Source organism: Pan troglodytes, chromosome 11 (genome assembly GCF_028858775.2).
Source record: "Pan troglodytes isolate AG18354 chromosome 11, NHGRI_mPanTro3-v2.0_pri, whole genome shotgun sequence".
In the NCBI taxonomy this organism is placed as follows: Eukaryota; Metazoa; Chordata; class Mammalia; order Primates; family Hominidae; genus Pan; species Pan troglodytes.
Window position 1 is genome coordinate 83,282,609 of NC_072409.2, and position 121,896 is coordinate 83,404,504.

Genomic DNA, 121,896 nt, shown 5'->3' on the forward strand with positions numbered 1-121,896 from the left:
TATGATGCTGTCTCAGGGTCAGCCACGTAGCCAGGGGGAGGGAGAGGGAAGTGGGTCACTCTCTACTCCTCTTCTACCTGCTTCAACCATAGCATCTTTGCTGTTGCTTTTTAAAAAGTCTGTTTTGCATACTGAGGTTCTATATTAGGTGTAGTTTGAAGAAAGTGATTTGTCGTTTGCTGCTAAATCAGAATATTTAGAAACCACAAACTTAAGCTCTCTCAGTTTGTAAACAGTCTCAGAAATGTTATGTAATTTTTCTCATAGTCACACAGCTATTAATAGTTGGTAGAGGCCGGCACAGTGGCTCACGCCTGTAATCCCAGCACTCTGGGAGTCTGAGGCAGGCGGATCATGAGGTCAAGAGATGGAGACCATCCTGGCCAACATGGCGAAACCCAGTCTCTACTAAAAGTACAAAAATTTGCTGGGCATGGTGGTGCGCGCCTGTTGTCCCAGCTACTCGGGAGGCTGAGAATCAAGTGATTCTCCTATCACTTGAACCTAGGAAGTGGAGGTTGCAGTGAGCTGAGATTGTGCCACTGCACTCCAGCCTGGCAACAGACTGTCTCAAAAAAAAAAAGAAAAAGAAAAAAAATTGTTGGTAGAAAAATTGGGATGCTGCTGTCAGAGGCATTTTGCCAACCAACATATTTTGAAGCTTGATTGTGTATAAGGTCTTGTACAAGGCACTGCATAGAAATACAAAGATGACTATCTCACAGCACCCATAGTAATTTAGGGAAGATATGAAAAACATACATGAAAGAATTCATAGGAAAAAATGTGTGGCAGTCTGTATTTTCTGAAAATGTCTACAGCAAAATTTCTGTAGAACTTTGCCATTCTTCATTAAGAAGTGGAATCTATTTCCCCTGCCCTTGAACCTGGGCAGGCTTGGGAAGCTCCAGCCAAATAAATGCAGCAGAACTGGTAAGGCTAAATTAAAAGAGGCAATACAATTCTCACACAGCACGCATTCTCTCTCTTAAGATGTTCAGCCTCAGAACGTAGCCACCTTGCTGTGAGAAAGCCCAAACCATCTCGTACAGCGAGACCACATGGAGAGGCGCATGTGGAAAGGAACGGAGGCTACAAGCCGATAGCCAGCATCAACTGCCAGGCACAGAGAGTGAGTCTTCAGATGAATCCAGCCTCAGCCTAGAGTCTTTTGTCTCAGGCCCCAGACATTGGAGCAGGGACAAGCCATCCCCACTGTGTCCCACCCACATTCCTGATCCACAGAATCTATGAGCACAATAAATAGTTGCTTTATGGCAGAGAAACTGGAACAGAGTGATTCTATCTGGGTGTTCATGGACAATGTAATGAACTGTGGGAGCAAGTGCTGTGAACTGCCCGGAATGTTTTCCTCCCACCTGCTTTTTCGTGTAACAATCCAGCCTCCTTGGCCTGGCTAATGATAATACTCTATTCCCTTGGGCTCTGTGGTTAGGGCAGGGATAAGCACATGACCCAAATAGGGCTCATCAGAGTCTTTCCTGGGATGATAAATGAACAATGACAGAGAAGGGGGAGGGTGTCTTATACTTCTGAGCCTGTTGGGCTGGGGGAGATAATGTAAAATGAAAGAGTTAGAGAGAAAATTCTAGTTGCATTAATCCCTAGGGTTCCCGCAGCCATCCCTCGGAACATGCAGGCCACCCCAGTATTCTTTCCAACCACTGAAACTGATACATTTTCTTTTACATACGTTAGATTTCTGTCCCTTTCCTCTAAGAACTCTGCCTGATTTAAAGGCTTTGTGGAGAATATGGCATTTGAACAAGGCCTTGGATGATGGTAGGGTATTGACATTCTGACATGGGGAAGGGGTTTTGGAAGGAGGGGACCATGTCCACGGAGGCAGAGCAGCGCAGCAGCTGAAAGCATTAACTCCAAATGCCAGCTCCACTTCTTACTTAGAGAACTTGGACCTTACCTCATCAGACTGCAGTTTTCTCAACTGTTAAATAAAATAGCATCTAAGACATGGAGTTATTGTTAGGATTAAGAGACACCCATAACCCATATTAGCTCTGAGTGTGGTGCATGTTATTTAGTTGGTGGCTACCGTGCAGGACACGGCGTGTGGATGAGGAGCAGCACATGGCAGGAATCTGGCTGAGAAAAAGCTGATTCAAGAAATGGAGTTGGATTGTGGGGACCTGGAATGCTCGACTGTGTTAGGTGCAGTGAGGAGCATGGGCGTTTTATTAGCAGAAATGAACACAGATGTGAATACATGTGCCTCCCATATAGAAATCGAGTTTTGATAACAGAAATTCCACTTCAGTGCAGCATCAGCAGTATAGCCTTGCTAGTGTACATAGTATATTTCAATGTAGTTGTGAGTGAGGTTTGTTCCAAAAGTACATGGACCCAGATGACAGATGTTCTCCATTCTCTGCACCTGGAAGCACAGGCTCTGCTTTTACTCCGTGCAGATGTGACCTGGATGCATATGTCAGTTTCTCTTTGATTACCGTGAAGGACTGACTCATACGGAAGCATTGATGAGCAAATGTACACTCTGTTAGAGGGTTTCATAGTGACAGTGTCAGTGCTGTATCAGATCTCAGCTCTACTTTTACTGTCTTGTGCTCTGCCCCTGCCCGTGTGGCTTCTCACAATCAGCATCTGCAACTCGTCTTCAGAGGGCTGCCCTCAGGCTATTGGAGCCCCTTTTCCTCTATAAAAGGGAGCCGGAAGTGCTTAGGAATTTATTCCCCTCCCCTCCTCATCGTTGGCCCATGGTAGTGTGACTATATGAAAGCCCAGCTCTTTTACCTCTGGTTGGGACAACTCTAAGGTGTAACTCACACTCTTGACTTCCCTGATATGATCAGACCGAAGGTCTTGACTGTGATGGATCTTTTGTTTGACTTTTTATCCTTCTCTGTCTCGTTTTCCCCACTCCTTCACTCATCTCCCTTGGAAGCACACCCTTAATAAACCCCCTGCACATGGGCTTGGGATCCACTTCTGGGAAACAGTTTTCTAGGGCAGGTGGAAGGAGGAGTTTACTTACGTACATCCTACAGGAAATAACTTCAAAATCACCTTAGACATCTCAGCTTGCCTACTCTGCTAAGGTATGAAATTTTCCATCTTTCTTTTCTTGTGTACAAAACCTCATTTATTGATTCATACCTCTCTCCCTGCATCCTGCATTCCTAGTTGCAAATTCTCATCCCTTTATTTTGCAGAACAGCTCTACCTCAGCAATCGTCCAAACCGCCAAGGCATGACACTTACAGAACTTTGAAATCAGCAAGACTGTCTCTCCTTAGCAGTTTAGAGACCATCTTTTATCATAAGACCATGCATCTTGGGGTCTTACCCTTACCTAATCTGGGTGACTTACCAACGTATCCACATACCATGTTCCCTCCGAGAGGAATTATTTTACCAGCTGGGCTAATAACATTTTTACCCTCCCATTTTAAATGTCTGTTTGTTTGCATCCATCCATCACCTGATCCATCCATCCATCCATCCATCTATCCATCCAACTCTGTCTCTATTTATCTGTCTAAATAGGACAGTATAAACATTTTCTCACTAGTCTGCAACATGTATTTCCTAGGCTTTAGATTTATCCACACTTCAAAAAAGGGGGTCACTGGAATGACTTGAAAATTGAAAAGCTTTTTCGGGGTGGAAGAAGAGCTTTGTAAGCAGGAAAGTGTGGAATGGGTAGAAGGGGCTGGCATGGAGTTTCCAAGTTGTTTTATCCCCAGACCCTGCAGCTGAGATCTGTATGGCCTGTTTGTTTTCACCACCCCAGAAGTTCTGCTCCAAGCAACTTGATCTAAACCTACTGCAGCATGGTTCTAAGACCTTTCATGGGAAGCTGACGGCTGCTGGTGCAAACTAATGAGTATTTTCAGACACAAAGCCTCCAGTTGAGATTATGAAGTAATTTATTAGGCTCCTACTGCAGTGAGCACACACCGTTCCTGCTCAGAATGGACTAATTAAAAACTTCCCTACCATGTACAATTTCAACTGTGCTGGAAAAAAAGGAGCAATACCTCAGTGGTAATTTTTCATAAAAAGGAATTGATAACAATTTCTAAAAAAAATTAGTAGGAGCCTTATATTACTTAAATAGACAAAACTATCATCTGTGTGTTTTGGTGTGTAATTCGGAGTGCTATTGTCAGTGCAGAATAGATCTAATTTCCCACCTCTAACTCTGATGTGATGCTTTCCCTGAGTTTAACTGAAACAAAAGTAAGAGTCAGTATTCCTAGTTGTAGAGAACAACTGAGTTGAAAGGCGATTTCATTTTGAGGGTGATGATGGTCATATAACCCCAACAGCCCTAGATGTTCTGGGCTCAGGAGTCCTTTAATAGCCAAATATCCAACATCTGAGCTACTAGTATTCTACCAAGATAGCCTCTCCAGGGTACCCTGGGAACTTCTCAGGAACCTTACACATTTCAAAATTCACCCAGGTTGTTGCTTGTCACCTTGGCCTGACATCAGGCCTCTAACTGTAGTAACTTTTTATCTGTGTTAAAACTCAGACTGTTATAAATGACCTGGGTACTGTTTTATCCAAACAAGAATGTTAAAACAATTTTTACCAAGCCTCCGGCATCCCCATTCACATTTGCCCACTGCATGACACTGAGATCTCTACAGCCTTATGCAGCCCATTCTGGACCTGTTTGAGAACCACACCTGCATCTTGATGATTCAAAACCAGAAAAGTAACAAAAGTAAAAAGAGGTTTTATGATCCATTTTGAACCATTCAGAAACTTGGGAAAAACTTCCCCTTCTCCATACTGTATCTACTCTTTTCAGTTTCAGTTTGGGGAACACTCGCTGACTTTTCTTAAGAAACTTGATTGTCTAGGATAAATAGCTAATGCATGCAGGGCTTAATACATAGGTGATGGGTTGATAGGTGCAGCAAACCACCATGGCACGCATTTACCTGTGCAACAAACCTGCACATCCTGCACATATATCCCGGAACTTAAAAAATAAAATAAAATTTAAAGAAATAAATGATTTTAAAAATAAAATAAATCATTTAAACAGCAAAAAAAAAAAAAAGGAAAAAGAAAGAAACTTAATTCTCCTTTGCCTGGTGCGTAATAAACTCAGCTTCAATTTGAGACTACATTGGTAGTCTTTGTGTTGATTCAGTGACAGTGGACACTGGATGCTGTATCTCAACCAAGATGGGGCTGGTACATTTAAAAAAGCTTTACTGAAGAATGGGGTAACAGGAGGAATGACACAGTCAGGGTGCCGTAAAACTGGACACCACATGTGTCTTTTCTCTGGTCTTCTGGTCATGCTCTTCCACAGGGAACACCTCCTGGTTCTGGATCCCCTCACAACCAGCCTGAGGCCTTGCAGGGGCTCATTTGCTTCCCTACAATAGGAGTGCTTTTACAAGTTCCTGCCTATCACAGATCCAGAGCCCCACTCCACTAACACCCAGGGGAACACTACATTTCTCCTCATCTCAGTCTACCGCCAGTCTCCCAGTAGTGTAGTAATCCTGGGGATGCCTCTGTATCATCAATAAAGACTACCCTTACATTCCATGCAGAGCAGTTGAGCCCTGATTGCCTCTAAAAACTTTCCATTGCAATTGAAGATGATAGCCTCATGTTTGCATAAGGGGTCATTAAAGTTTTCCAGACACAAGAAACAATGTTCCCTCAGAGGTGAATCTAAGCCTCCATTTTTAAAGAACTAGAAAAACTGTTGATTTTTTTTTAAATCCCTCTCCCTCCCTTCTGTCCTCTCTTTTTCTCTTTCTCCCGCCCACCACCCCCGCCCAACACACACACACTTTGGAGTCTAGTTGAGAGCATCTATCTATTTATACCTACAAAGACTCATTTGCTTGTACCATGTGCCAGGCACAGTACCCAGAACAGAGGAGGCAGAGAGAAATAATCCTTGCCCTCAGGAAGCTCATGGTGTAATAGGGGATCCCCAGTGACAATTGGGGGATAAGAACAATAGAAGGCTGGGTGTGGTGGCACACACCTATAATACCGGAGGATTGCTCCCAGGAGTTTGAGCACCCTGGGCCATATGGTGAGACATCGTCTTTACAAAAAATAAAATTAGCCAGGTGTACTGGTATGTGCCTGTAGTCCCAACTACTAGGGAGGCCAAGGTGGGAGGATTGCTTGAGCCCCAGGAGGTTGAGGCTGAGTTCGTGCCACTGCACTCCAGCCTGGGCAACAGAGCGGGACCCTGTCTCATATAAAAACAAAGCAAAACAAAACAAAATAGAACAATAGAAAATTGGCATATAAGATGCAGAAACAACAAGGAGCAGGTAAGTCAGAAAAGGCTTCCAGGAAGAGGCTGCCTATGAGTGAGTTTTGAAGCACAAATAAGAATTATTTGAATTATAAGAAGTTATGAGATGGATGAAGTGGGGAAAGATTTCAGGCAGTGGAAACAAAGGCAAAGATATGGCAGCAAGAAATAGGATGCTACTAATTACTAGGGTTGGGTAAGCCTAAAGTGCAGGTTCAATGCAGGGGGAGTGGGAGGATCTGAACCCTCTAAGGATGCTGGATTTTATTTCCCAGATGATGAGGAAAACTTGAAGCATTTTCGTAGGGTGGTGGTGACACGATCAGAGTCGTGTTTTAGATCCCACGGACAGAACCTCCACTTCTGGTTGGAGGCTGTTAAACTGCAGGCGAGGATACCGATCAGAAAAATAGTCCAAGTGAGAGGCACGGAGGCCTCAGTGGTGGCTGCAGGAAAGAAAGGGAAAAAAGAGTTGTGAGGACTCTTTGAGAGGTTCAATCAGTGGGATTTGTTCTCTGATTTAATGTGGAGGGTGAAGGAAAAGGAATCCAATGGGACAGCAGTGTTTCTGATGGGCGGTGCCACCAGCTAAAACCTGGAGCCCATGGAGGGAAGCAGGTGATTTGGAAGGGAAAGCGGTGGAGGAGAGGGGTGGAGAAGGGGGGTGGGAGGTTTGCCAAATGATGAATTCTGGTTTGGGAATGTCATGAATCTAATTTCTTGCCCGACTTCTGAAGATGACTGGTTAGTAGTTGCACATATAGGTATGAAATTCAGCAGTCATGTATGGACTGATGATAGAGACTTTAGGTGCTAATTATAATCATTAAAGGGTATTTTATATTCCAAGGAGGAGTGTAGAGTGAGAAGAGAAAGGATAAAGGGCTGACTATAGAATCCTGAGATATGACACCTTCATTTTTATAATTTTTACAGCATCTCTGCCTTTATATTATTTATTTAGAATATTTGGCAAATAATACAAGGGAAAGCTAATCCATCTGTAAACTAGACGCTTTTCAGATAAAGCAAATCAACTTGAGATACCAGACAAGCACATATCAGTGTTCAGTAAATATTTTTTGAATGCATCAGGATGAATACTCATTTTGCTCAGTTTTACAGGAAGCACCATGAGAGGAGGGCAGCACCTGTGCTTTAATTTGCAGGAGCATGAATAGTACAAATGAGTGATGGCCACAGTGCTGCGTAAGAAGGTTAGAAGACAGAAGCAGCATGTACTCTAACCATAGCAACGAGATGGGGGCAGCAGCATCCAGAAAGTTATAAATCTCTTCTGAAGAATGTTTGCTGCCATGAACCCTTACAACTAAGCAGCAACAATATCCCTTTTTTCTGAATAGTAGAAGAATGACTTTGGTGATATGAAGGAAGGGGCGTTGGTGGCAGTAAACTATGCATTGATTTCTTTATAAGATAAAGAACAAGGCACAGCCACTCTAGACCTTTTGGCAAAGACCAAATCCTACTCTTCCACAGCTTTCTGTGTATTCACCCAAATTATCTCCAGTGCCTCTGGTGTCCCACAGAAACACCCATGTTTTGTAATTTAACCTAAGCTGTGATCTAGAATTCACACCAAAACCCACAGTATGAAATAGAACACTTCCATTCACAGGGACTCGATGGTCATGAAGATGTGTAGCGAGCAGCGAGCTCAGCTCCAGAGGCTGTGAAAACCAAAGAGTTGGAGAGATCCTTCTGACAGCCTTGCCAGGCAAGATGGGAGCTTTCCAGCCTCTGTAAAACACAATCTGGCATCCCACACTCTCACAGCATTTCTGATTTAAAGTGGCTTCATTGCTAGAGGCTGGTAATGCCAAACATCATTTCTGTCCCAGAGCTCAGCTGCCGGACAGAAATGACCCTTTACAAAGAGAGCTGTCTCAGCAAGTAGTTCAGATGAGGGAGTGACATAGTGAAGTTCCAGTTGCTTTGTGCAACTTGCAAGCACTCCCCCAGGCAGTGTGTGACATGTAACATCCATCTCATTTTAACCTTTGGTTGTCTGTGGACCTCTGATTGCCCATGGGATAGTCAGAAGCACAAAGGTAAATGCCACGTGGCTGAGATTTTGGGGGTGGATTACTGAGCATGCTCTAGGCACGCTAGCCCGTAGAGTTTTGTAGACTCCACTTCTGGTTGGACAAATTTTAGTGGTCACAACCCCTTAGGCTGGCAGTTCTTAACCAGGTGACTACTTGTTTTGTTAAAAGTACTGCGTTATCAATAGAGTATGAAAGTTTGTTAGAGGTTTCCATTTTTTCTTTGTCAATTAGGGCAGATTCAAAATTACCCTACAATAATGTCCCCCACATGCATATTCCGGCAGGTTTTTTGAGTGCAGCAGAAAGAGGTCTTGCCTTACAGTTACTCTAATAGAAATTGAACATAGTTCACAAACTATTATCTTTATGTGGTTGTTACAGGAAAGGGTCCAGATCCAGACCCCAAGAGACAATTCTTGGATTTTGTGCAAGAACTTGGTGCAAGTCCATGGAATAAAGTGAAAGCAAGTTTATTGAGAAAGTAAAGGAATAAAAGAATGGCTACTCCATAGACAGAGCAGCCCAAGGGCTGCTGGTTGTCCATTTTTATGGTTATTTCTTGATGATATGCTAAACAAGGGGTGGATTATTCATGCCTCCCCATTTTATTTTATTTTATTTTATTTTTTATTTTTTTATTATACTTTGTTTTAGGGTACATGTGCACATTGTGCAGGTTAGTTACATATGTATACATGTGCCATGCTGGTGCGCTGCACCCACTAACTCGTCATCTAGCATTAGGTATATCTCCCAATGCTATCCCTCCCCCCTCCCCCCACCCCACCACAGTCCCCAGAGTGTGATATTCCCCTTCCTGTGTCCATGTGATCTCATTGTTCAATTCCCACCTATGAGTGAGAATATGCGGTGTTTGGTTTTTTGTTCTTACGATAGTTTACTGAGAATGATGATTTCCAATTTCATCCATGTCCCTACAAAGGACATGAACTCATCATTTTTTATGGCTGCATAGTATTCCATGGTGTATATGTGCCACATTTTCTTAATCCAGTCTATCATTGTTGGACATTTGGCTTGGTTCCAAGTCTTTGCTATTGTGAATAATGCCACAATAAACATACGTGTGCATGTGTCTTTATAGCAGCATGATTGATAGCCCTTTGGGTATATACCCAGTAATGGGATGGCTGGGTCAAATGGTATTTCTAGTTCTAGATCCCTGAGGAATCGCCACACTGACTTCCACAATGGTTGAACTAGTTTACAGTCCCACCAACAGTGTAAAAGTGTTCCTGTTTCTCCACATCCTCTCCAGCACCTGTTGTTTCCTGACTTTTTAATGATCGCCATTCTAACTGGTGTGAGATGGTATCTCATTGTGGTTTTGATTTGCATTTCTCTGATGGCCAGTGATGATGAGCATTTTTTCATGTGTTTTTTGGCTGCATAAATGTCTTCTTTTGAGAAGTGTCTGTTCATGTCCTTCGCCCACTTTTTGATGGGGTTGTTTGTTTTTTTCTTGTAAATTTGTTTGAGTTCATTATAGATTCTGGATATTAGCCCTTTGTCAGATGAGTAGGTTGCGAAAATTTTCTCCCATTTTGTAGGTTGCCTGTTCACTCTGATGGTAGTTTCTTTTGCTGTGCAGAAGCTCTTTAGTTTAATTAGATCCCATTTGTCAATTTTGTCTTTTGTTGCCATTGCTTTTGGTGTTTTAGACATGAAGTCCTTGCCCATGTCTATGTCCTGAATGGTAATGCCTAGGTTTTCTTCTAGGGTTTTTATGGTTTTAGGTCTAACGTTTAAGTCTTTAATCCATCTTGAATTGATTTTTGTATAAGGTGTAAGGAAGGCATCCAGTTTCAGCTTTCTACATATGGCTAGCCAGTTTTCCCAGCACCATTTATTAAATAGGGAATCCTTTCCCCATTGCTTGTTTTTCTCAGGTTTGTCAAAGATCAGATAGTTGTAGATATGCAGTGTTATTTCTGAGGGCTCTGTTCTGTTCCATTGATCTATATCTCTGTTTTGGTACCAGTACCATGCTGTTTTGGTTACTGTAGCCTTGTAGTATAGTTTGAAGTCAGGTAGTGTGATGCCTCCAGCTTTGTTCTTTTGGCTTAGGATTGCCTTGGCAATGCGGGCTCTTTTTTGGTCCCATATGAACTTTAAAGTAGTTTTTTCCAATTCTGTGAAGAAAGTCATTGGTAGCTTTATGGGGATAGCACTGAATCTGTAAATTACCTTGGGCAGTATGGCCATTTTCACGATATTGATTCTTCCTACCCATGAGCATGGAATGTTCTTCCATTTGTTTGTATCCTCTTTTATTTCCTTGAGCAGTGGTTTGTAGTTCTCCTTGAAGAGGTCCTTCACATCCCTTGTAAGTTGGATTCCCAGGTATTTTATTCTCTTTGAAGCAATTGTGAATGGGAGTTCACTCATGATTTGGCTCTCTGTTTGTCTGTTGTTGGTGTATAAGAATGCTTGTGATTTTTGTACATTGATTTTGTATCCTGAGACTTTGCTGAAGTTGCTTATCAGCTTAAGGAGATTTTGGGCTGAGACAATGGGGTTTTCTAGATATACAATCATGTCATCTGCAAACAGGGACAATTTGACTTCCTCTTTTCCTAATTGAATACCCTTTATTTTCTTCTCCTGCCTAACTGCCCTGGCCAGAACTTCCAACACTATATTGAATAGGAGTGGTGAGAGAGGGCATCCCTGTCTTGTGCCAGTTTTCAAAGGGAATGCTTCCAGTTTTTGCCCATTCAGTATGATATTGGCTGTGGGTTTGTCATAGATAGCTCTTATTATTTTGAAATACGTCCCATCAATACCTAATTTATTGAGAGTTTTTAGCATGAAGTGTTGTTGAATTTTGTCAAAGGCTTTTTCTGCATCTATTGAGATAATCATGTGGTTTTTGTCTTTGGCTCTGTTTATATGCTGGATTACATTTATTGATTTGCGTATATTGAACCAGCCTTGCATCCCAGGGATGAAGCCCACTTGATCATGGTGGATAAGCTTTTTGATGTGCTGCTGGATTCGTTTTGCCAGTATTTTATTGAGGATTTTTGCATCAATGTTCATCAAGGATATTGGTCTAAAATTCTCTTTTTTGGTTGTGTCTCTGCCCGGCTTTGGTATCAGAATGATGCTGGCCTCATAAAATGAGTTAGGGAGGATTCCCTCTTTTTCTATTGATTGAAATAGTTTCAGAAGGAATGGTCCAGGACCTCCTTGTACCTCTGGTAGAATTCAGCTGTGAATCCATCTGGTCCTGGACTCTTTTTGGTTGGTAAACTATTGATTATTGCCACAATTTCAGAGCCTGTTATTGGTCTATTCAGAGACTCAACTTCTTCCTGGTGTAGTCTTGGGAGAGTGTATGTGTCCAGAAATTTATCCATTTCTTCTAGATTTTCTAGTTTATTTGCGTAGAGGTGTTTGTAGTATTCTCTGATGGTAGTTTGTATTTCTGTGGGATCGGTGGTGATATCCCCTTTATCATTTTTTATTGTGTCTATTTGATTCTTCTCTCTTTTTTTTCTTTATTAGTCTTGCTAGCGGTCTATCAATTTTGTTGATCCTTTCAAAAAACCAGCTCCTGGATTCATTAATTTTTTGAAGGGTTTTTTGTGTCTCTATTTCCTTGAGTTCTGCTCTGATTTTAGTTATTTCTTGCCTTCTGCTAGCTTTTGAATGTGTTTGCTCTTGCTTTTCTAGTTCTTTTAATTGTGATGTTAGGGTGTCAATTTTGGATCTTTCCTGCTTTCTCTTGTGGGCATTTAGTGCTATAAATTTCCCTCTACACACTGCTTTGAATGTGTCCCAGAGATTCTGGTATGTTGTGTCTTTGTTCTCGTTGGTTTCAAAGAACATCTTTATTTCTGCCTTCATTTCGTTATGTATCCAGTAGTCATTCAGGAGCAGGTTGTTCAGTTTCCATGTAGTTGAGTGGTTTTGAGTGAGATTCTTAATCCTGAGTTCTAGTTTGATTCCACTGTGGTCTGAGAGATAGTTTGTTATAATCTCTGTTCTTTTACATTTGCTGAGGAGAGCTTTACTTCCAAGTATGTGGTCAATTTTGGAATAGGTGTGGTGTGGTGCTGAAAAGAATGTATATTCTGTTGATTTGGGGTGGAGAGTTCTGTAGATGTCTATTAGGTCTGCTTGGTGCAGAGCTGAGTTCAATTCCTGGGTATCCTTGTTGACTTTCTGTCTCATTGATCTGTCTAATATTGACAGTGGGGTGTTAAAGTCTCCCATTATTAATGTGTGGGAGTCTAAGTCTCTTTGTAGGTCACTCAGGACTTGCTTTATGAATCTGGGTGCTCCTGTATTGGGTGCATATATATTTAGGATAGTTAGCTCTTCTTGTTGAATTGATCCCTTAACCATTATGTAATGGCCTTCTTTGTCTCTTTTGATCTTTCTTGGTTTAAAGTCTGTTTTATCAGAGACTAGGATTGCAACCCCTGCTTTTTTTTGTTTTCCATTTGCTTGGTAGATCTTCCTCCATCCTTTTATTTTGAGCCTATGTGTGTCTCTGCATGTGAGATGGGTTTCCTGAATGCAGCACACTGATGGGTCTTGACTCTTTATCCAATTTGCCAGTCTGTGTCTTTTAATTGGAGCATTTAGTCCATTTACATTTAAAGTTAATATTGTTATGTGTGAATTTGATCCTGTCATGATGATGTGAGCTGGTGATTTTGCTCGTTAGTTGATGCAGTTTCTTCCTAGTCTCGATGGTCTTTACATTTTGGCATGATTTTGCAGTGGCTGGTACCAGTTGTTCCTTTCCATGTTTAGCGCTTCCTTCAGGAGCTCTTTTAGGGCAGGCCTGGTGGTGACAAAATCTCTCAGCATTTGCTTGTCTGTAAAGTATTTTATTTCTCCTTCACTTATGAAGCTTAGTTTGGCTGGATATGACATTCTGGGTTGAAAATTCTTTTCTTTAAAAATGTTGAATATTGGCCCCCACTCTCTTCTGGCTTGTAGGGTGTCTGCCGAGAGATCCGCTGTTAGTCTGATGGGCTTCCCTTTGAGGGTAACCCGACCTTTCTCTCTGGCTGCCCTTAACATTTTTTCCTTCATTTCAACTTTGGTGAATCTGAAAATTATGTGTCTTGGAGTTGCTCTTCTCGAGGAGTATCTTTGTGGCGTTCTCTGTATTTCCTGAATCTGAACGTTGGCCTGCCTTGCTAGATTGGGGAAGTTCTCCTGGATAATATCCTGCAGAGTGTTTTCCAACTTGGTTCCATTCTCTCCATCACTTTCAGTTACACCAATCAGACGTAGATTTGGTCTTTTCACATAGTCCCATATTTCTTGGAGGCTTTGCTCATTTCTTTTTATGCTTTTTTCTCTAAACTTCCCTTCTTGCTTCATTTCATTCATTTCATCTTCCATTGCTAATACCCTTTCTTCCAGTTGATCGCGTCGGCTCCTGAGGCTTCTGCATTCTTCACGTAGTTCTCGAGCCTTGGTTTTCAGCTCCATCAGCTCCTTTAAGCACTTCTCTGTATTGGTTATTCTAGTTATACATTTTTCTAAATTTTTTTCCAAGTTTTCACCTTCTTTGCCTTTGGTTTGAATGTCCTCCCATAGCTCAGAGTAATTTGATCGTCTGAAGCCGCCTTCTCTCAGCTCTTCAAAGTCATTCTCCATCCAGCTTTGTTCCATTGCTGGTGAGGAACTGCGTTCCTTTGGAGGAGGAGAGGCACTCTGCGTTTTATAGTTTCCAGTTTTTCTGTTCTGTTTTTTCCCCATCTTTGTGGTTTTATCTACTTTTGGTCTTTGATGATGGTGATATACAGATGGGTTTTTGGTGTGGATGTCCTTTCTGTTTGTTAGTTTTCCCTCTGACAGACAGGACCCTCAGCTGCAGGTCTGTTGGAATACCCTGCCGTGTGAGGTGTCAGTGTGCCCCTGCTGGGGGGTGCCTCCCAGTTAGGCTGCTCGGGGGTCAGGGGTCAGGGACCCACTTGAGGAGGCAGTCTGCCCGTTCTCAGATCTCCAGCTGCGTGCTGGGAGAACCACTGCTCTCTTCAAAGCTGTCAGACAGGGACATTTAAGTCTGCAGAGGTTACTGCTGTCTTTTTGTTTGTCTGTGCCCTGCCCCCAGAGGTGGAGCCTACAGAGGCAGGCAGGCCTTCTTGAGCTGTGGTGGGCTCCGCCCAGTTCGAGCTTCCCGGCTGCTTTGTTTACCTAAGCGAGCCTGGGCAATGGCGGGCGCCCCTCCCCCAGCCTGGCTGCCGCCTTGCAGTTTGATCTCAGACTGCTGTGCTAGCAATCAGCGAGACTCCGTGGGCGTAGGACCCTCCAAGCCAGGTGCGGGATATAATCTCGTGGTGCGCCGTTTTTTAAGCCAGTCCGAAAAGCGCAATATTCAGGTGGGAGTGACCTGATTTTCCAGGTGCGGCCGTCACCCCTTTCTTTGACTCGGAAAGGGACCTCCCTGACCCCTTGCGCTTCCCAAGTGAGGCAATGCCTCACCCTGCTTTGGCTCGCGTACCGTGCACGCACCCACTGACCTGCGCCCACTGTCTAGCACTCCCTAGTAAGATGAACCCGGTACCTCAGATGGAAATGCAGAAATCATCCGTCTTCTGCGTCGCTCACGCTGGGAGCTGTAGACCGGAGCTGTTCCTATTCGGCCATCTTGGCTCCTCCCATGCCTCCCCATTTTAGACCATAGAGGGTAACTTCCTGATGTTGCCATGGCATCTGTAAACTGTCATGGCACTGGTGAGAGTGTGGCAGTGAAGACAACCAGAGGTCACTCTCGTCGACTTCTTGTCGCCATCTTGGTTTGGGTGGATTTTGGCTGGCTCCTTTACTGCGAACTGTTTTATCAGCAAGGTCTTTATGACCTGTATCTTGTGCTGACCTCCTATCTCATCCTGTGGCTTACGATGCCTTCATCATCTAGGAATGCAGCCCAGTAGGTTTCAGCCTCATTTTACCCGGCTCCTCTTCAAGATGCAGTTGCTCTGGTTCACATGCCTCTGACACGGTCTGTTAGCAATGTGTGGAGCACTTAAACTGCATCCACCTTGTGTTGCTTCAGAATGTTTGAGAGACTAAGTTTAAACCCCCTTCAACATCTCAATGTGTGCTTGGATGCCTCCAGCAGTGGGCAACTCACTGTCTTCCCAGATGGCTCATTCTATTATTAGATATCTCTCATGGGCGAACTGTTTTCAGGTCCTATTAGAACTGGTTTTGTCCCTTTGGGATATGTAGAGTAATTCCAAGTCTACTCCTAGGTGATGTCTTCAGTATCTTAGAAGGCAAATTTCTTGTCTCGCTTTGAGTATTTTGCCAGGCATAGGTTTGCCTGTTCTATGGAATGTGCTTCATGTGACGACCTGGTTTTAAATTCCCACCTACCCTGTTTGCTCCACCGGAGTGCAGGTCAGTTTGGCAACATCTCTCTTCGTGAGTATTGTCCAGAATTGAGCATTCTACTTCCCCACAATTCTGTGATTTCTTATCTTACTCAAGTAAGGGAGGACAAACACCCTCTCCCCTAAGAAACAGCTTGAATCCTGGCTATAAAAAATGCATTAATTCTGTGATTTCACTTTTGAATAAGAGGAACACTAATGGGAAGCTGAAACCTCCCACCTGCAACCCTTCATACTCGCCTTTCAGGGATGCATTCCCAGCCCATCTTCTTCCCTCTCACCCTCGCTTACCCCTTCTCCTCCAAGCCAGAACTACCGGCCCAGGGATTTGGGCCTGATGATCTCCAAGGCATATTCAATCAAAAGCACAGACTATCTCTAAAGCGAGAGGTTAGAGCTTATGTTTAAACTCCAAGAAGTATGAACCTCTTGCTAACAGGGTTCACTTGTGATAACATACAGTTTTTCTCAAATAGGGGAGGTGCTGTCTTCCTAAGGGGACCTTTGAAAGTGTGTGCAAGCATTTTAGTTGTTACAATGCTGGGAAGCAAGTGTCACTGGTATTAGAGCCATGAATGTAATGAAACATTTGTAATGCTAGGGACAGTCCCACACAAGGAAGAACTGTCCCACTCCAAATTCCAGCAGTGCCCTAAGCACTTCCCCTATTATTAATAATTAATTGCTATTATAATTAAGTGCTAATAATTATTATCAGGCAAGCACTGATGGGAGGAGCATAGGACTGAGTCAGAAGACCAGGCTTTAGTCCTGCGTTTGCTCTTATTGGTATCATTTTCCTCACTTGTAAAATGAATGGAAACACAAAGCTAGCGTGAGGACTAATTGTCAAGCATTTTATTGGGTTTTTTTTTCTTTTGGTGGTTTTTTTTTTTTTTTTTTTGAGACAAGTTCTATTTGGTTGGTGCAAAAGTAATTGCAGTTCTGGCAATTAAAAGTAGTTGCAAAAACCGCAATTACTTTTACACCAGCCTAATAGCTCTGTCTCCCAGACTGGAGTGCAGTGGCATGATTATAGCTCATTGTAACCTCAAACTACTGGGCTCAAGTGATCCTCTCATCTCCACCTCCTGAATAGCTGGGACTATAGGTGCATGCTACCATATCTAAGTAAAAAAATGTATTGTGTAGAGACAGGGTCTTGCTGTGTTGCCCAGTCTAGTCTTAAACTCCTGGGCTCAAGAGATCCTCCTGCCTCGGTCTCCCAAAGCACTGGGATTACGGGCATGAACCACTGTACATGGCCAATTACCAGACTGTTTTTAATGACACTTTGCTACACAGCCCATGCAGTTTGGGAGGGCCTGACCCCACACCAGCTTTGGAGCTGGGCAAGGTTTGGGGACATGGCCTAGGGTTACAATACTCTAATTCCATTCCCATGGCTCATTGGTAGGCTCATGATCATCACCCAGGCCAAGGATAATAAGGCCCTGGTCTTTCGTTAGAACCTGTCAGAGAAGAGAAGCTCTATTTTCAGGTCAATTCGGGCCTTGGAAACTATGGGCCTGAAGCTGTGAGTGGCTGCCATGTGGAGCCTGAGAGTGATGTCGGCCCAGCCCAGGCAAAGCCAAGAGATTAGAGAAGTGGCTGGTGGACATTATTCAGGCTGCTGGATAAAGCTAAACCTGGGCTTTAAAGATATTCCTGGGCATTTTTATCAGAGGCATTTGAACCAGAGACCCCTTTCTGGTAACATTTAAATTATGTGAGAAAAACATTTCCTTTTTTAGTTAAGCCAGAGTGACTCTTTTACAACCCAAACAACCGTGACTTACCTGGCTTTCATCTCTCTGCCTTGAATTGAGGTTGCCTATGTCTCCCCAACTTGACTCCAAGCTCCTTGAAGACAGTCACTTTTTAATTCTCCCAGCCTTCCTAACACTAGATGTTAAGTGTAGTACAGATAAGCACCCTCAAATATTTGATACATGAATAAGATGAAATAAAATGATATATATGAAAGAATTTTGTTGACTGTCAATTACCTTACAAATATAGCTACCAAAGTTCTCATGAACATTTTCTCCGGAAATCTTTGTCTCGTGAGTATCTTTGTCTCGTGAGTTGTTCTGAGCAATAAGATTAGTACGTAAGCAAAGGCATCACTCAGTTTGGTTTTCACATTTGTCCCCATTCCAGCTTTGTACTGAAGCAATCTGTCCTTGCTATTGTAAGCCTAATAGTCTCCCTCATCAGACTGAGTTTCTGCAGTGAGAAGACCTTTTCTGTTTCATCCCTGTGTCCTCATGCAGGTGGTAGGTGTTTAGTTGTTTGCATGTGCTCCTCCCTCCTTCTCAGCTCTCTCAAAAGCAGCCTTTTATTGCTATGGGCTTTTGAGGCTAGATGAATTGCCAGGAAAGTGTATCCCTGTGGTCTAATGGGCCTTCTCAGGGACTTAAGGCATGTCTTTAATTTTCATTCATTCAGAAGACAATCAGAGTACCTACTATGTCCCAGGCATTGTCTCGGAGGATTCATGCTCTTGTGACACTCACAAATATATAGGCAATTATCATGCATCTGGTAAGCACCTGGATGGGGGAAATGTGGGGTGTTCCTAGGAAGTATACAAGAGGTTCCCAGATCGCAGAGAATCAGGGAAATCTTCTTGGAAGAAGTGGCATTAAAGCTGAGGCCAGTCACAAGCAGTGAGTAGGAATTAGCCATGCAATGAGCAGGGCAGAGGGCCTCCCAGTGAAAGGGAATGGCAAGTGTCAGTGAGTCAGCGGCGCCAGGGAGCAGGTGTGTTTGGGGGAACTGGGCATGGCGTGGACTGGCAGCAGCGTGCTTGTAGGTGTGGGGCCACTTTAATGGCTTTGCTTCTGTTGCCTCTTGATCAGGGTCTCCTTTCCAAAGTCCCACAAGGCTGTGCCCTTCTTTGCTTTATTTGGTAGTTTTCTTGGCTATCCCTATTAACTTCAAAGATATCAGGATGTGAGGCTATGACATGCCCAGCTCAGCTTGACCAAGTGCCTGACTGGAGTCCTTCCCCTCATCCTCTTTGGAATTCAGTGACTGACTTCTCTGGAGGCACTCCGAGCCTCGGGCAGAGTATAGACGAACCTAACTAGCTCAGGATTGAGTCCCTGGTGATTGCAGCCACCTCAGAGATGATTCAGGGTATTTTAATGAAAAAGATAGCAAGGACTTAGGGGAAGTAAGGTCTGGCAGTGGGAGGACTAGTGATAAGGAGTGGCATAGGGCCAGGATTAAGGGGGGCTGGACCTGCCTCTGGCTCATTTACTTGGTGATAGATTCTCCTCTCCACACTGGAAAACTTTGGAAACCTTGTCAGTTAGGTGGGAAGGGGCTTGGCAGCCCAGGGACTTACATAATTTATATTCCTCCAGTGATGAGCATTGAAACAAAGCCTCGCAGCAACATGCAATCACCACGCTTGGCTCTTCCATGACCACTCCTTCTCCCCTCCTCCACTTGGGGGTGCCACTCCTAAGTCCTGTTTGGGCTGAAACTGAGGACCTATGGCCATGCCTTTAAATCTTTCTGCCAGGATTTTCCTCATGGCAGAGGACTCTGGAGGGAACCCTGGGGGTCTGGGAGCAAAGCCAGAAGAAGTAGCTTCCATTAGTATGATGAGTTCCTCAACATTTTTCATTTTATCTTTAAATTTTGTGCAAGTTTGTATTCCCCCACAATGCATTCATGTGTACTTTAATTAAAAAAACAATAACGATGGTGTTTTAAATTATTTACCATTGAATAAAATCAACATTTTAGAGGATGTGCTGTTTAACCATGAGACTTCATGTGACTCTGGCATGCTGCCTTGTATATAATCCCCACTTTCAGAAACCGGGGCTTTTAGATTATACAGATCTGGGTTACTAGATATGTAACCTTGAGAGGATCACATCACTTTTCCAAATCTCAGCTTTTTCATCTAAAATATGAGACCAGTGAAACTTACATGTCAGAGTTAGTGTGAGGTTTAAGTAAAAAAAGATCTATGAAGGGCTGGCCCATAGTAGGTTTTCAAGAGATGTGAACAGTTCTGCTCTTATTAGGAAGAGCTCTGCCTGCTTTGCATTTCTAGAATTCTGTGATTCTGACTCAGCTGACTGAGAAGGTGACCCCATGGGACATTTGCCACCAGAGGGGCTTTGAGGAAAAATAGTATATGTCACTACTAGATGACACAGCTGATGACATTAGCAATAGAAAATAAACTCTGTGGCGTGGAGAGACGTGATGTGGTTTTAGGGCTTATTGTAGTCTGTTTTCCCATTTCTAGGTCTTCCAAATTGTGAAAATTGGCAATTGGGCGATGTTCACAGTGTCCCGTCTACTGCCTGGGGCCCCTGTCATGCAGCAGCTGCAGGTGAGTCACTGGCTGGGAGAGAAAGTGAGAACAGCTTTCCGTGCGGAGTTGCCTGACAGCCATTCCCTGCTCAGGGCTCACCCTGCAGTCCTGTGGCTGAACAAGATTTAGGCCATGGTCACTACCTAGACTGGTGAGTATATCTCAGGGCCTGTAATAGCCATCTTAGGAAATCTACTTCTAAATTCCAAAAGTCATAAGTGGGATGCCCAGATCACAATTAAAAAAGGAAATGTTACATATGATTCCAAGCATTAATATAAAAACTCTTAACTTTAATTTTGAATATCCAACCACTTTCTGGGGAAAAAGGCTTTGTAATCAAATGACAGCTATTTATCTGGCTCACCTTGCTCAGAGTCTAGTGGGAGCTGGAGGGCAGGCGAACACATAAGCAAGGAGGAAGGTGACAAAAACCCAGGTGTACAGGGTCATAGGTGAAGGAACTGTGTTGTCTGGAGGCGTCAGAAAAGCTGGACAGTGGAGGTGATGTCTGAGCTTGAGATTCAGATTCAGGAGACGGGTGGGGCTTAGGCATGAATGTTAAAAAAACAAAAAACAAAAATAAAATAAAAAAACAAAAAAACGCCTCCAGTGATTCTGATGCACAGCCAGGGTTGAATCTTCTGGGAGATTTTTGTGCTTCTGTTTAGCAGCATTTCCCCTCTGGGCTGTGAGCCCCTCAGTGGTAGGGTTTCCCCTGTGGGCCCAGCATCATTTCCGCAGTCATCTGGGGCCTGACCCCAAGTCCAGGGCTCCTCCCTCTCCCAGGGCAGCTGCCCTGCTGGGATGAGGAACCTGACACTGCAGAATCTGCAGGAACTCAATGTCATGTGTTCTAAAAGTTAAAAACTCAACGAATACAGGTATCTGTAGTAGTGCCCTACTCTCATCCTTCTTCTGAAGGAATGCTATGACTCCTTTTCTTTCTAAATGTGTATCTGAATCTCTTTTCAGATATATGTTTTATCTTTATTTGCTGTTATTTCCCTGGTTTTCAAAATATGCCCTTGAGTCACTTTTCAAATGCAATGTCTAAGTTTGTTTATTTGTGAATATAAGGGCCTCAACCCTGTGGATCTGAAAACAATTTCTGGGAAGGAGACAGTGAATGGATTTGGTATAGAATCCAGAAAACTGGTACATTCAGAACTGAACTGAGGTGAAGCAGCCACCCAGCTTCAGGCTGATATGTCTCTCATTTCTTTAGGCATGCAGTTGAAATATATGAAAAAAACCATGTTTCAGCAATTTCTGAATCTGTAGTCTTATTTCTACCATGACTGCTCTGCTTCTAAGTAGGAATCCCACAGCATTTGATGGATGAATGAATGAGGGAATAAATGAAGTGCAACATAGCCCTGAATGGCTATACACTTTAGTCTGTGCCAGGGAAAGTACTAAGCCCACCTCTGGATAGAAGCGTTGTCTGTGGGAGGCTGGTGTCAACATCAAACAGCAGAGGGAGCTTTTCTCCTTGGTCCCTGGAGGAGAGGTGCTCTAGGTGGAGAAGAGAGAAAGAGGGGGCATTCCAGGGGAGCACGTGTAGATTTGCCTCCTCTGAGATGTAGGGTGGGCTCTATGCTAGCTGACCTCAGTGAAACAAGCGGACAGAGTACCTAAAGGAGGAGGAGGGGCCAAGTGTTGTTCTTGAAAAGGACCCACCCTGGAATGGTTGGCCGAGTTCCTGGCAGGCTGGAGAGCTGGGTGCCAGTGTCCCTCCAGGTGGAAGCCCAGGAAGGTGGCCTTCCTCCTCAAGTGCCGTGAGTATTGCTGACCCAGCCCAGCCAGACCCCAGTGTCTATATGCTGCCTACAGTGTGTGCGTGTCCACCTCTACTGTGTAGACTAAACTTCTTGTTTTTTTGTGGTTGTTTTAAATCCTGTGCCATGGTTTGGGAAAAGGGGCACTGGGTCTCATTGCACAAGGCTGGCTGGTCGTCCTGGTACATCCCTGCAGGGGAGAACATGAGCAATTAATTGGATAAATAAGAACGGCGATCATACCTATACCTTGAGTGGGCTGAATGGTTCATACCAACCGGAACCAACATGAGAATCTGATCCTCTTGATTATGTATCGGAACATTCTCTCCCTTTTGGGATGTTTACTTGGGAAGATGAATGATACAGAGGCAGTTACTTGGTAAGCTCAAGACTAGAACAAAGGGACTCATCTATATGAGCCCTTAATGGCTGCTGTCACCAACTTATCTTTATCTTCGTTTTGGGGTTTACCTGCCTTACTGGTCTTATATTCAGGTACACAAGTTGGGGTACCCTCTGCCCTGGACACGGTGGGAGCTGCTGCCCGCTTTTCTCTTGCTGAACTTCCATCTCTTAATGCTGCTGAGACTCTCCATTTCTAGCAACACCTGCATCTTTGGACTTAAAGACTTAATTCAATTACTTAGGCATCTGAGTTTCCTGGTTGCAGTCTCTGAGGTTATGTCCAGGTCCCTTTGATTGGAGTTTGGCTGATCCCAGACAGTATTTTGGGCCATTTTTACTGATGATCTTACCCCTTTCCAAATCTGAGTTTTGAGGAAACTTACAGATAACACGCTGTGCCACCCACACCCTGTCTATCAGGTACCTCTTCTGTACCACCAGAGCCTCTTAGCCCCATCTGTCTAGGACCTTTGCCCATTTGTTCTGCTCGAGCTGCTAACTGGTGACCAATTTTGTGTGAGCTGCAACTGATCTCAGGTGTGACAACCTGGCAGTGCCCTGCCCCATGCCTAGGAAAGTGGTGTTTCCTTGTTCATCCCAAGGCATGTGACACCAGGGACCTGCTTGGAGACCATGTAAAGACCCAGGAAATATAGAGTGTTAATGTCCTGTGAAGAAAGCTTGACTACAGGGAGTTAAAAGCAGATGGATAAATCCTCTTCACTTCTACCCTCTGTACAAACTGACCTGAGATGCAAGTGAACTCACAGCCTTTCAGAATCGGTCCTGCAAGATGGAACAATCAGTGCAAGCGATCCCAAGCAGGGACCTGCTTAGTAATGCACTCTAAGGTTTGCTCTTGCTCCTGCTTCCCTGCAATAAACTCCATAGTTTAGTATTAGCACGTTAGCCTTTTCCTCAGGTTCTGTTTCCTGAGGAACCCACGCCAAGACACCCAGTTTAAGAATGCTTGCCACATCTATGTGTAGAAGTATGAATTTGTTGTCTATTGCTGTGTAACAAATTATCCCAAAATTTAGTGGCTTAAAACAACAAACATTTGTTATTTCAGTATCTATGGGTCAAGAATTAAGGAGCAGTTTCGCTGGGAGGTTCCGGCTAAGGGAGTCTCCTGCAGTTGCGGTGAGGCTAGCTGCAGGGTTACCATCATCTGGAGGCTTTGCTGGGGCTGGACAATCTGCTTTGGAGATGACCACTCACATGACTTTTGGCAGGAGGCCTCAGTTCCTTCCCATGAGGGCTCTCCATAGGCTGTTTCAGTGTTCCCACAATCTGGTAGTTGTGAGTCACTTTACCTAGAGCGAGCAATTCAGGAGAGAGCAAGAGAAGTTGCAGCACCATTTATTACTTGCACGCTATCACAGAACCTTTTTTCTCAATTAATTAGAAGCAAGTAGCTTGTTCCCACCCACACTCAAAGGGAGGGGAATTAGACTCCACCTCTTGAAGAGAGGAGTTTCAAAAATTTGTGAACATATTTTAAAACTAGCACAAAGTGTAAAAGGAATTGCTGCCTGACTCAATAAAACAGAATTTCCTGATGTACCAAATGCAAAGCCATGTGCTTTCAGAAAAGCAATAATCTGGGTGCACGTGCAGAAGTAGTCGACAAGAAAGTGATAGTTTTAGAAGGCTTTAGTTATTATACGAGTAGAGAGAAGAGTATTTGTGCTTTTGAGCTCAGGGAAGATTTGATAGAGAGGTGGCATTTCAACCAGCTGCTCACTGATTCTGCTGCAGAACCAAGGCTGAGAACTCTACAAATACAATAAGACTGCAGTAAAAGGATCAATTCATTTTCATTTCTGGAAATCATGAGAGGCTTCATGGAGGAGATAATATTTGAGCTGAGCTTGAAAAATGAGCAGAATTTTGATAGAGTACATCTCTGACTGAGGGAAGAGCATAAGCAAGGATCCCCAGTGGTAAGATATTAATTGTTATAATAATCATTATTTTCTACTGCATAGGAAGAGTATGCAGCTGATATCTTTGAGCTGCATTTTCCTGTGCTACACAATGTGGAAAACTGGTGTTTGTTGTTTTGGTCTGCCCAGCACGCCTGTCCCATTCTTCAAGTAGTCCCAGCCCACTTCCTTTGCAGTAAGACACCTCTTCCATGCAACATTGCAAGATCAAGCACCCTGCCCCCGCTGGACATCGATCAGGTGGGCACATGGCTCAAGACAAGCCAATCAGGTACTCCTCTGGGATTTTGCTTATAGATGCTGAAAGCAAGAAGCTCTCTCTTTCTTCTGGAACTAAGCTGGGATTATGCGAGTCTATAGCTGCCTGCCTGTGGCTGCACCTTCTGCACAAATAAAGCCAATTTGCATTGGAATAAAATGAGCTCAAGTGTTAACAGAACTAGATGAGCAAGAGAGAGGTGACGGCTCCATTTGAGGTCCTGAAACCAGCTTTATCTTTGGACTTCCCAGTTACATGAGCCAGTAAATTTCCTTCATTTACCTAAGTCAGCCACATAAAAAGTTCTGAATGATACCCGTAGCTCTTAATGGTGAGACTGATCCGTGTTAACTCCTAATGTTGACCAAGAACATATAACTATACAATTATAAAGTAACTGTTTTTGTCTCTCACTGTCCCTTTAATCTAGACCATGGGACTCATTTTCCCCTGCCACTAGCTGAAAAATCAGGCAGTTGCATGAGTTCTCTGGTTACTTTGGGGTAATAAAAATAACCTCAATCTGGTGATTAAAATGTTGAGTCCCATGAATTTGATTTAAAGTCAGGATTTCTCCCCTCCTGCAGATTGAGCATGCTGCATGCAGGAAGGGCTGCGGTCATTTTCCTCTTTTTTTTCTCATCGACTTTTTCTCCTCTTCTCCCATCCCAATAGCTGTGCTTTGTGGTTAGAATCCAGAGAGGGAGAGAGAGGCAGGAGCTCCCTCTGAGAGCCACTGCTCTGCCACTCTGCTCTGGGGCCCTCTTGGCTTGGCAGGCATTTCAGATTGCCCACGGGGCAGCTGCTTTCTCCATGGAGGTGCCCCTGCCCTGTGGCTGGCGGTCATTCACCTGCATCCCCTTGACAGAGCTTCTCTATTCCAGATGGCTCTTCCTCCTCAGGCCCTGACAATCCAGCCATCCATTCAGCTTCTCTCTGTTTGCCCTTTAGGTGGTCTTCTTGGAAACAACCTAAGACAAGCCAACGTCGGTTAGCTCACATGGGAGGCCCACACCTGGTCTGTGAAAAACACATCATTTTTGCCCCACAAGCTAGGGCAGCCTTTTGTCTTTCTTTCACTCTGCTTTTGAAGCAGCTAGCCACCTGCCTTCAGGTGGGAGTCACACACTGGACCTCTGTGTCAGTCAGGCAGTTAGAACATATCATTTTTCTCCTAAAAATCAACCTTTTAAAAATTGAGATGAGGGGAAAGGCACCACCTCTGACCTCACTAAAGTGGGCGTGGTGGGGAAAAGCTACACTTACATGTCCACAGCTCTCTCTAAAAATCTTCTCCTATTTCCTTGAAGGCCACATTACCAGGAGTCAGGTGGGACCCCCTACCCCTCTTTTTGGGGAGTAAGTTTCATACTACAGCTATCTCCAAAGAAATCCTCTTGAGAAATGCTTCAATTGCCGTCCTCTATACCTTCATTGTGGAAAAAGGGTCTAAGAACCGGGGAGCTGGTTCTTGGCACCTATTTTGAAAATCCCGCAACTTCTTTGGCACCTCATTTGGAATGCAGTTCCCATTGTCTTTGGACCTCTGCTGAAACTTCCATGTAACATTCTGTTCCACAACCCTGCCATGTTTGTTCAGGACAAGGAATCAATTAGATAAATGTATAAAGCGCCATGTAAATGCAAAATAAACTTACGTAATGGGAGATGACATTTTAAAAGTAAAGCTAAGCTCGGTGTATGAATTGTGATTGTCACGTTGAGAGGTAAATAAGATAGGGGCTGGTGTGGGACAGAGGTTTCAGGTAGGCATGAGTAAGACCGGCTGGAGACAGGAAAGGTTTGTGGCAGGGCATTTTGCTTGTGCGGGTGAGTGAAGGGAAGGCCTCCGCCTGAGCAGTGACAGCCCTGTGTGACAAGGACCCGCTTCAGAGTGACCACACTTAGGGTGTCATGTTTGGATAGCCCCTAAGTTCAGACTCTACCTTTCAGGTCCCTGGCATTGGTAAATAAAATGGCAATTGTAAATGAAACCTGTGGTTTTCAAACTGTTGTGAGTCATCCTGGAATTTCTTGCAGGAACTTGAGGGGCTTCCACAGAAAGGTGGGGGAGCCAGGTGGGCAGGAGTCCCGGCTATCTGTCCCGGTTCCACCAGAGCAGTGTCCTGCTATTCACTTTATGAAATGGAGATTTTGTGTCTGATTTCATCAGGAAAGAAAGGGAATTCTCCAGCTATAAACCATCTTAAAGCCACTGAGTCAGATCAGTAAAATGCATGGCTGGAGTGAGTACTCATTATTCTAAATATACAACTTGTCTGCTACTACCATGACTACCAGAAACCATTTATTTAATCCCTCTTAGATTGTGGAATGCTTTCCTGACATTAATTCTAATATTCACAACAACCCAGCAAGAGAAATAATAGTATTCTGATTTCACTGTGATTCAGAGAGATTAAATGACTTGCCCAAGGTCACATAGCCAATATTTAAACTATATGGATGGATGCCTTGACTCCTAAGACTTACAAAGTATTGACTGGACCTCTAGCTAGGCAGACAACATGGTGTGTGTTCTGTGGACGCAGAGATGGCCTAGTGTCATCACGAGAGGAAACCACCAATGCCAGGCCATGGCGTGCTCTTGGAGGAATGAGGCTGTAGAGGAAGATACAGGGGCAGCTACACAGCTTTTTCTCTGTCTGTAGGGTTGGGCTACCCCAAGCTCCAAGCAGTTCCTATCAGTAGAAACGGGATTAGCAATGGAATGAGAGTGCTTAGTCTGTGAAGGTTAATCCCTGTTTAAATGGGGGTTGTCATGCCTGTCATCATGTGCCATCCTCCAAATCTCTGGGAATAATTCCTTATTTCAGAAATAAACAGCTGGGTGCTATTAATGTCTCCACATTGACTTTCATGAAAAACTCATTTGCATTGCAAGACAGCCTCCCCAATTTTTAAAGATGAAACTATGACACAATGTCCCCCAGATGGGACAGGAATTCCAGGCTAGTGACGAGAACCCACCAAAAAGAAGTCTTCTAACTCCTTGGGCTGTCTCTTCAAGCAAAATTCCTTGAGTAGCCAAGGTTGAAGGAGTCACTGCTGCCCTGAGCCTGCGGGGTGGATGGGAGGACCAGGTGTTTCCAGCAGCCTGCTGCCAAGTGTGCAGAAATGGGCTCCCGGTTGAGTCTCTCCTGTTCCAGTGACTGGAGGGTCTCATTAGCCTGTGCACACTAATGGGTTTCTTTAGGGACAATGAGGTCCTTGGGGATGTGGAGGCTGGAGAGAAACTGGTAAAGCTGATGGAGTTTTACAGGTTTCATGGAGTGCAGTTTGAATTTATCCCTCCCTCCTGGTGTAATCCCAGCTGCCTTAACAGCTTGTGTTTAGCGTTTTTTGTTTTTTTTTTTCTGGAAGCCTTGACAACAGGGTATTTTGACTTCATTATTAAGAATGTTGACCCTGACATAAGTGTGCTAAAGGGAGAAAAGTGATACAGATGGGGAGCTGGGAAAGAATAACTCAACACCTACAACAAGGTAGCCAACAAAATGTGCTAACTTAAACAGAAAGTATGGTCAGCAGTTTCCATCACTGAAATATATCAAGCTGTCAGCGAGGCATGCAGGCCTCCCACCAGTAAGGACTCTGGGGTCCCTCTCAGTGTCTGGCTCCCAGTGCACCCCCTTTCCCTTTCTACCAGCCCCAGGAAGTTTTTAAAGGGCCACCCCTTTTAAAGTGCTACTCCTCTTTCAAGATTCTGCTCCTTTTATTACTGAGGGAGGAATTCATTGCCTCTGCTTTCTTCACAAAGAGTCCCCATTAGCACCCTGGCCTGAACACCATTTAAACTGGACAATAGGATATTGCTGTACAATTTTCCTCTGGCTTAGTAATGAAGCCCAAGCCATCTGTTTGTTTACAATAACCCCTTCATCCTCAGTTATAAGATAAAACTCCATGGTGTCTCTGGGACAAGGGATCTACAGCTCCTCTGGCCACGTAGGGCCAAGTTAGCCTCATGACATGCTGGCACCTCACAGGTCCAGCCAGCGAGGGAAGTATGTGTGTGAATGGGGGTTTATAGTGTTGGGGTGGGGACTCAGGGCTATTTAGCCAGCTAGCAGCACTTCAGGAATCCAAAGAGCAAATAATACTTTAATTGGCGTGGGTAGCATCCTGGTTCTGGGTCTTCCACCCACTCAGGACAAGACCAGAGCCAGAGATGGAATCATACATGGTAGTTAGGACCATCAACCTGGGAGAAGAAGCCAGGGCAGGTCTGGAAGTAAAGGACTTAGAGGCAGGGTTTCATTCTTCAGATACTCAGTGAGCATCTATCACATGTCTGGCTCTGTGAGGGGACTTTCCATACCTGCCCTCATTTAACCCTAACCTGGAGAAGCTGCTTATAGATAAGGAGGCTGAGGTTCTCAGAAGCTAAAGTGCTTGCTCAGGATTACAGAGCAAAGTAAGGGACTGGGATTTGAACCCAAGACCTCTGACTCAAATTCAGGGCTCTGTCTAGCAAGCTGTACTGCCTTTGCCCAGCCGCAGTGGGGTCCCACATAGTCACTGTAAATCCTTGGTTACCTACCCCTTGATGTCTAGTTTGTTTCTTCTTTTTCTGCCATTTCTAGCAGCTATCCACCTAGGGGATTTAGTCCTTCAGTAAGAAAGTGGCAATATGGAGGACTGCCTAAGCAGAATTCTCAATGCAATCTTGCACGGTGAGGCACAGTTTAGAGGGCATTCTTCAACATGCATCTCAGGCATTTCCACTGTCTAATAAGTTAGTATGAATTTTCCGTCTCTGTGCTCTATTTTTCTATGACTCAGGTTATTTTCTATTTCAAACTCCATTTCGCTATCTGGCAGAAAATTTAATCTCAGTTCATTTGAGGTGAAGTTATTTATTTCAGGCTTCTACTTGAGTTAATTTAAGATTTTAATCCCTGACCCCACTCCCAGCCTGAGTTGGCAGTGGTGTTGGGAGATCCAGGGATCTTAGGTAGTCTCATAGCTTCAGGGGCAAGAGGATCAGGCCCCTGGCTGTTGGTATCTTTCCATTCTGTTACTCACTGAGATGGGCAAAACTCCTTGTGCTCAGGCCTTGCCATCCTGCCACACTGGCATCTACCAGAGCACCAAGTTGCTAGCTGGCCTGCAGCCATGCGGTCCTCTCCATTTCGGCTCTGTTGTCCCTGCATCAGGGCTTTAATATCTTTTCAGATTGGTTTTCTCTTTTCCCCCACACTCCTCTGGGGCATGGAGAGGGTCTACTGTTGTCCACACCTTTCTGGTCAGTGGGAAACCCAAAAGGGGTATTTTAGGTCTTCTCTGCTTCAACATCATCCCAATCATCTATGCCCAACTGCTGCCTGCCTGGTGGGGCGGGACCTTCTAGGAGGTTCATGCTGCTCAAGTCCAGTTGGGATGCAGGGCACTTAGGAATCAAGGCAGAGGTCACTTCTCTGAAGTCCACGCTCTTGTTTAAAGGTTCTGTTTCTTCATTTAAAGCAAGTCTTAGGGAGTTGTGGGAACATGCCAGAGCCCAGGGAGCTCCTCAGATACCATCACCAGCCCCTTCTCTTCAACCTCAGGTCAGAGAAACTTAAAAAAATCCTTTCTCAGGCATCAGGGAGAGAAAACTGGTTCTGCTGGTTCTTCCCAAGGAATCATGGCCAGCATCAACCTTCCCTCTTTTTTTTTTTTTAAATTATTATTATACTTTAAGTTTTAGGGTACATGTGCACAACGTGCAGGTTAGTTACATATGTATACATGTGCCATGTTGGTGTGCTGCACCCATTAACTCGTCATTTAATATTAGGTGTATCTGTTAATGCTATCCCTCCCCTATCCCCCCACCCCACAACAGGCCCCGGTGTGTGATGTTCCCCTTCCTGTGTCCATGTGTTCTCATTGTTCAGTTCCCACCTATGAGTGAGCAATTGGCCAGTGAGTGAAAGGTGAGAGGGTGACAGATGAAAATGAGGTGTGTTTGTAGGATTGCTAAAGGATGGTGATTATAACTCATAAAATTGTCCTGTCCCAGTGAAATTGTTTAAACCTGTGCAGTAGTAACTGCAAGTACTTTTCTTTTTTCTTTTCTTTTTTTTTTTTTTAGTATTTATTGATCATTCTTGGGTGTTTCTCGGAGAGGGGGATGTGGCAGGGTCATAGGATAATAGTGGAGAGAAGGTCAGCAGATAAACAAGTGAACAAAGTTCTCTGGTTTTCCTAGGCAGAGGTCCCTGCGGCTTTCCACAGTGTTTGCGTCCCTGGGTACTTGAGATTAGGGAGTGGTGATGACTCTTAAGGAGCATGCTGCCTTCAAGCATCTGTTTAACAAAGCACATCTTGCACTGCCCTTAATCCATTTAACCCTGAGTTGACACAGCACATGTTTCAGAGAGCACGGGGTTGGGGGTAAGGTTATAGATTAACAGCATCCCAAGGCAGAAGAATTTTTCTTAGTACAGAATGAAATGGAGTCTCCTGTGTCTACTTCTTTCTACACAGACACAGTAACAATCTGATCTCTCTTTCTTTTCCTCACATTTCCCCCTTTTCTTTTCGACAAAACCGCCATCGTCATCATGGCCCCTTCTCGATGGTCACTGTCTCTTCGGAACTGTTGGGTACACCTGCAGAAAGGCTGTCACTTCACACTTGGAAGATTGCACAGTGGCCAGGCAGAGGTGCTCCTCACTTCCCAGACAGGGCGGCCGGGCAGAGGCGCTCCTCACTTCCCAGATGATGGGCGGCCGGGCAGAGGCGCTCCTCACTTCCCAGACAATGGGCGGCTGGGCAGAGGCGCTCCTCACTTCCCAGATGGTGTGGCGGCCGGGCAGAGGCGCTCCTCACTTCCCAGACAGGGTGGCGGCCGGGCAGAGGCGCTCCTCACCTCCCAGACGGGAATGGCAAGTACTTTTCTAGTGCATACTATGTGCTAGGCACGAGATGCTGCCAGTATAATAACTTATTTCTTTCTCATGAATCCTATTTATTCTATATATATAATTATTATTTTAATTTTTGTGGGTACATAGTGGGTATATATATTTATGGGGCACATGAATGTTTAGATATAGGCATACAATATGAAATAAGCACACATGGAGAATGGGGTGATTGCAAATATTTTATCCTTTGAGTTACAAACAATCCGATAACTTTTAATTATTTAAAACTGTACAAATAAGTTATTATTGATTATAGTAACCCTGTTGGGCTATCAACCTGGTAAGTCTCATTCATTCTTTTTATTTTTTTGTACCCATTAACCATCTCCCTTCCTCCCCAGCACCCTGCTACCCTTCCCAGCCTCTGGTAACCATCCTTCTACTCTCTCTGTCCTTGAGTTCAATTGTTTTCATTTTTAGGTCCCACAAATAAGTGAGAACATGTGATATTTGTCTTTCTGTTTCTGGCTTATTTCACTTAACATAATGACCTCCAGTTCCACTCATGTTGTTGCAAATGACAGGCTTTCATTCTTTTTTATGGCTTAAGTACTCTATTGTGGATATGTATCACATTTTCCTTATCCATTCATCTGTTGATGGACATTTAGATTGCTTCCAAATCTTAGCTATTGTAAAAGCTGCAACAAACACAGGAGTGCAGATGTGTCTTCAATATGCTGATTTCCTTTCTTCTGGGTATATACCCAGCAGTAAGATTGCTGGAGCGTATGCTAGCTCTATTTTTAGTTTTTTGAGGAACTTCCAAACTGTTCTTCATAGTAGTTGTACTAATTTACATTCCCACCAACAACATATAAGGGTTCCCTTTTCTTCACATTCTCACCAGCATTTGTTATTGCCTGTCTTTTGGATAAAAGTCATTTTAACTGGGGTGAGATAATATCTCATTGTTGTTTTGATTTGCATTCCTCTGATGATCAGTGATGTTGAACACCTTTTCATATGCCTGTTTGCCATTTGTATGTCTTTTGAGAAATATCTATTCAAATCTTTTGCCCATTTTTTGATTGGATTAGATTTTTTCCTAAAGAGTTGTTTGGGCTCCTTATATATTCTTTTTATTAATCCCTTATCAGATGGACAGTTTGTAAATATTTTCTCCCATTCTGTATGTTGTCTCTTCACTTTGTTATTGTTTCTTTGCTCTGCAGAAGCTTTTAAACTTGATATAATCCCATTTGCCCCCTTTTAACTTCGGTTGCCTATGCTTGTGGGGTATTGCTCAAGAAATCTTTGCCCAGACCAATGTCCTGGAGATTTTCCACAATGTTTTCTTGTAGTAGTTTCATACTTTCAGGTCTTAGATTAAGTCTTTAATCCATTTTGATTTGATTTTTGCATGTGATGAGAGATACAGGTCTCTCGTCTATTTCCGCAGTAGTTTTATTCTTCTGCATATGGATATCCAGGTTTCCCAGCACCATTTATTGAAGAGACTGTCTTTTCTTCAGTGTATGTTCTTGTCACCTTTGTTGAAAATGTGTTCACTGTAGGTGTATGGATTTGTTTCTGGATTCTCTATTCTGTTCCATTGGTCTATGTGTCTATTTTTATGCCAGTACCATGCTGTTTTGGTTAATGTAGCCCTGCAGTAACCAAAAGTAGTACTACAGTACTATAGCTATGTAGTAATTTGAAGCCAGGTAATGTGATTCCCCCAGTTTTTTTCTCTTTGCTTAGGATGGGTTTGGCTATTCTGTCTTTTTTGTTTGTTTGTTTTTTGTTTTTTGTGGTTCCATATAAATTTTAGGATTTTTGTTCTATTTCTGTGAAGAATGTCATTGGTATTTTGATAGGGATTGCATTGAATCTGTAGATTGCTTTGGTAGTATGGACATTTTAACAATATTGATTCTTTCAATCCATAAACATTGAATAGTTTTCCATTTTTTGTTCACTTTAATTTCTTTCATCTGTATTTTATAGTTTTCATTATAGAGATTGTTCACTTCTTTTTTTGCTGTTTACTTTTTTATTAGTACAGATAATAATATTACAGCTTACAAAATGAATTTCTAAGCTTTACTAGTTATGTTATAATCAGTAGATACTAAAAATTCCAAGAAATAAATGACTTTTTTCTTCTTTCTATAACCTCTCCAATCTTTAAAACTTAACTGATGGTTAACGTACTGTAAATAGTTCCAACATCATCATATTGTTTTTGTGTTTTGGATTTGCATGAAAGAACAATAGTGATGAAACTCATTCCAATCATAATGTTTATGTTTAATACTGTGAGGAGTTGTACTTTTTTTAGCCCATTGAGCACTGAAGCTCAATTTTAGTGTACAGATCAAGACAAAATCATAACCTTTTAAATGTGTTGCTATATACTATTAATGGCATTATATTAAAATAACTTTGGGCATCAGAGTAGATCAATCTACTTTGGAGGTATGGGCTGAAAATGTTTATAAAATGTTTTATTAAAGTGATTAATAATGAAATATAAATAATTACAGGTATTTTCATTGTTCTTTTTATACAGAAGATACACAGAAACTATGATGCAGATTGACTTAGATCAAGGCCATGCTATGTGTGTAATACACTGGTATTATGATATAGATATAAATGACTGTACTTAGTTTTGGTAGAGTGGTTGCCACGAAAATGTTTATCATTTTTGTCAATGAAGGTCAACACATAAAGACCTGCTCATTTTTTAAATGGAGGTTGAGGTAATGTTATAAATGTGAATTTAAAAGACAGCTTGATGGTCTGAGAGGTTTAGATTGGGGAGGAGGCTGTATCCAGCAGAGAACAGCATAAGGAAAGCAAAAGGCACATACTGGGAATCAAGTTTAATAGTTCAGAATACCTGATCATTGGTAAATAGTGAAATGCAAGGCTAGAATTCTGGTGTAACCTGGCTTGGTAATGATATATATCTATCTATATCTATATCTATATCTATATCTATATCTATATCTATATCTATATCTATATATATCACCTTCTGTCATTATATATATATTGAGATGGAGTCTTGCTCTGTTGCCTTGGTTGGAGTGCAGTGGCACTATCTCCACTCACTGCAACCTCCACCTCCCAGGTTCAAGCAATTCTCCTGCTTCAGACGCCCAAGTAGCTGGGATTACAGGCGCCCACCACCATGCTCAGCTAATTTTTGTATTTTAGTAGAGATGAAGTTTCACTATGTTGGCCAGGCTGGTCTCGAACTCCTAACCTCTAGTGATCTGCCCACCTTGGCATCCCAAAGTGCGGGATTACAGGCATGAGCCACTGTGCCCAGCCAATAATGATAATTATAACGAGAAATAAGCCTTTTAAAGGTTAAGAAAGAGTCACTGAAGTATGATAAATGAAACTAGGAGTCATTAATTTGTTTCCAATTTACCAGATTGGAAGTGAATGGGACTGTTGACATTGGGAAGAGAAAAGGCCTACTTATCCCATTACTAGTAGCATCAAAACATAGGGGCTGCAGCTACTACAAGGAGAACTGGGTATCTTAGTAGGAAAAGAGGAGGTGATAAGTACAGAGCCTTTCTCTCTTCTCCATCCTGCCCTTATGCCACTGCCAACCTTTTACTCTAAATAACATCTCAGTCTACCCAAGCAAGAATACATTGCTTTGGATATGGCACATTAAGAAAATGAACATGGTTTTACAGCATGGGAACAATTTTTTTTTTTTATACTTTAAGTTTTAGGGTACATGTGCACCACGTGCAGGTTTGTTACATATGTATACATGTGCCATGTTGGTGTGCTGCACCCATTACCTCGTCATTTAACATTAGGTATATCTCCTAATGCTATCCCTCCCCCCTCCCCCTACCCCACAACAGTCCCTGTTGTGTGATGTTCCCCTTCCTGTGTCCATGTGTTCTCATTGTTCAATTCCCACCTATGAGTGAGAACATGTGGTGTTTGGTTTTTTATCCTTGCGATAGTTTGCTGAGAATGATGGTTTCCAGCTTCATCCATGTCCCTACAAAGGATATAAACTCATCCTTTTTTATGGCTGCATAGTATTCCATGGTGTATATGTGCCACATTTTCTTAATCCAGTCTATCATTGTTGGACATCTGGGTTGGTTCCAAGTCTTTGCTATTGTGAATAGTGCCGCAATAAACATACGTGTGTATGTGTCTTTATAGCAGCATGATTTATAATCCTTTGGGTATATACCCAGTAATGGGATGGCTGGGTCAAATGGTATTTCTAGTTCTAGATCCCTGAGGGATCGCCACACTGACTTCCACAATGGTTGAACTAGTTTCCAGTCCCACCAACAGTGTAAAAGTGTTCCTATTTCTCCACATCCTCTCCAGCACCTGTTGTTTCCTGACTTTTTAATGATCGCCATTCTAACTGGCGTGAGATCATATCTCATTGTGGTTTTGATTTGCATTTCTCTGATGGCCAGTGATGATGAGCATTTTTTCATGTGTTTTTTGGCTGCATGAATGTCTTCTTTTGAGAAGTGTCTGTTCATATCCTTCACTCACTTTTTGATGGGGTTGTTTGTTTTTTTCTTGTAAATTTGTTTTGAGTTCATTGTAGATTCTGGATAATAGCCCTTTGTCAGATGAATTGGTTGCAAAAATTTTCTCCCATTCTGTAGGTTGCCTGTTCACTCTGATGGTAGTTTCTTTTGCTGTGCAGAAGCTCTTTAGTTTAATTAGATCCCATTTGTCAATTTTGGCTTTTGATGCCATTGCTTTTGGTATTTTAGACATGAAGTCCTTGCCCATGCCTATGTCCTGAATGGTATTGCCTAGGTTTTCTTCTAGGGTTTTTATGGTTTTAGGTCTAACATTTAAGTCTTTAATCCATCTTGAATTAATTTTTGTATAAGGTGTAAGGAAGGGATCCAGTTTCAGCTTTCTACATATGGCTAGCCAGTTTTCCCAGCACCATTTATTTTTTTTTATTTTATTTTTTTTTAAATTATACTTTAAGTTTTAGGGTACATGTGCACATTGTGCAGGTTAGTTACATATGTATACATGTGCCATGCTGGTGCGCTGCACCCACTAACTCGTCATCTAGCATTAGGTATATCTCCCAATGCTATCCCTCCCCCCTCCCCCCATGCAGCACCATTTATTAAATCGGGAATCCTTTCCCCGTTTCTTGTTTTTGTCAGGTTTGTCAAAGATCAGATAGTTGTAGATATGTGGAATTATTTCTGAGGGCTCTGTTCTGTTCCATTGGTCTATATCTCTGTTTAGATACCAGTACCATGCTGTTGTGGTTACTGTAGCCTTGTAGTATAGTTTGAAGTCAGGTAGCCTGATGCCTCCAGCTTTGTTCTTTTGGCTTAGGACTGACTTGGCAATGTGGGCTCTTTTTTGGTTCCATATGAACTTTAAAGTAGTTTTTTCCAATTCTGTGAAGAAAGTCATTGGTAGCTTCATGGGGATGGCATTGAATCTATAAATTACCTTGGGCAGTATGGCCATTTTCATGATATTGATTCTTCCTACCCATGAGCATGGAATGTTCTTCCATTTGTTTGTATCCTCTTTTATTTCATTGAGCAGTGGTTTGTAGTTCTCCTTGAAGAGGTCCTTCACATCCCTTGTAAGTTGGATTCCTAGGTATTTTATTCTCTTTGAAGCAATTGTGAATGGGAGTTCACTCATGATTTGGCTCTCTGTCCGTTATTGGTGTATAAGAATGCTTGTGATTTTTGTACATTGATTTTGTATCCTGAGACTTTGCTGAAGTTGCTTATCAGCTTAAGGAGATTTGGGGCTGAGACAATGGGGTTTTCTAGATATACAATCATGTCATCTGCAAACAGGGATAATTTGACTTCCTCTTTTCCTAATTGGATGCCCTTTATTTCCTTCTCCTGCCTGATTGCCCTGGCCAGAACTTCCAACACTATGTTGAATAGGAGTGGTGAGAGAGGGCATCCCTGTCTTGTGCCAGTTTTCAAAGGGAATGCTTCCAGTTTTTGCCCATTCAGTATGATATTGGCTGTGGGTTTGTCATAGATAGCTCGTATTATTTTGAGATATGTCCCATGAATACCTAATTTATTGAGAGTTTTTAGCATGAAGGACTGTTGAATTTTGTCAAAGGCCTTTTCTGCATCTATTGAGATAATCATGTGCTTTTTGTCTTTGGTTCTTTTTATGTGCTGGATTACATTTATTGATTTGTGTATGTTGAACCAGCCTTGCATCCCAGGGATGAAGCCCACTTGATCATGATGGATAAGCTTTTTGATGTGTTGCTGGATTCGGTTTGCCAGTATTTTAATGAGGATTTTTGCATCAGTGTTCATCAAGGATATTGGTCTAAAATTCACTTTTTTTGTTGTGTCTCTGCCACGCTTTGGTTTCAGGATGATGCTGTCCTCATAAAGTAAGTTCGGGAGGATTCCCTCTTTTTTTATTGATTGGAATAGTTTCAGAAGGAATGATACCAGCTCCTCCTTGTACCTCTGGTAGAATTCAGCTGTGAATCCATCTGGTCCTGGACTTTTTTTGGTTGGTAAGCTATTAATTATTGCCTCAATTTCAGAGCCTGTTATTGGTCTATTCAGAGATTCAACTTCTTCCTGGTTTAGTCTTGGGAGAGTGTACGTGTCCAGGAATTTATCCATTTCTTCTAGATTTTCTAGTTTATTTGCGTAGAGGTGTTTATAGTATTCTCTGATGGTAGTTTGTATTTCTGTGGGATCGGTGGTGATATCCCCTTTGTCATTTTTTATTGCATCTATTTGATTCTTCTCTCTTTTCTTCTTTATTAGTCTTGCTAGCAGTCTATCAATTTTGTTGATCTTTTCAAAAAACCAGCTCCTGGATTCATTGATTTTTTGAAGGGTTTTTTGTGTCTCTATTTCCTTCAGTTCTGCTCTGATCTTAGTTATTTCTTGCCTTCTGCTAGCTTTTGAATTTGTTTAATCTTGCTTCTCTAGTTCTTTGAATTGTGATATTAGGGTGTTGATTTTAGATCTTTCCTGCTTTCTCTTGTGGGCATTTAGTGCTATAAATTTCCCTCTACACACTGCTTTGAATGTGTCCCAGAGATCCTGGTATGTTGTGTCTTTGTTCTCGTTGGTTTCAAAGCACATCTTTATTTCTGCCTTCATTTCATTATGTACCCGGTAGTCATTCAGGAGCAGGTTGTTCAGTTTCCATGTAGTTGACTGGTTTTGAGTGAGTTTCTTAATCCTGAGTTCTTGTTTGATTGCACTGTGGTCTGAGAGACAGTTTGTTATAATTTCTGTTCTTTTACCTTTGCTGAGGAGTGCTTTACTTCCAACTATGTGGTCAATTTTGGAATAAGTGCAGTGTGGTGCTGAGAAGAATGTATATTCTATTGATTCAGGGTGGAGAGTTCTTTGGATGTCTGTTAGGTCTGCTTGTTGCAGAGCTGAGTTCAAGTCCTGGATATCCTTGTTAACCTTCTGTCTCGTTGATCTGTCTAATATTGTTAGTGGGGTGTTAAAGTCTCCCATTATTATTGTGTGGGAGTCTAAGTCTCTGTAGGTCTCTAAGGACTTGCTTTATGAATCTGGGTGCTTCTGTACTGGGTGCATATATATTTAGGATAGTTAGCTCTTCTTGTTGCATTGATCCCTTTACCATTATGTAATGGTCTTCTTTGTCTCTTTTGACCTTTGTTGGTTTAAAGTCTGTTTTATCAGAGACTAGGATTGCAACCCCTGCTTTTTTTTTGCTTTCCATTTGCTTGGTAGATCTTCTTCCATCCCTTTATTTTGAGCCTATGTGTGTCTCTGCATGTGAGATGGGTCTCCTGAATACAGCACACTGATGGGTCTTGACTCTTTATCCAATTTGCCAGTCTGTGTCTTTTAATTGGATCATTTATTCCATTTACACTTAAGGTTAATATTGTTATGTGTGAATTTGATCCTGTCATTATGATGTTAGCTGGTTATTTTGCCCGTTAGTTGATGCAGTTTCTTCCTAGCATCGATGGTCTTTACAGTTTGGCATGTTTTCGCAGTGGCTGGTACCAGGTGTTCCTTTCCATGTTTAGTGCTTCCTTCAGGAGCTCCTGTAAGGCAGGCCTGGTGGTGACAAAATCTCTCAGCGTTTGTTTTTCTGTAAAGGATTTTATTTCTCCTCCTTCACTTATGAAGCTTAATTTGGCTGGATATGAAATTCTGGGTTGAAAATTCTTTTCTCTGAGAATGTTGAATATTGGCCCCCACTCTCTTCTGGCTTGTAGAGTTTCCGCTGAGAGATCTGCTGTTAGTCTGATGGGCTTCCCTTTGTGGGTAACCCGACCTTTCTCTCTGGCTGCCCTTAGCATTTTTTCCTCGTTTCAACCTTGCTAAATCTGACAATTATGTGTCTTGGGGTGGCTCTTCTCGAGGAGTATCTTTGTGGTGTTCTCTGTATTTCCTGAATTTGAATGTTGGCCTGCCTTGATAGGCTGGGGACATTCTCCTGGATAATATCCTGAAGAGTGCTTTCCAGCTTAATTCCATTCTCCCTGTCACTTTCAGGTGCAGCAATCCAACGTACATGTGGTCTTTACTCATAGTCCCATATTTCTTGGAGGCTTTGTTTATTTCTTTTTACTCTTTTGTCTCTAAACTTCTCTTCTTGCTTCATTTCATTCATTTGATCTCCAATCACGGATACTCTGTATTCCGCTGAAGCTTGTGCATGCATCACGTAGTTCTTGTGCCATGGTTTTCAGTCCATCAGGTCATTTAAGGTCTTCTCTGCACTGTTTATTCTAGTTAGCCATTCGTCTAATGTTTTTTCAAGGTTTTTAGCTTCCTTGCGATGGGTTCGAACATCCTCCTTTAGCTCGGAGAAGTCTGTTATTACCGACCTTTTGAAGCCTACTTCTGTCAGCTGGTCAAAGTCATTCTCAGTCCAGCTTTGTTCTGTTGCTGGTGAGGAGCTGTGATCCTTTGGAGGAGAAGAGGCACTCTGGTTTTTAGAATTTTCAGCTTTTCTGCTCTGGTTTCTCCCCATCTTTGTGGTTTTATCTACCTTTGGTCTTTGATGATGGTGACCTACAGATGGGGTTTTGGTGTGGATGTCTTTTTTGTTGATGTTGATGCTATTCCTTTCTGTGTGTTAGTTTTCCTTCTAACAGTCAGGTTCCTCAGCTGCAGGTCTGTTGGAGTTTGCTGGAAGTCCACTCCAGACCCTGTTTGCCTTGGTATCACCAGCAGAGGATGCAGAACAGCAAATATTGCAGAACAGCAAATATTGCTCTCTGATCCTTCCTCTAGAAGCTTCGTCTCAGAGGGGCACCCGGCTGTATGAGGTGTCAGTTGGCTCCTACTGGGAGTTGTCTCCCAGTTAGGCTACACGAGGGTCAGGGACCCACTTGAGGAGGCAGTCTGTCTGTTCTCAGAGCTCAAACACCATGCTGGGAGAACCACTGCTTTCTTCAGAGCTGTCAGACAGGGACATTTAAGTCTGCAGAAGTTTCTGCTGCCTTTTGTTCAGCTATGCCCTGCCCCCAAAGGTAGTGTCTACAGAGGCAGGCAGGCCTCATTGAGCTGAGGTGGACTCTACCCAGTTTGAGCTTCCCAGCTGCTTTGTTTACCTACTCAAGCCTCAGCAATTGCAGATGCCCCTCCCACAGCCAGGCTGCCGCCTTGCAGTTTGATCTTGGACTGCTGCACTAGCAGTGAGCAAGGCTCCGTGGGTGTGGGACCCGCCGAGCCAGGCACAGGATATAATCTCCTGGTGTGCCGTTTGCTAAGACCATTGGAAAAGTGCAGTATTTGGGTGGCAGTGTCCCGATTTTCCAGGTACAGTCTGTCACGGCTTCCGTTGGCTAGGAAAGGGAAATCCCCCGACCTTTTGCACTTCCCAGGTGAGGCGATACCCTGCCCTGCTTTGGCTCGCCCTCTGTGGGCTGCACCCACTGTCCAACCAGCCCCAATGAGATGAACCAGGTACCTCAGTTGGAAATGCAGAAAGCACCCTTCTTCTGTGTCGACCACGCTGGGAGCTGCAGACCTTAGCTGTTCCTATTCGGCCATCTTGGAATGGCTATCGAGATCTTGCACTTCTTTAGTTAATTCCTAGGTATTTAATTTTATGTGTGGCTATTGTAAGTGGGGTAACTTTTTTATTTCTTTTTCAGATTGTTCACTGTTGGCATATAGAAATGCTACTGATTTTGGTTATGTTGATTTTATATCCTGCAACTAAATTTGTTCATCATTTTTAATAGGTTTCTTGTGTAATCTTTAGATTTTTTCAAATATAGGATCATATCATCTGCAAACAAGGATGATTTCACTTCTTTTCTAATTTGGATGCCCTTTATATCTTTCTCTTGTCTGATTGCTCTAGCTAGGACTTCCAGTACTGTGTTGGATAACAGTGATATCAGTGGGCATCCTTGTCATGTTCCAGATCTTAGAGGAGGGGATTTCAGTTTTTTCCCCATTCAGTATGATACTAGCTGTGGGTCTGTCGTATATGGCTTTTATTATGTTAACTTATACTCCTGCTATACTCAGTTTTTTGAGGGTTTTTATCATGAAGGAATGTTGAATTTTATCAAATCCTTTTTCAGTATCAATTGAAATAATCATATGGTTTTTATCCTTCATTCTGTTGATATATCATATTGATTGATTTGATATGTTGAACTTTCTTTGCAAAGCATTTGATATGTTAAGCCATTCTTGCATCCCAGGGATAAATCCTACTTGGTCATGATGAATGATCTTTCTAATGTATTGTTGAATTTGGTTTGCTATTATTTTGTTGAAAAAAATTGCATTAATATTTGTCAGAGATTCTGGCCTGCAGTTTCCTTTTATTGATATGTCTTTATCTGGTTTTGGTATTGGGGTAATGCCAGCCTCACAGAGTGAGTTTGGAAGTATTCCCTGCTCCTCTATTTTTTTGAAATAGTTTGAGTAGGATTGGTATTATTTCTTCTTTAAGTGTTTTGTAGAATTCATCAGTGAAGTCATCGGGTCCTGGGCTTTTCTTTACTGGGAGAGTTTTTGTTATGGCTTTGATCTCACTACTTGTTACTGGTTTGTCCAGGTTTTGGATTTCTTCCTGGTTCAATCTTGGTAGATTGTATGTGTCCAGAAATGAGTCCATTTGTTCTAGATTTTCTAATTTACTGGCATATAGTTGCTCATAGTAACTTCTAATGAACCTTTGAATTTCTGCTGTATTAGTTGTAATGTCTCCTTTTTCATTTCTGTTTTTATTTATTTGTATCTTCTCTCTTATTTTCTTAGTTAGTCTGGCTCAAGGTTTGTCAATTTTGTTTAACTTTTCAAAATCCAACTTTTTGTTTCATTGATCTTTTGTACTTTTTCACTTCGATTTCATTAATTTCCACTCTGATCTTTATTATTTCTTTTCTTCTACTAATTTTGGGTTTGGGTTGTTCTTGCTTTTCTCATTCCTTAAGATGCATCATCAGGTTGTTTATTTGAAGTTTTTTTTCTCTTTTTTTTTTCTGAGACTGAGTCTCGCTCTGTCGCCCAGGCTGGAGTGCAGTGGCACAATCTCGGCTCACTGCAAGCTCCACCTTCCAGGTTCATGCCATTCTTCTGCCTCAGCCTCCTGAGTAGCTGGGACTACAGGTGCCTGCCACTGCACCCAGCTAATTTTTTGTATTTTTAGTAGAGACGGGGTTTCACCATGGTCTTGATCTCCTGATGTTGTGATTCACCTGCCTCGGCCTCCCAAAGTGCTGGGATTACAGGTGTGAGCCACCGTTTTCTCTTTTTTTGATGTAGGCACTTATAGCTATAAACTTCCCTCTTAGTCCTGGTTTTGCCGTATCTCATAGGTTTTGGTATGTTGTGTTTCCATTATCATTTGTTTCAAGAAAATTTTCAATTTCCTTCTTAATTTCTTCATTGACCCACTAGTCATTCAGGAGCATATTGTTTAATTTCCATGTGTTTGCATAGTTTTCAAAATTTCTCTTGTTATTAATCTCTAGTTTTATTCCATTGTGGTCAGAGAAAATGCTTGATATTATTTACAATTTTTTGAATGTTTTAAGACTTGTTTTGTGACCTAACATATGGCCTATCCTTGAGAATGATGCATGTGCTAAGAAAAAGAATGTGTATTCTGAAGCCATTGGATGAAATGTTCTGTAAATATCTATTAGATCCATTCAGTCTATAGTGCAGATTAAGTCTAATGTTTCTTTGTTGATTTTCTGTCTGGAAGATCTGTCCAATGCTGAAAGTCAAGTGTCTCAAAGTCTCCAGCTATTATTGTATTGGGGCCTGTCTCTCTTTTTAGCTCTAATAACATTTGCTTTGTGTATCTGGGTGATCCAGTGTTGGGTACTTATATATTTAAAATTGTTATATCCTCTTGCTGAATTGACCCCTTTATCATTAGTGACCTTCTTTGTAGCTTCTTACAGTTTTTGTTTTGAAATCTATTTTGTCTGATATAAGTATAATTTCTCCCACTGTTTTCTGGTTTCCATTGGCATGGAATGTCTTTTTCCATCCCTTTATTTTTAGTCTATATGTGTCTTTATGGGGGAAGTGTGTTTCTTGTAGGCAGCAGATCAATGGGTCTTGTTTTTTTCATCCATTCAGTCAGTCTGTGTCTTTTGATTAGAAAGTTTAGTCCATTTACATTCAATGATGTTATTGATAAGTAAGAACTTACTCCTTCCATTTTGTTACTTGTTTTCTGATTATTTTATGGTCTTCTCTTCTTTCTTTCTTTCCTTTCTGTCTTCCTTTAGTGAAAGGTGATTTTCTCTGGTGATATGATTTAGTTCCTTGCTTTTTATTTTTTTGTCTCTGTTGTATGTTTTTTTGTTTGAGATTACCATGAAGCTTACAGATACTATCTTATAACCCATTATTTTAACCTCATAACAACATAACACTGTTTGCGTATTCAAGCAAAAAATAAAAAATATGATCTCTATGCCATAACTTTGTTTCCCTGATTTTTAACTTTTTGTTGTTTCTATTTATATCTTGTACTGTGATATGGAGTTAAAACCAGGTACTATGAGGGCTCACCTGATTTTTGGTTCTTTTGAAGGTGTTTTTTCTGTATAGATAGTTATTAACTTGGTGTCCTTGGATGGGTGATGATAGGTGGAGTCTTCTAGTCCGACATCTTGCTGCTCATCTTCCTTCTCCTGCTCCTCCTCCTTTATTTTCTTCTTATTGTTATTATTATTATTTCCCTTTACCAATTAGGAAACTGAAGCAAAAAAGGGGTTAAACAATTTATCTGTGATGGCACAGTTAGTAACCTTTAGAGCTGGGAGTCAAATCCAGGCATTTTGCCTCCAGTATCTGTGCTTCAAGTGCTCCATGGCTTCACTGCTTACATTCATAAATAATAGATTATTCTTCCTTAGGCTTGGGCTGGGGCTGCTTTCACATTTACAGTGCCATGAGGACTGGGGCAGGAAGAGAGTGACATAATTTCCACTGAAACCTTATGCTTGCTAATTTCCCACCTTTCCTCCCTTCTTCTCGAACAGATACCACGTCCTTGGGTTGGAGCCCCTTCTCTACCCACATTGGACATAGAATCACTTTTCCAATCAGGTGAAAAATGAAGGATGCCCTGGAATGAATTTGTGAAGGGGTGTGTGTGTGTGTGTGTGTGAGAGAGAGAGAGAGGAGACAGAGAGAGAGAAAGTGTGTATGTGCATGGTGGGGAGTTCCAGGTAGACAGAACTGTGAATGTAAAGCCTCTATTTTTGAGTCCACAGAAAGCATCTATTTCATGAGTATTATTCTACATAATACATTGAACACATTGTGTTAACTCATTAAGGCAAAGTAAAATTGCAAATTTTGTTCTTTAAAAAAATTATGATCCAATAAACTTCGTTAAAATCTTTTCTCTGCACCTATCAGAATTTGTAGGAGGCAAGTGCACGCAGTCACTGTCATGTGACACTTCTCTTGTACAAACTCCTCTTCCACTTTCTGTACAGGCACATAATAAAATTCTCTTTTCTCCATAATATATGAAACTGGGAAAGTACTGGTGGCATTTTGCAATATGGTATAACAACTGGTGAGTTTGGGAAGTAATGATGTAATTGAATTAGGCAACACTGCTAAAATCCTTATTTTTTCCCATGGAATTCTGCCAACATTTAATTTTCTGTAATTCTGCAGAAGTAATATGAAACAAAATTGGACTTTTTCATCAACTGGAGAAATTGAAACATGTTTATTTAATTGCTTTGGCATGCAAGATATTTTCTCAAGACTTTGAGTTAGAAGGGAGTCAGAAATTTTGACCCTTTTTTGAAATTCTTGAAAAAGCCCTCAAATTGTAGGAAAATGAAAGTGGTAAGTAAATGACCATTAAGGAATCATGAAGTGAGAGTTTCTAGAAAGTGAAGAATCTGGGTAAACCAAAGTTGTTCTTAATAACAGATTAGAGGCCACATGGCAATGATAGTAATAAAGCAGCAAGAATAATGCTGCCCCAGACACTCTCCGGCAGCTTCAGAGAGGTGGAATGATCTGAGCACTGAGAACATTTAAGTGTGGGAAACATTTTACTCCAGCTTTAACTTCTTAATACAAGCTCCAGTTCCACGTGTCCCACTCATGCCAACTGCCAGCACCACCAAAGCCCTTAAAAGTTTCCTTGTCTTAATGGCTTCCACTCTCCCCTCCTCTCAGGCACCCATCATCCCTGACTCAAACCTGTAGACAAGCCAGACCAAGTTACATCTCTTCAGAAAAGGAGCAGCTTGAACCATTCTACCCACTTCCAGCCTGGCTTCTAAATCTGGGGTCTCTTTGATAATACTCTCAGCCCAGTGGAGAGGAAAGTCTACTGGGGACAGCTAAAGTTTGGCCTACCCTTCCTAGCACAGCCAGTCCAGAAGCCATGGGCCTGGAGATGGAATGAGTCCAAGTTCTCCCAAAGGCTTTTGTTTGAGAAACACTGGCTTAACTATGAAACAGCATTCTCTGCTGAGCTGAGAAATAGCCCCCCTGCCACCACCACCCAGGGAAGTCCATAGTAAGAACCCTTAGGAAATGGAAGAGGAACAGGTTAGAAACCTAGGTGATTTTCAGGGGCGCTAAGTGGAAATCTTATATTTTTGTGATTACAAAAAATGTTTCAGTCACATTCAAGTTCATGTGTAGTCAGTGCCGAAATGGAGACATGAGGCCTTAAACTGGGATGCATGAAATCCTTGAAATTGTACATAAAAGTTTGTGGTTGGGGGGTGTGGGTGGGGTATGTGTAAGCATTTTTTGATAACTGAATCCATATCCTCCATTGATTTCTCAAAGGAGTCTGCAACACCTCCTTCACCTCCACTGCCACCAAAGTTAAGAACCAGTGACTTAAAGGGATTGTAGACTTTTCTTCAGCTGGAAAGAATCTTGGATGGTATTTAGTTCATTTTTGCTCCTTTAAAAATTTTTCTGACATAAAATTGAGTCTGATTAACATGGGCTGTTTTATAAATGTTGAAGTCTAGGCTTTTTCTCTTCTGAAACACCTTCCAGATGGGTCTTGGAACATGCCTTGTGATGACATCAAGTAGGGCTGTGGTGATGGATCTACCCATGTAGATGCATCCACACGTGATCGTCTACCCGTGTGTGCCGGAAGGGCTGCTGAGGGGGTGGCAGGCACACTCCTGTCCTCTGGTTTATTTTCATGTGTTTTAACTTGGAGCACAAAGATAGGATTGTGGTTCAGAACTCCATGCCCCTTCATTTCAAAGGGAACTAGTGAGATTCATCCTTATGAGAAGAACCTGGCAAGGCCCCACAAATGACTTCACTGTGATGATTTTCATGGCCCAACTTTACCCTGAATATTACACATTTATTTCTTTTGCTTTTATGCTTAAAGCAGCTCAACAATGCATAATTCAAGATGATTATGGCTTGCAAAACCCTGTTTTCTCAACACAAATACTTAAAAAAGAAATCAGCTTGATACTTGGCACCCTTCACTGCAGCTGGGGGGTCACTCCTCCCAAGTCAGGTGTTTTCATTCAGTGAATGGACGTTACATATGAAGAGCAGAATGAGAAAACCACAGAATTCTAATCTCCACAGGAAATTTCGCTGGGGTGAGATGGGAAGCAGAATAGTCAGTTGATTCTTTCAATGTCTAAGTTAGATGTGAGGCCTTCTTATTAAGTGGAGTAGAAAATACTTGGCAACCATTCGCTATAAGGGTGGAGGTGAGGGGAGAAGTTAAAGATGACTCCCAGGCTTCTGATTTGGTAACTGAGGCTCACGAATGGAAGAAACTTGGGGATATATAAATGGGTCCCATTATGGATATGTTGCATTTGGATCCAGGTGGGCAATTTGGTGTGCAGTTCAATATGAGGGTCTGAAGGAGTGGGTTGGGCTAGAGATAGGATTTGGGAGCTATCAGTAAACCTACAGCCTATGCACCACTGGGAGTTAAAGAAGAGAGTTTCAAAAAGGAGAGCAATGATGCCAAGTATCTCAGAGGAGTCAACTAAGAAAGAACAAACTATTCCCTGGGTTAAACAATGAGGAAGTCATTGATGACCTTAGGACAAGCAGTTTCTGTGAACTTGAAGAGGCAGAAGCCAAGTCATATCTGATGGAGGACCTCTCCAGAAGCCCAGATAAAAAGAAGACAAATTGGAGTGATAGCTGAAAGAGGAATGTAGAATGGTGAGAGTTTTACCTGTAATTTTTTAGATTTAAAGAGACTTGAACATGATGAGAAGAAACCAGAAGGACGGGAAAGTTGAAGAAACAGGAGAGCAAATGCATCATTGATGGAACAAATTCCTGGATGGATATGGAGAAGAGTAAATTCAAGAGCGGTGACACAAAGACAGTGGTGACACTGGCCTTGACACATTTGTCCTCCAAGACACCCGGGAAGGAAAACAGAGATGCAGATAAGCTTGTGAGTGGGGAGTGGGAACTGAGGAAGTTCATCCCTGGTCATCTCAGTTTTATCAGTTAAAGAAAGTAGGGGTACTTAGGATAGGCTAGGGAGCATGAGAAGAATGGCAAAAGTTTGGACCTATCATGGAGAAGAGGGGAAAAGGGTAACTGACCAGAGACACAGATACAGATGGCTAGAAGCACTGAGGACCAGATGAGACTGGAAATCCTAAATGTATAGTAGTAGCACCAGTCCACCTAGCTGTGTGTATTTCTCTGACACTTGGCTACCAGTGGGTAGCATGGAAGAAGATGGATATGTTTGGGTTAATCCAGGGTTGGAGATTTATAAGACAGGGTTAATAGAAGGGGGTAAAAGAGATAAGGAAGCTGGGTTTTCTCGGTAGAAAGTAGTTGAAGTGATAAGAATGGGACCTGGGCAGGAAAGGGAAGAAAATGAAACAGGAAAGGATGATACAAAACAGAAGACTAGGGTAAAATGAAGTATACAATTTGCTGAAGATCTTATGAAGATCAAAGAACAGGTATAATCAGAGTAGGGATGAAAAGTTCTAGAAAGACAGGATAGTATGGTCAGAGAATTCCTGGAATAAAATGTTGTGGTTTTTTTTTCCAAAAGATTTTACCACTATTTCCATGTTATACTGTAAGTTTGAAAAATGTATTACAAGGTCATCTCCAGGCGTTGTGGAATGGAGTGGCCAACCTCCTTCAGAGCAACATGCCCAAGTCTTATTGTGTCTACTATAATATGTAGCTCTCCCATGACTCTCCATCTGTGAGAAAGGCCCACTTCAGTGGTAGGAAACACAAAGAGAATGTGAAAGACTACTACCAAAAATGGATAGAAGAACAGACTCAGAACCTGATTGACTAAACAATGGCTTCATTTCAACCAGGAAAGATACCTCCTACTCTATTCTCTGCTCCTCCTCTGCAGGGGCAATGATACCCCCTCCCCCCAGCCTTCCAGGTCGTCTTTGCCCAAGTATAATGCCAGCACCCCATATGCGAGCCCTCCCATGATGCCAATGATGGGCCCTCCTTTTCATGGGATGATGCCAGTGGGACTTGCTCCTGGAATGAAGCCACTCATGGGAGGTCACATGTCAATGATAAGGCCTCCCGCCTGTCCCATGATGGTGCCTGCTTGGCCTAGAATGACTTGACCGGATGGTTAAGGATAGTGCAGAGGCCTTGTGTATCAGGTTTATATTACTTGTTCTACTTCACTAGGAGACCATGGTGCTGTGACTCTGGGTGTTTTCTTAACAGCACGATAAGGGAGACTTTCTCTCTTTTCTTATCAAAGAGAGAATAGTTTTGGAGGGGAGAAGTGGGACCAAAAAAAAGTAGTTTTTATTTGTATTGTGAAATGTGAAAATAAAATTGTTAACTCTTTTCATAAAAAAGCAACTACAACAACCAAAAAACCCCAAAAATGTATTACAAGTGAAAGTGTATATGTTTGGTAACTTAAATTTGTTATTTTGTATTATCTGTGCCTTTGGCTCTCTTCCATATGATAATCCCATTCTCTTTTCATTGAACTAGGAAAATGTAGATCAGGTCTTAAGAGGATCATATTTCTAATGCTTTCACTATTTTATATGTACAGTGATATTATTATTATTATTTTAAATAAAAACTCTTGAGAAAGAAGCTAGTGTTTTCTATTTCAGCTGTTTCAGCAGCTGTTGTAAAGATAAGCAAGCTTTCAATATACCTGCTTCCTCTGACTTTTCCTTTCCCCTAAATTTAAGTCGGTTATAGGAAAAAATATAACTTATAAAGCTGAGGAGGACAGATCACACCAATAGAACCCACATGACAGGTGACTAATGGTAACAAAGTGGACCCATGGGATGATAGGGAAAGATAGGGAGGCTGTGCATACCTTCATGACCTAGATTGGAAGCTGAGCCTGAAACCTGGTTAGATACATATGGGTTGGAGGTGCATTGCACATAAATGAAGTACTAGTCACTTCCATTCCATCTAAGGCTGCTTCAGCTGTACTTTTGGAAGAGATGTTAAGAATTAAATGTGTGCATTATTTAAACATAATTTGGTAGAAAAGCAAATATTTTATTTGTTATGCCTCATTTTGCTAAAATAAGTGTTTAGCAAGTGTGGAGGTTAGGTGAAAATGCAAATGGAATTATAGGTAATGGATTACAGTCCCATTTGTGGAGAATTCAGAATCCCATTTGTGGAGATGAAGAGAATTAAGAATTAAGAAATTTTATTAGTTAGTAGGACTAGGCTGCATCTCAAGAATTCTGTTCACTTGTGTTACAATGGACAGAATAAAGGTGGACTACCATGGTGTAGGGAGAAAACAGCAGAAGAAGAAACCAGCCAGGCGTGGTGGCTCACCCCTGTAATCCCAGCACTTTGGGAGGCCGAAGTGGGCAGATTACCTGAGATCAGGAGTTCGAGACCAGCCAGGCCAACGTGGTGAAACCTTGTATCTACTAAAAATACAAAAATTAGCTGGGTGTGGTGGTGGGCACCTGTTGTCCCAGTTACTTGGGGGACTGAGGCAGGAGAATCGCTTGAACCCGGGAGGCAGATATTGCAGTGAGCCGAGATCAAGCCACTGCACTCCAGCCTGAGTGACAGAACGAGACTCTGTCTCAAAAAAAAAAAAAAAAAAAAAAGCAAAACATTTATCACTGGGTTTGCTATCACTGGCTAGCTCAAACCAGCTAGCAAGAAGATTCTTGTTCCTTTGTCAAGCATATTCCTACAAGATTAAGAGTAGGGATGATGCCTTGTCAATAGGAAGTGCTTAGGTAAATTGCAAGTCTGTTCTCACCTTCTTTCCTTTGATGGAGAGTGTTTCTGGTTGCCACGTCTCATGACTTTAACATCATCTAATTCCCATGCCCATGCTCATCAAACCATCTGTTAGTGGTAATTTGCCTATGTAGACTTTTCTAAAAAAAAAGGGAAAGGTGTAGGGGTTGGCGCGGGGGCAATTCCTTGGCATGCTGACATGAATACTCCTGTTTGCTTAGCAATTTTGTCTGTCCTTGTAACTAACAGAATAACATTGTAGTTTATTTACCAGTTTATTGTGAGATGACTAATTAGGGTGAGTTGCTGCCGCCTGATTCTGATGAAATTGGGAAGGGAAACGTAAATTTCTTCACCTTTAAAGAAGATCAGCAGGCCTGGATTTTACAGTAGCACTGCCATTAGAGAAGCCCCATATGAGCTACTGCCAATCTCTGTCTTAGATATTTTTTTTCTCTCTCTCTCTTTTTTTGAGATGGAGTCTCGCTCTGTTGCCCAGGCTGGAGTGCAGTGGCAGCACGATCTTGACTCGCTGCAACCTCCACCTCCCAGGTTCAAGCAATTCTCCTGCCTCTGCCTCCTGAGTAGCTGGGATTACAGGTGCCCGCCACCATGCCCAGCTAAGTTTTGTATTTTTAGTAGAGACCAGGTTTCACCATGTTGGCCAGGCTGGTCTTGAACTCCTGACCTCAGGTGATCTGCCTGCCTCAGCCTCCCAAAGTGCCAGGATTACAGGCGTGAGCCACTATGCCTGGCCTTAGATTTTTTTTTTTGTCTATCTCAACAAATGTCATGTATGGCTTCTCAAATCATATGTTGTTACCTCTTATTCTGGTTTCAATACTAAAATTCCACTAAATTGCCTGTAATTCAAATATCCTAGACCTGGACAAGGGGCCCTGTTGTGAGGCAGTGGGGCTCAGGCTTCATTCCCATCCAGAATGCTTGTGACAATGCATATTCCAGGCTTCCCATAGAAATACTATGTCAGTACATTGAGGTAGAACCTGGATTCTGCACTTTTAGCATCACTGATTTTGATACACGGACTCGACAGACCACACTTTGAGAAACTTCTTTAGATTGAGGTGCTAGCTCATTTGTGACTATGAGCTCTAAAAGGGATATTTTCTGTTCCTGAGAGCCATGGGTTCCTTCCCTGACCAGAGTGAAGTTCAATGCACACAGAGAAAGGGAAGTTGGGGGAAATGAAGCCAATATGGAGTAACAAAGGAGAGAAAGAACTGGTGCTGGCCCCAGGAAGAAGCTGGAAGATTTTCTGCAAGAACTCAAGCTGTTTGCCTAGGGGACTGGTTCTGGTCATGGGGCGAGACAATTTTGTCTTCCTGACAGGTGGGATCTGTTGCCACACTCCTTTGCACAGAGGCAGACTTCAAGTTTTATGGGATTTTTAATTTGGCAAAGACTTCTTTGGCAAAGGTCAGAGACTCCCTCAAGCTGTCCCAAATCATGGTGGTAACATGTTGCGTTCTAAACATGCATGTGACAGTAGGCCTTCTTTCTCTTGTTCTAGAGACCAAAAATGATAGGGATTTCTCATCCATATCTAGTGCTGGAAATCTTTATTACACTTGGCAGTCTGATCCAGAGAACTGTAGAATGCTAGAACTAGGGCCAGTTCACGGAGTCTGGTTGAGCCCCTCCTTGTTTTAAAGATGCAGAAACAAAGGTAGAGGAAGGATGCATAATTCACCAAAGTCAAACAAACTCTTAGAGCAAGAGCTGGGACTAGAAGGTCTCCTGACGTCAGTGCCGAGAACTCCACTTTCTGCTCCCAAACCACAACTATGAGATTCTCCAAGATCCCCAAGTGTCTTCTGAATCAGCACAGAAACAGTTAGATATGTTGTTTTGATAATTAAGCATATTTTGTCATACGGGTGACAGATACTATCCACTGCTTTGCAGTTCGATTTTGTCCATTTAACTACATAATTCCTCACTGGCATAAAAAACCCATTTGTGTGTGTGTGGCTGTTCTCATCAGTGACTCTTCCAAGGTAGCATTTCTCCTAAACAAAGTGCAATCATCATCTAGTGGCTCAATGATAGCAATACAATTTCCTGCAAAAGCTTTGTATGTAGTCCCTATGGAATTGGAGATGTTTCATGACCTGGAAGAGAAACTTCTGGATCATCAGGTCCAATACCTTCATGTTACAAGTGGGTAAAATGAAGCTCCAGAGGGTGAAGTGACTTGCTGAAGCCCTCATAGTAGGCCAGTGGGGGTCAGGAGGAGCCCTTGACCACACTGAGTACACACATTGGCATTACCTGGTCCCATGCTCTTGCAGTACAACACGTGCTCCTGAAAGGCAGGGAGGTGTCGGGACTCTGGAGTGCCTGGCCCAATGCCGGACGCACAGTAGTGCCCAATGCCTATGTGATGGGTGAGTGAGCCCTTCATGACCAGCCTTGTTTGCCAGCCTCTGTTGTTTCTTTCATATGCCATCAGGCGAAAGCAGTTCTCCCCACAAAGGAGGCCCCATCAATTTGGTGGAGGTGGAGGTGGCTGGTTGGGGTTGGACACCTGCTTCAGTCAAGTCTGCTGAACAGTGTAGTGGCTTCCAGCTGGCTAGGGGGTGCTTTCTGCCTCACCTGCAGCCTCATACTTCTGCACCCTTTCTAGTTGAGAATCTCTTGCCCAGGACACTTTTGTGTTCAGAGTGAATTTCCTGACAAGTAGCAAATTTAAGTGTCCCCTGCCAGAAGCGCACTGAGCATGCAGAGCCCCATCCCTTTTATTTTTAATGTGCATCAGTATGAGGCAGTCCCAAAGAGGGTGCTCTGGGCAGAGCTCAGCAAACATCAGGCCTGTGGAAGAGGCCTCAGCAACACAGCTCTGGAAGGGGGTGGGAACAGGCAAGAGCTTTGAAAGGTTGCAGATGGTGAGGGTGCCAGGGTGACAGACTGTGGGTGGCAGTTTTCTTTGTATTCCAAATAGGCTGAGGATTTTCTCTCCTTTCACTGTAATCCCTGGAAGAAAATGGGGACAAGAAGAGTAGCAGGCAGAGGCAAATTTCTTATCCTGGGGTCCGTGGATGGGCTTCCAAAGAGGCTTGAGTATTGAAGCCCTTGGAATTTGTATAGAATTGTATAAATTTTGTGTCCATGTATGTTTTTCATAACAGAAGGTTTCTTTTATCAGCTCCTTAAAGGAGTACATGACCCAAACATGTCAAGATCCACTGGTGTAAAGATCAAATCCATCTCTAAGCTCTTTAGAATGAATCAATTGTCTCATTCTGGAGGAAAAGATTCAACCACAGTTCTCATTTCTCCTGCTACCCTTCTCACCCATACCTGATATCATTTTTAAAAGGATGTGTGCACATAGAAAACAAGTACATAAGGAAAATCCTACTTTCTTTTATAACGGGTACATATTTAAGTTCCAAACTGAGGCATGCAGAAAATATGTTTCTTTTTCTTTTCTAAAATTCACACTGATTTCTGTTTTGAGCCCCCATTCTGTTTATATGGCAGAGACTTAATCTTGATGTTAGGGATTTTCTATTACTCTCTCCATCCCAGGGGATTGTGTCTCAGTTCTGAGCTGGGGCACCAGATGTAATAGGAAACATCCCGTCTTCTATGCCTTTGGTCCACCAAGGCATCTGCTGAGATCCAACCTTCATGCCATTGGGTCCTTAGCTGTGGACCATACGTGTCACACTGAGCTGTCCATCTGCTGGTCCTGGCCTCAGCACACTTCCCACAAACATCAGGCCTGTCGGAAGACATCCTTAGCCATGGACCACACGTGTCACCCCTGAGCTGTCCATCTGCTAGTCCTGAGCTCAGCAGATCTCCCACTATCTTTACGATGAGTCTCCGGAGCTGCATGGGGCTCTGCATAAGCTAAAGCTTCACAGTCTTGCTGTCTTCCCAGGCCCCTTTGGCCCAGGAAAGGGGGTACAGGGCTCTTCTTGTTCAGGTCCACCATATATTTTTTCAAGAAGAAGGTGGAAAGTTTCGGTTGGTGCAAACCTTTCTGATTTCAAATGTTGGAAATCAATTTATTTTGGAAAAGTATCACCGCAGGGCCAACAAAACACATCTGTGACTCAGTTTTGCCCTAAGCACTACCACTTTGCAGCCTCTGTCCTAAAGGCTTAGAATTCTAGAAGCCAAAGCAGGGGTGACACCCCTCTTTTTAAAAATTTTACTTTAAGTTCTGGGATACAGGATGTGTGCAGAATGTGCAGGTTTGCTATATAGTTATACATGTGCCATGGTGGTTCCTGCACCTATCGACCCATCATCTAGGTTTTAAGCCCCACATGCATTAGGTATTTGTCCTAATCCTCTCCTTCTCCTTGTCCGCCACCCCCAACAAGCCCTGGTGTGTGCATTCATGTGTTCTCATTGTTTAACTTGCATCCATGTGTTCTCATTGTTTAAATCCCACTTATGAGTGAGAACATGCAGTGTTTGGTTTTCTGTTCCTGTGTTAGTTTGCTGAGGATGATAGCTTCCAGCTTCATCCATGTCCCTGCAAAGGACATGAACTCATTCTCTTTTATGTCTGCATAGTATTCCATGGTGTATATGTACATTTTCTTTATCCAGTCTATCATTGATGGGCATTTGGGTTGGTTCCATGTCTTTGCTATTGTAAATAGTGCTGCAATAAACATACATGTGCATGTGTCTTTACAGTAGAATTATTTCTATTCCTTTGGGTATATACCCAGTAATGGGATTGCTGGGTCAAATGGTATTTCTGGTTCTAGAAACCTGAGGAATCACCACACTGTCTTCCACAATGGTTGAACTAATTTATAATCCCACCAACAGTGTAAAAGCATTCCTATTTGTCTGCAGCCTCACCAGCATCTATTGTTTCCTGACTTTTTAATAATTGCCGTTCTGACTGGCATGAGATAGACACCCTTTTTTTCTGCTTTCAAATGTGTCATATCTCTTCCCAAGGCCATAAACTCAGAATTGTCTACTTACTTGAACAGAAGCAAAGGGCATAGGGGAGATATCTGGGGGCAAAACATTGGTTACTATTTCTAATTTATTATCCTTCTACACCTTGATATTGAGCTTGTAAAAACAGATTCTATATTTTGAAAAAGTAAGCTTCTTCCATATCCAAGAAAAAAGACTTGTAATTGGACATGTTTTTCAATAAAGTAATCCTACAAAGCAAATGTTTTCTATGGAATTGTAGAGCTTTATATTGGGTCTCTTGAATGATTTTTAAATGCAATCCCGGAGACTGGGTTATATAAATGAGACAACTGAAGCCCAGAGAGGTAAGTTGCTTGGCCTTGGTCACCTAGCAAGTCACTGCCAGCCAGACATGCAGTCTCTCTCAACTGTTTGTCTAGCACCTCCTCCCAGACAAGCCAAGGCCCATGGCACTACGCTCTGCTTGGAGTGAAAGTCGGATGTGGCATGGGAATGAGGGCGATGGTGGAATGCAGCACTTAAAGCCAAGTTAGGAAGACCCAAGAGGCAATGGCCCCAGGAGAAGTCAAGTCAAAGGGCACTGACAGCCCAAAGGCAGCCACCCCCAAAAGGGACCCAGGAAAGAGGAAGAATCAATGGACAGGCACCAGGTCAGAAACCAGGGAAATCAGCCCAGCAAACATTGGGCAGGACCCAGAGCTGTCATAGGACCCGAGGCTTTCTGTAGGGGGGCGGAGGCCTTGGGAAGATGAGTGGAAAGGCCCGTCAGTGAAACCAAAGCAACGAGGACACTTCGTACCATAGTTAGGAGGTGCCTCAAAGGGACACTTCTGCCAGAAAGATCTTAAAATAACTTCAAATTCCATTACTCTTCTTCTTAAGACTATCTAGGAATTTCCTGTTGCCTATAGGATAAAATTCTAATTTCAAGCTTGTCCAACCCGTGGGCCGTGGGCAGCATGCAGCCCAGGATGGCTTTGAATGTGGCCCAACACAAATTTGTAAACTTTCTTAAAACATTATGAGATTTTTCTGCAATTTTTTTTTTGGCTCATCAGCTATCATTAGTGTTAGTGTGTTTTATGTGTGGCCCAAGATAATTCTTCTTCCAGTATAGCCAAGGGAAACCGAAAGATTGGATACCCCTGTTCTAACTCTTTGTATGCCACATTCTTTATTCACCATGTACATTTCTAGTATCTTTCAATACCATTACCCAACCTTTTGATGCTCTAGCCCAAAGTGGTTTTTCACCCCAGTGGTTTTTCAGCACTATCACGACTTTCTAAGGTGCAGGAGAACCATGCAGAAGACTTGAAAAGACAGATTGCCGGATCTCCAACCCGAGTTTCTAATTCAGTAGATCTGGAGTGGGCCCTGAAAATCTGTATTTCTTCTGGGTTCCCAGGTGATGCTGATGGTACTGGCACCATACTTTGAGAACCACTGTTCTATCCACTTGCTAGAATGTGCTGTGGGCCAGCAGCATCAGCATCACCTGGGAGCTTGTTAGAAATGCAGGTTCTCAGGCCCACCCCAGGCCTATTGGATTAGAATTTATACGTGTATATATATATGTATATATAAAATTTCAATGGCTTTTGGGGTTTGGGGTTGCATGGATGAATTATATAGCAGTGAATTCTGAGATTCTAGTGCACTTATTATGCGAGTATTGTACATTGTTTTTTATCCCTCACCTCCCTCCCCCTTCTGAGTCTCCAAAGTCCATTATATCACTCTGTATGCATTTGCAAACTCATAGCTTAGCTCCCACTTATAAGTGAGAACACATGGTTTTTGGTTTTCCATTTCTGAGTTACTTCACTTAGAATAATGGCCTCTAACTCCATCCAAGTTGCTACAAATAAAACATTATTTTGTTCCTTTTTATGGCCAAACAGTATTCCATGGTGTATATATACCACATTTTCTTAATCCATTCATTGGTCGATGGACACTTAGTTTTTTCCATATCTTTGCAATTGTGAATTGTGCTGCTATAAACATACATGTGTGTGTCTTTTTCATATAATAACTTCTTTCTCTTTGGGTAGATACCCAGTAGTGGGCTTGCTGGATTGAATGGTAGATCTACTTTTAGTTCAAAAGATCCTCAGGTGATTCTTATATTAAAATTTGAGAAGTACTGTTCTATACTGTTCTAGCCTAATTATTCTTGACTGTGGCTGCACCTTAGAACCACCCAGTGAGTCTTTTTTTTTAGATGGAGTCTCGCTCTGTCGCCAGGCTGGAGTGCAGTGGAATGATCTTGGCTCACTGCAACCTCCGTCTCCCAGGTTCAAGCAATTCTCCTGTCTCTGCCTCCTGAGTAGCTGGGACTACAGGCATGTACCACCACGCCCAGCTAATTTTTTTTATTTTTAGTAGAGATGGGGTTTCACCATGTTGGCCAGGATGGTCTCGATCTCTTGACCTCGTGATCCGCCTGCCTCGGCCTCCCAAAATGCTGGGATTATGGGCGTGAGCCACCACACCCGGCCCAGAGAGTCTTAAAATTTTATGCAGGACTGGGCTTCACCCCCAAAAGATTCTAGTTTAATCGAGCTGGTGGTAGGGTCACGGTGTCTGTCATTTTGAAAGTTCTCCTGGTAATCTTAATAAGCAGCAAGATGTGTATTAAGGACTGCTGCAGCCTCACAGAACAACCACCTCTCTCCAAACCATGCAGCTGCTCTCCCTGTCTTTATTCTGCACATGCTTTCCCCACAGCCTGCAACAAAACTTCTACTCATTCTTCACAACCCAGGTTACCAAATCTCCTCTGGGAAGATGTCCCTAGAGTTTTTTCCAGCAGAGTTAACTCTTTCCTTTGTTTGAGTTCACTCTTTGTGTGTACTCGGTTATAGCATAGATTATATTGAATTGTAATTATGTATCTTTAACGTCTTTTTTCCTCAGTAGGGAAAACTAAGTTGTGACTATCTTTGGGACAGAGAATCTGGCTTATTTACTTTTTTTTAAACTGCAGAACTTTTTATATAGTTGGTTCTCTATAAATAATTGATGATTGAATGAACGAGTTAAGTCAAGCTTTGACCAATCCAAGTAAGTGTCCTTCAGGTGTCCTCAGTCCTCCAAGCATCTGCACCAGAAAGTTACCCCCAACCCTACCAACTCTTTACAGTCCACACAAAGAAAACAAAAGAAGGCCAACAAGCAAACAACAAACACCCCAGAAACAGATGTGTGCATAATAGTACACGTCCTGGCTACCACAGAAGAAATATCAGGAAGAGATTGTAAGATCCATAAGGGCAGGAATTTTTTGTTGGTTTTGATCTTTGCTGTATTTCCAGCACCTAGCCAAGTGCCTGGCCTACAGAAAGTGCTAGATTGAATGACAGATGTTGAATAAATGGATCATTATAATACAGTTTTCCTGTCTCCTCTTCCTTTCTCCTTCATCACTCAGTCCATGACACTGGTCTCTGTTTTGAATGCTGCACTTATGCCAAGACAGGCTCAATAGGAGCTCCCTTTAAGGATGCTCTAGTTTTAAAATGTTTCTGATTGATATGGTTTGGATCTGTGTCCCTAGCACATCTAATATCGAATTGTAATCCCCAGTGTTGGAGGTGGGGCCTGGTGGGAAGTGATTGGATCCTGGGAACAGGGTTCTCATGAATGGTTTAGCACCATCACCCCTTGGTACTGTACAGTGAGTGAGTTCTCACAAGACCTGGTTGTTTGAAAGTGTGTAGCACCTCCCCACCAACCCTGGTTCTGTTCCTGCCATGTAAGATGCCTGCTCCCACTTTGCCTTCCACCATTAGTAAAATCTCCCTGAGGCCTCCCCAGAAGCAGATGCTGCCATGCTTCCTGTGCAGCTTGCAGAACCATGAGCTAATTAAATGTCTTTTCTGTGTAAATTACCCAGTCTCAGGTATTTCTTCATAGCTGTGCGAGCTGACCATGGTATTTGCAGGCAAAGTTTGAATCAATTTCCGGTAATATCCTGTGTGCCTCCTAGAGATACATTAAACTTTCAGACTGGATATAATATAGTGTGAGGATTTTAACTTTTTTTCACTATTGACCCTTACCCCAACACACACACACACACACACACACACACACACCCTCTGAGGGAAGCGCCTGAGTCATTATGCATCAAGCAAAACTCAGGCTTGGTAAGCTGGAACTCCACAACAAGGTCCTCCCTGAAGTACTCAGAAGCACCTCTGCCCAGGGCTGAATCAGCACTGAATCTGATGATCTCTTGATGGCTGCTTGTCTTGCTGAATAGCTGACAGACAGTAACAGAATTTTAGAGCTGGAAGAAGTCTTAGAGATCATCTGGTTTAACCCCACATATTTGATGGATGAGGAGGCTGAGATTCAGAGACATATCACACCCCCAAAGTAACACAGCTCATTAGTTGCTGAATAAGAGCATCAGCTTGTCTCCTAGCTTCTGGTCATCTGTATTTTCTGTTTACCTTATTACCAGCTGTAAAATCTGCCTTATGCTGTGTCTAAATCATTGAATGTAGGAATGGAAAGTTAATCTCTGTTCATTATGATCACAAAAGAATGTTTTTTCTCTTCTTCTTTTTTCTTCTTTCTTCTTCTTCTTCTTCTTCTTTTTTTTTTTTTAACAGGGTCTCTCTCTGTGTTGCCCAGGCTGGAGTGCAGTGGCGTGATCACTGCAGCCTAGACCTCCTGGGTTCAAGCAATTCTCCCATCTCAGCCTTCCAAGTAGCTGGGACCACAGGCATGTGCCACTACACCTGGCTAATGTTTTTATTTTTTGTGGAGATGGGGTCTCCCTATGTTGCCCAGCCTCAAAAAAAGGATTTTGAAGGAGAGTTATGATCCCTCAAAAATCAGTCCCTTCTGGTTATGAGTGAGGTTAGACATGCATTGGTCTCATTTTGAAAAAACAGATGGTGACAGGGATTATTTATTTATTTAGGTATCCAGCTGAAGGCATTAGCCTACATTTAAGTTTTTCTCAAAAGCTTTTTCCAGGTTTAGATCTTCACAAAGAAATAAAACCAAAACACTTATGTCTTAACCGAGCTGATTTACCCACTGTCTTCCAAATACACTTTATATCTGTAGAATATCCTTTTCTCCCTAATCCAATACTTCTGTCCTCACTGACCTCTACACAGTCACATCCTACATGATTTTCCAAACCCAGTTAAATTTCCTCTATTTTTCAAATGTACTCTTGACCATCTGCCTTGCCTGGAATAATATCTTCTCTTTTTTCTTTAACATTTTAAGAGAATTTAATAGTTATAATGTATTTTTATTTTGTTGTATGTTAGAAAATATATATTACTAGCATATCATACTCATTTCACAGCTTTTTTAAAAAGGTGATTTAGTTGAAGATTGTAGTAGTTCATTATTGCTACAAAACCTCAAAACTTCATGGCTTAATGTATCAATATTTCATTGAGCTCATGATTCTATGGGTCAGTAATTTAGGCTGGCGTTAGTTGGGCAGGTCTTTTGATTTCAGCTGGGTTCTTTCCTGTGTCTGGGTCAGCTGCAGGTTAATTAAGTGGTTCTGCCTCTGGGGATTGGCTGGCTATCAGCAAGAGCCCCTCCCTACCTCTCCACAAGGCCCTTAAACCTCCATCAGATTTGCCATGCTTAACACAGCACCTGGTTCATACTAAGTGATATTATTATTGTTTTTAGCCTTTCCAGGAATATAGTTCACTTTTTCAATCTTTATACTAACACAAAAGTCAAACACAGACTAACATGAATCATAGCTCTTACCCCATACCGAATTTTCCTGAAGATTTAAAGGATACAGACAAGCACCAGGCATAGCCAAAATAATTTTTTTTCCTAGAGGAGACCGAAACCATCAGAAACTTGCAAAAATTTGCCTAAGTGTCCCTTTTTTTGTTTTTGCACATTGGATTTTGGTTTTGATTTTGAATTAACCTACGAGTTTTAAACAAAGCATATAGAAATTTTATTTACAAATAGAGCCATTTTGGTTTTTAAGCACTTTTATTTATACTCCATCAATTACACACTGATTGGAAGGTGTTTATGTGAGTACCCCTTATTCTCCAGCCAGCTACACTCCTTAAATCTGTACATTCAGGGTGTGTTTACACCTTGATCTTGGACTTCCCAGTTTCCAAAACTATGATAAATAACTGTCTTTTGTTTAAACCACTCATTCTATGGTAATTTGTTATAGCAGCCCAGCTGACTAAGACAGTCACTGTCTTGAAAACATTATGAGGCAATGTAGTGTAATGCTTACAAATAGGAGTTCTGGAGGCAGGAAAATCTGAGTTCAAAATCTGGCTCTGCCATTTACTAGCTGTATCATTTTGGGCAAGTTACTTAACCTGTTGTGCCTCAATTTCTTCATCTGTGATATAGGAATAATAATAATGTTTACATCATGGGCTTATAAGTGTTCAAAGAAAGAATGCACACAAAGTGCTTAACACACTGCCTTATAAATGATAAGCACTCTATGAATGCAAACTTATAATGACAACAATAGTTATTAGCCTTACCCTAAAGAGGAGAGTTTTGGGAAGGTGGGACCAATAAACTGTGTGGCATAAAGGTCAAGTATGATAAGAACTGAAAAGTGCCAATATGTATAGCATCTAGAGGGTCTTTCATGGTACCAATGGATGGGGGTGAAGTCAAAGCCGTCATGCAGTGAGGGGCTGAGGAAATGGAAAGTTAAGAAGAGAAAGCAGGTGGGTAAGGTGTTGGTTCTGGCAAGAGAGTCTTTGAAGGAGGGATAATTGGGCAATATTGTATCTACTCTATACCCTTTACCTCTACATGCCATGGGTGCCAGGGTGCCAACTTACAAGGGCAGTATATCAGCAACTCCCCAGACCTGTGCAGGAGAGTCTGTCTTTTTTTCTGTCTAGGTTGGTGTGCTTCTAACCCTTTCTTGTAAGAAAAAATTTTAAAACCCAAACTTCTATTTCTGGCTTCTCTGTAGTTTCTTAAATTACAACTTTAAATATGTAAAAGTTTCCAGTATACATAGCAAGGTGATGCAATAAATAAATTAAAAAAGAAGCTGATTTGTGAGAAAGAGAGGAGATTAGCAACAAGCTAGAAATTCACAGCTGATGTGGCAATGAATAGTGGAGTCTTCAAGCATTTGGGGGAATCCAGTGCAGGTCAAGGATGGTGGATTCTGAAGTTTTAATATTGCATGCTAAAGTGCAAACCCATTTGGCACATGACCAAATATCAGTATGGATAAAATTCAGTAGCTGATGTTTATATTTTTCTTGCACTCATTGGAGGATTTGTCTGTGTAGCAATAAACTTTCCAAGACAGAATGGTAGGGAAGATGCTTGAATTTGTAATTTATTGTTATTCTACTTAAGCATGTGTTTTATGCCAGCAGTCATGCTTTATGCAAGACCTTTTTGAATAATTTCAGTTCACCAGTCAGAAGGAAGATAATTACTCAAGGGTAAGGACCATGGTTTCTACTTCCCTCCAACTGAGCTGAATGCTGCATCTTTACCTAAAAGAGTATCTGGATGTATACAGAGCCAAGGAGATTCTTAGTTCTCCCCATTGGGGATTCTTATGGAAGCTTTAGTAAGTTGTTGCTGTGGAAAAGTAGAATGGGCCCATATTGGAGTCACAAAGTCCAACATAAAATCCTAGCTCCATTATTTACTGTGTATGATATGGTTTGGCTGTGTCCCCAACCAAATCTCATGTTGAATTCCCATATGTTGTGGGAGGGACCCAGTGGAAGGTAATTGAATCATAAAGGTGGGTATTTCAGTGCTGTTCCTGTGAATAAGTCTCACGTGATCTGATGGCTTTATAAGGTGGAGTTTCCCTGCACAGGTTCTCTCTTTGCCTGCTGCCATCCATGTAAGACGTGATTTGCTCTTCCTTGTCTTCCACCATGATGGTGAGGCTTCCCCAGCCATGTGGAACTGTAAGTTCATTAAACCTCTTCCTTTAGTAAATTGCCCTGTCTCGGGTACATCTTTATTAGCAGTGTGAAAACAGACTAATACAGTAAATTCGTACCACAAGAGTGGGGGCACTGCTGAAAAGATACCCAAAAATGTGGAAGCAACTTTGGAACTGGGTAACAGGCAGAGATTAGAACAGTTTGGAGGGCTCAGAAGAAGACAGAAAAATGTGGAAAAGTTTGGAACTCCTAGAGACTTGTTGAATGGCTTTGAACAAAATGCTGTTAATGATATGGATAATGAAATCCAGGCTGAGGCAGTCTCAGATGGAGATGAGGAACTTGTTGGGAACTGGAGCAGAAGTGACTCTTGTTATGTTTTAGCAAAGAGACTTGCAGCATTTTGCCCCTGCCCTAGAGATTTGTGGGACTTTGAACTTGAGAGAAATGATTTAGGGTGGAAGAAATTTCTAAGCAGCAAAGCATTCAAGAGGTGACTTCGGTGCTGTTAAAGGCATTCAGTTTTATAAGGGAAGCAGAGCATAGAAGTTAAGAAAATTTGCAGCCTGACAATGCAATAGGAAAGAAAATCTTATTTTCTGAGAAATTCAAGCTGGCTACAGAAATTTGCATAAGTAACGAGGAGCTGAATGTTAATCCCCAAGACAATGGGGAAAATGTCTCCAGGGCATGTCAGAGGTCTTCACGGCAGCCCCTCTCATCACAGGCCCGGAGGACCTAGGAGGAAAAAATGGTTTAATGGGTCAGGCCCAGGGTACCTGTGCTGTATGCAGCCTACAGACTTGGTGCACTGCATCCCAGCCACTCCAGCCATGGCTGAAAGGGGTCAATGAAGAGCTTGGGCTGTGGCTTCAGAGCTTGGCAACTTCCACATGATGTTGAGTCTGTGAGTGCACAGAAGTCAAGAATTAGGGTTTGGGAACCTCCACCTAGATTTCAAATGTATGGAAACACCTGGATGCCCAGGCAGAAGTTTGCTGCAGGGGTGGGGTGCTCATGGAGAACCTCTGCTAGGGCAGTGTGGAAGGGAAATGTTGGGTCAGAGTCCCCACACAAAGTCCCTACTGGGGCACCACCTAGTGGAGCTGTCCTCCAGACCCCAGAATGGTAGATCCATTGACAGCTTGCACTGTGTACCTGGAAAAGCCACAGACACAACACCAAACCATGATAGCAGCCAGGAGGGAGGCTGTACCCTGAAAAGCCACAGGAGCAGAGTGGCCCAAGACTGTGGGAACCCACCTCTTGCATTAGCATGACTTGGATATGAGACATGGAGTCAAAGGAGATCATTTTGGAGCTTTAAGATTTGACTGTGCTGCTGGATTTCATACTTGCATGGAGCCTGCAGCCCCTTTGTTTTGGCCAATTTCTGCCATTTGGGACAGCTGTATTTACCCAATGCCTGTACCCCCACTGTATCTAGGAAGTAACCAACCTGCTTTTGATTTCACAGGCCCATAGGTGGAAGGGACTTGCCCTGCCTTGGATGAAATTTTGGACTATGGACTTTTGAGTTAATGCTGAAATGAGTTAAGACTTTGGGGCACTCTTGGGAAGGCATGATTGGTTTTGAAATGTGAGGACATGAGATTTGGGAGGGGCCAGGGCCAGAATGATATGGTTTGGCTGTGTCTCCACCCAAATCTCATCTTGAATTCCCACATGTTGTGGGAGGGACCTGGTGGGAGGTAACTGAATCATGAAGGCAGGTCTTTCCAGTGCTGTTCTCATGACAGTGAATAAGTCTCATGAGATCTAATGGCTTTATAAGGCAGAGTTTCCTGGCACAAGCTCTTTGCCTGCTGTCATCCATGTAAGTTGTGACTGGTTCCTTCTTGCCTTCCACCATTATTGTGAGGCTTCTCCAGCCATGTGGAACTGTTAAGTCCATTAAACGTCTTTCTTTTGTAAATTCCCCATCTTGGGTATGTCTTTATCAGCAGTGCGAAAATGGACTAATACAGCGTGACTGGGTTATCACATGCCCTCTGTAAGCCCCATTTCCTTATCTGTGAAATGGGGCAGTTCTTAATATATCAACCTCATGGATTGTTATGCAAATGAAATGAGAGGCTTAGTGTCTGGAATGCTGAGGTTTCAGTAAGTTCCTCCTGAATTTGGATTCCTAACACATCTCTACTTTCTATTCAACAGATATTTTTGAATTATTCCTGTAAATATAAACTGTGATAACCTCTAATTTCCATCCCAAAGATGGAGGGGGTTATCTGTTCACAGTTATTGCCACAGTTGTACAGCAGAACATGACTGTGAAGTGATGTGACTGAGCTGCTCTGGAAGTCAGAACCCCTGGTTGTGCCTTTAACTCACTGAGTGACCTTGAAAATGACATGGATTTCTGAGCCTGCTTCCTGATTTGTAAATTATGCCTGAAGACAGGTGGTAGCATAGGATAAATAAATTCTAAGTTTTCTTCTGCCTTCGATATTCCTGATCTAGACCAGTAATTTCTTTCCACCATACTGAGCTATTGAGTCATACTTATTGCTCATGGCAGTTCATTAAGAAGCATTATTATCCAGTCATTATTATTACCAATAATGCTAAATGATTCCCCTGGAAGAACTTAGCAGCTAATGAAATTATCCACAACAAATGAATTTGCTAACTAAAATGTGTTGCAGTCCTCTGAAAAAAAGAATTTGCTTTATTATAATTAAAATTTATTTTTAAAAAGTCATTATCATTCAGTTTCTGAACTGTATGTGCATGTATATTTATTGATATACAGATAAACAGATTTTTGCATTCCATACAAACAACTATTAAATAGGGTCAAACATGAGCACGAGCTATTTGGACATTTGAAGAAACGTGGAAGGGGCTGTGTTCTTGTCATTCTGTGATGTTGTTCAGTACTGCTGTCCTAAAATATGCCTTTGCCTACAAGGATCCTGCAGGCTAATTTCAGCAGCTGGGAACCTGCCCAGACTGTCACCGGTTTTTAGGTATGCTGCCGCAGGCAGTCACCAGCAAGCATCTGTTCCCAGATCTAGGGGGAGTTTGCAGTGTGGCATGATCCCCGGCCCCAGTATGGAACCTAATGGAAAGTGATAAGTCATAGACACAGATCCAAATATTTTTGTTAGAACAAATGTGAGACTTGTTTAAAAGTTGTATTCACACACACAAAAGAGAGTTACCTTGATCCCACAGGCGTCAATGCTGTTATTATTCTGGACCAACTATTGATACAGACTAGCAGGGAATTGCATATGGGGGTTCCTGGAGGCTGCTTGGTATCACAGCCATCTCATGGATCCCCCTGTATAGCAATCAAGCTCCATGGTCTTTGCAGTCAGCCGAACCTGGTTTCAGTTCTTACTTCTGCTACTTATTACCTGTGTGATTTGGGGCATGTTTTCCCATCTGTGAAATGTGGATTATAGTAGTACCTACCTCATATGGTGAATGTGAGAACTAAATGAGGTAATGCATATTATATGCTTTGTAAAGTGCTTTTCACTTAATAAGCCCTGAGGTACTACACTTCTTATTATTTTGTGTTATTATTATTAATAAAAACTGAAGCTCAGAGAGATAAGAAAGTTATCCAAAATCACACAGCCAACAACCAGCAGGGCCAAGGTGAGAACGTTGGGCTATCTGCCTATGATTATGACACACTGCCCCCAAAAAGGAAAGGCAATGGTTATTCTGAAAGCATTAAGAACAAAGGCAGAACCTGCCAACAGACACTGTTGTGGACCCGTCAATTTTTGGCAGAATCTTGTCAGTTAGGGGCAAAACAGTGGTAATCAGCCTCATCTCTAGCAATCATTCCCACCATTCTTCTCACAGTCTGTGCTGCTGCTTCATAAAGACTGCAAACCTTGGCCTCTGGCATGCTGAAACCAGGCAAGACTGAGCTAACCTATTTGCTAATTGGGGTTAAAATTTAACAAAATTAATACTGAGTCATGCAACCAGTGTATCTTCTTTATTTTGTATAACTTCTCTTTGTCTACCTCTACCCTGCTGTGAAACCCCATCTTGACATGGTGTACTCTGAGGCAATCCCCTTCCAAATCTCAAATGAAAATTGGAACACGAATGCCTCTGGTTTTTCCTTCCCTCAAACTTTCTGGAGTTTTCATTTGGCACAGCCCTTAAGATGCCACCCAGAAGCCAAAGTGGGAAGGGGAATTCAGGGTCCTAGCGTTTGATTTCTTGCCACCCTTCTTTTCTTTTGGCAAAAGACTTTTTAATTTTCTATTCCTGTCTTATAAGAACATTTCTTGGGTCACCTTCTGAGTCCACTCTACCCATGGCTTAGAGCAAAACTATTTTCTTTGTTTCTTTCCTTCCTTCTTTCCTTCCTTCCTTCCTTCCTTCCTTCCTTCCTTCCTTCCTTCCTTCCTTCTTTCTCTCTCTCTCTCTTTCCCCCCCTCCCTCCCTTCCATCCTTCCTTCCTTCTTTCTTTTTACAAATGAAGGTTATTGTTTTTGGCTAGGTGCAGCAGCTCATGCTTGTAATCCCAGCACTTTGGGAAGCCAAGGCCAGTGGATCACCTGAGGTCAGGAGTTCAAGACCAGCCTGGCCGACATGGTGAAACACTGTCTCTACTAAAAATAGAAAAATTAGCTGGGCGTACTGGCATGCACCTGTAATTCCAGCTACTCAGAAGGCTGAGGCAGGAGAATCACTTGAACCTTGGAGGCGGAGGTTGCAGTGAGCCGAGATCACACCAACGTACTCCAGTCTGGGCCACAGAGCAAGACTCCATCTCAAAAAAAAAAAAAAAAAGGAAGTTATTATTTTTAAATTTTGATTATTAAGACAGGACTACATTGTATAGATACATCTCTTAACCAATGAAGATAAAAACGTTACATTATTCAAAGCCTTAATATTCAGCATCTTCTAGGATTAAAACAGTTATAAAACTTTTTTCTTTAGATTACTTTTTTTAAAAAAAGTTTGACCTAAATTTTCTGGACCTTCCTTTTTTTTTAACCTTTAGGTTTCTGGGTACATGTGAAGGCTTGTTACATAGGTAAACTTACATCATATGGATTTGTTGTACAGCTTATTTCATCACCCAGGTATTAAGCCCAGTACCCAATAGTTATTTTTTCTGCGCCTCTCCCTCCTCCCACCCTCTCACCCTCAGGTAGGCTCCAGTGTGTGTTATTCCCCCTGTCTGTCCATGTGTTCTCATCATTTAGCTCACACTTACAAGAACACGCAGTATTTGGTTTTCTGTTCCTGTGTTTGCTAAGACTAATAGCCTCCAGCTCCATCCATGTTCCTGCAAAAGACAGGATCTCGTTCTTTTTTATGGCTGCATACTATTCCATGGTGTATCTGTACCACATTTTCTTTATCTTGTCTATCATCGATGGGCATTTAGGTTGATTCCATGTCTTTGCTATTGTGAATATTGCTGCAGTAAACATTCGTGTGCATGTGTCTTTACAGTAGAATAATTTATATTCCTCTGGGTATATACCCACTAATAGAATTGCTGGGTCAAATGGTAGTTCTGCTTTTAGCTCTTTGAGGAATTGCCATACTGCTTTCCACAATGGCTGAACTAATTTAAACTCCCACCAACAGTGTATAAGTGTTCCCTTTTCTCTGCAACCTTGCCAGCATGTTATTTTTTTACTTTCCATTAATAGCCATTCTGACTGGTGTGTGATGGTATTTCATTGTAGTTTTGATTTGCATTTCTCTAATGAACGGTGCTATTGAACTTTTTTTCATATGCTTGTTGGCTGCATGTATATCTTCTTTTGAAAGTGTCTGTTCATATACTTTTCCCATTTTTTAATGGGGTTGTTTTTCTCTTGTAAATTTGTTTAAGTTTCTTATAGATGATGGATAGTAGACCTTTGTCACATGCATAGTTTGCAGATATTTTCTCCCATTCTCTAGGTTGTCTGTTTACTCTGTGAATAGTTTCTCTTGCTATGCAGAAGCTCTTAAGTTTAATTAGATTCCATTTATGTATTTTTGTGTTTTTTGCAATTACTTTTGGTGTCTTTGTCATGAAATCTTTGCCCATTCCTATGTCCAGGATAGTATTGCCTAGGTTGTCTTCTAGGGTTTGTACAGTTTTTGGTTTTACATTTAAGTCTTTAATCTATCTTGAGTTGATTTTTGTATATGGTGTAAGGAAAGGGTCCAGGTTCAATCATCTGAACATGGCTAGCCACTTATTCTAGCACCATTTATTGAATGAGTCTTTTCCTCATTGCTTGTTTTTGTCACCTTTGTTGAATATCAAATGGTCATATTTGTGACAATGTGCAGCCTTGTTTCTGGGCTATCTATTCTGTTTCATTGGTCTATGTGCCTGTTTTTATACAACTACCATGCTGTTTTGGTTACTATAGCCCTGTAGCATAGTTTGAAGTCAGGTAACTCAATGCCTCCAGCTTTGTTCTTTTTGCTTAGGACTGCCTTGGCTATTCAAGCTCTTTTTTAGTTCTACATGAATTTTAAAATAGATTTTTCTAGTACTATGAAGAATGCCATTGATAATTTGATAGGAATAGCATTGAATCTGTAAATTGCTTTGGGCAGTACTTAATGATGTTGATTCTTCCTATCCATGAGCATGGAATGTTTTTTCCATTTGTTTGTGTTTTCTCTGATTTCTTTGAGCAGTCTTTTGTCATTTTTATTATAGAGATCTTTCACCTTTCTGGTTAACTGTATTCCTAGGTATTTTATTCTTTTTGCGGCAATTGTGAATGGGGTTGCCTTCCTGGTTTGGCTCTCGGCTTGGCTCCTGTTGGTGTATGGGAATGCTAATAATTTTTGTACATTGATTTTGTATCCTGAAATTTTGCTGAAGTTGTTTATCAGCTGAAGGAGCTTTTGGCCGAAGACCATGAGGATTTCTAGATATAGAATCATGTTCTCTGCAAACAGGGATAGTTTGGCTTCCTCTCTTCCTATTCAGATGACTTTATTTCTTTCTCTTGTCTTATTGCTCTGGCTAGGACGTCCAATACTGTGTTGAATAGAAGTGGCAAGAGAGGGCATCCTTGTCTTGTGCCAATTTTCAAGGGGAATATTCCAGCTTTTGCCCACTCAGTGTAATGTTGGCTGTGGGTTTGTCATAGACAGCTGTTATTACTTTGAAGTATGTTCCTTCAATACCTAGTTTATTGAGAGTTTTTAACATGAAGGGACATTGAATTTTATCAAAAGTCTTTTCTGCATCTATGGAGGTAATCATGTGGTTTTGTCTTCAGTTCTGTTTATGTGATGAGTCCCATTTATTGATTTGCGTATGTTGAACCAACCTTGCATCCTGGGGATAAAGCCTACTCAGTCATGGTGGGTTAGCTTTTTGATGTGTTTCTGGGTTCGGTTTTCTAGGATTTTTTTGAGGATTGTTACATCAGTGTTCATCAAAAATATTGGTCTAAAATTTTATTTTTATTTGTTGTGCCAGGTTTTGGTATTGGGATGATACTAGCCTCATAGAATGTGTTGGGAGGAGCCCCCTCCTCAATTTTTTGGAATTGTTTTTGTAGGAATGATAGCAGCTGTGCTTTGTACATCTGGTAGAATTTGGCTGTGAATCTATCTGATCCTTGGCTTTTTTTGATTGGTAGGCTATTTATTTCTGATTCCCTTTTGGAACCCACAATTTTTCTCATAACTGTTGAGGGAATCAATTTCTTCCTGGTTCAGTCTTGGGAGGATGTACGTATCCAGGAATTTATTCGTCTCCTCTAGGTTTTCTAGTTTGTATGCATAGAGGTATTCATAATAGATTCTGATGGTTATTTTTATTTCTGTGGGTTCAGCGGTAACAACCCTTTCATCATTTCTCATTATGTTTCTTTAGATCTTCTTTCTTTTCTTCTTTATTAATCTAACTAGTGGCTGACCTTATTTTTTCAAAAAAGCAATTCTTGGATTCATTGATCTTTTGGACGGTTTCTCGTGTTTCAATTTCCTTTAGTTCAGCTCGGATTTTGGTTATTTCTTGTCTTCTTCTAGCTTTGGGGTTGATTTGTCCTTGCTGCTTTAATTCTTTCAGTTGGGATATTTAGTTGTTAATTTGAGATTTTTCTAACTTTTTGATGTGGACATTTATTGCTATGAATTTCCCTGTTAACACTGCTTTAGCTGTGTCCCAGAGATTTTGGTATGTTGTATCTTTGTTCTCATTAGTTTCAAAGAGCTTATTGATTTCCACCTTAATTTCATTTACCCAAAAGTCATTTAGGAGCATGTTGTTTAATTTCCATGTAATTGCATGGCTTTAAGTGATTTTCTTAATCTTGGCTTCTATTTTTATTGTGCTGTGGTCCAAGAGTATGTTTGGTATGATTTTGGTTCTTTTGCATTTGCTGAGGATTGTTTTATGTCCAATTATGTGGTCAATTTTAGAGTATTGTGACGATGAGAAGAATGTATATTCTGTTGGTTTGGGGTGGAGAGTTCCATAGAGATCTATCAGATCCATTTGGTCCAATGTTTAGTTTAGGTCCTGAATATCTTTGTTAATTTTCTGCATTGATGATCTGTCTAATACTGTCAGTGGAGTGTTGAAGTCTCCCACTATTATTGTGTGGGAGTCTAAGTCTCTTTGTAGGTCTCTAAGAATTTGCTTTATAAATCTGGGTGCTCCTATGTTGTGTGCATATATATTTAGAATAATTAGGTCTTCTTGTTGAATTGAACCCTTTATCATTATATAATGCCCTTCTTAGTCTTTTATGATCTTTGTTGGGTTAAATTCTGTTTTGTCTGAAATTAGGATTGCAACCCTGCTTTTATCTGTTTTCCATTTGCTTGGTAGATTTTCCTCCATCCCTTTATTTTGAGTCTATGTGTGTCTTTACATGCGAGATGGGTCTCTTGAAGACAGTATACCACTGGGTTTTGCTTTTTTATCGAGCTTGCCACTCTGCGCCTTTTAAGTGGGGCATTTAGCCCATTTACATTAAAGGTTAGTATTAATATGTGTGGATTTGATCCTGTCATTGTGTTGTTAGCTGGTTATTATGCTGGCTTGTTTGTGTGGTTACTTTATAGTGTCACTGGTCTGTGTATTTAAGAGTGCTTTTGTATTATTTGGTAGCAATCTTTCCTTTCTATATTTGGTGCTCCTTTCAAGACCTCTTGTAAGGCAGGTCTGGTAGTAATGAACTCCCTCAACATTTGTTTATCTGAAAAGGATCTTATTTCTCCTCTTCTTAGAAAGCTTAGTTTCACTGGATATGAAATTCTTGGTTGAATATTTTTTTCTTTAAGAATTCTTTCCTCAGCTTGGTCAATTCTGCTGTTAATACTTGTAATTGCATTGTGAAATTCTTGTTTGTGTTTTCCAGCTCTGTTAGAGCTGTTAGGTTCCTTTTTATACTGGCTATTTTGTCCTTCAGCTCCTGCATTGTTTTATTGTGATTCTTAGTTACCCTGTATTCGGTTTTTCCATTCTTCTAAATCTCAATGATCTTTCCTATCCATATTCTTAATTCTATTTTTGTCATTTCAGCCAGGTCAGCCTGGTTAAGAACTCTTGTTGGAGAACTGGTGCAGTCATTTGGAGGACACATGACACTGTCCATTTGAGTTATTGGAATTCTTGTGTTGGTACTGGAATTCTTGTTCCTTTAACTGCAGTGTAGATTAAGTACAGTCAATTGACTTCTTTTCTAGTTTTTTTTTTTTACAAGGCCAAGGTTTTGTGCATGGTCTTTATTTGAAGCTGACTTCTTGTCTTTGGTTTTACAGTGTTAGTGGGTTATTTTTGGTGTTGAAGCTTTGGATGTGATCCATTTGGTGGTGTTTAGACATATTGGTCAGTTGATAGACTTGCTCAGTTTTGTGGCTTCCCTGTCTTTCCTCACAGTTGCAGCTGTGTTCCCTCTGAATGCTCTGAAAGCGGGCTCCTCTCTCCCTTGAGTGCTGGATGTAAATCATGGCTTGGCACTCCTAGGCTGCCCACTGCAGCTCTGGGGTTATCTTAGAGTTTACATTGCTCCCCCAAGTTGCAGGCAGTAGAGGAAGGGACCTTAGTAGTGGTTGTGGCCAAGGGTCTTTTTCTTGTTTCCTGGGGGCTCTACCCCAGGGAGATACAGGTTAGCAATTGCTCAGTGCAATCAGCCCATGATGGAGGGTCTGTGCTGTGGGCTCAAGCCAGGAGTTCCCTGTCTGGTGACAAGCAGAGTGGGATTCAGGGAAAATATACCTGCCTCCTCTCCTTGGGTCGATTGCAGCTTGTTGGAGGTATGGGTGAGGCACTTAGGGTCTTTGCCCCTTTGCTAGTCCAAGAGTAGCAAGGGCACATCCACTGCAGAGGTGGTGGCAGAGAGCTTTCAGTTACCCCTGTGGGCTCTGCCCAGGGAGTTGCAGAGCTGCTACTGGCTCAATAGCCCCAGCAGGGGGTGGCTGGAGGCCCATGCCTAGAGGACCTGCCTGGTGAGGAGGTACAGGAACAGGCCACTTTTCCATAGGGGTGCTGCAGTATGCCAGCAGTCCATACCAATCCCTAGTCACCTTGGCTTTTCTGGTACCTAGGGGTATCAACAGTGAAGGCTGTGAAACAGCAAAGATGGCAGCCTTCCTCTCCCCTTGGGAGCTCCCTCCCAGAGAGGTTCAGACCTGCTGCTGGCTGGAAGACACCTGTAGGAGGTGGCTGGAGACCCCATTGGGAGGTCCCTTCCAGTGAGAAGGAATGGTATTGGGGACCAGCAGGTCTGGCTATGTTTTCATAGAGCAGCTGTGCTGTGCTGGGGATCTGCTTCAGTCCCCAGATGCCCTGGATTCTCCAAAGCCCAAAGGGTGAGACAGCTAAGTCCCAAACAGCAAAGATGGCGGTCCACCCTCCTGCTGGGAGCTCCATCCCAGGGAGGTATGAAACCTCCATCAGCCAGAAAACACCAGTGGGGGTAGCTGGAGGCTCCAGCCTGGACGTCCTGCCCAGTGAGGAGAAATGGGATCAGGGACCCACTTAGAACAGCAGTCTGGCCGTGGAAAACTGCATTTTCATACAGATATGCACGACTTATACATAAAAAAGGAGATTTGGGAATTTATTTTAAAAATGTTCTCTCTCGTCAGTATCTGGCTTTCAACTCTGTCTTGCTATGGAACTAAAAAAGAAGATTTCTTTTCAAGATAGCACCCATCCCTTCCTTCACTAGAGCAAAATGACTCTTGGCTTACCTTTAAAGCAGATGGGACACAAGGGAAAGAAAAATAACACCTGAATTACTAAGAAATTACAGAGGACATAATGGAAGATATTTTAAAAATAGGATTCCCATAAGAGTGGTGCAGAACCAGTTATGCCATTGGGAGATATCATTCATTCATTCATTCATTCAAGAATATTTATAGAGAGCCAAGATTTGCCAGGCACCAAGGATAGCAATAAACTGAACTTTCCCACTTTCACAATCCAGATAATAGCACTGAGATCATCCACAAGTATATTTATTTGATTTTTGTAGAACCTTGGAGAAGTCTCACAGAAAATGAATACTGTTTTTCTGGACTGTCCATAATAAGAACAAAAATATTTGCTTTTGGGGGGACCACGACATCAAGCCCTGTGCTCAGGGTTGCTATACCCCAATCCTATCTGCATTTTGTGTTATCTATTGCAAGTTGCCCTAAAATTTATTATATCATAATTTCTATGGGTAATGCATCTGGGAGCAGCTTAGCTGGGTACCATTTGGCCTAAGGTATCTCACAAGGTTGCAGTCAAACTATCAGTCATCTCAAGACTTGACTGGGGCTGAAAACACTGCTTCTGATCTCACTCACATGGTTATAGGCAGGCCTCAGAAGGTCTGCTTCCAACCTTACTCACATGTGCTTATCCATGGGGCTACTTTATGACATGGCAGATGGTTTCCCCCAAATAGGCAAACTAAAGGAGAGTGAAAAAGAGTGCCAAATGTGGAAGCCACAGTCTTTTTATAACCTGATCTCACAATTGACATCCTATCACTTCTGCTGTATTCTATTTGTTAGAAGCAAGTGCATACATCCAGCCCAAACTCAAGGGGAGGAGATTACTCAATGATATGAATACCAGGAAGTAGGGATTATTGGGTGTCATTGTAGAGACTGTCTAGCATGACATTTCACTTGCCATAAATGTCGTTGGCTTACAGTTCACAGTATAGATTTCTATGATTTCCCCCCAATTCCTTGGCATATGGTTGCAAGCATTTGATGAATTGTTTCACACATTATGGTTCGATATCAAATGTGTTTAGGCAAACTCACCATGATGATGATGGTTTGCAGGGCCTATGAAGTGGAGGGTTTCTTTTAAGGTGGCATCTTGTAAGCACTTGCTCTCTGTTTGCTATTGAGAGAGTATATTGTAATACAATCATGGAATCACAAATTAGTGCTTAATGAGATGACTTAGACATTTAGGAGGCTTTCCCCTTGGTCATTCATGCCCTGCCATTTCACCTGTTCTAACTACCAAAGCAATTGAGCTCATCAGGTCACAGGATTAAGGGTCAAAAAATCTGGATTTGAACCATGGCCCTACCTCTAACTAGCTCTTCATACGGATCAAGTTTCTTTATCTCTCAGAAGTTTTGTTTATTCTTATTTTTTGGAAAATAAAAGATTGGACTAAATGGTCTCTAAAGGCCCTTCCCATACTAACATTCCATGCTTCTTTAGTCACAGGTATTTTTATTCTACAGGAGCTTTTTGTGGAGCCAGGTAAATGGACTTGTTTCAGTCTTGCTCTGGTTGTGTAGCTTGTTGGTACTGGATAGACTCTTATCACTTGACAATTTTCTAGAGGAACAGAGGACCTGGAAACAAAAAAGACATTTCCACCAGTTTTGCATGGGAAAGCATTTAACGTTTATTGAAATCTTATGATGTGCCAGGCACTATGCTAAGCACTTTATAGGCATTCTCATTTGATCCTAGTAACAATCCTATGAAGTAGGTATCTTTCTGGCCTTTGTTTATAGAAGAAGAAACTGAGGCTTAGAAAGAAAAGTAATTTGTCAAAATCACAAGGTAGTAACGAGCAGGGCCAAAATTCTAATTACTGGTCTCTTTGGCTCAAAGCCAGGCTCTTGACCTCTAAGTTATCTATTTTGTGCTGCAGTTCCTTGGATGGGGCTTGACCAGTCAAAAATCCAGGATACTGAGCAATGGAACTTATCAAAGTATTCTGGCCAGTGTGATATCTTAGAAATCTTAAGCAGCCCATGGGAATGAACAATATTGTTTCCAGAATAAGCAGATGATGTAAAGGTGTGACCTAAAGGAAGGCAGATCCTATGAGCATATACCATTTTCTGACATGACCCCTAAATGTGTGTTGCTGAACAGAGATAAGCAATAGGCCTTGTGATGATGCTGCTTTTTAAAAAAATTCTTTCTACTGTCTTTAAAAAATATTCCTCATGAATATACATTCATTTGAAAACCTCTCCTGTGTTTTTGGTGAGTAAGAGAGTTACAAAATGATAATGCCACTCAGCCCTTCCAGCCCTCCTGGATGTATAGCCATAGTTTCTTGCCAGAAGACAGAAGCAGGCAGGACTTTGAGGTTTGTTTTCCTTTTTCTCCTTTAGGCTTTTAGTCACACAACTAGAGCTTAGAATTGAATTGGAGCCACGGCACACTGTAACATAGTCTACAAGACTCCACTGGGAGCCCCCTGGCAAGGGATGCATGTATCTGGCTTCTGGTTCCTTAGTTTGCAGTGTCACTGCTACACAAGCTAGTTCCTGCTATGGGTTGTCACGGGAGGACATCCATCACTTTTCAGTGGCTCTTGTTCCTAAGTGGCTGTTTTAGGAGGGAGCCCTGTGAAGATGGAAGAAATATTATTTCATGTAGCCATTTATTTGGCTGTTGGTAAAAGGGAAATTTCCCACCATCATGAAGAAGCCATTCCGAAGATTTTACTAAATGGGAATGGCTGCATTAGAATGATCAGAACTGTAAAGTAACAAGATATAACCACTAAAATGTATGGAAAATTTTACGGGAGCTTTGCACATCATCTAAGCAAATTATTTCACCAATCTTGCGTGATAGGTACTATTATTATCTCCATCATGCAGATGATATGTACAGAGTTTATGAGACTTACCCAAAGTGACAATTCCAAAACTGGGAGAGCTGAACAAGAACTTGGATATTTCAGAATCCAAAGCCAGTGTTCTGGGTCACTCTGTGAACTACCTGCAAATAAGTAAGGATCTTCTTTTATTTGAATCCTAGAAACTTGCAACTGCCCCTCATCAGGCATAGGCACTTAAAATTTACACCTCCTAAATTTGTAACACAGACAAAATTTAAGGTTGAATAGTTACTTTAAAACAATAAACATTTACAAAGCACTTCAAAATTATCCATTTTAAGTTGATATAAAATATGAAATTATAAAACATCAGAGTGAGAAAGGATCTCGGAAGTAATGCATCCTTTATGTACCCTTCCATTCTTTTCCCATTCCACTTGTCATTCTCACCAGTTCATTTAAATAATCCTTCTCTTGGCAGCACACTTAGTTTATAAAGCTCTATGCCTTAAAGACATTCCACAATTTGGGCATCTTCCTCATTCACTTTCTACTTCCCTCAATATCAGACCCAAGTGGGGTGAATTGTTTATAGAAGAAGCAACTGAGACTTAGAAAAGTAATTTGTCAAGATCACAAGCTAATAATGAGCAGGGCCAATTTTTTTTTTTTCTTTGAGACGAAGTCTCACTCTTGTCACCCAGGTTGGAGTACAACGGCGTGATTTCCACTCACTGCAACCTCCGCCTCCCAGATTCAAGCTATTCTCCTGCCTTAGCCTCCCAAGTAGCTGGGATTACAGGTGCCTGCCACCATGCCCAGCTAATTGTATTGAATCCTTTTAAAATACAGTTCAGTATTTTTAGTAGAGGCGGGGTTTCACCATGTTGGCCAGGCTGATCTCGAACTCCTGACCTTGTGATTCATCGGCCTCAGCCTCCCAAAGTGCTGGGATTACAGGCGTGAGCCACTGTGCCTGGCCTGAGCAGGGCCACAATTTTAGTGGTTGGTCTGTCTGGCTCAAAGCCAGGCTCTTCACCTCTAAGTTATCTATTTCGTGCACCAGCAGCTACTATTGAATCTTTACATGTCTTATTAGGAAGCAAAATGTATGCAACAGAAACAATATCTTAAATCGCTCTGTTTACTTTCCTCTGGAGAAGTTATTCATTTAATAACACTACTTGCCTATTTATTTTTAATTTCAACATATTTGAATAGAGCTGTACTGTCTAATAAGGTAACCACTGATTAAATGAGACTATTGATCACTTGAAACAGCTAGTTCCAATTAAGAAGTGCTGTAAGTGTACCTCTTATAGCCAGATTTTGAAGACTTAGTATGAAAGAATGTAACATCTCATTAATAATTTTTTATATTGATTACATGTTTAATATTTTGGATAGATTGGGTTAATGTGTATTATTAAAATTAATTTACGTAATGTTTTTAAGGTAGCTACTAGAAACTTTAAAATGACATGTGCCTCACACTACATTTCTATTAGACAGTGCTAGACAAGACCATAGGTTAAATAATAAAAGAGATGTAACTATAAAAAGTTAATTAAATCTCAATCTTGGAAGGTCTTGAAAGAGGATTTGTGAATCCCTGAGTGTGCCAAATATTGCTCACAGAATACAGAAAAACATAATGTCTTCACTCGAGTTTCACGACTTTGATATTGCATGGTAAGTATAACTTTTACATGCCAATACCCACAATTGCTTGAGTCAGACACCTTTTGCAGTTCTGTACTGGCTGTGTTTTATGTTTTGTTTTTATTTATTTATTTATTTTGAGATGGAGTCTCGCTCTGTAGTCCAGGCTGCAGTGTAGTGGCGCGATCTCGGCTCACTGCAAGCTCTGCCTCCCTGGTTCACGCCATTCTCCTGCCTCAGCCTCCCGAGTAGCTGGGACTACAGGTGCCCACCACCACGCCTGACTAATTTTTTGTATTTTTAGTACAGACAAGGTTTCACCGTGTTAGCCAGGATGGTCTCGATCTCCTGACCTCGTGATTCGCCCGCCTCAGCCTCCTAAAGTGCTAGGATTACAGGCGCGAGCCACCGTGCCTGGCCCGCTGTGTTTTATGAAGTAGTTCCGTAGTTAAAAAAAAAAAAAAAAAAAAGCTACCATGAATGGAGGTCAGAAAAGAAGAGGGCACGGTCCTGCAAGGGAATTAGGAGACAATTGTTTAATTTCCACACGAGAGTGATGAAAACGAAGGCACCAAGCCATTAACTCAGGGTACACTGTCTGGCAGGCCTTTGGCAGGAGATGTAACATCTACTTAAGTGGGTCACAGACTGATTGTTAATTTCTATTTATGGGGTTTGTTTCATTTTCTGGTGTCTCAGCTCCAGGGTGATGCTTTAAATAGTTGTGAAGGCATCCACAGAGGTAGTCAAAGTTTCTGGAGTGGTCATCATTAACTTCCTTTGGCAGTAATTCTCCACCTTCCAATGAGTCTTCAGCAGAACCAGAGCTACTCCCCTGGAATCCAACCAGTAAGCTGTTATCAGAATTCTCCAGCCACTCCTGGATACCATTGCCAACAAGCTGGAAAGAACTGTGTAGGAGGAAATGCCAGACTCGCTGAGTCAGGCAACTTCTTCAACCCAAGGTTGACTGGAAATGAGCGTGACTGCATCCGTGGGAACACAGGAGGTACAGTCGGCCCAGGCCCAGCTCCATCTAATTTGCCAGCTAAGGAAGGGAACTGTCCAGGGAAAGGAATGTTCCAACTCCATGCAGAGAAGGGCTGGCACAGCTGAGCTCTGTGCAGGCAGCAGGAGTGGTCACTAGCCCTCCAAATTATGGGGTTCCTTTGGTGTGGTTAGGATGTGGATGAAAGAGTGAATAAAAGCTGAGGGCTACAGCCAGGCATGGTGGCTTATGCCTGTAATCCCAGCACTTTGGGAGACCAAGGCAGGAGGATACCCTGAGCTCAGGAGTTTGAGACCAGCCTGGGCAACATGGTGAAACCCTGGCTCTACTAAATACAAAAAAAAAAAAAAAAAAAAAAAATTAGCCAGGCATGGTGGTGGGTGCCTGTAGTCCCAGCTACTTGGGAGGCTGAGGCAGGAGAATTGCTTGAACCTGGGAGGCGGAAGTTGCAGTGAGCCTATATTGAGCTACTGCACTCCAGTCCAGCCTAGGCAACAGAGCAAGACTCCATCTCCAAAAACCAGCCAACCAACCAAACAAGAAAACCTGAGGGCTGTGAAAGCCTATGCCACCCACAAGCTTTGGATTTAGATCTAGACTAGATGAGAGTGGGTGGTCCAATTTCAATAGCCTCCAAAGTGACTGTAAGTTTGAAGTTTAGTATGAAATTTGGAGTCAAAAGAAGTGAAGCTGATTCACTTCTACCAGTTAACAGCTATGTGATCTTGGCCAAATCACTTAGTCCTTCTGAGATTCAATTTCCATCTATAAAATGGGCATATACTACCTCCTTTCTGGGATTTAACTAAAGAAAGGTTTGTCAGGTTTAACTAAAAGATGTGTGTAAAATACCTGTTATCCAGTACAGGGAATGCAATGAATCTTCTCTCCTTTTCCCGTTCGTGGGTTTTATTGTTAAACTCTTAATATAAATAAATATATTTCCTGTAAAACCAAATCCTAACCTTTGGTAATGATAGTGCTTACCCTAGCTTATCTTTTTTAACTACTTTATTTTGGAGATCATTGAACAATGATGATGATAACGAGGTGATGATGAATACTTTTCTTTTATTCAGCACCTACTCAATGCTTGGCCCTATAAAATCGTAATGATCCCATGAAGCAAGTATTATTTTGCTTCATGGAAAATCAACCGAAAATGGATTAAAGACTTAAATGTAAAACCCAAAACTGTAAAAACCCTAGAAGACAACCTAGGCAATACCATCCTGGACATAGGAACTGGCAAAGATTTCATGACAAAGACACCAAAAGCAAACACAACTAAAGTAAAAATTGACAAATGGGATCTAATTAAGAGCTTCTGCACAGTAAGAGAAACTATCCACAGAGTAAACACACAATCTACAGAATGGCAGAAAATATCTGCAAACTATGCATGTGACAAAAGTCTACTATTCATCATCTATAAGAAACTTAAACAAATTTACAAGAGAAAAACAAACAACCCCATTAAAAAGTGGGCAAAAGACATGAACAGACACTTTTCAAAAGAAGACATACATGCAGCCAGCAAGCATATGAAAAAAGCTCAATATCACCATTCATTAGAGAAATGCTCATTAAAACCACAATGAAATAGCATCTCACACCAGTCAGAATGGCTATAATAAAAAGTCAAAAAATAACATGCTGGCAAGGTTGCAGAGAAAAGGGAACACTTATACACTGTTGGTGGGAGTTTAAATTGTGGAAAGCAGTGTGGTGATTCCTCAAAGAGCTAACAGCAGAACTACCATTCGACCCAGCTATCCCATTACTGGGTATGTACCCAAAGAAATATAAATCGTTCTACTATAAAGACACATGCACATGAATGTTCATTGCAGGAATATGCACAATAACAAAGACATGGAATCAATCTAAATGCCCATCAATGACAGATTGAATAAAGAAAATGCGGTACATATACACCATGAAATACTATGCTGCCATAGAAAAGAACAAGATCATGTTTTTTGCAGGAACATGGATGGAGCCAGAGGCTATTATCCTTAGGAAACTAATGCAGCAACAGAAAACCAAATACTGCATGTTCTCACTTACAAGTGGTAGCTAAACGATGAGAATTTATGAACACAAAGAAGGGAACAACAGATGCTGTACACTGTAGTCTACCTGAGAGTGAAGGGTGGGAGGAGGGAGAAGAGCAGAAAAAATAACTATTGGGTAATAGCTTAATACATGGGTGATGAAATTATTTGTACAACAAACCCCTGTGACATGTTTACCTATATAACAAACCTTCACATGTACCCCAAAACCTAAAATAAAAGTTATAAAAAAGAAAAACCAACAATGTTCTCCTTTCCCATGACTCTCATTCCCACTATCATTCCTTCCTTAAAACAAGAAATGGCAATTTAATGTTTACATTTTTTCTATGTTCATATGAATGCACTCAAAAATATTCACACCATAAAATGCTTCTTCTTATTTAAAAAAATAAAAAATAAAAATGAAACAATTTCTAATTTTAACTATCCTAAGTAGTTTAAACATATTTAATGTCACATTAAAATTTTTAAATTGAACGACATCAGGAAATCATTTTGATGAAAGAAAATTGAATTTCCCATTCTGTATGATAACTAAAAAATAAATGTTTTCTGTGGAGAAAATAAATTATGTTTAAAACAAAGACTGAAAGAACTAATTGGATATATATATATATAATTTAGAAATAATTAAAGTACTTAAGGTTTTATTAATGTGTTATTATTTGGGAAAATGTTTCAGAATTTGTAGACATGCAAGCTTGTTTGTATTCTTTGAAGATTCCAAATGTTTCTTTTGTTTTGTAAAAGAGCTCAAAAGTTACCTAATACCCACCTGCCACCATATCATCATATATGAAAGTATTTGATGAAATATGAAAAAATGAAAAATAAAAAAGAATCTAGAAGTCAAAGGGTACAAAGCTATTTCTGAGACTAAAGAAATAATACTGCAAATAAAGTGACAAACTGTTGAGCATTTTTCACGGCAGGGGTGGGGAGATACTTCTGTCTACCAAGTTGATACCAAAGAAGGCTGTTATTTGCTGTTGCCCAGAGGGTCCCATTAGAATTCTTTTTCTTAAATTTTACTCAAAAGAACAAATGTCATTTTAATGCCAATGTTTTCGAATGCTGTTTATTCCTTAGATTTACTTTTCTAAAATTTGGCCTCACTATTGCTCAATCCATGGCTTTCCTTGCACTTTCAGCAACTGTTGGTTGACAACACCCTCTCCCCTCCCCTCCCCTCCCGTCCTGTCCCCTCCCCTTCCCTTCCCTTTTCTTTGAGATGGAGTCTCTCGCACTATCGCCCAGGCTGGAGTGCAGTGGCACGATCTCGGCTCACTGAAAGCTCCGCCTCCTGGGTTCACACCATTCTCCTGCCTCAGCCTCCCAAGTAGCTGGGACTACAGGTGCCTGCCACCACGCCCGGCTAATTTTTTTTTTGTATTTTTAGTAGAGACAGGGTTTCACTGTAGCCAGGATGGTCTTAATCTCTTGACCTCGTGATCTGCCCGCCTTGGCCTCCCAAAGTGCTGGGATTACAGGCGTGAGCCACTGCCCCCGGTCACACCACGCTTCATTTTTTAATCACTTTCTTCACTTGGCTTGAAGCATCACTTTCTCTTCGTTCTCCTTCTATGCCACTGGCTGTTCAGGTCCTTCTTATCTACTGATTGCTGAGTATTAGAACACTGCAGAGTTTAGCCCTAAAATCTTTTTATTTCTTTGTCTTTACTTACTCCTTAGGTAACACCATTCACAGTCCCTAAGCTTTGAAAGCATTTATATACCAATGAGCCTCAAATTTATAATTCTAGCCCTGACCTATTTTCCTAACTTGTAGACTTGTACTCGGCCTCTACTGAAATCTCCACTTGAAATCTATCTAATAGGGAATCTTAAAATTAACCTGTCCAAAATCAAACTCCTGACTCTCCACTAACATCCCCCATGTCGCTGCTGTTGTCTTCTCTTTATACAGTCTTCTACATCTCAGGAAATGGTTTCTCTGTCCGTCTAGTTGCCCAGGCTAAAACCTTATCTCCTGTCTTTCTCTGACACCACATATCCAGTTCATCAGTAAATCCTGTTGACTTTACCTTCAAAATACTATGTATTAAAAATCTGAACACTTTCACCACCTCTGTTGCTACTATCTTGGTCCATGCTTCCGTCGTATCTCACTCTCTCACCAGAATTATTTTAATAACTTCCCAGCTGGACCCACTTCTTCTTTTACCTCATTACAATCAGTTTTCAACATAGAGGCCAGAGTTATCTATTTCAAATGCAGGTAAGATCAAGTCATTCTTTTGCTCAAAACTTTTAATGGCTCCTTCTTTCACTCACAGTAAAATTCTGAAACAGTAATGACCTGCAAGGCCCTATATAATTTTGCCCTCAGCTACCCCCTCACCTCATCATTTTATCTCTTGCCACCTACCCTCTTGCACACACACTGCCCCCAAAGTTACATAGAACAATTACCTCTCTCACTTTTCATAGCTATTCACTCAAATGTCATAATTTCAGAAGGATCTTCCCTGACAACTTTTTCCCTCACCCATGGCATTCCTATCTCCCTTATTCTGCCTTAGTTTTCGCAATAGCACTTATCACCACCTGACATAATATGTATTTACTTGTTTATTTATTTTTGGTCTCCCCCATGAAGATATTAGCCCATATTCCAGATTCCAGGGCTAGCAGAGCAGATGATTTCAATCAAATCTCCCACTTGAAGACAATTTTAAAAGTGGAACAAAACACACACACAGACACACACATTCTTACAAACATTAGAATCTAACAAGATAGTACGGAATTAAGACAACAATTAGAGCTCAAAGAGGTGAAACAACATCTCTTTGGAAAGGAGGATTTGCTGATAGTTAAAAGGAAGCTGAGGCAGAGCTTCACTGAGATCTTGGGAAATCACCCACTGTGTATCCTGGAACCACAAGGCCTGCCATTTTGGCTTTGAGGCTTTTTGGCAATGGACTGGAAGCAGCAGACACAGAGCTAAGCTTTTGATTACTCAGATGCATGCAAGTTTAGGAACTGGTGTTCATCTCCCTCAAAGACAGAGGCCCTAATATAGTATCTTTTGCTCTGGCTTGAGACAAAGACTGCAACCTGGAAGCATGGGGTATGGATTTTACTCTAGCCTGCCAAACCCTCAAATATTGGTTCCAGACTGCTAATATACTCAGGTGTCTTAAAGGTGAAAAAAAGTAAAATCCTTTGTGAAGGAAAATAACACCATCCTGGGTCTCAAACTATCAATAAATATAATTTTAATTTTTTTACCAAGCTATGAAAGACTATAATGCAAAATGAGACTCAAGACAAATCAAGCCAGAACTAAGGAAAACAGTGGACAACAAAAACAAGAGCTACAAGAGTCCAAATACCAGAATTATCAGACGGATGTTGTAAAACAACAGTACTAATATGCTCATGGATATAAATGCTTTGTTTAAAAATATCAGTGAAGTCATAGAAACCATAAGAGGTGACCTTGTAAAACTAAAAAAGAACCAACTAGAAATTATAAAATTGAAAAATACAATAGGTAAAATGAAGAGCTGAATGGATGGGTTTAACAGAGGATTACATAAAATTGAAGAAAAAAATTGTAAACTGGAAGCTGGGTCAGAGAAAAATATACAGAATGAAACCTAAAGAAAATTTTTAAAAGGGAAAGTACAGAATATTGACTAAGAAACATAGAGGATAAAGTAAGGTCTAACATTCACATAACTGGAGTATAAAAAAGAAAAAGATAAAATGGAGCAGGGGCAATATTTTAAGAGATAATGTCAAAGAATTTCAGAGAACTAATGAAAGACATTCAATTTTACTATTTAATAAGCCTAAAGGGTCAAATGAAGCTAAAAGAATAAAAAGAGAAATTTGCCTCCAGGCCAGGCACGGTGGCTCATGCCTGTAATCCCTGCACTTTGGGAGGCCGAGGTGGACAGAGTACTTGAGGTCAGGAATTCGAGACCAGCCTGGCATGGTGGCACATGCCTGTGGTCCCAGCTACTAGGGAGGCTGAGGCAGGAGAACTGCTTGAACCCCGTGGGTGAAAGTTGCAGTGAGCCAAGATTGTACCACTGCACTCCAGCCTGGGTGACAGAGTGAGACTCTGTCTAAAAAAAAAAAAAAGAAAAGAAAGAAAAAAAAGAAAGAAAAGAAATCTGCCTCCAGAAACATGTAGTGAAACTGTAGAAAATGAAATGCAAGGAGAAAATCTTAAATATAACAAAAGGAAAAGGACAGATTACCAACAAAAAAGCACCAATCTGATCAACAGCTGATGCGAAAAGCCAGTACAAGTGAAAACCAGAGGTCAATGGAAAGATAACTTCATGATATTGAAAGAAATAAAAAACTACCAACATAGACTTCTTTGTCCAGAGAACAAATATTTTAATAAGAAAGGTAAAATATACAGTGATATGAAAAAATAAGTGATGAACTGGCAAAATACTTTCAATTTATATTATAGAAAGGGTAAATATCCCTAACATATTAAAATCTTATTTAAAAAGAGGAGAAAGGACTAACAACCTTAGAAAAATGAATAAGAGATATGAACAAATACACAGGAAAAATAAATGCAAATGCCCCTTGGTTGAAAAGATACTCCATGTCATCCATGATAAGATAAATGAAATTAAAACTACAGCGAGATACTGTCTTATACCTATGAGATCAGCAAAAATTCAAAAATTTGACAACATGCTATGTTGTTGAGGCTTGGGGAAACTGTCCCTCTCATTCATTGCTGTTAGGAATGAAAAATGGTTCAACAACTAAGGAATAGAATTTGGCAAATACCGATGAAATAATATCTGCATTTACTCTTTGACCCACTAGTCCCTCTTGCAGGAATCTATCCCAAAGATGTGCTGACCAAAAAAAAAAAAAAAAAAAAAAAAAAGGATGCATACTGCATACATAAGACTTTTCACTGCAGCACTGTGTGAAATAGCAAAGCCTGGAAACAACTCAAATACCTGTCAATGGGTGGCTGGTATACTCACCCAAGTGATAACTCTACAGTTATCAAAAATAAGAAGGAATCTCTTTATAATCTACTACGGAGTAATCTCCAAGATATATTTTTAAGCAAGAAAAGCAAGGTGGAAAAGTAAATACTATTGGTTATCTAAAAGGAAGAGATAAAAACATGCATACACAATTGATAGTATTTAAAAATAGAATGATAAATAATAACACTTTAAATATGATTACTTATAGAGGATTACATAAACAACCACCCAAGATAATCTGCAATCAAATTGTGAAAATCATTAAGACAGTTGACTAGACTAGTCCCAGCTACTTGGGGAGGCTGAGGCAGAAGAATCACTTGAACCTGGAGACAGAGGTTGCAGTGAGCCGAGATCGCGCCACTGCACTCCAGCCTGGACAACAGAGCAAGACTGTCTCAAAAAAAAAAAAAAAAAAGCATAAAGGAAAAATTTGATAAGAGAAGATTGAAATTTTAAAATATATATTAATCAAAGACACCATTAAAATAGATTAAAAGACATGTCACAGACTAGGGAAGTTATTTGCAAGCAAATCCATAATATATGAAGAACTGTTATACATTAAAGAAAAGACAGATAACCTAAAAATACTATAAAAATTAGATAAAAATATATGAAAAGGCAATTGACAGAAGAGGAAAAACAGTTGGTCAATAAGTGTATGAAAAGTTAGCCTTCAGTAGCAATCAGAAAAATACAAATTAAAACCACATTATCATTATGCATTTATTAAAAATGAACAAAAATTAACAAATGACAATGCTAAGTGTTAGAATGGATGTGGAGAGGTGAGAACTTTTATACACTGCTGTTAGGTATGTAAAATGGTACAACTACTTTGGAGAACAATTTAGTAATAGCAAGTGTAGTTGAAAAAGCATATATTGTAAAATCTAGTAATTCCACTCCTAGATGTATACCCTGGAGAATGTGTCCTACATATGCTCAAGGAATCATATACATTATTTATAAGAGGAACAATTTGGGAACAATTTAAATGAACAAACATAGGAACATAGATAAATTGTAGCATAACCATACTGTAGAACACTATAGAGCTATAAAAATAGAATTGAATGCATCAACATAGTTGAATATCATAAACATAAATTTTATCCAGAAAACATTCTGGCTAAGAGTACATACAGTAAGGTCGGGTGTGGTGGCTCTTGCCTGTAATCCCAGCACTTTGGGAGGCCAAAGTGGGAGGACTGCTTGAGGCCAGGAGGAGTTTAAGACCAGCTTGTCTAACATAGTGAGATCCCATCTCTTAAAAAAAAAGGAAGGGGAAAAAAAAAACGAGTACACACAGTAAGATGCCTTTTATACAAAATTGTAAAGCATGACAATGCTATAGATTATTTGGAGAAGCATACATATGCAGTTCATGTATAAAGAGATTTACAGAGGCTGGGTGCAGTGGCTCACGCCTGTAATCCCAGCACTTTGGGAGACAGAGACGGGCTGACCATCTGAGGTCAGGAGTTTAAGACTAGCCTGGCCAATATGGTGAAATCTTGTCTCCACTAAAAATACAAAAAATTAGCCAGGCATGGTGGCTCATGCCTGTAATCCCAGCTACTGTGGAGGCTGAGGCAGGAGAATCTCTTGAACTCCTGAGGCGGAGGTTTCAGTGAGCCGAGATTGTGCCACTGCACTCCAGCCTGGGGCGACAGAGCAAGACTTTGTCTCAAAAACCAGCAAACAGGCTGGGCGCGGTGGCTTATGCCTGTAATCCCAGCACTTTGGGAGGCCGAGGCAGGCGGTTCACGAGGTCAGGAGATCGAGAGGCTAACATGGTGAAACCCCGTCTCTACTGAAAATACAAAAAAAAAAAAAAAAAAAATTAGCCAGGCGTGGTGGCGAGCGCCTGTAGTCCCAGCTACTCAGGAGGCTGAGGCAGGAGAATGGCATGAACCCGGGAGGCAGAGCTTGCAGTGAGCCAAGATCGCGCCACTGCACTCCAGCCTGGGCGACGTTGCGAGACTCCGTCTCAAAAAAAAAAAAAAAAAAAAAGTTTTCCGGGTTTTTTCCCCCCGCCCCTTTGCCCCCTCCCCCCGCCTTTATTCAGCTTCCGGTAGACGCTGGTAGGGTAAGGGAGCTAAGTAGATCACTTCCGGGCGACTGTTGTTTTATTTCCGGTTTATGGGACCTGGCTGCGATTTGCTGCTGAGGGCAGCAGCTACCGTCACTGCCGCCATCATGTCAGACTCAGACAGCGAGGAAGATTCATCTGGAGGTGGCCCGTTTACTTTAGCGGGTATCCTTTTCGGCAACATCAGTGGAACAGGGCAGCTGGAGGGGGAAAACGTCTTGGATGATGAGTGTAAGAAGCACTTGGCAGGCTTAGGGGCTTTGGGGCTGGGCAACCTAATCACTGAACTCACGGCAAATGAAGAATTGACCGGGACTGGCGGTGCCTTGGTAAATGATGAAGGGTGGATTAGGAGTACAGAAGATGCTGTAGACTATTCAGACATCAATGAGGTGGCAGAAGATGAAAGCCGAAGACACCAGCAGACGATGGGGAGCTTGCAGCCCCTTTACCACTCGGATTATGAAGATGACTATGATGCTGATTGTGAAGACATTGATTGCAAGTTGATGCCTCCTCCACCTCCACCCCCGGGACCAATGAAGAAGGATAAGGACCAAGATGCTATTACCTGTGTGTCTGAAAGTGGAGAAGACATCATCTTGCCCTCCATCATTGCCCCTTCCTTTTTGGCCTCAGAGAAAGTGGATTTCAGTAGTTACTCTGATTCAGAATCTGAGATGGGACCTCAGGAAGCAACACAGGCAGAATCTGAGGATGGAAAGCTGACCCTTCCATTGGCTGGGATTATGCAGCATGATGCCACCAAGCTGTTGCCAAGTGTCACAGAACTTTTTCCAGAATTTCGACCTGGAAAAGTGTTACGCTTCCTACATCTTTTTGGACCAGGGAAGAATGTCCCATCTGTTTGGCGGAGTGCTCGGAGAAAGAGGAAGAAGCATCGTGAGCTGATACAGGAAGAGCAGATCCAGGAGATGGAATGCTCAGTAGAATCAGAAGTCAGCCAGAAGTCTTTGTGGAACTATGACTACGCTCCACCACCACCCCCAGAGCAGTGTCTCGCTGATGATGAAATCACGATGATGGTTCCTGTGGAGTCCAAATTTTCCCAATCAACTGGAGATGTAGATAAAGTGACAGATACCAAACCAAGAGTGGCTGAGTGGCGTTATGGGCCTGCCCGACTGTGGTATGATATGCTGGGTGTCTCCGAAGATGGCAGTGGGTTTGACTATGGCTTCAAACTGAGAAAGACACAACATGAACCTGTGATAAAATCTAGAATGATGGAGGAATTTAGGAAACTTGAGGAAAGCAATGGCACTGATCTTCTGGCTGACGAAAACTTCCTGATGGTGACACAGCTGCATTGGGAGGATTCTATCATCTGGGATGGGGAGGATGTCAAACACAAAGGGACAAAACCTCAGGGTGCAAGCCTGGCAGGCTGGCTTCCTTCTATTAAGACTAGGAATGTAGTGGCTTACAATGTTCAGCAAGGTTTTGCACCCACTCTGGATGATGACAAACCTTGGTACTCCATTTTTCCCATTGACAATGAGGATCTGGTGTATGGACGCTGGGAGGACAATATCATTTGGGATGCTCAGGCCATGCCCCGGCTGTTGGAACCTCCTGTTTTGGCACTTGATCCCAATGATGAGAACCTCATTTTGGAAATTCCTGATGAGAAGGAAGAGGCCACCTCTAACTCCCCCTCCAAGGAGAGTAAGAAGGAATCATCTCTGAAGAAGAGTCGAATTCTCTTGGGCAAAACAGGTGTCATCAGGGAGGAACCACAGCAGAACATGTCTCAGCCGGAAATGAAAGATCCATGGAATCTCTCCAATGATGAGTATTATTTCCCCAAGCAACAGGGTCTTCGGGGCACCTTTGGAGGGAATATTATCCAGCATTCAATTCCTGCTATGGAATTATGGCAGCCCTTCTTTCCCACCCACATGGGGCCCATCAAAATCCGGCAGTTCCATCGCCCACCTCTGAAAAAGTACTCATTTGGTGCACTCTCTCAGCCAGGTCCCCATTCAGTCCAACCTTTGCTAAAGCACATCAAAAAAAAGGCCAAGATGAGAGAACGAGAGAGGCAAGCCTCAGGTGGTGGAGAGTTGTTTTTTATGCGCACACCTCAGGATCTCACAGGCAAAGATGGAGATCTTATTCTTGCAGAATATAGTGAGGAAAATGGACCCTTAATGATGCAGGTTGGCATGGCAACCAAGATAAAGAACTATTATAAACGGAAACCTGGCAAAGATCCTGGAGCACCAGATTGTAAATATGGGGAAACTGTTTACTGCCATACATCTCCTTTCTTGGGCTCTCTCCATCCAGGCCAATTACTGCAGGCACTTGAGAACAACCTTTTTCGTGCTCCAGTGTATCTTCATAAGATGCCAGAAACTGATTTTCTGATCATTCGGACAAGACAGGGTTACTATATTCGGGAATTAGTGGATATTTTTGTGGTTGGCCAGCAGTGTCCCTTGTTTGAAGTTCCTGGGCCTAACTCCAGAAGGGCCAATATGCATATTCGAGACTTTCTACAGGTTTTTATTTACCGCCTTTTCTGGAAGAGTAAAGATCGGCCACGGAGGATACGAATGGAAGATATAAAAAAAGCCTTTCCTTCCCATTCAGAAAGCAGCATCCGGAAGAGGCTAAAGCTCTGTGCTGACTTCAACCGCACAGGGATGGATTCAAACTGGTGGGTGCTTAAGTCTGATTTTCGTTTACCAACGGAAGAAGAGATCAGAGCTAAGGTGTCACCAGAGCAGTGCTGTGCTTATTATAGCATGATAGCTGCAAAGCAACGACTGAAGGATGCTGGCTATGGTGAGAAATCCTTTTTTGCCCCAGAAGAAGAAAATGAGGAAGATTTCCAGATGAAGATTGATGATGAAGTTCACGCTGCTCCTTGGAACACCACAAGGGCCTTCATTGCTGCCATGAAGGGCAAGTGTCTCCTAGAGGTGACTGGGGTGGCAGATCCCACAGGGTGTGGTGAAGGATTCTCCTATGTGAAGATTCCAAATAAACCAACACAGCAGAAGGATGATAAAGAGCCACAGGCAGTGAAGAAGACAGTGACAGGAACAGATGCAGACCTTCGTCGCCTTTCCCTGAAAAATGCCAAGCAACTTCTACGTAAATTTGGTGTGCCTGAGGAAGAGATTAAAAAGTTGTCCCGCTGGGAAGTGATTGATGTGGTGCGCACAATGTCAACAGAACAGGCTCATTCTGGAGAGGGGCCCATGAGTAAATTTGCCCGTGGATCAAGGTTTTCTGTGGCTGAGCATCAAGAGCATTACAAAGAGGAATGTCAGCGTATCTTTGACCTACAGAACAAGGTTCTGTCATCAACTGAGGTCTTATCAACTGACACAGACAGCAGCTCAGCTGAAGATAGTGACTTTGAAGAAATGGGAAAGAACATTGAGAACATGTTGCAGAACAAGAAAACCAGCTCTCAGCTGTCACATGAATGGGAGGAGCAGGAGCGGAAGGAACTACGGCGAATGCTACTGGTAGCAGGCTCAGCAGCATCAGGAAACAATCACAGAGATGATGACACAGCTTCCATGACTAGCCTTAACTCTTCTGCCACTGGACACTGTCTCAAGATTTATCGCACATTTCGAGATGAAGAGGGGAAAGAGTATGTTCGCTGTGAGACAGTCCGAAAACCAGCTGTCATTGATGCCTATGTGCGCATACGGACTACAAAAGATGAGAAATTCATTCAAAAATTTGCCCTTTTTGATGAAAAACATCGGGAAGAGATGCGGAAAGAACGGCGGAGGATTCAAGAGCAACTGAGGCGGCTTAAGCGGAGCCAGGAAAAGGAGAAGCTTAAGGGTCCTCCTGAGAAGAAGCCAAAGAAAGTGAAGGAGCGTCCTGACCTAAAACTGAAATGTGGGGCATGTGGTGCCATTGGACATATGAGGACTAACAAATTCTGCCCCCTCTATTATCAAACAAATGTGCCACCTTCCAAACCTGTTGCCATGACAGAAGAGCAGGAGGAGGAGTTGGAAAAGACAGTCATTCATAATGATAATGAAGAACTTATCAAGGTTGAAGGGACCAAAATTGTCTTGGGGAAACAGCTAATTGAGAATGTGGATGAGGTTCGCAGAAAATCTCTGGTTCTCAAGTTTCCTAAACAGCAGCTTCCTCCAAAGAAGAAACGGCGAGTTGGAACCACTGTTCATTGTGACTATTTGAATATACCTCATAAGTCCATCCACCGACGCCGCACAGACCCTATGGTGACGCTGTCATCCATCCTGGAGTCTATCGTCAATGACATGAGAGATCTTCCAAATACACACCCTTTCCACACTCCAGTCAATGCAAAGTTTGTAAAGGACTACTACAAAATCATCACTCGGCCAATGGACCTACAAACACTCCGTGAAAATGTGCGTAAATGCCTCTACCCATCTCGGGAAGAGTTCAGAGAGCATCTGGAGCTAATTGTGAAAAACAGTGCAACCTACAATGGGCCAAAACATTCATTGACTCAGATCTCTCAATCCATGCTGGATCTCTGTGATGAAAAACTCAAAGAGAAAGAAGACAAATTAGCTCGCTTAGAGAAAGCTATCAACCCCTTGCTGGATGATGATGACCAAGTGGCATTTTCTTTCATTCTGGACAACATTGTCACCCAGAAAATGATGGCAGTTCCAGATTCTTGGCCATTTCATCACCCAGTTAATAAGAAGTTTGTTCCAGATTATTACAAAATGATTGTCAATCCAGTGGATTTAGAGACCATACGTAAGAACATCTCCAAGCACAAGTATCAGAGTCGGGAGAGTTTTCTAGATGATGTAAACCTTATTCTTGCCAACAGTGTTAAGTATAATGGACCTGAGAGTCAGTACACTAAGACTGCTCAGGAGATTGTGAACATCTGTTACCAGACAATTACTGAGTATGATGAGCATTTGACTCAACTTGAGAAGGATATTTGTACAGCTAAAGAAGCAGCTTTGGAGGAAGCAGAATTAGAAAGCCTGGACCCAATGACCCCAGGGCCCTACACATCTCAGCCTCCTGATATGTATGATACCAACACATCCCTCAGTACGTCTCGAGATGCCTCTGTATTTCAAGATGAGAGCAATATGTTTGTCTTGGATATTTCCACTGCCACTCCAGAAAAGCAGATGTGCCAGGGCCAAGGTAGGCTGGGTGAGGAAGACTCTGATGTGGATGTTGAAGGGTATGATGATGAGGAGGAGGATGGGAAACCTAAGCCTCCAGCCCCAGAAGGGGGAGATGGTGATCTTGCAGATGAAGAGGAAGGAACTGTACAACAACCTGAAGCCAGTGTCCTGTATGAGGATTTGCTTATATCTGAAGGAGAAGATGATGAGGAAGATGCTGGGAGTGATGAAGAAGGAGACAATCCTTTCTCTGCTATCCAGCTGAGTGAAAGTGGAAGTGACTCTGATGTGGGATATGGTGGAATAAGACCCAAACAACCCTTCATGCTTCAGCATGCTTCAGGAGAACACAAGGATGGGCATGGAAAATGAAGAAAGCATGATGTCCCATGAGGGAGACGGTGGGGAGGCTTCCCATGATTTGGAGGATAGCAACATCAGTTATGGGAGCTGTGAGGAGCCTGATCCCAAGTTGAACACCCAAGACACAAGCTTCAGCAGCATCGGAAATTTCCAGCTGGGCATGGTGGCTCACACCTGTAATCTCAGCACTCTGTGAGGCCGAGGTGGGCGGATCACCTGAGGTCAGTTCGAGACCAGCTTGGCCAACATGTCGAAACTTCATCTCTACTAAAAATACAAAAATTAGCCAGGTGTGGTGGTGCACACCTGTAATCCCCAGATACTCGGGAGGCTGAAGCAGGAGAATTGCTTGAACCCGAGAGGCAGAGGTTGCAGTGAGTGGAGATCACGCCACTGCGCTCCAGCCTGAGCGAAAGAGTGAGACTCCATCTCAAAAAAAAAGAAAATTTCCAAGCATGGTATCATCTCACTTTTCTAATTTACAGGCTGGAACAGATGAGAGCCCTCCTGCTGGGACAGAGAACTGGGTTCTAGTGGACTCTGCTACACTTAAACCTATGTGACAAACCGCCCATTATTTTATTGTTTATTTAATTATACAATGCCTAGTTCCTATATGGATTTGAGGCAAATTACCGTAAATTTTGAAACAGCCTATATGTCAGAAATGAAAATGTTGCCATCTAAATGTTTTCTGTCCCTCCCCACCAGGGGAAATGGTAGGAAAATGGTAAGTTTCTTAGGGCAAAGACTGTGTCTTGTGTTTCTTTTCATGCTTAGGATACGGTTCTGTGCGTAGTAGGTACTCAGAAAATGTTCCTAGAATCATAAAACCCTCAACAGATATGTTACTGAGCATCTCCTTTTCACGATAAGCACTCTGTCAGATCCTTGGGATGCAAAGGTAAATAAGACAAATCCCTTTTACCCAAAGAGCTCACCATCGAGTTGGGGGAGGGGAAGTGGAATTCAAAACATGTTAATAAATCATTATAGTACTGTGAGATAAGTGCAATTAAGAAGCTAGCTGTAAAGTATAGGGGAAATAGAGGAGTAATTATGTCTGAAAAGTCAAGGAAGTCTTCCTGGAGATAATTTTTAAGCTGATTGTTTTAGAATTAGTAGAAGTTTGCCAGATGGAAAAGTCCAGGCAAAGTGTAACATGAATGGGAAAGGCCACAGTCTAGAAATGGCAGTGTGTTTCTAGTTTGTTTGTTTGTAACTGCCTTGTTCCAGGAAGGATTTAAGGTGGTTTATATTCCAGTCCTTTAATGCTGGAATGGCTAGAGATGAGACTGAAAGATGGGCAGGAAGTATATCATCACAAGCTTTGCATTTGATGTTAATGTGTATGATTTTTATATTATGGGAAATAAGCTCTTAGAGGAGTGATGTAATCAGGTTTGTGTTTTAGAAATCTGTGTAATGTATGAATGAAGAAAGAAATTGAAGAATCATATATAACAGATGTATGTGATTCCATTTTTGTAAAACACAGAACCATGTGTATTTATTTGTATGTGTTTTTATATATACTCTTGTATGCAAAGGTAAAAGTCTGAAAGGATATATGCTAGCTGTTCACAATGATAACCCCCCAGGAATGGGATTGGAGGGGAGAGGGCTTCTGTGTTTGTTATGTATGCTGGGTGGGATATTGTGCTTTTATTTCGGTATTGTTTGAATTGTTTTTCAAGTATGTATTATTTTTGTAACACATTTTTTTATTCCAAAAAAAAGAGAGAGATGGAAATTCAGAAATGTGTGTAAACAGGGAATCTTCACTGTATTGATAATGTTTTATTTCTTAAGCTGGGTAGTGGGTACCTGGATTTTCATTATATTTTTCTCTATTTCTTTTAGCATATCTCAATATTTCGTAATAAATACTTCGTAATAAGTTTCACATGTACATAATATTAAATAAATTCTAGAAGTAGATATACCAAAATATTCATTGTGTTTATCTCTGAATAGTAGAAATGTATCTTTATTTTCTTTGTTTTGCATGCTTACATTTTCTAATTTGTATTACTTTTATTTTAAAAACATCTTAAAACATAGAAGAATGCCACAAAGACACAGAGCTTCTATAAGATCTTTCACATGTTACCCTTGCTGGTACATAAGACACCGCCAAACTAATGTTCTAACAGCCAGTCAATATTTTATCCCTTCTCTCTTATGCTGCCATTTTGGTCTGTTTAGGTTTAATGATATCTGTTTTAGGTGGTACCTAACCATCTCTTGGCATAAAAAATCTGCTCAATGATTGCTTGTTAAATCTTGAATGACTGAATTGTAATAAGCATGCAGATGACTCAGCATTGACTCACCTAAAGGTAATGTCTACAGTCTTTACACAATCTTCTACACCTCCAGTGATGTAGAACTCAGCCTTGACTTGTCTGCTTATTTCAAATCCTTTCTCAAACTCTCAGTACAAGAAGACACTACTGCTTCCTTCTCCAAACAAAACCTGCTTTCTCTTACTTCTAGCCCTTTGTCCATGTACTTCCCTATTCCTAGAATGAATGCAACCTTTGTTTGTCCGCCTGGTAAATACCTATTAATCTTTCATATTACAGTTTAAACATTTCTCCCCCTGTGAAGCATTCCTGGCTCTCTCCCTTCACTCATTAATTCACTCAACAATTACTGTGGTAGGCTAAATAATGGTCCCCAAGAATCATCAGTTCCTAATATCCAGAAGTTGTGAATATGTTGCTTTACATGGTCAAAAGGACTTTGCAAATGTGACTGAGTTAAGGATCTTGAGATGAGGGGAAAGAGAGAGAGAGTAAGAGTAAGACAGAAGGTGATGTGAAGACAGAAGCAGAGAGATTTGAAGATGCTACACTACTGGGTTTGAAGGCAGAGAAAGAGATAGGAATGCAGCTCTGGTAGCTGGAAAATGCAAGAAAGTAGATTCTCCTCTAGAGCCTCCAGAAGGAACCAACTGTGCTGACATCTTGATTTTTGCCCTGTAAGACTCATGTAGGACTTCTGATGCCCAGAACTATCAGATAATACATTCGTGTTGTTTAAAGCCACTAATTTTGGGAGGCCAAGGAGGGCAGATCACCTGAGTTCAGGAGTTCGAGACTGGCCTGGCCAACATGGTGAAACCCTGTCTCTACTAAAAATACAAAAATTAACTGGGTGTGGTGGCACATGCCTGTAATCCCAACTACTCGGGAGGCTGAGGTAGGAGAATCACTTGAACCAGGAGGTGGAGGTTGCAGTGAACTGAGATTGCACCACTCACTCCAGCCTGGGCAACAGAGGAAGACTCCATCTCAAAAAAAAAAAAAAAAAAAATGAAAAAGCCACTAAGTTTATGGTCATTTGTTACAGCAGCAATAGGGAGCTAATACACCCATGTAACCACTATTTACTAGACACAAAGCTAGGCACCAGAGGCATAGGCAAACCAGAAACACATGATCTCCACCTTAAAAGAGCTTCTAATCTGATGGGGAATATGAATATTAAACAACTAAACAGAAATTAATATTTTCATGATATTAATGTACTTAGATTGATGGTAATTTAGATTGATGGGGATAAGAAAAGTCTGCTTGGTGACATTACATTTAAGCAGGGACTTGACAGATGAACAGGGCTTAGTGATGTGAAGAATGGGGGAGGAAGGGTTCTCAGGAGCACGTGCTAATGCCCTGTAGCAGGATAGTGCTTGAGGTGAGGCAATGTGAGAAGAGGCTGGAGAAGTGGGCAAGATCCAAATCATGACCGGCCTTATTGTCTACATTACAGAGGACAGATTTTATCTAAAGTATGATGGGGGAGACATTGAAATGGCAAATGATGTGTCATAGCTAACATTTTAGAAGATGATTTTGACTTCTCTGTAGGGATTAGATTGAAATGGGTGACTATAGCAAAGGGAAGACCAATAGGAGACTATACAAGAAATGATGTGGTATGGAGAGGGAGAGGTTTGGGTAGAGTCAACATTTAATTTCAAGGCATTGCTCATAGGACTGGAGAACATGAATGTCTGGATAAAATGTTAAGGACATTTACCAAGTTTCTAATATGAGCATGTGGACCGATGTTTTGTATACTTTCCTGAAATGAAGACCCCTGAAGGAATGCATAGGCTGGGGGCAGTGGAGATCAAATGTTTGGTTTTCAAATTGTTAAATCTGAGGTGCCTGTGGAACAACCAAGTAAAGATGTCAGGTAATAGTTAAGCATGTAGGTTTGGAGATCCAAAAAGATGTCTCAGATGGCACTTAAAGTCATAGGGGTCATAGGGGTGGACTATAATTTCTAAAGTCATAGAAATTGCCTAGGAAGAAAAGATACTCAAGGCTGAACCTGAAAAACTCTGACATTTAGGACTCAAGGAAGGGGAGAGGTGATAGCAAAGGGGATTGAGAGGGAACGCTCAGAGAAGTGGAGAAAACCCAGAATCCTGGAATCAGTGAAGTCCAGGGAAGAATATAGAAGAGGGTGAGAGTGTTGAACTGCAATAAGAGGTAAAGAGGTGAGAACTGCAGAGTGTTCCAAACTTGAGCAATGATGGCACTTATAGGCAACCTTAGCAAGAGCAAATGTGGTTGGGTCATAGGAGCCAGAATGAGGAATGAAAGTATTACAAGGAAGTGGAACATTGTGCAGGTGACTTTCTTTTTTAAGAAGTTTAGAATAAAAGAGGACAGACAATCAGGTGGTAGCAGATAAGGAATGTACAATCAGATAAGGGTTCTTCTTTAAGAGGTGATGGAATTGCAGAGTTAAGCACAGAGGAGAAAGGAAGAGGCTGGAGTTCCAGGAGAGAAGGGGGATAGCCTGTGGGACAAGGCTCCTAGGATGGCTGGAAGGAGTGGGATCTCTCCCCTGAGAAGGGATTCGTCTTTGCTAGAAAGAGAACACTTCCCTCTGAAGGAGAGGGTACAGATGCTGGCAGGTTTGTTCTCTAGGCGGCAGGACAATGAGGATGAGAGTTCCATTCCGATGACCTCTAACTTCATCATGAAGGTCATCTCCTGAAAGTGAGTTGAAACTGAAGAAGGACAATCTTAGATCTGGGGAAAGAGGGGAAGTCACTGACTAGTCATAACGGAGTAGGAAGTGAGCAGAACAGGCCATTTTTTCTGTGATGCCCCACTTTACCTTAAACAGGTACCCACCCTAGCACTGTGATACCGGTGGAGCCATTGTTTGTGTGAACCTCTTTTCTTTACTAGACTATGAGCACCTTGAAGACAGAGATTTTGCCTTCCTCATCTTGCAATTTCAATATTGTTACTGGTATATAGTAAAAATAGTTATTCATTCAGTCACTCATTCATTCATCCAACATTTAATTATTTAATGTTGGATTTAATTATTAAATTAATTAAATGTCGAACAAATGAGTGTGACTAAATGAAGAACTATCATAAAACAGGACTGGTATGAAAATGTCTGATTGGTCATATCCCACATATTTCTACATTGCCGGCATTCTGAGAAATAACAAAACCCCTGGACAGTTTGCCATCAATGGGCAATGACTTTTCCAAGGACTGCAAGAAGAACATACATTCAGTGAAGCTAGGTGAATGTGGGTCAGTGAAGTAGTTATAAGTAAGGCTTCTTTCTTCAAACAGATATATTCTAAAAAAAAAAAAAACTTTGGAGAAAGCAGAATATTCTAGTTATTTCCTGCCATTTTTCCCTGGTAGAGCCAGAGCCTAGTCCTAGGGATAAAAGAAACTTCTATTAAAAATAGAGAACATTATCACATACAATCTCATATCTTATTTTTGCAAGTTTCAGTCTTTTCTATATATATACATTTTTTATAGTAAGCATGTTATTTAAAAAACTATGTATGGTGCTTTTTTCCACTTAAAATTATATCACATGAAAGTCATAGTAATCAACACAATGTGGTATTAATTAAAGGATAGACACATAGATTAATGGAACAGAAAGAGAGTACAGAAATAGACCCAGACAATGGCCAATTGATTTTCAACGAAGGCACCAAGGCAATGTGATAGAAAAAAATGATAGTCTTTTCAAAAAATAGTGCTGAAATAGTTGAACAACCATATGCAATAAAAGAGAACTTCAACCATACCTCACACCATATGCAAAAATTAACTTTAAATGGATGATAAGCCTAAATTTAAAAATCTAAAATTATAAAACTAGATAAAACAAAGCAGAAAATCTTTTTGACTTTGGATAGGCAAAGGTTTCTCAGGACACAAAAAGCATGAAATTTAAAAGAAAAAATGATAAATTGGGCTTCATCAAAATTAAAAGCATCCACTCTTTAAAAGACACCATTAGGAAAATGAAAAGAAAATTCACAGACTGGGAGAAAATATTTGCAAAACTGAGAATTCTTTAAGAATTATGAATGCAAGTCCTTTATCATAAAGTCTTGATAAACGATTTGCATCCAGAAAACTTGAATTCTCATAATCATTCAGAAACCTTGAATAATCTCATAATTCAATAATAAGAAAACAGACAGCCCAATTCAAGACATGGGCAAAAGGATAGATGTGATAGATGTGGTGGCTCACGCTTGTAATCCCAGTGTTTTGGGAGGCTGAAGTGGGAGAATTGCTTGAGGCCAGTAGTTTGAGACCAGCCCTGGGCAACATAGTAAGACCCCATCTTTACAAAAAATACAAAAATTAGCTGGACATGGTGGTGTGCACCTGTGGTTCTAGTTACTCAGAAGGCTGAAGTCGGGGGATCATTTGAGCCCAGGAGCTCGAGGTTGCAATGAGCTATGACTGTACCACTGCAACCCATCCTGGGTGACAGGACAAGATACTCTCTCTAAATAAATAAATAAGCAAAACAAAACAAAAAACAACTGACTAAAATATCTGAACAGGCACTTCATCAAAGGTGAATTATGAATAGCAAATAAGCACATGAAAAGATGCTCAATGTTATTAGTCATCAAGAAAATGCAAATTAAAACCACAATGACATACAGCTACCTAGCAAATTTTTAAAAAGAGAAAAGCAACTGACGATACCAAATGCTGGTGAGGGTGCAGAGCAATTGGAGCTCACATGCATTGCTGGTGGGAATCCAAAATGGTATAACTACTTTGGAAAATAGTTTGACAGGGATCATTAAAAGTTAAACGTAAACTTATCACAGGACCTAGCAATCCCAATTCTAAATAGATAGTTACCCAAGAGAAATGAAGGTATATGTCTACATAAAAAGCTGTTCACAAATGTTTATAGTAGCTTTATTCATAATGGTAAAAATATAGGAACTGTTTATTGGTAAATGGATAAACAAATACACATTGGAATACTACTCAAGTTTCTTGGAAGATTCTTGGAAGAATCTTTTTTTTTTTTTTTTTTTGAGACAGAGTCTCACTCTGTCACCCAGGCTGGAGTGCAATGGCACAGTCTTGGCTTTCTGCAACCTCCAACTCCTGGGTTCAAGCGATTCTCCTGCCTCAGCCTCCCGAGTAGCTGGGATTACAGGTACACAGCACCATGCCTGGCTAAATTTTGTATTCTTAGTAGAGATGGGGTTCCACCATTGTTGGCCAGGCTGGTTTCGAACTCCTAACCTCAGGTGATCCACCCACCTCAGTCTCCCAAAGTGCTGCGATTACAAGCGTGAGCCACGGTGCCTGGCCAGAAGAATCATTTTTTGAAGGACCTGCACTGACCCGTTCAGAACTGGTCTGACATTTCATCGACTGTGAGTTGCCATTGGAACATGTGGGAGCCCTGAGAGCAGGGTGATGATAAACCTCATACTCAGTGCAGTCTTCAGCCCTGTCATTTCCCATTCCTCCCTTCCATTTGACTTGCTTCATTCCTCATCTGACTTGGTGCTCCTTCAGTTGTTCCTGCTGTCCCCCATGGTTTGGCTTTAGGTCTCCTGTGTCACGGCCAGACAGCCAAGGACATTTCCACAGAAAGGGCATTTGCTATGAGGCCTAGCTCCCCCACTACTTAGCCCAGTGTTTTATATCATCCAGAGCTGGAAGGAGAAACAAACTTGAGACTTGAGGGCAGGACCTTGTCTTAATTCCCCTTGCAGTGACCAATCATCTGCAAGCGCAGAGCCTAATATATAGTAGGTTCCCAATACACGTTTGCTTTGTGTGCCGATTCAGTTTCTTTTTAAGATGTTAAATTCAGCTCTTAGTGAGTGGAATTAAAGTGTAAGCAATGCAAACTGAAAATGCTGTAGCAGGAGACATGCTTAAATCGTTGGAAGAGAAATAATAACCTTGATGTACTTAATTTAACGATATTGGCTATGTAATATATTTTTGTTCATTCGTATATTTAGCAAATATTGATTGAATACCAACTATGTGGTAGATTCTATGCCAAATTATTTAGGTTAAAGGGATCTATACCCAAGAAAAAAAATATATTATTAATTAGAAGTTTCAAAGATATATATTGGTCTTCACATATTTTGCTTCCCAGTGAATTTTTTTCTCTTCCTTTTTTTTTTTTTTCATAGTAAGAAAATAGATGTTATATACAGGTGTCCTGGAATGGTGACTGGCAACTGTCTTTGTTGTCCCAGCATACATCATTTCAGTGAGTAGCGAAGAATGAAGTAACAGAATTCAAAGAGTTAGGGGAACATGTGTAGTCCTACACCATCTATCTACTCCCTTCTCTTCCACTGTGACTATCAGCTGTTTTAATATCTGTTTCGTCTAAAGGGAAGAGTTTTCCCATGTTTATTTCCTCTTTCTTAATTGGAAAGACACAATTGTTTTTGCTACTTCAAGTTTTCATTAAACAATAACTATTTTCAGAATATTAAACATACACAATTAAATTTTCTCTATTAGTCTGTTATTATCTGTAGTTTCTTTCTTTCTTCCCTCCCTCTCTCCCTCCTCCTCCCACCTCTTTCTTTCCATACTTCTTTATTCTTGTGTTTTGATGATTTTGATTTTTGTTAAATTAGTTTTGGGTATTGCCATTGGTTTCATAAATTATTGGTAGGAAGAAACAGAAATAAAACATCTAATAATATTTGGAGACTGACATATATAGACAATTGAGTCATGTTCATTTTTATTGATGCCAAGTGGTGACTTCAAATCATTTGGGAGAAAACTTTTAATAAATAATTTCGATAAATATTTTCACTTGAAAAAATAGTAGACAATGTAACATAGAAACAAACTTTGTACATCCCCATTATAAGTATCCCTCTAACTTTCTGGTGTCCACAAGCAAACACACTCTAATATATTACAACTATACTAATGGTGGTTGTGAAGGACACGTGGGGAGAAGGGGGATGAAGGGAATGTTCCACATTGAGCCTAAGTGGTATTTTTCTTGTTGTCATTTTTATTCTTCTTTTCTTTTTGACAAGGTCTTGCTCTGTCACCAAGGCTGCAGTACAGTGGCACGATCATGGCTCATTGCAGCCTCAAACTCCAGGGCTCAAGTGATCCTCCCATCTCAGTTTCCTGAGTAGCTACAGGTGTGGCCCCTACACCTGGCTAATTTTTGTATTTTTCTTTCATAGAGACAGGGTCTCCTGATGTTGGTCAGGTTGGTTTCAAACTCCTGGTCTCAAGTGATCCTCCTGCATCAGCCTCCCAAAGTGTCGGGATTACAGGCATGAGCAACCATGCCTGGCCTAAGTGCTATTCATTGCTGGGATTCTGGGTGGCACTTCTGTCTGCTGCAGGGATTAGAGGATAGTGGGTATTCTGAGGATCCCTAAATCAGGAATATACAATCAGTGAAGCCGTACACTTTCAATTAGCAGAATCTAGCCTTTTAGTGGCCATCTGCTGCCATCAGGCATTGCCTTGAGGAGCCTCATCCCCCAAGCCCTACTCATGGTGATTATTATTCATCAAACAGAATAGATTTCTTCCTATGGATAGGGAGAAGGGTTTCTCCTTCTAGGAAAAGAAGATGATCTCCATATGGTAATGTATATGACATGCGGAATAGCTCTTCACTTCTGAGAAGAAAGTATGGCCAGAAGCACTCCTCCGTAATGTACAGAGCGTGGGCTCCTGCTGACCTCTGAGCACACTACTGACACTCTGTGAGTAGCTTTGGATAGATGTGTGCTTGCTTTCTAGGAAATGAGTTTATAACTTCCATTAAATTTTCAAAGATTCTTATGACCCCACAAATAGTAACCAGTGTTTTATATTTGGTCTTTGATTGACCTCATCACTGCTTATAACTTCATTTGATATCTACATGATGATTATCTCAAATATATTTTTCCAACCCCTTACTCTCTAGAAATAAAATTTATGGATAATATAACCATTCTATACACACTTTTGAAAAATTATGCTTAATGCCTTAATGGCAATATAAAGGAAAAATCTGAAAATAATTTATAATTAAACTGTATATATTTCTTTTTTTAATCTTTTAAAAAAAATTTTATAGAGATGGGGTCTTGCTATGTTGCCCAGGCTGTGCTGGGATTACAAGTGTGAGCCACTGTGCCCAGTCAAAACTGAGTGTATTTTCTTTCTTTCTTTTTTTTTTTTGAGACGGACTTTTGCTCTTGTTGCCCAGGCTGGAGTACAATGGCACGATCTTGGCTCACCGCAGCCTCTGCCTGCTGGGTTCAAACAATTCTACTGCCTCAGCCTCCTGAGTAGCTAGGATTACAGGCATGCACCACCATGCCTGGCTAATTTTGTGTTTTCAGTACAGATGGGGTTTCTCCATGTTGGTCAGGCTGGTCTCGAACTCCTGACCTGAGGTGATCTGCCCACCTCGGCTTCCCAAAGTGCTGGGATTACAGGCGTGAGCCACCGCTCCCGGCCAACTGAGTGTATTTTTATTGCAAATGCTTGCATGTGACTACACAAGAAGACATAATAAAGTAGTCAGAGGCTCCTGTTGAATTGCACTGTGAGTGACAGCTATGTATACAGCTGAGCATCTGTGTATCATTGGCAGCTCAAATACCACGAGAAGTATTGTTATTGACATCAAGATTTTCCAGAATGGAGACCACTCTTGGTAAAGTTCTAGACAAAATGAGGTTCTCTGATTTACAAGGAAGTTTCATTCCTGAAAATTCTAATATACAAAAACCATATCAAAACAAATAAAACCACCACTACCACCACCATCACCACAACAAATTTTGTGTTCCATGTACAAAAACAAAACAAAACAAAACAAAAAACAGGAGTTAGGTTGTCAGCTCAGCTCATTATAAACAGGAATGTCACCCACAAGAATCCTGCTGGGATAAGAAATGATTCTTCATTGTGTGGGATTGTTCCTTGCATTCAGGATGTCCAGCATCCTTGGTCCCTGTCTGCTGAATACCAGGTCACCTTCCCACCCATCATCACAACAACCAAAAACATTCCCACAAATGTCCAAAATGCTCTCAAAGAGGTGGTGTCACCTCCATTGAGACCACTGACCTGCTGGGTGAAGTTCAGACTCCAGAGCTTTGCACAGAAATCCTTCAGGATCTGGCTTCTGCTTCCCTCTCCATTCTCATCTTGAAGCATACACGCACCCTCTGGCCATTCAGACCATGAGAGGTTCCCTGACTGGATGCGCCTTTCCTGTCCCTGTGCCTGGGAACAGCTCTCTCCCAGTTTAACTTATTCATGATCACCTCCTCCCCAGTCACTCCTCAGCTCAGCTCATCCAGGATGGATTAGCACTCCCTCCCCATGCCCACTCTTCTTGCTTAACTCTTTACAACCCTCGCAAACTGTATAGTAAGAGATGGTGTTCTTGTCAATTTCTTCCCAGCTCTACTCCCACACTGTGATCTTCTTAAGGGTAGGAGAAAGAGCTCCTGTGTCTTTGTACTCTGATGTGGTCCCCCTGGGTGTTCAGTTAATGGCTGCTGATGTTGATGTGCTTACGGAGAAGACCTGGCCTTCTCTCGGTGCTGGGCTCTGTCCTGCCCCCAGGTCTTCTACATGCTCTTCCTTTTTCATTGGTCCTGTTCCCTCAGCTCCGTCACATCCTACTCTTTCTTCAGGTCTCAGCTTAACTGTCACTTATCCAGGAGTGTTTTCCTTGTCCCCCTCCCCCAGCTGTCTCCACAATCCTATTATTTGTCATTAATGTACCCTGTACTTCCCTTAATACTGGAGATGATCTCCAGGTCCTTGGAAAGAACAGGGACAGCAGAGGAAACCTAGACTGAGAACCAGGCTCCTCCTTCTGTTTAGTGGATCTTGTAAGCCAGAGGTTCCTCCATCATCCCTAAATGACTAATAATGACTTCTCTCTAACCTTAGACATTGAGGCTCTTGAGCTTAATTTATCTTGATTTGGAAATATAAAGAAATGTGACCCTCTTGCTGGTTACATTACTTAGTCTGACACTAGTGTGCAAGAGATGCTCAACACAGAAGTTGAATCAAAACTTCTGACACACACAAGGGCAGTTAGACTTTTTTGTATGACCCAGAAAATAATACAGGCAATCAAATAACATAATAACCAATACTTGCTTATTATCCTATGGAATTCTCTGTGCTCTATAAAAACATTAGCAAGTGGAATGGACTCCGCAGTGTTAAGGTAATTAGATAGAAAGGTGAGCATTTTATTGTTGAAAAAAGTGATTAGTTAAAATTATATACAAAGACATGTAGGTCATTATTTTACTAAATGAAAAAAGAAATTCTGCCACTCTACTCTCAAGATTTGTCTACCTGGCGGCTGATTTACCTGCCTAGAGGGTGAGCCATCTCCATTCCTCAAACTTGGAGGTAACTTCTTTGAGGACCTCATCATGCTGATCCTTTGAACTATTCGAGGATTTTTGGGCTTTCTCTGAGTTTCTGTCTCTTCTATCCTGTTTTTTGTTTGTTTGTTTGTTTGTTTTAAAGACAGTCTTACTCTATCACCCTGGCTGGAGTGCAGTGGTGCGATCTCGGCTCACTGCAATCTCCGCCTCCTGGGTTCAAGTGATTCTCCTGCTTCAGCCTCCCGAGTAGCTGGGATTACAGATTCCCGCCACCATGTCCAGCTAATTTTTGTATTTTCAGTAGAGACGGGGTATCACCATGTTGGCCAGGCTGGTCTCGAATTCCTGACCTCAAGTGATCTGCCCACCTTGGCCTCCCAAAGTGTTGGGATTACAGGAGTGAGCCACCATGCCTGGCCTCTTCTATCCTTTTTAAAATAACACTTTCAATGGTTTGTCATTCAATAGTCAGTCCCATATGTACCCAAAGCTCTGCAATTCCAGAAGAAAATTTCACAAATGATAAAATGCATTAATTCTGGCCAGGCATGGTGGCTCACATTTGTAATCCTAGCACTTTGGGAGCCCTAGGCAGGCGGTGAAACCCCATGTCTACTAAGAATACAAAAAATTAGCTGGGCGTGGTGCAGGTGCCTATAATCGCAGCTACTCGGGAGGCTGAGGCAGGAGAATCACTTGAACCCAGAGGATGGAGGTTGCAGTGAGCCGAGATTGGGCCACTTCACTCCAGCCTGGCAAACGAGCAAAACTCCATCTCAAAAAAAAAGCATTAATTCTAAAATCTCTTTAGCAGCCTAAAGTCAGTTGTTACTAATACTTTTTTCTAATTATATTTTTTAAAATCCTCTTTAAGACGAAGCAGCATGCCTTACTAATAATATACTTGAATTTTATCTTCCTGCATACATCACGTCCCATAGCCCAGGTGAGTTTTTCTGAGTTTTTAATCTCAATACAATTCATGTTATTTTTCTTATTACCATTGCTATTATCAATTATAAATATTTCTTATAGATAAACAAAGTATCACTGACAAAGCATAAAATTAGGTACTAGTTCTTGCTGATCAATTTGAAACAGAAACTGCTTGCACTATACATATGTCATTAGCCATCCCAAAATGTTCACTCATGAGATACAGGAAAATAGTAATCACTAATGCATATGCTTTAGAAGATGACTAAATCCTTAATAATCTGGAAGTGCTCTAATTTACTGATTAGGAAGCTAATGTGGTTTTTCACACAGTTTTGAGTTGACTTGAATAAGATAATTTTAAATATCAATTATTTCCCCTGCACAGAAATAAAACATGTCTTACAAATGTGTATTCAATCTACATATGAATATTGGTAAACCATAAGTGATTTAGATAATACATTCTATTTATGGATTAATGCATACCACCCTAATTGACAATACTTACATTTAAAAATATAATTTAGTAATAAAGAAAAATTGTGAGAAATAAGATTGCTTAGAATAACAGTAGAATCCCAGAAAGAATTTTCTGAGTTCCTACTCTAAACTCCTATTTGCGTGGCATATAAATACATTTTTTATACATGTATGTATGTATATATATAACAACAAAAACCTAGATATGTAACTGCTTTGCCTAAACAACATTTTCATGATTGACTATTGCTGACACATGATTTTAAAACAGTGCTCTATATGTCTTTTGATTTCAACACATATTATTCATTTCCTAAGAATACATGAAAAAGGAGAAACAACCCTTAATACAATCATTAAGCACAATAGAGTGAGAAACAAAGAAATCAGGAAAAAGTGAGAACAATATTTCTGCAAGTACAAGAAATGGGGGGAAAGTGTTAGGACTCAAAGCCACCAAACTGTGTATTCCAATTTTCAATATACATATGTGATTTGCAAATCCACATCTCCTGCCTGTGTTCTTCTTTGTATTGACTCATTCCAACACACACTGCTACTAATACATTTTGTCACTCACGTAGTTTCTATGGCCTGCTGACCACGAACACAGAGTGGCCAGTCTGTTGGCATCACTCTGGAGTGGCTGTGTAAAGGAGCTCATGCTCCACTGGGATGCCTTCTAGAAGGTCCATTTCCAGCTCTCAGTGTCTTTTATACATGCCCAGAAGTCACATGAAGACTTCTAGCTCCTCTATATCTCCCTGGCTCTCGATGTACAGTCGGAAGTGAAGATGATAACTGATGAATTTGGGACATGGCTGATCTTTGGATGAGGGTCTTTGAATCAATCAATTCTCCCTTTAGCTTGTGTGATAAGGTCTATTGATGTACATTCTGTATGAATTGCCATACAAGAAACTTGAGATCCTCCAGTTAAGACTGTTGGTCTTGGCTTGGTGCAGTGGCTCTTGCCTGTAATCCCAGCAGGTTGGGAGGCCAAGGCAGGAGGATTGCTTGAGCCCAGGAATTCAAGACTAGCCTGGGCAACATAGTGTGATCTGATCTCTACAAAAAGTAAAAAAATAAAAATAAAAATAAATAGCCTGATGTGGTGGCATGTGCCATGTGCCTGGGAGGCTGATGTGAGAAGATTGCTTAAGCCCAGGAGTTTAAGGCTGCAGCGAGCCGTGATTGAGCCATTGCACTTGAGCTGGGGCGATGGGCAACACAGTGAGATCTTGTCTCAAAAAATAAATGAATAAATAAATAAAGATTGTTGGTCTTCTTGCCAATCTTTTCATTGCCCTGTTGGGGCAACGCTGTCTCTCTCAGTAGTAGCCCTTTGATAGGCATCCTATATTTTTGTTTCTTTTTTATTACTGTAAATCAAGTGGTTTCAGCTGTAACTTATTTGTTCATGTCCAATACTCCTTCCAGCTTAATTTTCTAATTTTGGACTAATTTACGAAAAACCTAGCATGCTAAGGTTTAAGAAAACAGCATAGCATGGAGTAAATGTAAGCATATGCAATGAAATCCATGGCAAAGTTATCCCGGAGTGTCCTTAGTGATGGGCTGCTCTCCTCTCTAAGCCTAGCCCAGGCAGAGAAGTGGGCTGCAGTGGTGCTGGTGGTGGTGGTGCTGGTGGTGCTTGTGAGAGGGTGTGTGTGTGAATGTGACTTGCCATCCAGTCTTGGAAATGGGGATGTGAAATGTGGGTTCCCACATCTTCATTATTCTTTGGGCACTATCTCCTTAGATTGGGGCCAGATAAAATGGGAACCAACTAATTGGAGGATTTCTGAAAACACTGCTACTATTCTAGAAGCTGTATCCCAGTAATACTTAAACCAGAGTGGATTATTGCCATCAGGTGGCGCCAATCTCATTTAGGACCAGATCGGATTTGGGTCTCAAAACTAGACCCCTCCCAGCTCCTGGTCTGGATCACTTCGTTAAACTGGCAGTAAAGGAAACACATTTTGGGCCGATGAATTTTTATACTCAGCTAATCATGTTGAGGAGTTTTACTGAATGTGTTCACATGTATTACATTTCTTATTTTAAACACAAATATGATAATGTTATAGTAGAGAGGTGGTAATACATTCTGCAATGCAATATATTGCATCTTATTTTTTTCCCCCTCACTAATATGTCTTGGAGAGCTTTCCATAGTAATATACGTGGATCAATGTAATGATCCACATGTATTTTAATGGCTGCCTTGTATCGCATTACATAAATGTAGCATAATTTACTTGACTCACCCAATGAAAGACGTTCCACACCTGCCCCCACCAGCTTTGTGGTTGTTTTTGCTGTTATTACAAATAGTGTTGTAATAAGCATTCTTGAATATATATCTTTGCGACATTTGAAAGTATATCTGTAGAAAAAAATACTAGAAGTAGGTTAAAGATTAGTAGTCAATGGAGAGAACAGGATTCACTACAGAGGGATGAGATTTGCAGCCACAGGAGTTGACAGGAAGGGACTCTAGCCTTAAGAAGCATTCTAGATAAAGCACAGGAAAGGAAAATGGCTTTAATTAGTGTGCATTTAGCTGAACTGAATAAATTAGAAATGTTGAGAGAAGTGAGAGGAAGACCAGAAGTTATGGTATTGTCGAAATTATCTTTGTGTTTTTCACATATGAAGAGTAGAAAATATCTTTCTGGGGGGGAATAAAGAAAATTACTGAGATACCCATCAACAGGGGTTTGGTTAAACCAGCTGTGGCATAGTCATGCAGGAGAGTACTATTCAGCTGTTAAAAATGAATCTACTCACAGTGTATTGAGTGGAAAGGGGAGGTTATAGAACATTATGAATAGTGTAACACTGGGAGAGAGAGTTAGTTCCCTACCAAGTAGCCATTCTAGTCTTCTCCCTCAAGTTAGGGGGACCTTATTTTTAGGTGGGCACAATGTAACCCACCAGTAAGATGACATTTCCCTCCTCCTTTGCAAAGATGGGACCATATAACTAAATTCTGGCAATAAAGTATAATCAGAAGTTTCCTTGAAAAGGAGAGAATTATGCCCCTTTCCCTCTCCTCCAATCTGCTCCTTGGAATGTGGATGTAATGGCAGAAGCCCTGTCATTTTTCCCTGGTGAGAGATAAGTAAAGATTTATCTTGTTCGAGTCATAATTTGAGAGTTTCTGTTATGTACAGCCCAATGTAATCCTAACTCATATAAACTCCACTTGTGTTTAAAAGTTAAATATGTACACATGTATGCACAGACACACACACCTCCCCCCCACAAGGTGTATATGCTTAAAGCATATATGCATAAAATATTTGTAAGTGTATATAACAAACTATTAAGAGTTGGGGGGGTATGAGATTATAAGCAGGAAGTGGGGGGACTTTTTTATATTTTTTAAGTTTTAGCAATAAACATGTTTTCAGGAAAAATTAAGATATTTCTATTTTTATGAAGAAAACAGCTTGACTGATAATTCCTTGAAATCAAAACACTGGGCAAGTCCCTTATTTGTCTCCGTCCTCCTCAGATGAAATGCCCTCATGATCGTGTCAGCTTCCCGCGTATTTTTCAATGTTCCCAAATTATTCTAGGAGGATTGGTTTACCCACACATTCTGAATATTCCAGTTCTCTTTTAAACAGGCAGCATCCTGCTTCTAATACAAAAACAGTTTAAGAGAAAGCTGCATTTACTAATGGAATGAATAATTGATTCCAATAGATAAGAACACACATACACAGCTGCTTTGACAATAAAAAGAGGTTTTCTCTAAATAAGACTTCTCGTTATCATCAGCACTCAGTTGTTACCATGGCTACATGTTCATTTAAAAGCCAATCACAATAAGAAAATATGATCCAGTTCTCCAGATAACTGGAGTGGGTTAAAGCAAGACTCGGAGAGGAAGCTGCTTGGAGGCCCTGGAAGTCCAGGGACTTCTGGTCTGAGAATTACAATGCCTGGTCCGTGCTAGTCTCTCCTAATTCTGTTCAATTTCATGGGTAACACAAATAAATAGACATATGGAATATGGAAGTAAGGGACAGGAGGATTGGCACCCCAAGAGAAACCAAATCAAGGAGCTGGGGGGAGGATGGGGAAGACATTGATTAGTGATATGATACATATTCAAAATTCAGGTAAAAAGAAAGGTCTAAGCCTGATGCAGTGGCTCATGCCTGTAATCCCAGCATTTGGGAGGCTGAGGCAGGAGGATTGCCTGAGGCCAGGAGTTCGAGACCAGCCTGGGCAACATAACAAGACCCTGTCTCAAAAAAATCAAAAAATTAGCCAGCATGGTGGCACGTGGCTGTAGTCTCAGCTGCTTGGGAGGCTGAGGCAGGAGGATCAGTTGAGCCTAGGAGTTGGAGACTGCAGTGAATTATGATCATGTGACTATATTCCAGCCTGGGTGACAGAGCAAGACCCTGTCTCAGAAAAAAAAGAGAAGAAAAAAAAAAAAAAAGAGAAAGGTCTCTGTATTATGTGGTTGATTCCAGGGCTGCCTAAGAAGTGTAAAATTATTCTGTTTACAAATTCCAACTTTAAATTGTATGTATACATACATAGTTATATCTCCAAGTGCCAATAGATATTTATAACTTGAGAGGCAGATGGCTAGGACATCGAATCCTGAGCATGTGAATTCTAGCTGCTACCAAATACCTGTTCCCACAGGGTCCCAGGAGAAAATGGCTTATATACACAGAGACCAGCCAGGTTAATGGGGAGTTTTTATCACTCTGAGGGTGGGTCCCAAGCCCCAGAGCAGAACTCCAGTTAGGCCGAACCATGTAAAGAGCTCCTTTTAAATAATGTCTTTTTTTTTTTATAAAAGTAACACATGATAAGAGGGAAAAAAGAAATGTAAGGCAGAAAGTGAAAATCTCCCACAGTTCTGACCTCAGTTACCAATTTTTCTCTATCTTATATACTCTACAGAAAATATCTTTCCTAGATCATATGTGCCCTTCCTGAATTATTTCCTTAGGAGAAATGCCTAGAAATGAAATTTGTGGATTAAATTAACTTTCAGAAAGGTTGCACAAACTCTGCACCCATCACTAGTATAGGAATGTCAGTTTCCCTCTGAGTGCTAGCAAGGTTGAAGATTTGTATATATAAATTAGACATTTTCTTTTTTGAGTAAACTGTCAGTTCACATGCTGTTGGGGTGTTGTTCCAGTTACCTATTGCTGTGTAACAAATAAACAACAGCCATTTTATTAATTATATCTCATGATTTTGTGAGTTAGGAATTTGGGCAGGATTCAGCTAGGTATTCTTCTCTTCCTATATCAAATGGGGTCTCTTGATGATGTGGAGTTGCCATCTGGGGTGCCAAGATGCCATCTGGGGGTCCAAGATGACTTTACTCACCTGCTTGGCACCTTGGTGTAGACAGCTAGAAGGATGGGCCAGTCCTTGTCGTCTCAGAGCCTCTCTATGTGTACAGAATAGTTCAGCTTCTCAGAGGTGGCTCATGGCTCCCAGAATTGAACGTGAAAGCTGCCAGTCATATATACACATAGAGAAAGAGAGTGAGTGAGTGACAGAGAGTAAGGAGGTATATATATATATATGTGTGTGTGTGTGTGTGTGTAGAGAGAGAGAGAGAGGGAGAGAGAGAGAGAAAGAAATAGATAGATGGGGTCTTGCTTTGTTGCCCAGGCTAGTCTCAAACTCCTGGCCTCAATCAATCTTCCACCCTTAGCCTCCCAGATACTGGGATTACGGGAATGAGCCACTGCATCCAGCCATTGCTGCCAATCCTCTTAAAGGCCTAGTGTCACTTCCACTGTTCTAAATTGGTCAAAGCAGTCACAGGTCATCTCAGATTTCAGGAGAGGGCCAATAGACCCTACTTCTCAATGGAGGAGTGGCAAAGAATTTGTCCTCATTTTTATTTATTTATTTATTTATTTATTTATTTATTTATTTATTTTTGAGACAGAGTCTTGCTATATCACCAGGCTGGAGTGCAGTGGTGTGATCTTATCTCACTGCAGCCTCCATCTCCTGGGTTCAAGCAATTCTCCTGCCTCAGCCTCCCGAGTAGCTGGGATTACAGGCACCTCCCACCATGCCCAGCTAATTTTTGTATTTTTAGTAGAAGCGGGGTTTCACCATGTTGGCCAGGCTGCTCTCCAACTCCTGACCTCAAATGATCCGCCCACCTAAGCCTCCCAAAGTGGTGGGAATACAGGCGTGAGTCACGGTGCTCGGCCTGTCCTCATCTTTAGTCTGTCACAAATGTCGATATTAGTATATTCTTTTCCTTTCTCTCTTTTTTTTTTCTTTCTTTTTTTTTTTTTTGAGGCAGATTCTCACTCTTGTCGCCCAGGCTGTTGTGCAGTGGCGTGATCTCAGCTCACTGCAACCTCTGTCTTCCAGGTTCAAGTGATTCTCCTGCCTCAGCCTCACTAGTAGCTGGTATTACAGGTGCCTGCCACCATGCCTGACTAATTTATTTTGTATTTTTAGTAGAGACAGGGTTTCACCATATTGGCCAGGCTGATCTCAAACTCCTGACCTCAGGTGATCCGCCTGCCTCACCCTCCCAAAGTGCTGGGATTACAGGTGTGAGCCACCATGCCCAGCCTAGTATATTTCTGAATACTAAAAAAAAAAAAAAAAAAAAAAAAAAAAAATCATTTTTTTGAGGAAATTCTACTTGAACATGGTGGAAAGTCCCTAAATATGTTATTTAATTTAATTTGTAATTTTTTTTCTCTCTTGTTTTTTATTTATTAGAGATGTGGTCTCGCTCTGTCACCCAGGCTGGAGTGCAGTGGTGCTATCATAGCTCACTGAAGCCTTGAACTCCTGGGCTTAAGCAGTCCTCCTACCTTGGCCTCCTGAGTAGCTGAGTCTACAGGTGTACACCACTGTGCCCAGCTCTCCCTCACTCACGGCTAATTTTTAAATTTTTTTTAGAGATGGGGTCTTGCGATGTTGGCCAGACTGTTCTTGAACTCCTGGCTTCGAGCAATCCTCTTGCATCAGGTTCCGAAAGTGTTGGAATTACAGAGCCACTGCACCCAGCCTAAGTTGTAAGTGGTTTACCCAAGGTTTTTGCATCTGTATTGATACATAAGATTGGTTTATAGTTGTTGCTGTTGTTTTAAGTTTTGGTACCAAGGTATTTTTAGGTTTTGGTTTTGTTTTGTTTGTTTGGTTTCTTTTCTATAATTAGGTAGGTTTTCCATTTTAACTTTGAAGGAGTTTATAGAGGGAGAACCATATGTGTTTTTAATATTTAAAAAGGCTCACCCACAAAGCTACCTGGGTTAGGAGATTTCTTTGGAGTGAATTCAATGATTTTTAAAAATTTTATTATTGGAGGGGCAATTCCTGAAGGATCTAGAACCAGAAATACCATTTGACCCAGCAATCCCATTACTGAGTATATACCCAAAGGATTATAAGTCATGCTACTATAAAAACACATGCACATATATGTTTATTGCAGCACTATTCACAATAGCAAAGACATGGAACCAACCCAAATGTCCATCAATGATAGACGGGATAGAGAAAATGTGGTACATATACACCATGGAATACTATGCAGCCATAAAAAGGAATGAGATCATGTCCTTTGCAGGGACATAGATGAAGCTGGAAACCATCATCCTCAGCAAACTAACACAGGCACAGAAAACCAAACACTGCATGTTCTCACTTAGAAGTAGGAGCTGAACACTGAGAACACATGGACACAGAGAGGGGAACAACACACACCAGGGCTGGTTGCAGGCTGGGGAGTGAGGGAAGGGAACTTAGAGAATGGATCAATAGGTGCAGCCAACCACCATGGCACACATATACCTATGTAACAAACCTGTATGTTCTGCACATGTATCCTGTTTTTCTTTTTTTAGAAGGAATAGAGAAAAAAATTTTTTAAATTTATTATTGGTATTCAGATTAGATCACTTCATCCTGAGTCAATTATGGTCATTTAACGTTTTTTCACATTTAAGTCTAAAGTTGTATATTGTTGCTATGTTTATGACCTCAGAAAGGACTTTGTAATATTAAGGAAGGAAAACAAAAGGATAAAAAAACCTGGGAAGGTAGTTCTTCCTGGAAAGATTTATTGCAGGCACAAGAAGCAAATTTTAGACCTCATGTTTATTTAATTTTTTTCATGAAATTCATGAAGATATAGGCTCTTTGAAATTCGAAAAAAAGAAAGAAGAAACTTATACTGAGATGAGACCTGTACTTGAACAAGCAGCTGAGGCAGAACGAGAAACCAGGTTTGGGATCTTAGGAACATCCTTACTTCTGGCAATAGGAGGTTCAAGAAATCTTTGTGGATGCATATGTGAAGAATTAATGAATGATTAGGAATATCAATTCTCACAGCATGGTATAGTCTCATGAAAACTGTAGAAGATTGAGCTGGACCACAGGGAACTGGGGAATATCTCTGAGCGCTGTTTTTGTTATGTACTTGACTCCTCTCCTCCACACCCCTTAAGGTTAGTTCTCCCAGCAAGGGTCCAGCATGATTACTCTGCTCTGGGTTTTCTCTTACCATTGCTTGTTGCCACTCTCCTGGTTCACCTGTTCCCGTCCCTGAGCACTGCCCAGGCCACGGCTTTTCTAACCACTTAATATCCCCAGCAACTAATCATGGTGTGTCCTTAAATTCTAGATTTCCTCAGGCTGCAAAGAAAATTAAAAACAGGCCAGGTATGGTGGCTTATGCCTGTAATCCCAGAGCTTTGGGAGGCCAAGGCAGGAGAATCACTTCAGGCCAGGAGTTCGAGAGCAGCCTGAACAATGTAGCAAGACCTCGTCTCTAAAAATAAAAGTGTATAATTTAATAATTCTTAGTAAGTTTAAAGAGTTTTGCAATCATTACCGCAATGGAATTTTAGAACATTTCCTTCACCCCCAAAATAACCTCGTTCCCATTTGCAGTCACTTCCTATTTCCACCTTCAGTGAGACCCCCGCCCCCCGCCACACAAAACCACTAATCTGTTTTCTGTTTCTATTGATGTGTCTATGATGGATATTTCATATATTTATATTCATATGAATGGAACCATGGTCTTTTGTTTATGTCTTCTTTCACTTAATGTATTTGACATGCATTCATGTTGAAGCATGTGTCAATACTTTGTTCCTTTTTATGACTGGAATAGTGTTCTGTTGTATGGATATACCACATTTTTCTTATCCATTCACCAGTTAAAACATTTGGGTTATTTCCGTTTTTTGGATATTATGGCTAATGTTCTCAGGAATATTCATATACAAATCTTCATGTGAACACAGATTTTCATTTATCTTGGGTAGATAATAATGGCTGAATTTTTGGGTCATATGGTGACTCTATTTAGTATTTTAAGAAACTGAAAAATGTTTTACAAAGTGGCTGCACCATTTTCCCGCCAGCAGAATACAAGAGCTACAGTTTCTTTACATCCTTGTCAGTATTTGTTATTGCCTATCTTTTTATACATTGGCTTGGTAAATATTTGTAATAATGTGCAGAACCTCATGCCACCTTTGTAGACCCACAGGTGGAAGCTGCTGTCTTGAATCACATTCTGAGAAATAGATTAATGATCCTTCATTGATGCTTAGGACCTATGTACACCTTCTAGCTGTTGTATTAAAATCTAAAAACTCTAGTATTTTTGTAAAAATATCATACTACTTAAAGCTTAGGGTGTCCATGTGTCAACAACTATTCAACTATTAATTATACTCCAGTATCCAGTCTCCCCTTCTTACACAGGGGACAGTCAAAGAGTCCCATTTTCCAGCCTCCCTTGCAGCTAGATGTAGCTATGTGATTAAGTTCAGAACAATGGGATGTGAGCAAAAATGTCATGTTCTCTTAAATGGAGCCAGGCTTTTACATCTTTCCACATCCTCACTGATGGGAAGGTGGAAGTGAGCGTAGCCATCCTTAGACCAAAAACAGATACTGGGTGCTGAGATTGGCAGGGCATTAAGACACAGGAGGCTTGGGCAACTGGTGACTGCAGGGCCTCCATTCCAGCCCTGGATTGCTTACCTGGATTTTAACATGAGAAATAAGTATCTTGTTTAATCCAGTGTTATTTTTTATTTATTTTGTATTTATTTGAGATAGAGTTTTGCTCTGTTGCCCAGGCTGGAGTGCAGTGGCTGCAATCTCAGCTCACTGCAACCTCCGCCTCCCAGGTTCGAGCAATTCTCCTGCCCACCATCTCGCCTAGCTAGTTTTTTGTATTTTTAGTAGAGATGGGGTTTTGTTATCTTGTCCAGGCTGGTCTGGAACTCCTGACCTCAAGTGATCCACCCACCTAGGCCTCTCAAAGGGCTGGGATTACAGGCATGAGCCACTGAGGCTAGCCCCAGTGTTATTTTGAGGCTCTCTGTTATAACAGCCAAAAAGTGAAATTACTAACATCTAGAATGGCTCTGTAGGAACATGGCTAGAATATGAGAGTCTCCGCTGATGAATATGATCATACAAGGAAAAGCAGGGCAATGGAGACAAAAAAGCCTGGGAAGAAAATCAGGACACTAGAATTTTAGTAGCATTTTTATCTCTAGTCAGCTTTGTGATCTCAGGCAAGCCTTATATTTCTCTGTCTTCGTCCATGAAACAAGATGGTTTTGTACAATTGAAAATAAATGCTTAAAGCTTGAAAATAAAAAGCATCTGGTTTCAGAAGTACTTCATTATATTCCTAATCACTGGTAAAGCAACTCAGTACTAGAGGCTGGGAAGGGGAGGGAAGGGAGAAATAGGGATAGATTTGTAGAAGAATACAAAATTACAGCTAGATAGAAGGAATGAGTTCTAGTGTTATATAGCGCTATAGGATGATGATAGTTAACAGTAATGTACTCTATAGTTTCAAATAGCTAGCAGGAGGATATAGAATGTTCCCAACACAAAGAAATGATAAATGTTTGACATGATGGCTATGCTAATTACCTTGACCTTATCACTATACATCATATGTGTTGAAACATCACTATGCACCCCATAAATATGTACAAATCATTATGTGTCATTTAAAATATTTTTTTAAATTAGGAAAATATATAAATGTAAACCTTTGGTATCAGCTTTCTTAAATAAAATAGATGTTAATCATCTTCAGCAGCTGCATCAGTGAGAATGTTAACACAGGGCTAAGAATTTTCCTATACACAGTATTAGCTTTTTAAGTCCTCCCAATGGGTGCCATTATTGTCTTCATTTTACGAATAAGGAACCGGAGGTTTAATGAAGTTAAGGACCTTGCCCTGCCATGCAGATAGTTAGTGGTGGAGCCAGGGTTTCAGTTCCTGAACCCAGAACACAGGTGTTTGACCACTGCTACCCTGCCTCCATAACTATACCCAACACATACCAGAAGATCAATAGTGATGGCCAGTGGCCATATGACCACTTTAGCTATTGTGACTAGAACGGATTATCATAGTTTAAAATGAATAAACAACTCTTCCTAATTTGCTCACTAGGTTAAGGTGACATGGGAAGCGATCATTGTGAGTCATCCAGGGAACACAGGGAGAGTTAACCTGATGGTGACGCACACCTGCCAACTGCTGAGAAGAAGATAATCAGCCCTCAGGAATTTTCGACCCAGCCGCACTGCACAGCGTGGTTGCTGGACTCCTAGGACCAAGCCTCCTGGGCCTGGCAGGCAGCTGTAATTCAGAGTGGGTCGGGGCTCCAGGATGTGTTGTTTCCTGTGCGTTGCACTTCGCAGAGGCACAGAGCAGAAGCTAAGCCTGATGGCCTCTGAACACTGGTTGGGTTTTTGTTTTTGTTTTTTTCCTGGCAACAAAATTAAAGCCGCACCTAGGGATTTATCCACCCTTTTGCTGATCTCGATGTGAACTGTGCAGCTGAATCCCTGCACACAGTACTGACTCTATCTCTCAGGGTGTTGCTTAAAATGTGGCTGAGCACAAATGCAAAACATCGTCTTGTTGAAGTCAGCACACAGAATTAATCTCTAAAAGTAATGAAAGAATTAGTTTCACTTTGTACGATAAATAAATGCAAAGTATGGTGAAGTCAGAGATGTTCAGCTCAGTTGCTTTTAGACGGCGACATCTTTTGAAAATGATATTATATATTTGGGACACATTTTAATGCCACTCTAATATTTTGTGTCATTACAAGGATGCTTTGGGTTTTTTTGTTGTTGTTTTTGAAGTCTATTTAGCATATGAGTTGTTTTTTTTTTTTTTTTTTTTTTTTTTTTTGGAGACAGAGTCTCACTGTCGCCCAGGCTGGAGTGCAGTGGCGCGATCTCGGCTCACTGCAGGCTCCGCCCCCCGGGTTCACGCCATTCTCCTGCCTCAGCCTCCCGAGTAGCTGGAACTACAG

General features: G+C 41.4%; 1 protein-coding gene, 1 long non-coding RNA gene and 1 pseudogene across 2 annotated transcripts; all 3 read left to right on the forward strand.

Annotated features, from left to right (window-relative positions):
* The first annotated feature begins 20,040 nt into the window (after positions 1-20,040).
* LOC134807673 (uncharacterized) lies at positions 20,041-121,584 on the forward strand. The gene is made up of 2 exons (XR_010148720.1): positions 20,041-20,127; positions 121,020-121,584. It is a non-coding gene; the product is annotated as an uncharacterized LOC134807673 (long non-coding RNA).
* LOC107976571 (U1 small nuclear ribonucleoprotein C-like) lies at positions 47,095-49,502 on the forward strand (annotated as a pseudogene).
* On the forward strand, positions 89,847-96,154 carry TAF1L (TATA-box binding protein associated factor 1 like). The gene has a single exon (XM_003312031.7). It carries the CDS (start codon positions 89,937-89,939, stop codon positions 95,412-95,414), a length of 5,478 nt encoding a protein of 1,825 aa, XP_003312079.5. The 5' UTR covers positions 89,847-89,936; the 3' UTR covers positions 95,415-96,154.
* Positions 121,585-121,896: the final 312 nt, after the last annotated feature.

Bases quoted from the DNA above. Each gene is read 5' to 3' on its own strand.
- TAF1L (XM_003312031.7), top strand. From the start codon at position 89,937: ATGGGACCTGGCTGCGATTTGCTGCTGAGGGCAGCAGCTACCGTCACT.